A 108,449-nucleotide genomic window follows, 5' to 3' on the forward strand; every position below is an offset into this window, starting at 1 on the left:
CACTTGAACTCAAGAATTTGAGACCTGCCTGGGAAACAAGGTGAAACCTCATCTCTACTAAAAATACAAAAAAATTAGCCGGGCGTGGTGGTGCGTGCCTGTAGTCTCAGCTACTCAGAAGGCTGAGGGGGAAGGATCACTTGAGTTTGAGCGGCGGAGGTTGCAGTGAGTCCAGATTGTGCCACTGTACTCCAGCCTAGGCGACAGAGTGAGACACTGTCACAAAATGAAACAAAACAAAAAAACCCTTCACAGCAACATCTATGTTACAGGAAAGGGGGTCTAGATCCAGACTCCAAGAGAAGGTTTTTGGATCTCATGCAAGAAATTCAGGGCGAGTCCATAGAGTAAAGTGAAAGCAAGTTATTAGGAAAGAAAAGGAATAAAGAATTGGCTGGGCGCAGTGGCTCACACCTGTAATCCCAGCACTTTGAGAGGCCAAGGTGGGCAGATCACCTGAGGTCGGGAGTTTGAGACCAGCCTGACCAACATGCAGAAACCTCGTCTCTACTAAAAATACAAAATTAGCTGGGCGTGGTGGCACATTCCTGTAATCCCAGCTACTCCGGAGGCTGAGGCAGGAGAACCGCTTGAAACCGGGAGGCGGAGGTCGCCGTAAGCCGAGATCGCGCCGTTGCACTCCAGCCTGGGCAACAAGAGCAAAACCGGCTCATAATCAATCAATACAAAGAATGGCTACTCCATAGACAGAGCAGCCCCAACAGCTGCTGGTTGCCCATTTTTATGGTTATTTCTTGATATGCTAAACAAGGGGTGGATGATTCATGCCTCCCCTTTCTAGACCATATTTGGTAACTTCCTGATATTGCCATGGCATTTGTAAACCATCACGGTGCAGTGAGGACGACCAGAGGTCACTCTCTTGGCCATCTTGATTTTGATGGGTTTGGGCTGGCTTCTTTACTGCAACCCGTTTTATCAGCAAGGTCTTTATGACTTGTATTTTGTGCCAACCTCCTGTCTCATCCTGTGACTTAGAATGCCTTAACCATCTGGGAATGCAGCCCAGTAGGTCTCAGCCTCATTTTACCCAGCTCCTATTCAAGATGGAGTTGCTCTGGTTCACGTGCCTCTGACATCTAGACTGATGTCTGCCCGAACAACTGAGTCCCACAGCCTGGCCAAGTTGACACATGAAATTAGCCATCACAACATCCAAGAAGAAAATAACCTTCAAGTTAGAAAAAAGACTCTCCCGCCTGGGTATCCTAACACATCAGAGAAACTGGAGTACAGAAGCGCAGGAGTCCCTATGGTGGATCCCAGGGCTCCCTCCTAACCCTCCCCACACACATGCTCTAAGATGGAATAGGGAGAAAAATGGAAGGGCAGAGCAAGCGCACCCCCGCCCATGCCCACGCCACAATCCTGGCCAATGCTGCGGGAGGGTTTACTCGGGAGTTATAAACAGGACTGGACTTCTCTTTCTTTACTTCTTTTCTTTTTTCTTTTTTTTCATTTCCCATTAACTTTCCATAATTAATAGTCCAGTCCAAGCCCAGGGGCAGGGGCTCACGCCTGTAATCCCAGCACTTTGGAAGGCCAAGGAAGGTGGATCACTTGAGCTCTGGAGTTTGAGTCCGTCCTGGGCAACATGGGGAGACCCCATCCCTAAAAAAAAAAAGTACAAAAAATTAGCCTGGTGTGGTGGTGTGCCCCTGTAGTACCAGCTACTTGGGAGGCTGAGGTGGGAGGATCACTTGAGTCTGGGATGTCGAGGCTGCAGTAAGCCATGATTGTGCCACTGCACTCCAGGCTGGGCAATAGAGTGAGACCCTGTCTCAAAAAAAAAAAAAAAAAAAGTAAATAAAAGAAAAGAGGTTTTTTGGCTCACAGTTCTGCAGGTTGTACAAGAAGCATGGCACCAGTCTCTGCTCAGCTTCTAGTGAGGGCCTGAGGCTACTTCTACTCAGGGGGGAAGGTGAAGGGGAGCCAGCATGCGCAGAGACTGCCTGGCAAAAGAGAAAGCAAGAAAGAGCGGCGGGGAGGCACCCAGGCTGTTTTCTGCAGCCAGCTCTAACGGCGAGAACTCACTCACCCACCCTCATCCAGGGTGTTAATCTAGTCAAGAGGGATCTGGAAAACTAAATAAATAAAAGAAAAAAAAAATAAACGAAAAAAAGAGGAATTTGCTCCCAAGACCCAAACACCTCCCATTAGACCCCACCTCCAACTGGGGATCAAATTTCAACATGAGTTTGTGCGGGGACAAACTACAGCATCATAAAAAAAGGCCCGGCACGGTGGCTTATGCCTGTAATCCCAGCACTTTGGGAGGCTGAGGCGGGTGGATCACCTGACCCTAGCAGTTGGAGACCACCAGGCTGACCAACACAAATACAAAATTTAGCCAGGTGTGGTGGCGTGAGACTGTAATCCCAGCACTTTGGGAGGCTGAGGCGGGTGGATCACCTGACCCTAGCAGTTGGAGACCACCAGGCTGACCAACACAAATACAAAATTTAGCCAGGTGTGGTGGCGTGAGCCTGTAATCCCAGCTACTTGGGAGGCTGAGGGAGAATCCTTTGAACCCAGGAGGTGGAGGTTGCGGTGAGCCGAGATGGCACCACTGTGCTCCAGCCTGGGCAACAGAGTGAGACTCCATCTCAAAACAAACAAAAAAGTGTGTGATTAAAAAGTAGAAAAATATTATTTTTATTCCTATCTCTAATTGGAAATGAACTTTTTTTTTTTTTTTTTTGAGATGGAATCTCTCCCTGCCACCCAGGCTGGAGTGCAGTGGGCGAGATCTGGGCTCACTGCAACCTCCGCCTCCCGAGTTCAAGATATTCTCTGCCTCAGCCTCCTAAGTAGCTGGAATGATTACAGGAGTTTGTTACCACACCTGGCTAATTTATTAATTTTTGTTTTGTTTTGTTTTTGAAATGGAGTCTTACTCTGTCGCCCAGGCTGGAGTGCAGTGGAATAATCTTGGCTCACTGCAACCTCCTCCTCCTGGGTTCAAGCAATTCCCTGCCTCAGTCTCCCAAGTAGCTGGGATTACAGGCGTCCGCCATCACGCCCGGCTAATTTTTGTATTTTTAGTAGAGATGGGGTTTCACCATCTTGGCCAGGCTGGTCTCGAACTCCTGACCTCGTGATCCACCCGCCTCGGCCTCCCGAAGTGCTGGGATTACAGGCGTGAGCCATCGTGCCCGGCCTGGAAATGAACTTATTTTCTCAGATATCAAGCTTAGGGAAATACGTCTTTTGAAGAATCTTTACAGAAATTCATGATGGTAGTTGGGTCTTTCATGTTACACCAGACTTTTAATGCTGCGAACTTGTGACTAGGAAAGATAACTCTACGTGATGCTGTGTATCTCAGCTGGCTCTGAAAGCCTCTTTTGCATAAATTTCTACAACATGCAGAGTTCAAAGGAAAGTAGTATAGAATGTTACAAAGCTACATTCCCGGAAAAGGAATTAGAATTTATATCCAACATTTATTAGCCAATTGTTCATTTCCTTGGGGCTATAAAACTTAAAAGGGAAGAATGGCCAAGTGACATTTTTAAAGAGGAAATTGGGATGGTAATGAGGACATTTAAAATCGCTCACTCTGTCCTTATTTCAACCAGTGTCTCAATTGAGATTTATTGAATACTTACTGTAAAAAGCACAAAATGAAAGCTTCTCTGAAGGAAAAAGGAAGGTGAACTCAACAAGGCTTAGATCTGCTGCCAGGAATTTATTCCAAACATAGTACTGTATAAAATAGCCTGCCGTTTGAGTTTACCACTGTATCTCTGGCACCTATAACTAGCCTGATTTAGGTACTAAAAAAATATTTATTTGGCTGGGCCCCAATGGCTCACAAGTGTAATCCCAGCACTTTGGGATACCGAGGCGGACAGATCACTTGAGGTCAGGAGTTCAGCACCAGCCTGACCAACATGGTGAAACCCTGTCTCTACTAAAAATACAAAAATTAGCCGGGCATGGTGGTGCATGCCTGTAATCCCAGCTACTCAGGAAGCTGAGGCAGGAGAATCACTTAAACTACCAGGAGGCGGAGGTTGCAGTGAGCTGAGATTGCACCATTGCATTCCAGCCTAGGCAACAAAAGCAAAACTCCATCTCAAAAAAAAAAAAAATTATTTAATGAGAACATAGGCCAGGCATGGTGGCTCACACCTGTAATCCCAGCATTTTCGAAAGCCGAGGCAGGCGGATTACCTGAGGTCAGGAGTTCAAGACCAGCCTGGCCAACATGGTGAAACTCCGTCTCTACTAAAAATACAAAAATTAGCTGGGCATGGTGGCACACGCCTGTAATCCCAGCTACTCGAGAGGCTGAGGCAGGAGAATTGCTTGAACCCAGGAGATGGAGGTTGCAGTGAGCTGAGATCGTGCCACTGCACTCCCGCCTTGCTGATAGAGCAAGACCCTATCTCAAAAAAAAAAAAAAAAAAAAAAAAAAGAGAACATAAATAAATACATCCATGCCAAATGTGTTGCCCATTTTATAAAGAAGGTGTGCTTGGCCTGTCATGGTGGCTCACACCTGCAATCTCAGCAGTTTGGGAGGCCAAGGTGGGAGGATCTCTTGAGGTCAGGAGTTTGAGACCAGCCTGAGCAATATAGTGAGAACTTGGCTCTACAAAAAAAAATTTTTTTTATTTTTTAATATATGGTTTATTTATTTATTTGAGACAGAGTTTCGCTCTGTTGCCCGGGCTGGAGTGCAGCAGCGCGATCTCAGCTCACCACAACCTCTGCCTCCTGGGTTCAAGTGATTCTCCTGCCTCAGCCTCCCAAGTAGCTGGGCTTACAGGCATGTGCCACCACGCCCAGCTAATTTTGTATTTTTAGTAGAGACGAGGTTTCTCCATGTTGGTCAGGCTGGTCTCAAACTCCTGACCTCAGGTAATCTGTCTGCCTCAGCCTCCCAAAGTGCTGGGATTACAGGTGTGAGCCACCGCGCCCGGCCAATATATTCTACTATTTTCAAGACAGGGTCTTGCTCTGTCTCCCAGGCTGGAGTGCTGTGGCAAAATCACCAATCACTGCAGCCTCCACTTCCCCAGCTCAAGCAACTCTCCCACCTCAGCCTCCTGAGTAGTTGGTACTACAAGTACACACCACCATGCCTGGCTACGTTTTGTACTTTTTGTAGTGATGGGGTCTTCTTGTGTTGCCCAAACTGGTCTTGAACTCCTAGGCTCATGTAATCCTTCTGCGTTGTACTCTCAAAGTGCTGGAATTACAGGCACCAGTCACCACACCCTGCTATGATTTTTTTTTTTTTTTTTTTTTTTAATTAGCAGAAGGTGGTGGCACAAGCCTGTAGTCCCAGCTACTTGGGAGGCTGAGGTGGGAGTATTGCTTGAGCCCAGGAGGTTGATGCTGCAATGAGCTGAGATCATGCCACTGCACTCTAGCCTGGGCAACAGAGCAAGACCTTGCCTCAAGAAAAAAAAAGAGATGTGCTTGATCTAACCTGTTGTGTTGCCTCTGTTCCTAACTTGAAGGCCAAAAAGCTACCCTTTCCTTTTCCAGTATTGAGTACCTGCTGTGTTCAAGCTACTGTGTTAGGTGCAGGGATACAACAGTCAACAAGGAAACATGACAAACCAATCTTTTTACTGACTTGCTCTTAGAGGGGTAAGAAGGTAACTCTGGGGAAACAGGATAAATGCCAGGATAAAGAAGGTAGGATGCCAAGATAGTGAACATTAGGGTCATCACAAGGGAACCCTGACTTATTTGGGTTAACATTGAAGGCTGCTAGCCTCTTCTAGAGCCAGTTGGGAGGAGGAGTCTAGTTATGGCTGGATGCTGCAGACTTGGGATGATGGCCATATGGGAAGGGCTCTAACTCCCTCTGCCTGTGATGTGGAGGTGAGAGTGGATGCAGTCAGCCTGGACCATGAGGTGACACACAGAACAGAAGTCTGTGCTTGGGCCGGGCACGGTGGCTCAGGCCTATAATCCCAACACTTTGGGAGGCCGAGGTGGGCAGATCACCTGAGGTCAGGAGTTTGAGACCAGCCTGGGCAACATGGTGAGACTCTTGCTATTCTTTTTTTTTTTTTTTTTTGAGATGGAGTTTCCCTCTTGTTGCCCAGGCTGGAGTACAGTGGCACTATCTCAGCTCACTGCAACCTCCGCCTCCTGGGTTCAAGCGATTGTCCTGCCTCAGCCTTCCAAGTAGCTGGGATTACAGGCGCCTGTATTTTTAGTACAGATGACCTCAGGTGATCCACCCACCTCAGCCTCCCAAAGTGCTGGGATTACAAGCATGAGCCACCGCGCCCAGCCTCTGTATTCTTTAAAATAAATAAATAAAATTTTAAAAAAGAAGAAGAAGGAAGAAGGAAGGAGAAGGAGAAGAAGAAGGAGGAGGTCGGTGCCCAGATATGAAAGAAGAAGAAAAGGAGCCAGGACTGTCATGACTGTCAAGCTGTCATACCACGCTGGACTCTGTTTCCACATTCATTTAACATGAGAAATTCAGTTTCTGTCTTGTTAAGCCACAGTTGTCACTTCTCTGTTATGAGTAGTCAAAAATTTCCCTAAGGGATGCCAGCACCTAACTCAAGGGAAGTTAGAGAAGACTTGGCAAAGGACTTCACATCAAAGGTGAGACCTTGGCAGACAAATCAAAGAGGCGGAGAAAAGTGTACAGGTTAGAGGGACCAGTGTGAGCACAGGAGGCCTGGGGATGGAAAGTGTGCAAGGTCTGGAATTCACTGCAGCTGCTCCCTGCAGTGCCGTTGGCTGGGGGAATCAGGCAGCGTGGGAGGAGGAAGATGATGCTGAGTGATGAAGCCAGGAAGGACAGCAGGGACTGAATCAGAAAGAAGACCATGTATGCCGGGCACGGTGGCTCACACCTCTAATCCCAGCACTTTGGGAGGCCAAGGCAGGTGAATCACTTGAAGTCAGGAGTTTGAGACCAGCCTGGCCAACATGGTGAAACCCCATCTCTATTAAAAATACAAAAATTAGCCGGGCATGGTGGTGCGCACCTGTAATCTCAGCTACTTGGGAGATTGAGGCAGGATAATTGCTTGAACCTGGAAGGCAGAGGTTGCAGTGAGCTGAGATTGCGCCACCACTATACTCCAGCTGGGCAATAGAGCCAGACTCCATCATGAAAAAAAAAAAAAATCAGAAGAAGAGGGGACCCAATGATAAACATCCAAATCATGCAAAGTCAATTAGTGAATATCACAGACTATACTTAAGCTGCCAGTCCAATCAGGAAAGCAAGATGTAGAAGTTAGATCAGGGAGCAGCCATAACCCTATAAAGAGTTGTAAGAAGGACAGAAGGTCAAGAGGAGGCAAAGCAAAAAACGAGCAAAGCCAGAGGGTGAGAGGAACACAATTCATGGAGATCTTGCTCCGTTTTGAAAGAAATATTTGAGCTTCGGATTCCTACATTAATTTTCAAACTAGAGTTGATTTAAACTTTGATCGACAATGTCTATTTGGGGGATATAAAACTAGCTTTTGTGACCTATTTTTGTTTTGTTTGTTTGTTTGAGACACAGTCTTACTCTATTACCCAGGCTGGAATGCAGTCGCGTGATCTTGGCTCACTGCAACCTCCACCTCCCAAGTTCAAGCGATTCTTCTGCCTCAGCCTCCCAAGTAGCTGGGATTATAGGCGTCTGCCACCAGGCCCAGCTAATTTTTTGTTTGTTTGTTTGTTTTTTGAGAGGGAGTCTTGCTCTGTCGCCAGGCTGGAGTGCAATAACGAGATCTCAGCTCACTGCAATCTTTGCCTCCCAGTTTCAAGCGATTCCCCTGCCTCAGCCTCCTGAGTAGCCACCTTGCCTGGCCCAATTTCTGTATTTTTTTTTTTAGTAGAGACAGCGTTTCAGCTGGGTGCGGTGGCTCACTCCTGTAATCCCAGCATTTTGGGAGGCTAAGGTGTGCAGATCACAAGGTCAGGAATTCCAGACTAGCCTGGCCAACGTGGTGAAATCCCACCTCTACTAAAAAAATACAAAAATTAGTTGGGCATGGTGGCATGCATCTGTAATCCCAGCTACTCCGGAGGCTGAGGCAGGAGAATCTTTTGAACCTAGGAGGCAGAAGTTGCAGTGAGCTCAGATCACGCCACTGTACTCCAGCCTGGGTGACAAAGCAAGACTCTGTCTCAAAAAAAAAAAAAAAAAAAAAAGTAGAGACACGGTTTCGCCATGTTGGCCAAGCTAGCCTCGAACTCCTGACCTCAAGTGATCTGCCCACCTCGGTCTCCCAAAGTGCCAGGATTACAGGTGTGAGCCACCATGCCCAGCCAACAATCTGTTTTATCCAGTGTTATGTTTGCACAGTATTGGGAAACAGTATTATCTCAAGCTTGAAAGATTTAACATGGTCATGAAATTTCAGGCCAGAGAGAGCTTGGAGCCAACTAGAACTAGTGTCTTCATTTTACACTTGAGAAATTGAGGCAAGAGAGGTGAAGCAACTTGCCCACAGGTACACAGGTAACTAGTGGCAGAGCTACAGCGTTACATAGTATTACCTTCTAAAGCCAGTAAGGAAGACGGCCTTTGGAGGGGAGGACCAGCTCTCTATCAGTGCCAAGTCCATAGGCAACTATTGGAAGTGTGAGAAGAATGATCCCGAGGTGTTGCAGGTTGTGGCATGAAAAGGGAGTTGGGCAATCATGTGGAGCTTGGACACCTCAGGAAGTCAGGACATGGTTGGTGACTGTATCCCATCACCGTTACTTAGCTTTATGGTTTTCTGAAAGCAGGTTGCTGCCTGCTGGGATCACCTTGACAACCAAGAGCTTCCCTTGCAGGTGAAACTTGCCTAAGTACTTGGTAAGGTCTGCAGGGAAATTGAGGGCTCCAGGAAGGTGGTAAGGTGCGAGAACACCTTCACTGCCTCTCCTCCCTCTCCCCTTTTGTTTTGAGACAGAGTCTCGCTCTGTCACCCAAGCTGGAGTGGCAGTGTGATCTCGGCTCACTGCAACCTCCACCTCCCAGGTTCAAGCGATTCTCCTGCCTCAGCCTCCCAAGTAGCTGGGATTACAGGCACCCGCCACCATGCCTGGCTAGTTTCTTTCTTTCTTTTTTTGAGACGGAGTTTCACTCTTGTTGCCCAGGCTGGAGTGCAATGGCACAATCTTGGCTCACTGCAACCTCTGCCTCCCAGGTTCAAGTGATTCTCCTGCCTCAGCCTCCTGAGTACCTGGGATTACAGGCATGCACCACCACACCCAGCTAATTTGTATTTTTTAGTAGAGACAGGGTTTCTCCATGTTGGTCAGGCTGGTTTCAAACCCCTGACCTCAGGTGATCCACCCACCTCAGCCTCCCAAAGTGCTGGGATTACAGGCGTGAGCCACCAGGCCTGGACTAATTTTTTTTGGTATAGACGGGGTTTCTCCATGTTGGCCAGGCTGGTTTCAAACTCCTGACTCAAGTGATCTGCCTGCCTCGGCCTCCCAAAATGATAGGATTACAGGCGTGAGCCACCACACCCTGCTCTCTCCTCTCTCTCTGGGACTAAATCATCCATGAGTATTGTTGTTTGTGTGTGGTGGTGTTGTTGTTATTGTCTAAGGGAGGTTTTCTGTCTGTTTTTTGAATGGGTTCATTTAAATAACAATAAGAAACAAAGAATGCATTTAAATTTTGTTTCCTTCTTGAAATGTGGGATTAGTTTAAGGATATACCGGGAGAAATATTCACAAGGGTATTTTAATCTAGTCAGTCATTTTAGATTACAAGCAATCCCTCCTTACTTGTGCCAAGTCCCTTGCTACACAGAGGATTTAACACATTCCTGGGATGTGCTTGAAACAAGGCTGAGGGCACTTTGTTTACGGAAATGTTTGGCAGCCTTTCCTGTTTTCCCCATGGGGAAATGTTTGCACTTTTAAAAATGAACTTGGCTGGGAGAGGATCACTTGAGCCCAGCAGTTTGAGGTTACAGTGAGCTGTGATTGCACCCTGCATTTTAGCCTAGGTGACAGAGAGAGAGCTTGTCTTAATTTTAAAACAAAAAAAAATTTTTTTAACAAAGGGCTCAGTGGCTCACACTTGTAATCCCAGCACTTTGGGATGCTGAGGTTGGAGGATTGCTTGAGCTCAGGAGTTCAAGACCAGCCTGGGCAACATAGTGAAAACCGTCTTAACAAAAAATACAAAAATTAGTCTGGCTTGGTGGCCCCCCGTATGGCCCCAGCTACTTAAGAGGCTGAGGTGGGGGGAACACTTGAGTCCAAGAGGTTGAGGGTGCAGTGAGCCAAGATCACAGCACTGTACTCCAGACCCAGTCTCAAAAACAAAAAAGGAACTGGAACTATGTTAACATCCAGAGGTCCTTACTGATACAAATAAAGGATTGAATAAAAACTAAATAAATGCGGGTGAAGAGACAAATCCCCCATGAAGAAAAATTTCAAATAATTAATGTAGATACTTTGTCCTCAAGGAGGGGAAGCACAACTCCTCACTCCTTAGGTGTGGGCTCCCCAAAGTCACTTCCTTCTAAGAGCACTGTATATAGTAAGGGAGGATCAAAAGAGCATCTTTACAGTGGGGAAACCTGCTTGCCTTCAAAAACAGGTGAGGGCAGGGCACGGTGGTATAATCCCAGCACTTTGGGAGGCTGATATGGGTGGATCACTTGAGGCCAAGGGTTCAAGACCGGCCAGGCCAACATGGCAAAACCCTGTCTTTACTAAAAAAAAATACAAAAATTAGCTGGGCATGGTGGCACAAGCCTGTAATCCCAGTTACTTGGGAAGCTGAGGCAGGAGAATCGCTTGAACCTGGGAGCCGGAGGTTGCAGGGAGCCAAGATCACATCACTATACTCCTGCCTGGGCGACAGAGTGAGACTCCATCTCAAAAATAAATAAATAAATAAATAATACAAATACCAAAAAAATTAACCAGGCATGGCCAGGCGCAGTGACTCACACCTGTAATCCCAGCACTTTGGGAGGCCAAGGCGGGCGGATCATGAGGTCAGGAAATTGAGACCATCCTGGCTAACACGGTGAAACCCCATCTCTACTAAAAAAATACCAAAAAAAAAAAAAAATTAGCCGGGCATTGTGGCGGGCGCCTGTAGTCCCAGCTACTCAGGAGGCTGAGGCAGAAGAATGGCGTGAACCCGGGAGGCGGATCTTGCAGTGAGCCGAGATCGCGCCACTGCACTCCAGCCTGGGCGACAGAGCGAGACTCCGTCTCAAAAAAAAAAAAAAAATTAACCAGGCGTGATGGCATGCACCTGTGATCCCAACTACTCCAGAGGCTGAGGCAGGAGAATCACCTGAACCTGGGAGGCGGAGGTTGCAGTGAGCCAAGATCATGCCACTACACTCCAGCCTGGGCAACAGAGTGAGACTCCATCTCAAAAACAACAACAACAAACCCAGAATGTAGCCACCAAATATTGTCCTGTCTTTCCCTCAATTCCCTCCTCTGACTGGCTGGCATTTCCAATGATTGTCTGACATTTACATGTTGATATAACAAATTGTGATTACAGGCATGGTGGCACGTGCCTGTAATCCCAGCTACTCGGGAGCCTGAGGCAGAAGAATCGCTTGAATCTGGGAGATGGAGGTTGCAGTGAGCCCGGATTGAGTCACTGAACTCCAGCCTGGGCGACAGAGCAAGACTCCATCTCAAAAAAAAAAAAGACTATGAACCAAAAATGGCAAAATCTTAGGATGTGATGAAATCTGAGTAATGGAAAAAAAAATTGTTAATTATATTATTCTCAACATTTTTCAGAGGCACCACAGAGAGGCAGCCAGATTATTTGGTGAACTTGATTAGTAACGCAATCCACCACACAGTCTTCAGGAACATTACTTCTGCTGAATTTGAACTTTCATCTCTCAGCTGACAACCATTCTCATATCAACCATCTTACCTGCTGATACTGCCAATTTCAGCAGCATTGCCCTCTTAAGGACTATTTGTACAAGGCTTTAAATATTTCATTGCATTTTAGCCCTTATTAATTTATAACCATGGATGGAAAATGGAAAATTAAAGTGCTGATATGAGTCATAGTCATAAGAAACATAGGTCTCATAGGCCGGGCGCAGTGGCTCACGACTGTAATCCCAGCACTTTGGGAGGCCAAGGCGGGTGGATACCTGAGGTCAGGAGTTTGAGACCAGCCTGGCCAACATGGTGAAACCCCATCTCTACTAAAAATACAAAAATTAGCCAAGCGTGGTGATGCACGTCTGTAATCCCAGCTGCTCAGTAGGCTGAGGAGGGAGAATCGGTTGAACCCATGAGGCGGAGGTTGCAGTGAGTCGAGATCGCGCCACTGCACTCCAGCCTGCGCGATACAGCGAGACCCCGTCTCAAAAACAAAAAAAAAACAAAAAAAAAAACATAGGTCTCATAAACTTAAAACACATAAGACGATTCCTTGGACATGCCAGAGGCTGTATCTGTCTCAATCAGAGTTTCCCCAGGCAGTCTAAGCTAATGGACTCTGCTCAGTTGTGAAGGAAGCAAATTAAGAAACTTGTCTTAAAAAAAAAAAAAAAAGGTAAAAAAAAGGCCGGGCGCAGTGGCTCACACCTGTAATCCCAGCACTTTGGGCGGCTGAGGCGGGTGGATCACCTGAAGTCAGGAGTTCGAGACCAGCCTGGCCAACACGGTGAAACCCCGCCTCTACTTAAAATACAAAAATTAGCCGGGCGTTGTGGTATGCACCTGTAATCCTAGTTACTCGGGAGGCTGAGGCAGGAGAATCACTTGAACCCGGGAGGCAGAGGTTGCAGTGAGCTGAGGTGGTACCATTGCACTCCAGCCTGGGGGATAAGAGTGAGACTTCATCTTTAAAAAAATAAAAGAAAGAAAGAAAGAAACTTGTAGTAGCCACGGTGAGTGCCTGTTGTTCCAGCTATTCAGGAGCCTGAGGCAGGAGGAACACTTGAGCCCAGGAGGTGGAGGCTGCAGTGAGCTGTGATCCCACCACTGCATTCCAGCCTGGGCAACAGAATAAGATCCCGTGTCAAAAAACAAAAACAAAAACACCAGACCGGGCATAGTGGCTCACGCCTGTAATCCCCAAACTTTGGGAGGCCGAGGCAGGCAGATCATCTGAGGTCGGGAGTTCAAGACCAGCCTCACCAACATGGAGAAACCACGTTGAAACTACAAAATTAGCCGGGCATAGTGGCACATGCCTGTAATCTCAGCCACTTGGGAGGCTGACGCAGCAGAATCACTTGAACCTAGGAGGTGGAGGTTGCGGTGAGCTGAGATTGAGCCATTGCACTCCAGCCCGGGTAACAAGAGCGGAACTCCATCTCAAAAAAAAAAAGAAAGAAACTTGTAGTACCCAAGGTGCGTGCCTGTTGTTCCAGCTATTCAGGAGCCTGAGGCAGGAAGATCACTTGAGCACAGGAGGTGAAGGCTGCAGTGAGCTGTGATCACACCGCTGCATTCCAGCTTGGGCAACAGAATAAGATCCTGTGTCAAAACAAAACAAACAAAAAAAACAGGTCAGGAGCAGTGGCTCACGCCTGTAATCCCAGGACTTCGGGAGGCCGAGGCCACCAGATCACCTGAGGTCAGGAGTTCAAGAGCAGCCTGGCCAACATGGTGAAACCCCATCTCTACTAAAAATACAAAAATTAGCCAGGCGTGGTGGCACGCGCCAGTAGTCCCAGCTACTCCTGGAGGCTGAGGCAGGAGAATTGCTTGAACCTGGGAGATGGAGGTTGCAGTGAGCCAAGATCGTGCTACTGCACTCCAGCTTGGGCAACAGAGCGAGACTCCATCTCAAAAAAAAAAAAAAAAAAAATTCGGATGTAATTAGAAAGATTTTTAAACTCTCTGGGAACAGAAACTCTACGGTGTCAACTTGTGGACATTCTGGTTTCATATTTATTTCCAGGAACACATTATGTAGAAGCTACCCATATTTGGTTGACTTTTTGTTTTTTTTTAAGACAGGGTCAGGGCTGGAGTGCAGTGGTGCATTTGTGGCTCACTGCAGCCTTGACCTCCTGGGCTCAAGCAATTCTCTTGCCTCAGCCTCTTGAGTAGCTGGGCCTACAGGTGTGTGACACTATATTGGCTAATTTTTTTTTTTAATTTATATTTTCTTGTAGAAATGGGGGTCTTACTATATTGCCCAGGCAGGTCTTGAACTCCTGAGCTTAAGCAATCTGCCTGCCTGGGCCTCCTAAAGAGCTGGGATTACAGGATCGAGCCACCGCGCAGGCTGGGGGTATTGTTTTCTGAGCTGCAACACAGGCTTTAACACCCACAATGAACACAAGTGTGCTGTTGTCTTCCATCTTCTTGGCTGACTAAGGGGGCCCGCAGAACATGCTGATGGTGCAGTGGTCAAGCTCTGCCGAGGAGACTTGGGCTGCCTCAGGAGCTGCAGGGTCTTGGGCTGCTAGAAGCTGGGTGGCTTGAGGATCTTCTTTTTCCCTGTGGCTGTGGATGCCTTTCAGCACTGCCATCTTCGCCTTCAAAGCCTTTGCCTTAACCTGGGCTTTGGGAGGAGCAGGACCTTCCTTCTCCACCTTTGACACAATCTTCAGAAAAGCCTGAAGAGGCTTCCGTTGGTGAGACAGGACACAGTGATGCTGGGCTGGGTGAAAGGCAGAACTCTGTTACTTACTTCTCCAAAGGAGAGAAGGCTGCCACACAGGACCACACAGGAGCTGCACCAGGAAGACTAACAGCAAGCTGGAAGTGTCTGAGGTGGCTTCTGTAATGCAAAGGAGGTTTTAGGGCTTCCTGGAGTTTGGGTATTTTGATAATTCTGTGACCAAACAAGAAAGGGCCATTCCTGAGCAAAAAGTACCTGGGGGCTCTGGCCCTGAATCTGTGCATATTGTAAGCCAGGGGTGTTACCGCCTGATAAGGGAAATAGTTGGGGTGAGGCCTTAGCAAACTGCCTGTGATGGGAATTAAGAATTTTTAGCCATGGCTTCAAAACTCGGTCAAGATGACACCTGATTGCATTCCAAATCTTAAACATTGATAAACTATATTGATGCCATAATGTGATACCCTACCTCGTTTTAACCTGATTGACTCTCTCTTAGCTGAGAGAGCTGGACAGACTCCATTTTGGTTTCTTTGCTTGCAGTCCCTTGTCCCCCTCCCTTAAGGACATAACTGGTGCAAGCTGACTCCAAGCACATCGAAGAATGCGCTTACTGGTAAGATACTGAGGCAAGCTGTACCAGCAGCTCCTGGGAACGTGCTCTGTTGATGGCACCCAAAGCCCCTGCGTTTATCACTTTGTGATAATTTAAGCCCCCACACCTGGGACTGTTTATTTTCCTGTAACTGTTTCTGTAACCATATATCTTTTAACTTTTTGCCTGTTCTGCTTCTGTAAAAAAATTGCTTCAGCTAATCAGACCAAAGCATAAGAAGAAATGTAGCCCCTTCTTCGGGGCCGAGAGAATTTCAAGCTCTAGCCGTCTCTCAGTCGCCGGCAATAAAGGATTCCTGAATTAGTCTCAGAGTGTGGCGTTCTCTCTATAACTCGCTCGGTTACAACAATAATATCACCATTAATCAGAATACTGTTTTTTGTTTGTTTGTTTTTACTGTTAGCTGCACAGATCTACCACTAATGACTGCATCTGCCCATCTTTGTCTCTCTTATTGTCAGAGGCGTTGGAACCACAGTGACTCCATCTTGAATAGGGGCTAGGTAAAATGAGGCTGGGACCTACTGGGCTGCATTCCCTGGAGGCTAGGCATTCTGAGTCACTGGATGAGATAGGAGGTCAGGACAAGGTGCAGGTCATAAAGACCTTGCTAATAAAATAGTTTGCAGTAAAGAAGGCAGCCAAATCCCATCAAAACCAAGATGGCGACAAAAGTGACCTCTGGTCGTCCTCACTGCTTCTCATACGCTAATCATAATATGTTAACATGCTAAAAGACACTCCCACCAGCACCATGACAGTTTCCAAAGCCATGGCAATGTCAGGAAGTTACCGTATATGGTCTAAAATGGGGGGCAGGAACCTTCGGTTCCAGGAATTGTCCACCCCTTTCCTGGAAAACTCATGAATAATCCACCCCTTGTTTAGCATATAATCAAGAAATAACTATAAGTATCCTTAGTGGAGCAGTCATGCCACCACTCTGTCCACAGAGTAGCCATTCTTTATTCCTTTATTTTCTTCCTTTTTTTGTGGGGGGGTGGGGAAACAGAGTCTCTCATCCATCTCGGTTCAGTGCAACCTCTGCCTCCTGCGTTCAAGCAATTCTTCTGCCTCAGCCTCCTGAGTAGCTGGAATTACAGGCACACGCCACCACACCCGGCTATTTTTTTTGTAGAGACTGGGTTTCACCATGTTAGCCAGACTGTTCTCCAACTCCTGGCCTCAAATGATCCGCCCGCTTTGGCCTCCCAAAGTGCTGGGATTACAGGCATGAGCCACGGTGCCTGGCCCTCTTTTACTTTCTTAATAAACTCTCTTTCACTTTACTTTATGGACTTGCCTTGAATTCTTTCTTGTGTGAGATCCAAAAACCCTCTCTTGGGTTCTGGATTGGGACCCCTTTCTGGGAACATTGTTATTTTGAGTTTCTTGGAGGCAGGGATTGTGTCTTAACGTACTCTGTCTCACAACCCCAGTCCAGAACCTGGCCAAACCCCAAAAGTGCTTTAATAAATATGTGATTAATTACATGGATCTCTGAGAGCGTATCAATCATAATTCTCGACTTCCTCCTTGGCTGCAATTCAAGAGCAGAGCCAGCTCCACATTCTGACCTTCACAGCCTGACCCTGGACAAGAGCCAGATTCTTTAACGAATCATCTGGCATACTACTTATTTTCCTCCTCTCACTCCTATGAAACTCACAATTATGGCCTCCGGGAAGCAGTTCCTTGTGTTCTGACAAAAATGAGAGAGCTCACAAAATTTTCTCTTGTTTACCAACCAGCCTGGGCAACATGGTGAAACCCTGTCTCTATCAAAAAACTCACAAAAATTTGCCAGGCGTGGTGGCACGTGTTTGTAGTCCCAGATACTCTGGAGGCTGAGGTGAGAGAATTACTTGAGCCCAGTAGGCAGAGGTTGTAGTGGGCTGTGATTGCACCACTGTACTCCAGCCTGGGCAACAGAGCCAGACCATGTCTCAAATACATATATATATATATTCTGTTTAGTTTTAATTTTAAGTTTTAACAGAGATATGAAGCCTATCTCCAGGGCCAGCTTCATGGGCAGTGTGACCTGAGCAGTGGGACCTGGGCAAAGTGACCTAGACATGTGACTTGAGCAGTGTGATCTGGGCAGTGTGACCTGGGCAGTGGGACCTGAGCAGTGTGATCTGGGCAGTGTGACCTGGGCAGTGGGACCTGAGCACTGGGACCCGGATAATCTGAATGTGTGACCTGAGCAGTGTGATCTGAGTGGTGTGAGCTGGGCAATGTGACCTGGGCAGTGGGAACTGAGCAGTGGGACCTGGGTAATCTGGATGTGTGACCTGAGCAGTGTGATCTGGGTGGTGTGAACTGGGCAATGTGACCTAGGCAGAGTGACTTGAGCAGTGGGACCTGGGCACTGTGACCTGGGTAATCTGGATGTGTGACCAGAGCAGTGGAACCTGAGCAGTGGGACCTGGACAGTAGAACTTGCTAGAGACTTGTACTTAGAAGGACTGCATGCTTCATTTAATGTCCTACTGTTGCCATCTTGAAATTCTTAATACTTTTTCAAAAATAGGCCTCAAAATTTCCTTTTGCACTGGATCCCACAAATTATGTGGCCAATCCTGCCTATCTCTTTGGTACGTACCTTAAGCCTCCTGTGACATGAATTTATCAACAAGTCATGTGGGTTTTAGTTATGAAACCTCCAGTAGTTCTGTAGCTCCCCACTTTCCTCAGGAAATATACTCCAAACAGGGCTGGGTGCAGTAGCTCACGCCTGTAATCCCAGGACTTTGGGAGGCCAAGGCAGGCAAATCACAAGGTCAGGAGTTCGAGATCAGCCTGACCAACATGGTGAAACCCCATCTCTACTAAAAATACAAAAATTAGCTGGGTGTGGTGGCACATGCCTGTAATCCCAGCTACTCAGGAGGCTGAGGCAGAGAATTGCTTGAACCCAGGAGGTGGAGGTTGCAGTGAGCCGAGATCACGCCACTGCACTCCAGCCTGGGCAGCACAGCGAGACTCCGTCTCAAAAAAAAAAAAAAAGAAAAGAAGAAAATAAAAGCCTTTTACCTTCTGTTACCTACCCCCCCACACACTGACACCCCTTACCTCACCTCTCTCAGCTCTGTCCCTTTTTCTTTCCAATGTGAACCCTCAGTTACTGTGCTCCTTGCTGTTTGTAACCTTGCAGGCCTGCCAGCTGCCCATCCCATGTGCGTCCTGTTTCCATCCTGCCCTGGGTAGTCCTCTGCTTCTCTTTACCTGGCCAATTCCATCTTATTCTGTAAGTGCGAACTTAGATGTCACCACCTCTGGGAGGCCCCCTCTGATCTACCCCAAACTAAAATAGTGCAGTGGCTCACTCCTACAATCCCAGCACTTTGGGAGGCCGAGGTGAACAGATTGCCTGAACCCAAGAGTTCAGGACAAGCCTAGGCAACATGGCGAAACGCTGGCTCTACAGAAAATACCAAAATTAGTGGGGCATGGTGGCGCACGCCTGTTATCTCAGCTACTCAGGAGGCTGAGGTGGGAGAATCGCTTGAACCTGGGAGGCAAAGGTTGCAGTGAGCCGAGATTGCACCACTGCACTCCAGCCTGGGTGACAGAGTGAGACTCTGTCTCAAACAAACAAACAAACAAACAAACCACACATTCAACAGCACCATGTGCATAAGTACATGAATTTCTTTTCTAACACATCTAGGTTTTCCTTTGCAGGAAAACTACCTACATGTAGCTCTGAATTTCTCAGCCATTAGAGGGGTCCTGAGGTCTCTCTTGAGATAGACCCTCGCCCAGGTTATGGAGGTAGTTCAAATGAAACCTTCCCACCCCCAAAGGACCTTCTGGTCCAATCCAATTCCTGAAGCATGTCTCTTCCTTCACCTTTTGTGGTCTATTCACCCTTCACAAGACCCAACTAACTAAAATGCGAACTCCCCACAATTGTAATTAATCTCCTCCTGCTTTCCTAGCATTTTTTTGTTTTGTTTTGTTTTGTTTTTTTAACTTTTTAATTTTTTTAGATGGAATTTCGCTCTTGTTGCCTACCCTGGAGTGCAATGGTGCGATCTCAGCTCACCGCAACCACCGCCTCCCCGGTTCAAGTGATTCTCCTGCCTCAGCTTCCTGAGTAGCTGGGATTACAGGCATGCGCCACCACGTGCAGCTAATTTTGTATTTTTAGTAGAGACAGGGTTTCTCTATGTTGGTCAGGCTAGTCTCAAACTCCCAACCTCAGGTGATCCCCCTGCCCCGGCCTTCCAAAGTGCTGGGATTACAGGTGTGAGCCACCTCACCCAGCCTTTATTTTTTATTTTTAATGATATACGGCATACATGCTGACTTATATCACAGTGACTTGTGCCATTAGGCTAGATGGTCCACTTTTTTTTTTTTGAGATGGTTTCACTCTGTCATCCAGGCTGGAGTACAGTGGCATGATCACAGCTCACTGTAACCTTGACCTCTTGGGCTCAAGTGATCCTCCTGCCTTAGCCTCTTGAGTAGATGGGACCACAGGCATGCGCCAGCATGCCTGGCTAATTTTTAAATTTTTTGTACAGACAGGGTTTGCTTTGTTGCCCAGGCTGGTGTTGAACTCCTGGGCTCAAGCAATCTTCTCATCTTGGCCCCTGAAAGTGCTGGGATTGTAGTTCTGAGCCACTGGGTCCAGCCTCAGTGGTCTGCTTTGAGAGCAGGAACAAAACGTTACTAATCTTTCCGGACTTTATGTCTTTATGTTTTATCCATAGTAGGCACTCAAATTAATATTGGGTAATTTGAATTTCTAACAGAGAGACTGAAATGCAGTTGGCCATAGAGAAGTAGAGATTTGAAAAAGAAAGAGGGGCTTTATCTAGTGGAAAGAAAAAACGTTCCCCAGCCAGGCACGGTGGCTCATGCCTGTAATCCCAGCACTTTGGGAGGTCAAGGCAGGTGGATCACCTGAAATCAGGGGTTCAAGACCAACCTGGGCAACATGGTGAAACCCCGTCTCTACTAAAAATATAAAAATTAGCCAGGTGTGGTGGCAGGCACCTGTAATCTCAGCTACTGGGGAGGCTGAGGCATGAGAATCACTTGAACCCAGGAGGCAGAGGCTGCAGTGAGCCAAGATCACACCATTGCACTCCAGCCTGGGCAACAGAGTGAGACTCAGTCTCAAAAAAAAAAAAAAAGAAAAGAAAAGAAAAGAAAAAGAAAAAATGTTCCCCAACAAATAACTGGGAAATAGCTGAACTCAGAAAAAGGTTAAGGAGAGAGAAAAATTACAGTATAAGAAGAAGATGAGGGAGGCTGGGCATGGTGACTTCAGGCACTTTGGGAGGCTGAGGTGGGAGGATCACTTGAGGCCAGGAGTTCAAGACCAGCCTCGCCAACAGAGCAAAACCCCGTCTCTATTTTTTTTTTTTTTTTTCTGAAACAGAGTCCCGCTCTATTGCCCAGGCTGGAGTGCAGTGGCACGATCTCAGCTCACTGCAACCTCCATCTCCTAGGTTCCAGCAATTCTCCTGCCTCAGTCTCCCAAGTAGCTGGGATTACAGGCATGCACTACTATGCCTGGCTAATTTTTTTGTATTTTTAGTAGAGACGGGTGTCTCCATGTTGGTCAGGCTGGTCTCAAACTCCCCACCTCAGGTGATCTGCCTGCCTCAGCCTCCCAAAGTGCTGGGATTACAGGCGTGAGCCACTGTGCCTGGCCCCGTCTCTATTAAAAATACAAAAAATTAGCTGGGCGTGGTGGCACACACTTGTAATCCCTGCTACTTGGGGGGCTGAGGCAGGAAAATTGCTTGAACCCAGGAGATGGAGGTTGCAGTGAGCCGAGATCGCGCCACTGCATTCCAGCCTGGGAGACACAGGGAGACCCTGTCTCAAAGAAAAAAAAAAAGACGAGCCTGGGTGACAAAGAGGCTGCAAGTCCTAAAGTCCTAAAAGTGAGAAGTGTTTAAAATCTGGTAAGGAAGGCACCAGTGAAGAATGAGGGAGGAGGTGCAAGTGAACTGTAAGAAACCTGACCAAGGTTATGAGGGCTGTCATCCTTAGTTCTGGCAGAAAAGGAGCAGTGTGGTGCCAGGCAGAGCGGCTCATGTCTATAATCCTAAGACTTTGGGAAGCTGAGGCAGGAGGATCGGATCACTTGAGAGCAGGAGCTTGAGAGCAGCCTAGGCAACATAGTGAGACCCTGTCTCTTAAAACAAACAGGCTGGGCATGGTGGCTCACACTTGTGATCCCAGCACTTTGGGAGGCCAAGGCGGGCAGATGATGAGGTCAAGATATCGAGACCATCCTGGCCAACATGGTAAAACCCTGTCTCTACTAAAAATACAAAAATTAGCTGGGTGTGGTGGCGTGCACCTGTAATCCCAGCCACTCGGGAGGCTGAGGCAGAATCATTGAACCCGGGAGGAATCACTTGAACCTGGGAGACGGAGGTTGCAATGAGCAGAGATTGCTCGCCACTGCACTCCAGCCTGGCAACAGAGCAAGACTCCTTCTCAAAACAAACAAGCAAGCAAACAAACAAACAAACAGAAAACAAGGTGACTTTTCTTTTTTTTTTTGAGATGGAGTTTCACTCTTGTTGCCCAGGCTGGAGTGCAATGGCTCGATCTCGGCTCATTGCAACCTCTGCCTCCCGGGTTCAAGCGATTTTCCTGCCTCAGCCTCCCAAGTAGCTGGGATTACAGGTATGTGCCACCATGCCCAGCTAATTTTTTGTATTTTTTTTTAGTAGATATGGAGTTTCTCCATGTTGGTAATGCTGGTCTCTAACTCCAGACCTCAGGTGATCCGCCTGCCTTGGCCTCCCAAAGTGTTGGGATTATAGGCGTGAGCCACTGTGCCTGGCCTAAAACCAGGTTTTTTTTTTTTTTTTTTTGAGAGAGTCTCACTCTGTCACCTGTAGCTGGGACTACAGGCACACGCTGCCATGCCCAGCTATTTTTTTTTGTATTTTTGGTAGAGACGGGGTTTCACCATGTTGGCCAGGATGGTCTTGATCTCCTAACCTCATGATTGCCCACCTCTGCCTCCCAAAGTGCTGGGATTACAGGTGTGAGCCACCGCACCTGGCCAACCAGATGACTTTTCTAAGTAACTCTACTACTGCAATCAGTATGCCAGTTAAATATGTGGTTGTTTGAAAATAATACTGCTCCCCGCCCCCCCAAAAAAATGAAAAGAATAACCCAGCTGTGACTAAGTTCCTTGGGAAGCCTCTGTGTAACCGCCCAAGGGGTTCACCTTGCCCGCTGCCTAGTCAGAGCTGATTTATCAAGACACGGGAATTGCAATAAAAAATAATTCATGCAGAGCTGGTTGTGCGGGAGGCCGGTGGAAGGTCAGGGTTTGTTTTTGTTTGTTTGTTTTTGTTTTTAGGCAGAGTCCCGCTCTGTTCCCCAGGATGGAGTGCAGTGGTGGGATCTCGGCTCACTGCAACCTTCGCTTCCCAGGTTCAAGCTATTCTCATGGCTCAGCCTCCCTATTCTCATGTCTAAGCCTCCCAATCAGCCAGGATTACAGGCGCCTGTCACAACGCCAGGCTAATTTTTGTATTTTTAGTAGAGACAGGGTTTTGCCATGCTGGTTAGGTTGGTCTCAAACTTCTGACCTTGGGTGATCCACCCGCCTCAACCTCCCAAAATGCTGGGATTACAGGCGTGAGCCATCGTGCCCGGCCTTGATCAGGGTTTTAAAGAATAATTTGGTGGGTAGGGAGGGGGGGCCAGTGAATCAGGAGTGCTGATTGGCTGGCTCGGGAATGAAATCAGAAGGAGTGGAAGATGTTCTCTTATGCTGAGTCAGTTCCTGGGTGGGGGGCACAGAACTGGTTGGCAGGTCCAGGTGGGGCCATCCAGTTGTTAGAAATGCAAAAACCTGAAAAGACATCTCAAAAGACAGATCTTAGGTTCTCAACACTGATGTTACCTTTAAGAATAATTGTGATTTCTCTGCATTTCTTCACTGGCCATCAGAGAAATGCAAATCAAAACCACAATGAGATACCATCTCACACCAGTTAGAATGGTGATCATTAAAAAGTCAGGAAACAATAGGTGCTGGAGAGGATGTGGAGAAATAGGAACACTTTTACACTGTTGGTGGGACTGTAAACTAGTTCAACCATTGTGGAAGTCAGTGTGGCGATTCCTCAGGGATCTAGAACTAGAAATACCATTTGAACCAGCCATCCCATTACTGGGTATATACCCAAAGGACTATAAATCATGCTGCTATAAAGACACATGCACACGTATGTTTATTGTGGCACTATTCACGATAGCAAAGACTTGGAACCAACCCAAATGTCCAACAATGATAGACTGGATTAAGAAAATGTGGCACATATACACCATGGAATACTATGCAGCCATAAAAAATGATGAGTTCATGTCCTTTGTAGGGACATGGATGAAATTGGAAATCATCCTCAGTAAACTATCACAAGGACAAAAAACCAAACACTGCATGTTCTCACTCATAGGTGGGAATTGAACAATAAGAACACATGGACACAGGAAGGGGAACATCACACTCTGGGGACTGTTGCGGGGTGGGGGGAGGGGGGAGGGATAGCATTAGGAGATATACCTAATGCTAAATGATGAGTTAATGGGTGCAGTACACCAGCATGGCACATGTATACATATGTAACTAACCGGCACATTGTGCACATGTACCCTAAAACTTAAAGTATAATTAAAAAAAAAATTACAAAAAAAAAAAAAGAATAATTGTGGAAGTTGCAAATCTTACAACCTCTGGGATAACGGCTGGTAATATTTAGAATTCCAGCCCCTCTCATTCTAACTTGGTGGCTGGTGGCCTTTTATTCATTTCACAAGGACAGTTTAGCTTTGAGGAGGGGCTATTATTTAAATTATAAACTAAATTCCTTCCTAAGGCTAGTTGGGGCTATGCCCAGTAATGGACAAGGAGAGTTCAGAGATTAGAGGCAAGATAGACTTAGTTAGATCTGATGTCTTTCACTTGTCATAATTTCCTTAGTCATAACTTTGCAAAGGCAGTTTCATTTGTTCTTCTGAAGCCAATTCCCATACTCTCTTGCACCCAAACAAATACAACTCCAAAGACATTGACACTAAGCTTTATTTAATAACCTTTAACTGCAATGGCATTTTTCTCTCTCCTTTTTTTTTTTGTTATCCAGTTAGGTTCCCTCTATTCTTTATTTTCTTATCTAGAGAAATTTGGCAACTGTCTGTAAGTTCAGATCTTGAACAGTAAGATTTCTAAAATATAAAATTCCCTTGAATCAATGATTGATTTGCCTAATGAATATGAAATTCTGGTGGGGAGGGAAAAAGGAAAGGTAACTGTGGGAGCTTGCTGGGAGTTTAATTGTTGAAAAAGTCTCATTCAAGATACCATTTCCTATTCTGATCACATGTCTCTATTCTTTCTCAGAGCACAAATGCTTGTCCTATATTAAAAGTGGCTGTGGGGCAGGCACAGTGGCACACACTTGTAATACCAGCACTTTGGGAGGCCAAGGCAGGCAGATCACCCGAGGTCAGGGGTTTGAGATCAGCCTGGCCAACATGGTGAAATCCCATCTCTACTAAAAATACAAAAAATTAGTTGGGCGTGCTGATGGGCACCTGTAATCCCAGCTACTTGGGAGGCTGAGGCAGGAGAATCGCTTGAACCCGGGAGGCGGAGGTTGCAGTGAGCCGAGAAGGCGCCACTGCACTCCAGCCCAGTGACAGTGCGAGACACCGTCTCAAAAAAAATGGCTGATTGTCTGAAGGTAGTGAGTTATCTCAATTGATTGTTCATGGTCAGTTACAGATGGAACTCCTTGTTCTACTCTTTTCCCTGTTGTCACTACTGCACTTGACTAGTATATACATATATATTTTTAAAAAGTGTCTGTGGGCATAATTAAATTTTAAATGGAAGATCCCACAGAGAAAATGATCTCTAATGTGAAAGGAACCAGAATTTTTGTTGTTGTTCTTCATTATTCAACTTGAAGAAACCAGAATTTTGTAGTGAAAACACAAAACAAGGCTGGGCAAGGTGGTTCATGCCTGTAATCCCAGCACTTTGGGAGGCTAAGGCCGGCGAATCACCTGAGGTCAGGAGTTTGAGACCAGCCTGACCAACATGGAGAAACCCCATCTCTACTAAAAATACAAAGTTAGCCGGGCGTGGTGGCGCATGCCTGTAATCCCAGCTACTCAGGAGGCTGAGTCAGGAGAATTGCTTGAACCTGGGAGGCGGAGGTCGTGGTGAGCCCAGATCGCGCCATTGCACTGCAGCCTGGGCAACAAGACCGAAATTCCATCAAAAAAAAAAAAAAAAAGAAAGAAAGAAAGAAAACACAAAACAAAAACGGAGCTTTTTGTTTGGTTTTCTGATTAACTCCCCAAATAATGTTACTTATCATTTCTAATTAAGGGCCTACACTTGACATGGTAGGGATGGCTCTTGGTTCCAGGATAAAGCTACATAGTAAGAAAGTTGCAGCTTTAAAGACTCGTAAAACTAATGAGTTCTGTAATCGAATAGTTTTAACAGTATCTTTCTTCCTATTTAGCCTCATCTTACGAAATTTAGATCGAATCAATTTTTTTTTTTTACTCCATGTCTGAAATAAAACTTTCATCCGTGCTAATAATCTAACCTATCTCAGATTCTTGGCTTTGACAGTAGTCCGTAGGCTAACCGCAGACAACGGTGCTTCTAGACAAAACACGAATTGGTAGGAAATAAACTCCTCCAAAGCATAGAACTATCTTTCACTATCTCTAACACTGTGTTGTGTCTTGCAGAGGCCTTGTGTAACTGGTTGGATGACTGTTTCTCTTGTTTGTTTTGAGAAGTGTCTCACTGCCGTCGCCCAGGCTGGAGTGTAGTGGCACAATCACGGATCACTGCAGCCTTGAACTCCCCGGCTCAGGTGATTCTCCCGCTGCAGCCCCTGGAGTAGCTGGGACCACAGGCACGTGCCACCAAGCCCGGCTAATTTTGTCTTGTTTTTGTTTTTTGAGACGGAGTTTCGCTCTTGTTGCCCTGGCTGGAGTGCAATGGCGCGATCTAGGCTCACCGCAACCTCTGCCTCCCAGGTTCAAGCGATTCTTCTGCCTCAGCCTTCCCAGTAGCTGGAATTACAGGCATGCACCACCACGCCCAGTTAATTTTATTTGTATTTTTAGTAGAGATGGGGTTTCTCCATGTTGGTCAGGCTGGTCTCAAACTCCTGACCTCAGGTGATCCCCCCCGCCTTGGCCTCCCAAAGTGCTGGTGTTACTGGTGGGTCTTTGTTCTTAGAGCTCCCAAGATGGTGGTGGGCCACTCCCAAGATGGTGGTGGGCCACTCCCAAGATGGTGGTGGGCCACTCCCAAGATGGTGGCGGGCCACTCCCAAGATGGTGGCGGCTGCTCCCAGGATGGCAGCAAGCCTTTTGTTCTCTGACCCGGGGTTCTTGGCCTCACGGATTTCAAGGAATGGGACCTTGGGCCATGCAGTGAGTGTTATAGCTCTTTTAGAAGTCGTGGGTCACGGAAGAGAACCGTGGAACCCAGCGACTAGTGTTCAGCTCGATTAGGACCAACCCGGGCACTTAGCCGCACAGGAACAATGGCGAGCCTCTAGCCCAAACAGGAGCGGCAATGGGCACCTCGCTGGATCAGAAACGCAGGGGACACCCTGCCGGATCCAGAGGGGTGGAAGTCAACGGCGGGTCTGCAACAGCGGCGAACAGCAGTGGTGGACGGTGAGCGAAAGCTCAGCTCCAGGTGGAAGAGTGTGCAGCTGCAAGATTTAATAGAGTGAAAACAGCTCCCATACAGTGGGCGAGGACCCAAAGGGGGTTGCCCACTCCCGGCTGGAATGCCTGGGGTTTATATCCCAATCATTGTCCCTCCCCCTGTGCTCTCAGATGATAGATGATTTGACTATTTCTTTACCTCTTGCTTTTAGCTTAATTGGTGTTTTAGTGAGCCCTTTTTACTACCTGATTGGTCAGGTGTGAGCTGAGTTACAAGCCCCATGTTTAAGGGTGGGGGCGGTCCCCTTCCCCAGGTAGGTTTAGGAATTCTTAGTCGCCCCAGGAAATCCGCTACTCTTGTCTCTCACTGGGATTACAGGCGTGAGCCACCGCGCCCAGCCAATTTTGGTATTTTTTGTAGAGCCAGGGTTTCGCCATGTTGCCCAGGCTGGGACTGAATCTTTAGAGCTGCACTCATGATTAAAAATGCTGTGCCAGGCGTTGTGGCTCACGCCTGTAATCCCAGCACTTTGGGAGGCTGACGCGGGCGGATCACGAGGTCAGAAGATCGAGACCATCCTGGCTAACACGGTGAAACCCCGTCTCTACTAAAAATACAACAAATTAGCTAGGCGTGGTGGCGGGCGCCTGTAGTCCCAGCTACTAGGGAGGCTGAGGCAGGAGAATGGCGTGAACCCGGGAGGTGGAGCTTGTAGTGAGCCGAGATCGCACCACTGCAATCCAGCCTGGGTGACAGAGCAAGACTCTGTCTCAAAAAAAAAAAAAAAAAAAAAGCTACCGGAAGCACAGCGAGGATGTCCTTGACACACATCCTATTTTCTGGGAAAAGATTACTACCACAGTAATTGAGCTGTGAAGCGGAGACAAATTGCTCTCGGTGGTGGTTCAAAGTACTGCAATTGACTGGAATAGCACCGCGCAGTTTTCCTTCCTCTCGAGCAAGATAAGAGTGATAGGAGCTGTATCGATTACCTGCAAGATAGAAGTAGAAGCGGGCCGGGTGCGGTGGCTCACGCCTGTAATCACAGCACTTTGGGAGGCTGAGGCGGGTGGATCATTCGACGTCAGGAGTTCCAGACCAGCCTGACCAACATGGTGAAACCCCGTCTCTACTAAAAATACAAAAAATTAGCCGGGTGTGGTGGCAGGCGCCTGTAATCCCAGCTACTCGGGAGGTTGGGCAGGATAATCGCTTGAACCCGGGAGGCGGAGGTTGCAGTGAGCCGGAATCGCGCCATTGCACTCCAGCCTGGGCGACAAGAGCGAGACTCTGTCTCAAAAAAAAAAAAAAGCAGTAGAAGGGAAGAAAATCGCAAGGAACTAGACTAAAAGAATCTCGACCCTTGAATGGAGTTACACGAACGGCCAGATGAAAGAAGGAAGGCCCGGACCTCCACTCAGGGCCGACTAGGGGACCGGCGGAGGATGCACGCTGATGGATTTACTCACCCGGGGCTCGGAGCTCCAGCAGCTGGCTGAGCCCGCGATGACGTCACGGACTCGGGTCACATGGCCGAGTCCGCCCCGCCCCCGCCCCGCCCCCTCCCCGTCCCCGCCGCTGCAGCCGTCGCCTTCGGAGCGAAGGGTACCGACCCGGCAGAAGCTCGGAGCTCTCGGGGTATCGAGGAGGCAGGCCCGCGGGCGCACGGGCGAGCGGGCCGGGAGCCGGAGCGGCGGAGGAGCCGGCAGCAGCGGCGCGGCGGGCTCCAGGCGAGGCGGTCGAAGCTCCTGAAAACTTGCGCGCGCGCTCGCGCCACTGCGCCCGGAGCGATGAAGATGGTCGCGCCCTGGACGCGGTTCTACTCCAACAGCTGCTGCTTGTGCTGCCATGTCCGCACCGGCACCATTCTGCTCGGCGTCTGGTATCTGGTGAGCGCGGCGCGCCCGGCCCGGGACCCCGCGTTGCTTCCGCGCCCCTAGCTGGGCTTCTGGCCCGGCCTCGCGGTGGGGTGAGGCGTGCGCTCATCCGCCTAAAGTTGTATTATTAGAAACTTAATTCTCCGGGTGCCGCGTCCGCACTTCCCCCGGCTGGGCCAGCGCCGACGGGGGGAGGCCAGGAGTTTGGGGCGATGGGGGAGGCCAGGGGCGCGGGCCGGAGGGCCGCACTCGACCCTTGGCGCCCAGGTGGTGTGGGTCGCGGATCTCCAGCCTCCGCGCAGCCCCGCAGCCTCGTGTAGGGCGCACCGGGGCAGACAAACTGAGCTTATCTGCCGAGCACGTGTTTCCTTTCTTCTTAAAGCCCGTGGGCTTTGTGTTTCGACGGCTGCGGACGGAGCGGTCGCGGAGGTGACGGCGCATATTTTGCAGCTCTGTGGTCAGGGTTGCGGATTTGTGAATGCTCGTTCTCCCTAGCCGCGTCTCCGCTAGGGTGGCCTGCGCTTTCACGCCGTCGCACGTTCGGATCCCGAGTTGAAGTGGTTGGGAGTTATTGGCATCCTCTTGTGAGTGGGTCCCCCCCCCCCACCCATGTTTTAAAGCCCTTACTCCAGGAAGGGATGTGAGTGTGATTTACTGCGTTTCCATCTGCCCGGGGAAGCCATTTTCCACCCACATTTTTCCTGCCCGTGGACAGTTGGTCTTCGGACCTTTTCTTGACAGACTCAGCGGGCAAATCTGGCATTTTTTTTCCTGGTTGGAACTTTTGAAGTCTTTTTTTGTATGAGGAGCAGTGATTTTCAGAGCTAGTGAGGAAACCTGATGGAGTCTTGCCCGCACCTGCCCTGCGTTGGTTGGTGGCACCCCTAGACTGCACCAGCACTGAGTCGGATTCCGCTGCATTTTGGCTTTTGTGACATCATGATGGAGAGTTAGACCAGAGTTGCTTTGCAGTGAATACCACTGCATCGCGAGAAAATGCCCTGAAAATGGTAGACAAATAGCATATGTAACTTTTTTCAGTGAGGTGTTTTTTTTTTTTTTTTTTTTTTGAGACAGAGTCTCACTCTGTGGCCCGGGCTGGAGTGCAATGGCATGATCTCTGCTCACTGCAGCCTTCGCCTCCCAGGTTCAAGCGATTCTCCTTCCTCAGCTTCCCGAGTAGCTGGGATTGCAGGCGCCCGCCACTACGCCCAGCTAATTTTTTGTATTTTTAGTAGAGACAGGGTTTCACCATGTTGGCCAGGCTGGTCTCGAACTCCTGACCTCGTGATTCGCCCGCCTTGGCCTCCCAAAGTGCTGAGATTACAGGCGTGAGTGAGCCACCGCGCCTGGCCGAGAAAAATTCTTATCTCTTTAATGAGTTGGGGTGTGTGTGTGTGTGGTTTATTGGGCCCATTTTGGGGTAGAATATGGACTTTTTGTCTAACTGTGAACCCCTTCCTTGTACCATTTTAAGCAAAACATTTCACCCCAGGCATATGGTATTCACTGTGCTATTTATAGTTTCAAGTTTCCTTTAGTCAGTGCCTATCATGGCCACACAATATAAATTTTTGGCTTGAAAATATTTCAAACAGATATTTAGCGTGTGTGGGTTCTTACTGTGCAGTGTAAATACAGATGGAACATCAGCATATTAGCTAAACTTCGACTTTGGTAAAAGCCAAGAAATTCTTTACTGAAATTGAAAATTATAGCAAAAGGATAGTAGGTGGCTCAAAATAGTTGGTGCTTTTATTGATGATCAAGACAGCCTGCCTTCCTTGAAAATTTCAAGTGTCTGCCTTCCTTGAAAATGTTCAAATCTGCCGACTTGCAAGTACATCAGAGAACGTAATTTGTAAAATCTAGGGCATTGCATTAGGCAAATGTACTACGTGATCCACAGGAAAGATAAATCCTACTTGAGCCCTGTTGTTGGCTGTAATCCAACCAGACAGTGTAGGTGTGATAAAAGGAGAGTACTCAGCATGCTTTGTCTACTGTTTGAGCACGCTCTCTGTGGAAAGTAGTTATTGGTGTGTTTGTCTTAGCGTTTGGAAATAAATGGCCTTTTGAAAGGTAATTAGAAAGCTTTCTAGCAGATGTGAATAAAAATGTTGCTTTAGGTAAACCCTATTTCTGGGAAACTTGGCTTAAGTACTGGTAATCTTTATAAATAGTCTTTTGCATTTCACAAGGCAATGTAAGCCTTCTTCTTTTCTTTTCTTTTCTTTTTTTTTTAAAGTAGTGAGTTTCACTCAGAGCTTTGAATATAATTTTGTGATACCCTACCTTGTTTTAACCTGAATTGACTCTCCCTTAGGTAAGAGCCAGACAAGACTCCATCTTGGCTCCTTCGCTTGCAGCCCCTTACCCACCCTCTTCCTCAAGGACTTAACTTGTGCAAGCTGACTCCCAGCACATCCAAGAATGCAATTAACTGATAAGATACTGTGGCAAGCTATATCCGCAGTTCCCAGGAATTCGCCCGGTTAATAGTACCCAGAGCCCCCGCGTTTGTGTCCGGTTGCTAACACCCAAAGCCCCGCGTCTATCACCTTGTGATAGATTTAAAGCCCCTGCACCTGGAACTGTTTACTTTCCTGTAACCATTTGTCCTTTTAACTTTTTGCCTACTTTGTTTTAACTAGACTCTCCCCCTCCCCTTTCTAAACAAAAGTATAAAAGAAAATCTAGCCCCTTCTTCAGGGCCAAGAGAATTTTGAGCACTAGCCGTCTCTGGGTCGCCGGCTAATAAAGGACTCCTGAATTCGTCTCAGAGTGTGGTTTCTCTATAAGTTGCTCGGTTACAACAATTTGGTTGTCCAAAACTTTGATTTTCTTGAACTTTTTTTAAAAGAGTTTGTGTGGCTAGGGAGCAGGACCACTGTAAAACGAGGCACCTTCCCTGGTTTGTCCTAACCCTTTCTCTCAGCCAGCCATCTGGATGGAATGGAGTCAATTATCAGAAAGTGGAGAGTTAAAAATTAGCCAGGTGTGGTGGCTCACACCTGTAGTCCCAGCTTGAGTCCCAGGAGTTCGAAGCTGCAGTGAGCTGTGATTGCACCCCTACACTCCAGCCTGGGCAACCAGAGTGAGCACTGTCTCTTAACAGAGGCCAAGTGCGGTGGCTCACGCTTGTAATCCCAGCATTTTGGGAGGCTGAGGCGGGCAGATCATCGGAGGTCAGGAGTTCGAGACCTGCCTGACCAACCATGGCCAGTGTGGTAAAACCCCATCTCTACTAAAAGTACAAATTAGACAGGTGCGGTGGTGTAGTGTAGGCCTATAATCCCAGCTACTTGGGAGACTGAGGCAGGAGAAGTACTTGAACCTGGGAGGCATAGGTTGCAGTGAGCCAAGATTGTGCCACTGCACTCTAGCCTGGGTGACAGTGAGACTCTGTCTCAAAAAAAGAAAAAAAAAGAGAAAGAGGCCTGGTGCAGAGGCTCACGCCTGTAAGCACTTTGGGCGGCAGGTAGGCGGATCACTTGAGGTCAGGAGTTCTAGACCAGCCTGGGCAACATGGCAAGATCCCGTCTCTAATAAAAATACAAAAATTATTCGGTCGTGGTGGCATGCGCCTGTAATCCCAGCTACTCAGGAGGCTGAGGCATGAGAATTGCTTGAACTCTGGAGGTGGAAAGTCCAGCCTGGGTGACAGCAAGACTCTTATCTAAAAAAAAAAAAAAAAGTTGGGTGTGGGTGGCTCACGCCTATAATCCCAGCACTTTGGGAGGCCGAGGTGAGTGGATCTTGAGGTCAAGAGTTCAAAACCAGTCTGGCCAAGGTGGTGAAACCTCATCTCTACTAAAACTACAAAATTAGTCGGGCGCGGTGGCAGGCACCTGTAATCTCAGCTGCTGGGGAGGCAGAGGCAGGAGAATCCCTTGAACCCAGGTGGCAGAGGTTGCCGTGAGCCGAGATCACGCCACTGCACTCCAGCTTGGGCAACAGAGTGAGACTCTGTCTCAAAAAAAAAAAAAAAGAAAAGTAAAATAAAGAATAATAATAATAAAGCGGAGAGTTTTCAGACAAGGCAGATATTTAAATAAGAGTCCAGGCCGGGTGCGGTGGCTCGTACCTGTAATCCCAGCACTTTCGGAGACTGAGGCGGGTGGATCACCTGAGGTCAGGAGTTTTGAGACCAGCCTGGCTAACATGATGAAACCCCGTTTCTATTAAAAATATAAAAAATTAGTGGGGCTTGGTGGCGCGCACCTGTAACCCCAGCTACTTGGGAAGCTGAGAGAAGAATCATTTGAACCCAGGAGGCGGAGGTTGCAGTGAGCTGAGATCGTGCCATTGCACTCCAGCTTGGGCAACAAAAGCGAAACTCTGTCTCAAAATAAATAAATAAATAAAACAAAATGTAAGAGTCCACAATAAGGGCTCATTTAAGTAATTTCCTGTTTTGCAAGATAGGTAAAGTGGATCTTTTTTATATGTTTTCTTATTGTTGATTCCTACCAATACCGTTTACTAAGGCTCCAAGTGTCATGTACTTTACTAGATACTTTGCATAAGGTTAATTTTTACATATTCCTGGTGAGGTAGATTTTCTTATTCCCATTTTACAGATGAGAAAACTGAGGCTTAGAGAACTTTGGTGATTTACTTGAGAGCTTAAAATCCCATGGTTGGTTTATGATCTGAGTGATGTTTTAATCTGTTCTGTTTCCACTGTTTTACTTTTAAAAGTTGTGCGTGTGTTTTGGTTTTGTCTTGGAATAATAAAAGTTTTCCTTCAGTCCTGAAATAAAGTATATTGACTTCAGGTATTTATTATTATTATTACTATTTTTAAAATTCTGGGCCAAGCTAACTTTGGGAGACTTCAGGTATTTATTCTAGAGATCATTTTTTGTTTGTCTCTTTTTTTTTCTTTTATTGAGTTGTGATTTATGTACTACAATTTTTTTCTTTGAGACCGAGTCTCGCTCTGATGCCCAGGCTGGAGTGCAGTGGTGTGATCTCGGCTCACCACAACCTCCGCCTCCTGGGTTCAAGCGATTCTCCTGCCTCAGCCTCCTGAGTAGCTGGGATTACAGGTGAGCGCCGGGCTAATTTTTGTATTTTTAGTAGAAATGGGGTTTCCCCATGTTGTTCAGGCTGGTCTTGAACTCCTGACCTTGTGATCCATCCGCCTTGGTCTCCCAAAGTGCTGAGATTACAGGCGTGAGCCACTGCGCCCGGCCTTTTTTTTTTTTTTTTTTTTTTTTTGAGGAGTTTTGCTCTTATTGTCAGGCCGAAGTGCCGTGGTGCAATCTCAGCTCACTGCAACCTCCGCCTCCTGGGTTCAAGTGATTCCTGCCTCAGCCTCCCAAGTAGCTGGTATTAAAGGCACCCACCACTGCGCTTGGCTAATTTTTGTTTTCCTAGTAGAGACAGGGTTTCATTATGTTGGCCAGGCTGGTCTTGAACTCCTGACCTCAGGTGATCCGCCCGCCTCGGCCTCCCACAGTGCTGGGATTACAGGTGTGAGCCACCGTGCCTGGCAGAATTCACAGTTAAATGTAGTTTATTGAGTTGACAAATGCCTCTGTAATGTAACCCACATTCCTTGAGAACATTTCCAAACTTCCAGCAAGTTCCCTTGTGCTGTTTCCCAGTTAATCCCTGCCATATTCCCAATCACTGTAGGTAAGTTTTGCTTATTCATGTAAAATGGAATTATGCTGTGTGTACCCTTCTGTATCTAGCTTCTTTCACTTAGCATAACTTCTTTTAGATTCATTCATGTTCTTGGAGTGTTGCTTTTTATAGCTGAGTATTGTTTTTATTGTATTAATATACCACAATTTGTTTATCCATTTGCCGGATATTGGACATTTGGGTTATTTCCAATTTGGGGCTATTATAAATAAAGCTGCGCTGAACATTCTTGCACAAGACTTTGGGGACTTTTTTTTTTTTTTTGAGACAGAGTTTTGCTCTTGTTGCCCAGGCTGGAGTGCAATGGTACGATCTCGGCTCACCGCAACATCCGACTCCCAGGTTCAAGCAATTCTCCTGCCTCAGCCTCCCTAGTAGCTGGGATTACAGGCATGCGCCACCACACCTGTTTAATTTTGTATTTTTAGTAGATAACAGGATTTCTCCATGTTGGTCAGGCTGGTCTCGAACTCCCGACCTCTGGTGATCTGCTCCCCTCAGCCTCCCAAAGTGCTGGGATTACAGGCCTGAGCCACCATGCCCAGCTTTTTTTTTTTTTTTTTTTTTGTGAGAAGGTCTCACTCTATTGCCCAGGCTGGAGTGGCTCAATGCAGCCTTGTCTTCCCTGGCTCAAGCAGCCTTGCCATTTCAGCCTCCCAAGTAGCTGGGACTACAGGCTCACACCACCACTCCACACCACTCCAGGCTTTTTTTTTTTTGAGACAGAGCCTCACTCTGTTGTCCAGGCTGGAGTGCAGTGGCGCAGTCTCAGCTCACTGCAACGTCTGCCTCCCGGGTTCAAGCGATTCTGCTGCCTCAGTCTCCTGAGTAGCTGGGACTACACGCGTGCGCCACCATCCCTGGCTAATTTTTTATTTTTGGTAGAGACGGGGTTTCACCATGTTGGTCAGGCTTGTCTCGAACTCCTGACCTCCTGATCCACCTGCTTCGGCCTCCCAAAGTGCTGGGATTACGGGTGTGAGCCACCGTCCCCAGCCTTTTTTTTTTCTGAGACGGAGTCTCGCTCTTGTTGCCCAGGCTGGAGTGCAGGGGCGCAGTCTCGGCTCACTGCAGCCTCCGCCTCCTGGGTTCAAGTGATTCTCCTGCTTCAGCCTCCAGAGTAGCTGGGATTGCAGGCATGCACCACCATACCTGGCTAATTTTGTATTTTTATTTATTTATTTATTTATTTATTTATTTATTTATTTATTTATTTATTTTTTAGTAGAGACGGGGTTTCTCCATGTTAGTCAAGCTGGTCTCAAACTCCCGACCTCAGGTGATCCGCTCGCCTTGGCCTCCCAAAGTGTTGGGATTACAAGTGTGAGCCACCGCGCCCGGACCTTTTTTTTTTTTTTAAGTATCCTTGTTCAGTTATTTTTTAGGAACTTAGACACAGCAAATACATACCAAATGCCTCTGTGCCAGACACTGTTCACAGGGTAGTTAGCCATATATCAGATTATAAAGGATGAAAGAGGTCAGAGTATCTGCTTCATTGGCTTTATGACCTGGTCTTTCTTTTTAATTTTCTTTCTTTCTTTTTCTTTTGTTTTTTAATTATACTTTAAGTTCTGGGATACAAGTGCAGACCTGGTCTTTCAAAGAATCCACTTGTTCACATAGAAACTCACAGTTTCCTTGTTTACTCAAGTAAAGGAAACCAGAATATCTCACCCAAAATATACCTCTTTGGTATATTTCAAGATAGTGTTAGAGAAACTGCAAACAAGAATAGCTCTGAAAAGCTGCTGTTTGTGGAGATTTGCATCTTTAGGGAAAATCTGCATTAGTGAAATAAACAGCCAGGCTTTCTCTGAGCACACCTCCCCACCCCATCCCCCATGTTCAGACCTTGGAAAGATTAACCGAGAGATTGAGAGTCTGACACCTTTGAAGGTCTAATAGAGAAGTTTACCACATACCACAGGCTACCAAGTATCTTTTATCAAGCCTTCTACCTGTGGGGTCTCATTTGCATAACAAGACCACCTTCCCTAGCCAGGCCTTTCCGTCCCTCCCTCCCATAACCTGTTTTGCCGTGATCTAAACCCCTATTCTTTCTGTAACTTCAGAATGGCATTAAAACTTAAACCATCTGGCCCTTCCTTTGAGTTTTCTTATTTCTGTGACTCCCATGTATGCGTGTGCACGTAATACATTTGTATGCCTTTTCTTGCTGTTGATCTATTATCAGTTTGTTTATTAGGCTCAAATGATCAAACCTTCAGAAGTTGTAGAAGGGGGAGAATTTTCTTCACCCCTTCACAAGCCTGATAGATTTTCTTTGTATTCTGAGAAGTTCAACAACTATTGATTTGTCTGAGTACAGGATAGTAAGACCAACATCCTGTATTTGTAGAGTGATTGATAGCTTTCAGTGGGCATTCACATTTGTTCTTATTTAGACCTCAAAGCAACCCTGGGTCACGCATGATAGGTGGTGATATGTTCTTTTAAGATTAATAGCTTCTTTCCAACTGTCAGATTCTGTGACTTGGCCCGTAATTCCAGGATAGAATAACGGACTGATTTGTGGCAATTGTGTCATCTTTACTGCCTGGTGTTTTCCCCACTATGTTAGATTGTAAAAGACTAAATAGTAGGCTAAAGAGTTTGGATTTTATTCTGTAGGCAGTGGGGAACCATTGAAGAATTATGAACAGGAGCGATATGATGAAAGCAGTTTTTTTTGGTGGTTTTTTTTTTGTTTTTTTGTTTTTTTTTGAGACGGAGTCTCGCTCTGTCACCCAGGCTGGAGTGCAGTGGCGGGATCTCCGCTCACTGCAAGCTCTGCCTCCCGGGTTCAAGCCATTCTCCTGCCTCAGCCTCCCGAGTAGCTGGGACTACAGGCACCCACTCCCACACCCAGCTGATTTTTTTATTTTTAGTAGAGATGGGGTTTCAACGTGGTAGCCAGGATGATCTCGATCTCCTGACCTCGTGATCTGCCCACCTCAGCCTCCCAAAGTGTTGGGATTACAGGCATGAGCCACCACGCCTGGCCAATGAAAGCAGTTTTTAAGTTAGATTAAAATGGCAGGCTGTTTCAGATGGCTGGAAAACCAGGCAGTATGTTATATATAGCTCTCTAGATACAAACTATAGCGGGTATCAGCTCTTAGTGGTATGAATAAGATGGATAGGAATTTTTACCAGTTAGTGAGTGATACAAGTCTCTCTTGCTACCTGGGTTTTCTCCATCTGATTTAAGGAATTGAATAGATTTAGATAGGGAAGGACATTGGATTTTTAAAGTACAGGTTTCCCCTCATCTAATAAAGGATCAAGGGCAGTTCTATAGAACATTGGTTAGTGGAGATTTCAGTGGTATTCAATATCTTTTTAAGCTTTTATCACACTTTTTTTTTTTTTTTTTGAGACAGTTTCATTCTGTCACCCATGATGGAGTGCAGTGGCGCCATCTCGGTTCCCTGCAACCTCCACCTCCTGGGTTCAAGCCCTTCTCTTGCCTCAGCCTCCCGAGTACATGGGATTACAGGCGCAGGCCACCACGCCTGGCTTAATTTAGTAGAGATGGGGTTTCACCATGTTGACCAGGCTGGTCTAGAACTCTTGACCTCGGGTGATCCGCCTGCCTCCCAAAGTGCTGGGATTGCAGGCCTGAGCCTCTTATCACACTTTTATGGTAAATGTTCATTAGAATGTTTTACAGACAAGGTGGCCAATAAATAAAGATTGCTATCAAAACTGTTTATTAATACCAGTCACTCTCGGATTCACTTTAAATATATTTAATGTCGACCTAAAAGGAAGAAGCTGAGGCAAAATTAATGTAAGTAGAGAGTTTATTTGGGCCAGGCTTGAGGATTGCAACCCCAGAATATAGACTGACGTTGCCCTGACTATACACACAGATTAGCAGCAGTTATAAGTGCATTTTTAAAGACTGAAAGGGGGAACAGGGAGTGTACTGATACAAAGTTGTTTGTCAGGAATTGTCCTTGATTTACAGAAACAACATTGGTTCGTGATTGGCTATCCATTGTTGAGCTATGCATTATTAGGTTAATGTGCAGCTGCTTGTGGCAATAGCAATCAGTTTCAACAGTTGAAGACATAGCTCAAAAGGGAGGGGGAGTAGAAAGTGATTGCTGTATCGTTTTAATGTCTCTCTGGGCCTGATAATAAAGACTTGCATTCCTCAGAAGTTCGTTTCTCAGTAACTTAGCATAAAGTATTAAGTTAACATGAGTTTTGTCGTACAATGTGTATTATGTTTGAATGAATATTTGTTTTGTCAATTTAACTTTGAATCTTGGCCCTGAAGGAAGAGGCCACAGTTGTCCCATTCTGCCCCACCACCTTTTGGGCTGATTTGTCATTGGTCAAAGGAATGCTAGTGGAAATAATGTGTGAGCCCTAGCAACTCTCCTTTTCCTCCTCCCAGTTCTTGAGACTCTTAGTAGAGCTTTTGGAGACTGAATGAGAGTTGTTGAGTTATTGGTTAACTCATTGTGCTTGACGGAAAGTAAAAAGCAAACAAAGACCACACTTCAGTTGCTCCTAACGTTTTAAGAGTTTAGAGTTGCCTCTTTGCAGTTGCAGCTTCCAAGGGAAATTGTTTCTCAGGAAAATATGTGGGAGGTTAAAAAAAAAATGCTTGAGGAAATGTAATTTCAAATTATTAGTAAACATAACATTGAACTTAAAAAAAAAAAACAAGGCCGGGTGTGGTGGCTCACGCCTGTAATCCCAGCACTTTGGGAGGCCGAGGCAGGCAAATCATGAGGGTTCCGAGTTCGAGACCAGCCTGACCAACATAGTGAAACTCCATCTCTACTAAAAATACAAAAAAATAGGCATGGTGGCACGTGCCTGTAGTCCCAGCTACTCCAGAGGCTGAGGCAGGAGAATCACGTGAACCTGGGAGGCGGAGGTTGTGGTGAGCTGAGATCGTGCCGCTACACTCCAGCCTGGGCAACAGGGAGAGACTCCCGTCTCAAAAAAAAAAAACAAAAAAAACCATTAACCTTGAGCTACTAAAATTACACAGCCAGTTGGTTCCATGGTGCAGAGATGGTGAAGTAGTAACCCTTAGCATATAGTAGGTACTTAGATTTGTGTTGACTAACAGTAGTGGGCCTGGGGGTTGCAAAACTGAAGGTGAGCCAGTTATGCTATAGATAAAGTTGCTATAACAAAGAAACGCAAAACTGCAGGAAGGGAGAAGTTTATTTCTTTCCTGTTAACAGTTCAGGGAGTGTTGGCCAACATTGTTCCTTGAGGCCATCCAGAGACCCAGGCTGGGGGGTGGGGGTGTAGCTCCACCATCCCAAATATTGTGCATGGATTCCTTCTCTGGGTTCTAAGGAGGCTGCCTCCTTTATGTTTGTCTTCATGGTGGAGACATTACCAGCACCATGTTTGTGTCCTGGCCTGCTGTAAGGGAGAAAGGGGTATCTGGAGGACAAGCAGCTTTATTTTTTTAAGGATGTGAAATGGAAAATGCACACATCACTTTCACTTACATCCCAGTAACCAAAAACAAGACATGTGACTTAGCTGTGAGGGAGGCTAGGAGATGTTTCTTTCTTTTTTTTTTTTTTTGAGACCGAGTCTGGCTCTGTTGCCCAGGCTGGAGTGCAGTGGTGCAATCTCGGCTCACTGCAAACTCCGCCTCCTGGGTTCACGCCATTCTCCTGCCTCAGCCTCCCGAGTAGCTGGGACTACAGGTACCCGCCACCAGGCCCAGCTAATTTTTGTATTTTTAGTAGAGACGGGGTTTCACCATGTTAGCCAGGATGGTCTCGATCTCCTGACCTCATGATCCATCCGCCTCGGCCTCCCAAAGTGCTGGGATTACAGGCATGAACCATTGTGCTTGGCCTATTTCTTTTAATTTATTTTTTTAGACAGAGTCTCACTTTGTCGCCCAGGCTGGAGAGCGCACTGGCATGATCTCGGCTCACTGCAACCTCTTCCTCCCAGGTTCAAGTGATTCTCCTGCGCCAGCCTCCCAAGTAGCTGAGATTATAGGCACCTGCCAACATGCCCAGCTAATTTTTGTATTTCTTTTTTAAAATAAAAGGTCTCATATATTTATGACTGAACCCAGCCAACCAACATATTCATAATGATTCAGAGAGAAAAAATATATTCCCAATAAAACGTCCAACTGTCCAGATGGTGGCGCCATTTTCACCTTGCTGTGGGAAGATGGTCATGACCTTGACACAGTGTAAATATGTGTCATCTTGTGTGCAATTCCTTATAGATCCAGCTAGCTTCTTCTCCAGTGTCTCCTTTTGGAGTTGTACCTGATTTTATTACCAGTTGTTAATCTGAATCCACTGGGGAATGGGACATTTTTGCTTTTGTTTCTTGGCCAGGAAACAATCCTGAAAGTCTTGTGAGAAGACATGGCAAGAAGCGGAGTCAGGCACACACCACGATGGTGGAGAAAGGAAGAGAGAACTAATTTTCTATTTTTAGTAGAGATGAGGTTTCACTATGTTGACCAGGCTGGTCTCCAATTCCTGACCTCAAGTGATCACCTGCCTTGGCCTCCCAGAAGTGCTGAGGTTAACAGGCATGAGCCACCACGCCTGGTCAAAAATGAATATTTTAACACCCAAAGTACACAGCCCATCATTTTCTTTTGCACCTCAGATCTGCTGTCTAGGATCATTAGTCCTTTGTATGAAATATATATTCTAAAATTTCCTTTGTTAAGGGTCTGTTGGCTGCAACTTCTGACAGCCATTTTTTTTTTTTTTTTTTTTTGAGATGAAGTCTAGCTCTGTTGCCCAGGTTGGAGTGCAGTGGCTCAAGCTTGGCTCACTGCAACCTCCACCTCCCGGGTTCAAGCGAATCTTCTGCCTCAGCCTCCTGAGTAGCTGAGACTACGGGTGTCTGTCACCACGTCCGGCTAATTTTTTGTATTTTTAGTACAGACGGGGTTTCACCATGTTGACCAGGTTGGTCTCGAACTCCTGACCTCGTGATCCGCCCGCCTCAGCCTCCCAAAGTGCTGGGATTACAGGCGTGAGCTACAGCGCCCGGCCCTGACAGCCATTTTTTTGGAAAATATCTTCATTTGGTGCTCACTCTTTATTTATTTATTTGTTTATTTATTTATTTATTTTGAGACGGAGTTTTGCTCTTGTTGCCCAGGCTGGAGTGCAGTGGTGTGATCTCGACTTACTGCAACCTCCGCCTCCCAGGTTCAAGCGATTGTCCTGCCTCAGCCTCCCAAGTAGCTGGGATTACAGGCAAGTGCCACCACACCCGTCTAATTTTTTGTATTTTTAGTAGAGATGGGGTTTCACCATGTTGGCCAGGCTGGTCTTGAATCCCTACCTTAGGTGATCCGCCCACCTTGGCCTCCCAAAGTGCTGGGATTACAAGTGTGAGCCGCCACGCCTGGCCTGTTTTTTTGAGGTAGAGTCTCTCTTGCCCAGGCTGGAGCGCAGTGGTGTGACCATGGCTCACTGCAGCCTTGACATCCTAGGCTCAAATGATCCTCCCTCCTCAGCCTCTGAAGTAGGTGGAACCTGACATACCCTACCATACCTGGCTAATTTTTTTTTTTTGAGAGACGGATATTTGGTCTTATTGTCCAGGCTGGAGTGCAATGGTGTGATCTCGGCTTATTGCAACCCCTGCCTCCCGGGTTCAAGCAATTCTTCTGCCTCAGCCTCCCAAGTAGCTGGGATTACAGGCATGCACCATCACACCTGGCTAATTTTTTTTGTATTTTTAGTAGAGATGGGATTTCTCCATGTTGGTCAGGCTGGTCTCAAACTCCTGACCTCAGGTGATCTGCCTGCCTTGGCCTCCCAAAGTGCTGGGATTACAGGCGTGAGCCACCTTGCCCGGCCCTCTTTCCACCTTTTTGTACCCATTAACCTTCTGCCTCGTCACTCCCCACTACCCTTCCCAGCCTCTGGTAACCATCCTTCTACTCTAGCTCCATGAGTTCAATGGTTTCAAGTTTTAGCTCCCACAAATATGTGAAAACATGCAAAGTTTGGTTTCCTGTGCCTGGCTTATTTCACTTTACATAATGACCTCCAGTTCCATCCATGTTGTTGCAAATGACAAGATCTCATTATGGCTGAATAGTACTCCATTCTGTGTATGTACCACATTTTCTTTATCCATTCACCTGTTGACAGACATTTAGGTTGCTTACAAATCTTGGCTATTGTGAATAGTGCTGCAATAAAATGGGAGTGCAGCTATTTTTTTTTGATAAGCTTATTTCCTTTCTTTTGAGTATATACCTAGGTGTGGGATTGCTGCATTGTATGATAGCTCTATTTTTAGTTTTTTGAGGAACCTCCAAACTGTTCTCCATAGTGGTTGTATAATTTTTTTTTTTTTTTTTTTTAGACCGAGTCTCACTCTGTCGCCAGGCTGGAGTACAGTGGCGTGATCCTGGCTCACTGCAACCTCCACCTCCTGGGTTCAAGCGATTCTCCTGCCTCAGCTTCCTGAGTAGCTGGGACTACAGGCACATACCACCACGCCTGGCTAATTTTTGTATTTTTAGTAGAGATGGAGTTTCACTATGTTGGCCAGGCTGGTCTCGAACTCCCGACCTTGTGATCTGCCCGCCTCACTCTACTAAAGTGCTGGGATCCAGGCATGAGCCACCGTGCCTGGCCTTAATTTTTGTATTTTTAGTGGAAATGGGGTTTCACCACGTTGGCCAGGGTAGTCTCAAACTCCTGATCTCAAGTTATCTGCCCGCCTCAGCTTCTCAAAGTGTTGGACTATGGGCGTGAGCCACTGCGCCCAGCTGGTTTTGTGTTTTGAGACAAAGTCTGGCTCTGTTGCCCAGGCTGGAGTGCAGTGGCACAGTCTTGGCTCACCGCAACTTCCGCCTCCTGGGTTCAAGCAGTTCTCGTGTCTCAACTTCCCAAGTAGCTGGGATTACAGGTGTGTGCCACGGAGCCCGTCCTAGCTTTTTGTTTTTTTGAGACAGGGGTCTCACTTTATTTCCCAGGTTGGAGTGCAGTGGTGCAATCACGCCTCATTGCAACCTCGGACCTTTCAGCTCAAGTAGTTTTCCCACCTCAGCCTCCCAAGTAGCTGGGACCACAGGCACACACCACACCCAGCTATTTTTACAAATTACTGTTTGTAGAAACAGGGTCTTGCTTGTTTGCCCAGTCTGGTCTCGAGCTTCTGGGTTCAAGCGAGCCACTTGCCTCGGCCTCCCAAAGTGCTGGGATTACAGGCATGAGCCACCATGCCTGGTTGATACTTTTTTGTGCACAGAGTTTAGGCCTCCATTGTCCATCCTGAACTAGGCTCTGGGCTGGGCCTCTCTCTTCATATTCAAATATTTAAAATGTTCTTTAAGACATGAAAGGGAGCACAGTCATTTTCTGCCTCCACACCCTGTCCCTCCATGTCTCCCAGTAGGTCTTTGCCTCTTCTGGGGGCCATCCTTTGCCTTCTGTCCATTGTCCAGACATCCTTCTTGTTAATTAGGTGCACCCTGTGTTCTTTGAGTACATAATGGTGTCTTAGCCTGAGAATGAACACCAGAACCGACTGAAGTTCACTCAGAGAAATCGGGATTGCTTCTGCTGGTGTGGCAAATCGTTTTGCACGCTAGCCCCTTGTCAGATTGGGAGTGCTGTCTGGAGCACTCCCTTGAAAGGAATTTTGAGCTTGCTGCCAGGGATTGGTTTAGCAGAGTTGGCCAGGGCCTGTGAATGGGGTGTGGTGGCTTCTTGGGAGGAACCTGGGTTAGTGGTAAGAGCGTATATGGCATTTGTAATCAAAGCACCAACAATTGAATGTCAGTTGAAAACTTTATGCAACTGTATTTTATGAACATGGTATGTGCATATTTCCCTGAAGTCTGAGTCCTCATCTGTAGAATGGTGTAGTAATGATCAGACTTGATAGGGAGGCAGCACTGTTTTTATAATATAAAATGGTGCATATGGGGATGGTGGTTTCTTAGTTTAGTTCATCACCTATGAGGAAGACGTCCTGAAAGGATGGTACTGTTGACTAAACTGGTGAATCAGAAAGACCTGGTTGAATTTGGGGGGAAAAACTTCCATAATATATTAAAAAATTATATCTGTTGAAATGAGGCTCTAATAAAAGATACAACATCCATTTTACTCCTTAAACTTTTTCCCTCAGAGTCTATAACCAAAGAGACCATCCTTTGACTTAGAAGTTCAGCAACTTACAACATGGCCGCCATTACAATCCAACTCCAAGGATTGCCAAGAGTGGCTCATTTTCCTGCTTGTGTGCCTTAGAGTTTTTCTTAACAGTTGGTTCTTTTTTATTTTTATTTTTTTGATACAAGATCACAGTTTGTCACCCAGGCTGGAGTGCAGTGGCACCATCTCCACTCACTACATCCTTGACCTCCTGGGCTCCAGGTCCCTGCCACCCCAGCTCCCCAAGCAGCTGGGACTACAGGTGCGAGCCACCACGACCAGCTAATTATTTGTATTTTTTGTAGATATGGGTTTCACCATGTTGTTCAGGCTGGTCTCAAACTCCTGAGCTCAAATGATCCACCTCCCTTGGCCTCCCAAAGTGCTGGGATTACAGGTGTGAGCCGCCGTGCCTAGCCTAACAGTCAATTTTTTTTTTTTTTTTTTTTTTTTTCCTTTTTTGAGACTAAGTCTCACTCTGTAGCACAGGCTGCATTGCAGTGGCACGATCTCGGCTCACTGCAACCTCTGCCTCCCAGGTCCAAGTGATTCTTCTGTCTCAGCCTCCCAAGTAGCTGGGATTACAGGCTCCTGGCACCACACGTGGCTGTTTTGTATTTTTAGTAGAGACAGGATTTCACCATGTTGGCCAGGCTGGTTTCGAACTCCTGACCTCAAGTGATCTGCCCTCCTCAGCCTTCCAAAGTGCTGGGATTACAGGCGTGAGCCATTGCGCCCAGCATAACAGTCAATTATTCACTTAATCTGATACCCTAAAATTGTTTGTGCTATAATTTTTCTCTCTCAGGATGTTTAGGTCTGTTACTTTCTTGTGTTACTAGTGTCACCTCAGAAATCATACAAAGGATACGACAGATTTGAAAATAATAACTAGAAACTCTAGAATGAAAAAAAAATACTGTTGTTGATAAGGTAACAGAATTTGTGTTCACTCTGAATAGAACATCCAATTTATTATTTTCCCCACTAGATAATAGGCTGCCTTGAGGGCTTTGCCATAATATATATGTGATGCTTAGCATTGTGCCTGGCATATATTTGTGGCATAATAGATTAATTTTTGAATAACTGAATGAATGAGTTAATGAATGTTATAGCGTTTATTCTACATTTTACTTGGCTGTTGATGTATGTTTCTTCCACTGGACTAATGTTGGGCACAGGGACCATGTCTTTTTTTTAAACAATTTTTCTGTTCAGAAAAAAAAAGGTTTAGCTCGCCCCCAGCACTCATTTAATTTTGTATAAACACCCTATGAGGCTGAAGCAAATCTGAGTGATTTTCATTGTAAAACAAAATAAAAATTGTTCTTGGAATTATTTCTAAACAGAATATCAGTATTGTCTATTTCAGAAAAATCGGATTGTTCAAATGAATCTTCGGCCAACAGCTGTTCAAGAGTGATGTCAACATCATCCATAGGAATGCTGTTTTGTAGGATTTGACACTTCAGCGATAGAGAATTAGTATATTTTGTACATGGAAATACCACCATTAAAACTGAATGCTGTAAACAGAATGTCTATCGTTTCCCAAATTGATATACTAGAGGAATGTGAAAATAATAATAAAAGCAAGATTTTTGTGGCAAACTTATCTCAGGATAAACGCTGCAGCTGCTAGGGCTGCTGGCAAGTATTCTTGGGACTAATGGGACAAGGGTTTAGAGTTGGGGTTCTTGCTCTGTCGCCCAGGCTGGGGAGCAGTGGCACCATCATAGCTCACTGCAGCCTTGAACTCATGGGCTCAAGCATTAACTCTCACCCCAGCCTCCCAAGTAGCTAGGACTGCAAGCATACACCACCAAACCCAGCTAATTGTTTTTTTTTGTTTTTTTGGACAGAATCTTGCTCTGTTGTCCAGGCTGGAGTGCAATGGTGCAGTCTCGCCTCACTGCAGCCTCTGCCTTCTAGGTTCAAACAGTTTTCCTGCTTCAGCCTCCCAAGTAGCTGGGATTACCAGCGCCTGCCATCATGCCTGGCTAATTTTTGTATTTTTAGTAGAGATGAGGTTTCACCATGTTAGCCAGGCTGATCTTGAACTCCTGAGCTCAGGTGAACCGCCCACCTTGGCCTCCCAAAGTGGTGGGATTACAGGTGTGAGCCACTGCACCCAGCCCAAACCTAGCTAATTTAAAATTTTTTAATAAATATAAAAATTAGCTCATCTTGAACTTTTGGCCTCTAGCAGTCCTCCCACTTCAGCCTCCGAAAGTGCTGGGATTGCAAGCGTGAACCACCATGACCAGCTTGGGACCATGTCTTAATCATTTTTGTACAACCCAGTTTCAATCAGAATGTTGGGCACATAGTAGGTGAACTAATTTAGTGAATTTCTTAGGCAAATAGGATTTTACAATAAATCTAATTTCCTCCCAGAATATATTTACCATATTTATTTGAATTGAAATAACAAGCATGGGAAGAAGTTTATTTTAATATCAGAACAGGACCATAGTGAGAGTCTGATTGAAACTTCCCTTTGATTTGCCCATTGAAATTGAGTCCAAATGAGAGGCATACCTGCCATTAATAGCTTTTATTTTATTTTAATTTTATTTATTTATTTTGAGATGGAGTCTCGCTCTGTCACCCACGCTGGAGTGCAATGGCGTGATCTTGGCTCACTGCAACCTCCACCTCCCATGTTCAAGTGATTCTCCTGCCTCAGCCTCCTGAGTAGCTGGGATTACAGGCACCCGCCACCATGCCCGGCTAATTTTTGTATTTTTAAGAGACAAGGTTTGACCATGTTGTCCAGGTTGGTCTCAAACTCCTGACCTCAGGTGATCCACCTGCCTCAGCCTCCCAAAGTGCTGGGATTACAGGCGTGAGCCGCCATGCCCATCCCCATTAATAACTTTTAGAAAAAATTTCCAAATACTGGAATATAGAAATTAGCCAAGTATCAGAAAACAGCAAATCAGATTATAATGTTTATTTATTATTATTTTTTGAGACAGAATCTCACTTTGTCACTCAGAGTACAGTGTGGTAGCATGATCATAGCTCACTGGAGCCGCAACCTCTTGAGCTTAGGCAATCTACCTGCGTCAGCCTCCAGAGTAGCTGGGACCACAGGTGCCTACCACCACACCTGGCTAATTATTATTATTATTTGTCTCATTATGTTGCCCAGGCTAGTCTTGAACTCCTGGGCTCAGTGGATCCTTACTCTTCAGCCTGTCAAAAATTGCTGGGATTACAGGAGTAAGCCCCCCACACCTGGCCTATTTTTTAAATTGTGAATCATTTTTACTGATTATTGTACGTTTACATAAAAGGACGTAAAATATAAACAGCTAAGCTATCACTAAGCAAAGACCCCTGTATCTTATCACTCAAGACTGTGCTATTAATGGTTTGCCGTAGAGTTTATATATCTTTGACTTTTAAGAAAGTTTAACACTGGCTGGGCGTGGTGGCTCACACCTGTAATCCCAGCATCTTGGGGGGCTGAGGTGGGTGGATTGCGTGAGGTCAGGAGTTTGAGACCAGCCTGGCCAACATGGTGAAACCCTGTCTCTACTAAAAATAGAAAAATTAGCTGAGTGTGGTGGCACTTGCCTGTAGTCCCAGCTACTCTGGAGGCTGAGGTGGGAGAATTGCTTGAACCCCAGAGGCCAAGATTGCCCCACTGCACTCCAGCCTCGGCGACAGAGTGAGACCCTGTCTTTAAAAAAAAAAAAAAAAAAAGATCTAATACTAATTGGTACTTTTGATCTCTTCCTAGACAATGCAAGGACCTTAGCTTAGTTCATTTCCAATCACACCTCCTCTTGATTATTTGCTGTTTTCCCCACTCACCTTTGTTGCCCAGGCTGGAGTGCAGAGGTGCAGTCTTAGCTTACCGCAGCCTCAACCTCCTGGGCTCAAGCCATCCTCTTGCCTTGGCCCCCCAGTAGCTGGGACTACAGGCATGCACCACCCTATCCGCTTAGTTTTTGTGTGTTTTGGTAGAGATGGGGATTCACCGTGTTGGCCAGGCTGGTCTCCGATTCCTGACCTCAAGTGATCTACCTGCCTCGAGCTCCCAAAGTGCTGGGATTACAAGCACCAGCCAGTTATTTCTTGATTATATGCTAAACAATGAGTGGATTATTCATGAGTCTAATTTTTATGGAGATGGAGTCTTACTATGTTGTCCAGGCTGATCTCCTGGACTCAAGCAGTCATCCTGCCTGGGCTTCCTTAAGTGTTGGGATTACAGGTATGAGCCACTGTGCTTGTCCGGATCCTTGAATTAATATTATTTCACTCTGATGTTTCTCCCTTGTTATATCTATTTCCAGGTTTGACTTGAATGCCTGGACAGATTTGTTTATTATTGATCATTGTCTTGCAATTAGTTGTTATTTTATGCTTACATTATGCTTACATTAGACAATTTGGGGGAAAAAAGGAGTGTGATAATTAAAGATATAAGTTACTGGCAAATCTAGGACCTAGTTTATAATCATTGTATGTTGTAGTGCTTTTTACCTATGATTTATACATGTGAGCACATTACAGATAGAAATGTCCGGGCACGTCCGGGCGCAGTGACTCATTCCTGTAATCCCAGCACTTTGGGAGGCTGTGGTGGGCAGATCACCTGAGGTCAGGAGTTCGAGACCAGTCTGGCCAACATGGTAAAACCCCTTCTCTACTAAAAATACAAAAATTAGCTGGATGTGGTAGCCGGCACTTGTAATCCCAGCTACTCGGGAGGCTGAGGCAGGAGATTCGCTTGAACCCAGGAGGCAGAGGTTGCAGTGAGCTGAGATTGTGCCATTGCACTCCAGCTTGCGTGACAGAGTGAGACTCTATCTCAATAAATAAATAAATCTCAATAAATAAATAAATAAAATAAAATAAAGAAATGGCCGGGTACAATGGCTCATGCTTGTGATCCCAGCACTTTGGGAGGCTTCTGTGGGAGCATCGCTTAAACCCAGGAGTTTGAGACCAGGTCGAGTAATATAGTGAGATCCTGTCTCAAATAAAAAACTAGATATTAATAATAAAATTGGAATTACAACTTTTTTTTTTTTTTAGATGAAGTTTTGTTCTTATTGCGCAGGCTGGAGTGCAACGGTGCGACCTCGGCTCACTGAAACCTCTGCTTCCCAGGTTGAAGCGATTCTCCTGCCTCAGCCTTCCGAGTAGCTGGGATTACAGGCATGCGCCACCAAGCACGGCTAATTTTCTATTTTAGTAGAGACGAGGTTTCTCCATGTTGGTTAGCCTGGTCTCGAACTCCCGACCTCAGGTGCTCCGCCTGCCTCGTCCTCCCAAAGTGCTGGGATTACAGGAGTGAGCCACCGCGCCCGGCTGGAATTACAACTTTTTAATACTGTGCTTTTCATTTAGTGTGATTCTGTGAACATTTTCTTGTCATTAACATTTTAAAAAATAAGATTTTAATGCTTGTATAGGATTCTGTTACTTGGCTTTAATATTCAGTCATTCTACTTTTGTTTCAAGTTTTCACTATTATACATAAGTCTGCAGTGATCATTTTTGGATACAACCTGTGTAAATTTCTGATCGTTGTTTAATTACTGTATCAGTGGGTTTGAATGTTCATAAGGATTTTTTTTTATTGAGGCTTTTAAAAAGGAGAGCTGACAATTACATTTTCAGTTGTTTAGATTCAAGCTGCAAGTCTCTTATTTGGGATCTGATAGATGACTTATGGGTGAAAAGCACTTTGAATTCCTGGAACATATTCAGGGGCCTAACACCACTTTAGAAATTGGACAGAAGTTGGATTTATTTACATGTGGAAGTAATCATTGTTAAGAACAAGGAAAAATATGTGACATCACAGGATCAGTTTGTAAATAGAACAGGAACAGTTTGCTCATGACATAAAAAAACAGACAATGAAAGCCCAAATATAAGTGAGCATTAACTGAATTAGAGCATAAGTGTGTCCCCTCTTTTGCATTTAGATCAACTGTGGGCATTATGTATTCTGCTCCTGGCAAGCCTGAGCGTCGTCTTGGTTCTCATTTGTGGTGTTTTATTCTTGGTTAGAATGGATGATTGAGTGATTGCCATTTTCGCTCTTTCAGGAAGTTCTTACCCAGTGTTGTTGGGGCTTTGACTCATGTTTGACCTTTTCTATCTGTCTGGGTTTAGTAACTACCATGGCTAATCCTACCCCCAACCCCTTTGCACAGACATAGGTCCTCATGGCTCCCCATTTTCTATTCACATCATTCATGGTGTGCCAGATTCCCATCCAACAATTGAGGTTTTATATAATAATAATAATACAGTAGATACGTGGTGGTTCACAAACCTTCTTATATTAGGAAAATTCCACACTGATTAAAAGCCACAGTGGTGAGTCATTTGTGATGTGTAATGAGCTTACCTGTCATATCTTTGTTTTATCTGTGTCCCCTCTATCTGGACAGCCTCGTGAAGAACCAGGGCACCTGGACAGGGACTTGGTCCCCCGAGAGAAAGAACACAGGGCTAGAGGTAGAGTGGGTGATAATAGTTACTACAGCATTTATGACACTGGCAGGTTTAGGACCCAGGACCCACTCTGGAGTAAGAAGGACACACTGAGCCAGCAGCCAGGACTCTGTTGTCAGATACCATGTGATGTGTTACAGAGATGGAGCAGGAGAGGGCAGAAAGGCATGTAAGTATCTGACAGCATCAGGCTGTCAGAACTCCAGTAGCAAACAGAAAAACAGGGCACACATGAATACCACAGGGCAAGTACAAAGAGGAGGGTTAGAGGCCAGATGGATAAGCTAAAAATAGGATTATCTGGACATCCTGCAGTACTTTCAGCACAGTGTATCTAAAATCGACGTCGTCATAGTCCTTCCATTGACCTTTTCCATTTCTGATAATGACAAGATACATCCTGTCACCAGGCTTGAAGTCTTAGGTCTTCTTTGCTTCTTTTTCCGTGTTCTTTGCTTATAGTCAGTTACTGTATCTCTAGTAATTCTGCCTCCATGTGGAAAGGTCTTGGGATTCCAACCTTGGCTCTCCCACACATAGGCCCTAAGATAAAGTCACTAAACCTCACCACCTAACATGGAAGAAGACCATCTCACAGGGTTGTCATGAGAATTGGAGATGAAATGCCCTATTACTTCTTAGCCAGACTATTGTAGGTGTTTCCAGGGTCAAAGGACAAAAATTACAACAATTTAGTTTAAAGATCTTAATTGGCTTTCTAGAATTGGGCAACACTTCATCTCATAAAATAGAGTATCCTGTGAGCTAAGCAGAGGAGCTTGGCTTTTTAGAGAGAAATGGGCTGAAGAAACCAGAAACAAAGAACTAAAAGCAGATGAGTCGTTTCAAAGGGACTTTTCTTGTAAGGCAGGGGCAGGAGGACAGAACAATACAAAAATAACATGGTTAGCATCAGGTGACTTCAGGTTATCTGAACCTGAGCACGGTGACTGCATTTTGGTTTGTAGTCTAGTATGTTGAGGCCCTATTGTGCAGGAGCTCAATCTGCAACAATGGCCGCCTATAATTTTTATTTGACACCAGATTGGATTCCTGCCTCTAATTTAGCCTTCCCACTTCTGCCAGTTTGTTCTTTCTAACAACATAGCTCTGATCATGTCATATCCTTCCTCAAAACCTTTATGGCATTTTCATTAACTATTAGAATTCCTATCCTAGTTTCGAGGCCTCTTCACCACCTGGCCCCATCCTACATTTTTGGTTCTATCCTCTAACATTTCCTTTTATACCCCCTGACCCTGGCGTTCCAGCCACATTGAACTTGCTGTCTTGAGGAGATGTCCTTGTCTCAGTGGCATTGCTCATACTTGGAATTGTTCTTTTCCACACCTCTCAGGCTCCAGATCTTCATCTTTTGAGTTCCTGTTCAAATGCTCCCATCTCTGTTGCAGGTCCCTGCAACCCCTGACTGTAACTCTCCTTAACTTCCATGATTCTTTCTCTGAACTCTTGTCACATTCATTGCTTTATGCTTTTTGTTTTTTGGGTACATGATGTATTTAACTTCATGTTCTGAGTCCTGGGGAGTTCTTCCTAAGCACTTAGCAAATATGTGTTGTAGGCAATTAGTAGCTATATATGATCAGTAGACTCCACGGGGGAATAATAAGCGGATTAAGAGTTGACAGGTCCCTAGGGACCGAGAGTGCAGGAAAGCACAGGCCTAAAGCAGGTGCCTTAACACTAGCTTTAGAAGATCTAGAAAACTAGTAACCAAGAGCTTTTAACATGGTTCTTGTTAAGGTGTGAAGAGGTAAGATAACTAATTTGAGTGGCTATTGTATGCCAGTCACCGGTCTAGGTATTTTATGTATATTCACTCATTTGAACTCTGGCCAGATGACATTCTTCCTTTCTGTAATATTACCCCTTGACCTCTATTTTTTTTTTTTGGAGGTGGGGTTTTCGCTCTTGTTGCCCAGGCTAGAGTGCAATGACGCAATCTCGGCTCACCGTAACCTCCGCCTCCCAAGTTCAAGCGATTCTCCTGCCTCAGCTTCCGGAGTAGCTGGGATTACAGGCATGCACCACCATGCCCAGCTAATTTTGTATTTTTAGTGGAGACGGGGTTTCGTCATGTTGGTCAGGCTCATCTTAAACTCCTGACTTCTGGTGATCTGCCCACCTTGGCCTCCCAAAGTGCTAGGATTACAGGCATGAGCCACTGTGCCCAGCCCCGTTGACTTCTTGTTACACTTAGAATAAAATACAAAGTCAGGTGGTGGCTCGCACATTTAATCCCAGGACTTCGGGAGGCCGGGGCAGGAGGATCACTTGAGCCTGAGAGTTCAAGACCAGTCTGGGCAACATAGTGATACACCCCATCTCTAATTAAAAAAAACAAAACAAAACTCCATAAGTAGCCCTACAGGACCCCAGACTCACACTGTACGACTTCCTCACCTTTCCATCTTCTCTGACCAGCTCCTTACCTCTGCTCCCTCCTCTAAAGTTTTTTGCCCATGAATCCCAAATTTATGTTTTTTCATTTCAGCTTTAAAACCCTACCCTATTATGATAACAATAATGGAGTACATTGCCCTTGTGTGGTTCTTCATACTTTTTTTTTTTTTTTTTTTTGAGATGGAGTTTCGCTCTTGTTGCCCAGGCTGGAGTGCAATGGTGCCATCTCAGCTCACTGCCATCTCCGCCCCCCGCCGAGTTCAAGCGATTCTCCTGCCTTGGCCTCCGGAGCAGCTGGGATTACAGGCACACGCTAACATGTCCAGCTAATTTTTCTATTTTTAGCAGAGATGGGGTTTCACCACGTTGGCCAAACTGGTCTCAAACTCCTGACCTCAGGTGATCCATCTGCCTCAGCCTCCTAAAGTGCTAGGATTACAGGCCACCATGCCCAGCTCTTCATAATTTTTCAAAGCACATTCCTCTTATTTCGTTTGATCTTATTTCAGTTCACAATTTTCCACATATCTTTTCTCAAAAATAAGAGTATAGAAGAGTTGGGTGCAGTGGCTCACACCTGTAACCCCAGCACTTTGGGAGTCTGAGGCAGGCGGATCACTTGAGACCAGCCTGGCCAATATGGTGAAACGCTGTCTCTAATAAAAATACAAAAAATTAGCCAGGTATGGTGGTAGGTGTCTGTAATCGCAGCTACAGGCTCCTACTGAGGCGGGAGAATCACTTGAACCTGGGTGGTGGAGGTTGCGGTGAGCCAAGCTTGCGCCACTGCACTCCAGCCTGGGCGACAGTGCGAGACTCCGTCTCAAAAAAAAAAAAGTATAGAGGGATTGAAATGCCAAGAAAACTTGACAGTTTATCAAATAACATCTTTGCCATACATCTTAATGCCAGTTGTGGGACTGGCCTGTGGCTCCTTTAAGCCTTGGAGTTGTAACAGAAAGTTTTCTTCAGATGGTTTTGTTAATCACACTGTTTAAAATGTGCTATGAAATTTCTTGGATCTTTGGAGAGAAACAAGATACTGTTATAATAATTACTGTGGAGATGTTACTGGAAAGGGGATTCAGACCCCAAGAGAGGGTTCTTGGACCTCGTGCAAGAAATAATTCAGATTGAGTCCATAGAGTAAAGTGAATGTAAGTTTATTAAGTAAAGAAACAAAAGAATGGTTACTCCATAGGCAGAGCAGTAGCTTGGACTGCTCGACTGATAATACTATAATTATTTATTCATTATATGCTAAACAAGGGGTGGATTATTCATGAGTTTTCCAGGAAAGGGGTGGGCAATTCCCGGAAATGAGAGTTCCTCCCCTTTTCAGGCCATATAGGGTAACTACCTGGCGTTGCCATGGCATTTGTAAATTGTCATGGCGCTGGTGGGAGTGTCTTTTAGCATGCATGCTAATGTATTATAACTAGTGCATAATGAGAAGTGAGGACAGCCAGAGCTCACTTTTGTCACCATCTTGGTTTTGATGGGTTTTGGCCGGTTTCTTTACCATCACCTGTTTTATCGGCATGGTCTTTGTGACCTGTACCTTGCGCCGACCTCCTATCTCATCCTGTGACTTAGAAGGCCTAACCTCCTGGAAGTGCAGCCCAGTGGGTCTTAGCCACATTTTTCCAAGCCCCTGTTCATAATGGAGTCGCTTTGGTTCAGATGCCTTTGACGGAGAAGGTAACTTTTCACTATATATTCTTTGTACAGTTTAGGTGTTTGGTTAAACACATGCTTGTAGTATCTGTTTAAATTAGTTATATGTATATGTATACTCTAGGAAGTGGCTCTTCTCATTATTACAATTTTTTTCAAAAAGCAATCAGCTTTTATTTGACAATTTGGAAAATACAGGAAGAAAAAAAGTTATTCCGGCCAGGCGCGGTGCCTCACGCCTATAATCCTAGCATTTTGGGAGGCCGAGGCGGGTGGATCACGAGGTCAGGAGTTCAAGACCAGCCTGACCAAGACGGTGAAACCCCATCTCTACTAAAAATACAAAAATTAGCCGGGTGTGGTGGCAGGCACCTGTAATCCCAGCTACTCGAGAGGCTGAGGCAGGAGAATCGCTTGAACCTGGCAGGTGGAGGTTGTAGTGAGCCGAGATCGTGCCACTACACTCCAGCCTGGGTGACAGAGTGAGACTCCGTCTCAAAAAAAAAGAAAAAAAAAGAAGTTACTTCGAATCCTACAATAATCCTGAAATAACCAATTGGGATTGTCATTTAAAAATGAACTTTTTTTTTCTTCCCCTGAGACAGGGTCTCACTCTTTCACCCAGGCTGGAGGGCAGTGGCACGATCTCAGTTCACTGGAACCTCTGCCTCCCTGGTTGAAGTGATTCTCCTGCCTCAGCCTCCTGAATAGCTGGGATTACAGGCATCCACCACCACGCCGCAACTAATTTGCATTTTAAGAAATAGGGTTTCACCATGTTGGCCAGGCTGGTCTCGAACTCCTAATCTCAAGTAATCCACCCACCTTGGCTTCCCAAAGTGGTGGGATTACAGGTGTGAGCCACCGTGCCGGGCCAAAAATAAACTCTTGAATGGATGTTCTGTAAAACATTTACACTTCCTTTAAACAGGTATTTCCAAGTATGTGGATTTTTGTTTATTTGGTTTTGAGGGAAGGTCTTACTATGTTGCTCAGGTTGGAGTGCAGTGGCGCATCAGCTCACTGTAGCCTCAAACTCCTGGGCTCAGGCGATCCTCCCATCTCAGCCTCCTGAGTAGCTGGGACTATAGGCGTGCACCACTGTGCCTGGCTCATTTTCTTGTTTGTTGAGATGGGGTCTCACTGTGTTGCCCAGGCTTGTCTTGAACTCCTGGGCTCAACTGATCTTCCCACCTCAGCCTCCCAAAGTGCTGGGATTACAGAATGAGCCACTGTGTTCAACCCAAATATGATTTTTGTGGTAGGATATGCCATTAGTTAGTGTTGTTAGTAAGAGGCTTTTCTCTGTGTATCTTCACTCCATTTGAGAAGAGTGAAACATAGAACTGTGCCATAAGTTTCTGAACTTAGAATAGTAAAGAAGTAACAAGCCAGTCTTGGCCTGGCCCAATGATGTGCACCTGTAGGCCCAGCTACTTGGAAGGCAGAGGTGGGAGGATTGCTTGAGCCCAGGAGTTTGAGGCCAGCCTGGGCAATATAGACACCTTGTCTCTCAGCAGACAACAACCCAGTCTTAGCTGGTGCCTCACTTAAACTCTGCAATCCTTGCTACCCCAGCCCCATCAAAGTTAACATGTGTGTGTATTGTCCAGCAGTGACAGGAAGAATAAAGGAAATAGAAATGAAGAGGTAGAATGATCAGGATTTTGCAGTTGGTTGAGTGTGCAGGATAAAGATGGTAAACTCAGATGATCAAGTTTCATATATGGACAGGAGACTTGTAGAGGTTAGGTTTTGGAACCTAAATTCCTGGATTCAAATCCCATCTCTACAGCTTGGTAGTTGTTTGTTCCTGGGCAGTGTTTTTTAACCTCTGAGCCTCAGTTTGCTATGTATAACATGGGAATAATTTAGTACCCACTTCGTTAGGTTATTGCAGGGCTTAAGAGAGATTCCACATAAAGCACTTAGCATAGTGCCTGAATGTTTTTCATCAATTATTAATAGCGAGGCCATTTTTTAAGTTAGAGAACAAATAAGGAGGGCAGAAGTGGGAGATGTTAAAGAAGGTGATTTTCATTTAGAGGAGCTGAGTTTAAAGTAGCCAAGGGCAGTACTCAGAAGACAGGACTACTGGCCTGGCCTGGCCTGGCCTGGCCTGGAAAGGGTTATTGCAGAAGGATGATCCTGGATCCACTATGTAGCTTTGCATTCATTCTCTGAAACTGCTTCCTAGATGGCTTCAAAGCTCTCAAAGCTCCACTAGTTTGAACCTGTAAAATGTTTGATTAACTGAGACAACTTGGGTTGCTTACCTTTAGCTCTAGAGTGTAGCTGACTCACTGGAAAGTTTTTGTGCTTTTTCAACCACTGGCGCCAGGGCTGATGCCTGTGTTTGTGTGTGTTGTTCACTGCTCTATGGTGCCTGGGCCAGGGGGAATGAGGTAAAATCCTGCTGTTGTCTTCACTCCAAGCCTTGTGCACTTGGCTGCAACTGAATGGGCTGGCAGCATTTCTGCCTTGGGAATGTTTATCTGCTCCCTCGATGGGTGGGGCTTAGTGTTGAGAGTCAAGCCACTGAAGAAGTTGCCTGTGGCCAGCCTGACTCCATGTGGTCAGTGTAATTTTCTATTATAAGGATTGTATCCTGGGGTTACTTAAATTCTTTTTTTGTTTTTTTTTTTTTCTTGTTGCAGATCATCAATGCTGTGGTACTGTTGATTTTATTGAGTGCCCTGGCTGATCCAGATCAGTATCACTTTTCAAGTTCTGAACTGGGAGGTGACTTTGAGTTCATGGATGATGCCAGTAAGTAGTAGATATTTGGGTATTTTCAAGGGCAGGGAATCTGACTGCCAGCACTTCCTATTAAATTACAAATATAGACTTGTGAGTTCATTTGAGCTGATATATAACTTGTCATTGCAAATCAACGAATATTTGTGTGCGTCTAACATTCTGTCTTCTAGGTGCAAGAGTCTAAATAAGATCTATTTTCATCTTATGTTAACTTACCCATTTAAAAAATGATTGCATTATCATAGACTTTCTACCCTGGGCCTTTTGGCCTTTTTTGAGAGGAAGAGGTATAAATGCCAGGAAGGAAGGTGAAAAGGCTTGTGCTTATCTCCTTGTGTCTTCTATTATGTTTCAGTATTTATTTTTATTCTAGGAGTGATCCTTTTCCATTCTAGAAGTGATGTTGCAGATTATTTGGGGGAATTTAGGGCCTTTTCCCAGTGAATGGAAATATGTACAGGGATGTGGATGTGGGGTAAGCAGGGAGGAAGCTAGGCTCCCAGCTTGAAGATCACTGCAGCCTCATCATTTTATAATCATTATGCCGAGTCCATGCCAAAGGAGAGGAGTAGTGCTGTGCATAATCTCCAGCAGAAGATAGTACAGATTTATTTCTCATTGGCTTCGGAGAACTTCAAGTGAGTTTTTCTTAAGAAGTGTTGGAGCAAAGTAAGAGGGGAGAGAGTGGCTCAACATGCAGTTTTAGAGATTGGAAGCATTCGAAAGATATGGTGAGGGCTCTTTGTTTCTCCAAGTAAGGAAAAGCTGTTCAGTGGTTTTAACTAAATGCATGAACTGATATATGCATTTAAGATCCCTTTTGCTGCTGAGTAGGGTACTGGGTGTGTGAGCACAGAGCCTGGGAGAGTGGTATTGGGGATACCACCTAGGCTGCACTGGGGATAGAGAACAGGGAAGGATTTGGCAACTTGCTGTTTTGGGCAGCGAAGGAGACGGAGGAATCAAAGATGACTTCTGCTTTCCAGTTTTAGGAGATGACCTGCATCTTAACTGAGCTGAGAAAGTCTGGAGTCAGGAGGTGGGAACAGACCTGGGGGAGAAAAATAGACTTTAATTTCGGTAACTAGCTGAGCACAGTTGTTTGGAATTGATATGGTTTGGCTGTGTCCCCACCCAAATCTCGAATTGTATCTCCCAGAATTCCCCTGTATTGTGGGAGGGACCCAGGGGGAGGTAATTGAATTGTGGGAGCTGCTCTTTCCCTTGCTATTCTTGTGATAGTGAGTAAGTCTCATGAGATTGAGGCCGAGGCTGGCAGATCAGCTGAGGCCAGGAGTTCGAGACCAGCCTGGCCAAGGTGACAATACCTCATCTCTACTAAAAATAGAAAAATTAGCCCAGTGTGGTGGTGGGTGCCTGTAATCCCAGCTACTTGGGAGGCTGAGGCAGGAGAATTGCTTGAACCCCAGGCAGCGGAGGTTGCAGTGAGCCGAGATCGCGCCAGTGCACTTCAGCCTGGGCAACAGGTCACTTTTGCTTTTTCTTCATTCTCTCTTGTCACCGCCATGTAAGAAGTCCCTTTCACCCTTTGCCATGATTCTGAGGCCTCCCCAGCCATGTGGAACTGTAAGTCCAGTTAAACCTCTTTTTCTTCCCAGTCTCGGGTATGTCTTTATCAGCAGCATGAAAGCAGACTAATACAGGAGTGTAGGCTCCGAAGCCAGAAGAGGTCAGTTTGAGTTCTGACACTGCCGTGTGTTGAAGATGCTAAACTTGAGCTAGTGACTTATCATTGTGTGCCTCAATTTCCCCCTCTGCAAGATAGGAGTGACTTTACAACCACATGATTTAAATGATAGAAAGTAATTACAGACTGGCCACGGTGGCTCACACCTGTAATCCCAGCATTTTGGGAGCCTGGGAGGGTGGTGGGGATCACTTGAAATCAGGAGTTCAAGACCAGCCTGGCCAACGTGGCAAAACACCATCTCTACTAAAATCTACTTGCCTCAGAGTTGTTGTGAGGATTAAATGAGTTAGTGCGTAAAACATGCTTAGAATGGGGCCTGGCCCATAGGAAGTGCTCAGTACCTTTTGCTGTTTCAGCTACTATTATCTAGATTGTTATGGCTGGAACATGTGAACCATCTTAAAGTGGAGAGGTTACAAAGGTCAGGCATGGGAGTCTGTAGCCCAGAGGAAATATTTGGACTGAGATTATAGATTTGAGGATATCAGCCCAAAAACTGAATTTCTGTTAGGGAAAGAGTAAAAAGAAAAGGCAACGGGGCCCAGAACTGAGCCCTGAAGGAGCTCCAACTGTAAGAGGCCAGGAGGAAGAATGAGAGAGTAACTAACTGGTAGTGAAGTAAACAGAGAACCAAGAGATGCTTTCTAGCCATCATCTTCCACCACTGTTGTTTCATAACATGGATTAAGAAGTTGGGGCATTAAAGTTACTGCAGAGATAACTAAAAAAAAAAAGGAAAAGTTGGCATTATATTATCCTGGGATTTGAGATCCTGATTAGCTGGGATTATAGGCATGTGCCATCACATGGCTAATTTTTGTGTTTTTTGTAGAGATGGGGTTTCGCCGTGTTGCGTAGGCTGGTCTGGAACTCTTGAGCTCAAGTGTTCCACCTACCTTGGCCTCCCAAAGTGCTGGGATTATAGGCATGAGCCGTCACAACTGGCCAATTTTCATAATTTTCAAGCACAATTTGAAGTAATTAATTATTCAGGCTGGGCTCAGTGGCTCATGCCTGTAATTCCAGCACTTTGGGAGGCCAAGGCAGGCAGATCACCTGAGGTCAGGAGTTGCGAGACCAGCCTGTCCAACATGGCAAAACCCCATCTCTACTAAAAACACAAAAATTAGCTGGGCATGATAGACACCTGGTAATCCCAGCTACTCAAGAGGCTGAGGCAGGAGAATTGCTTGAACCTGGGAGGGGGGAGTTTGCAGTGAGCCGAGATCGCGCCATTGCACTCTAGCCTGGATGACAGAGTGAGACTACATTTCAAAAATAAAATAAAATAAAATAAATAATCCATCTCAAGGATTACTAATCCTGTCCACACATGAGTTAAATATGGAAAGCTGTGTCCAATAACCTTTGGCCTATGAGCTTATTTATTAAAGGAGACCAAAACACATGTAAAAGAAGTTTAAAAAAACAGATTCAGGTGAATATCCACTTTTCTGTACCTTTGTAACCACGTGATTTAAATGATGGAAAGTAATTACAGACTGGGTGCGGTGGCTCACACCTGTAATCCCAGCACTTTGGGAGGCTGGGGGTGGTGGTGGGTGGATCACTTGAGACCAGGAGTTCAAGACCAGCCAGTTCAAGAACATGGCAAAACCCTGTCTCTACTAAAAATACAAAAAAAGTAGCCAGGTGTGGTGGCGTGTGTCTGTGGTCCCAGCTACTTGGGAGGCTGAGGCAGGAGAATCGCTTTAACCCGGGAGGCAGAGGCTGCAGTGAGCCGAGATCATGCCACTACACTCCAGCCTGGGCGACAGAGCAAGACTGCATCTCAGAAAGAAAAAAAAAAAAAAGAAAGTAATTACAAACTATTCATTCAGTCCTTTCAAATATATAAAATAGGAGAGAAACCACAAAGGCACTGGAATTAACATCCAGGACATTATAAAACAATTACTATTTTAAAGTCTTAAGTACCAGCAAGCCTTTCAGGGTAGCTAAATTAAGCCTATCATGTCAGATAGTTATTACCCAGCTTAATCTCTGGTAATTAGAATAAGGCATGCAGTGTTGCTACCAGATCCAGATAGAACCATAGCATTATCATTTACAACTTCTTTTCCTAACCTCAATTGCCTTAGAAAAGGAATCCCGCTACTGGAATTGTGTAGCTTTAATCTGAGGGGAAAGAAAGCAGAGTGACATGAATTTAACATTAATTAAATATTTTTTCTGGAAGAATTCATATGAGTATAATGGGGTTATTCAGAATAGACAGAGTAAGAAATGTTAGACCAGGTGCGGTAGCTCACATATGTAATCCCAGCACTTTGGGAGGCCAAAGTGGGTGGATTGCTTGAGCTCAGGAGTTCGAGATCAGCCTGGGCAACACAGCAAAACCGTGTGTCAACTAAAAATATAAAAATTAGTCGGGTGTGATGGTGCGTACCTGTAATCCCAGCTACTTGGAAGGCTGAGGTGGGAGGATCACTTGAGCCTGGGTGGCAGAGGTTGCAGTGAGCCAAGATTGTGTCACTGCACTCCAGCCTGGGTGACAGAGCCAGACCCTGTCTCAAATTAAAAAATTACGAAAATTAATATAGCAATTTTATCTTGATATCTTTTTACATTGGTGACAGCTATCTGAAGATTTCATCCAGCCAGACAGAGCAGAACTCTTTCTCACTTTTGCAGTTGATCCTTTCCATGATCTGGTAGAAGAAAGCTAAATTCCTATTTATATTGAAATGAGGCATATAGGAGAATCTATTGGAATAAAGAAAGAAAATATAAGAAAATGAGTTTAAAAATTTATTTTTGAGGCTGGGTCCCACTCTGTCACCAGGCTGGAGTGCAGTGTCGCACACAATCTGGGCTTACTGCAATCCCTACCTCTTGGGCTCAAGCGATTCTCCCACCTTAGCCTCCCAAGTAGCTGTAACTAGAGGCATGAGCCACCATGCCTGGCTAATTTTTTGTAGAGATGGGGTTTTGTCATGTTGCCCAGGCTGGTCTCAAACTCCTGAGCTCAAGCAATTCGTCATTCTCGACGTCCCAAAGTGCTAGGATTACAGGCATGAGCCACCTTACCCGCCCTCAATTTTTTCAGTGTTATAAAAATTGACTATACTGGGAAAGAATGTGGAACTGGCATAGATTGGAGGAGACACAATTAAATGCACTGTGGGATCCTGGATTAGATTCTGGAAAAGAAAAAGGACATTGAAGGGGGGAACAGGTAAAATTCAAATTAGTTGTACAGTTTAATTAACAGTGTTGTACCAATGTTAATTTCCTGGTTTTGGTAGTTATGCTACAGCTAGGTAAATTGTTAATAGGGGAAGCAGGGTGAAGGGTATACGTGAATTCTGCTGTGTTTGTAACTTTCCTATATGTCTAAAATGACATCAGAATAAAAAGTTAAAGCACAGGTAGTTCAGTCCACTGACTTAGAAGCTCAAAGAGTAATGTTTGAAAAGCATGTATGTGTGGCATATTGTGTTACACACTCATATCCCTGAGTAGAAGTAGACTTCATGGAATTTTATTTGTGAAATTTTGTTTGGCAAAGAATTATAACATCAAGTGCCTGTACTATGCATAATATGAAACAGGGGTTCATCCATATTTCTAATTAATTTTGTGGTAGATTTGTCTTTCTGGTCAAACTTACTTTCTTCACTGGGCAGACAAATTTAGCCTGAAGAAAGAAATGGCCAGATAAGTTGTCAAGAAATGATGGCTACTTATATATACAGTCACCTGATTTAGGCTAAAGACACCACTACATTTATTGGAGAAAGGATGGTCTTTTCAATAAATGGTTCTGGGTGAAATTGATAAGAGAAAGACAGACACCTCACTAAAGAAGATATCCATAAGAGAATATTCTCCACATTGCAAGTTATAGGGAATTGTAAATTACAGCTACAGTAGTAAATTACCGTGCCCCTTCAAAATGACCAACATTAACGCAGTTAACAATACCACCTATTGGTATTGATGCCAAACAGCTGGAACTCTCAAATCACGGCTGGGAATGTAAATCACGCCAACCACTTTGGAAAACTAAAGCTAAATATACATCTACCCTATGGCCCTGCATTCCACTCCTTGATATACGTACACTCCAGGAGTGAAGGCTACACAACTCAGTCCTAGATATATACCCTAGGGAAACAGGTGCTTCATAAATCTGTCGTCAGCCATGTATAAAAATGGTCACAGTAGCTTTATTTATGATAGCCAAAAGTTGGAAACAATCCAGATTTCCAATGGCAGAATGGGCAAAAATGAAGCAATCAGAGATGAAATGATATAAGCAAAATGGGTGATGAGAATTAACTGTACTGTGTGTATGCTTATATATGTATGTGCATGTTTTGAAGTTTTGATAATGAAAACTGAGAAATAGGAAACAGCAACAAAAAAGAATGATGAACCTGAGGAGGCCTGCCTTTCCTGATGGCTCTCAGCATCACAAACTAAGGCTCATCTCGCTCTGGCATTTGGAAAGGGCCCTTGGCTGCCTACCTGCCCTCTTCACATACCCCAGACTAACTTGGCAGTCTGCACAGCTTGCCGGCTTGTGCATAAAGATCCTGACAGCCTTGAGGAAATAGAACTACAGCAGCAGGGGAAGCTGAGCCAGGGGAACCATCCTGGCCCTTTATTTTCTTTACTTTTGTATTTTATTTTTTGAGACAGGGTCTTGCTCTGTCGCCCAGGCTGGAGTACAGTGGCACAATCTCGGCTCACTGCAACCTCTGCCTCATGGGCTCAAGCAGTTCTCCCACCTCAGTCTCCTGAGTAGCTGGGACCATAGGTGCGTACCACCATGCCTGGCTAATTTTTGTATTTTTAGTAGAGACGGGGTTTTGCCATGTTGCCCAAGTTGGTCTTGAACTCCTGGGCTCAAGCGATCCATCCACCTTGGCCTCCAAAAGTCCTGGGATTGCAGGAGTGAGCCACCGCGCCCAGCCTGGCTCTTTATTTTCATCAATCTGCCCTCCCATCCTTTCAAAAAAAGTAGCATACTCTACATCTTGACTTTTTTTTAAAGGATAAGTAAATTAATTATTTGGATTTTTTTTTTTTTTTTTTTTGAGTCGGAGTCTTACTCTGTCACCCAGGCTGGAGTACAGTGCTGCTATCTTGGCTCACTGCAACCTCCACCTCCCAGGTTCAAGTGATTCTCCTGCCTTGGCCTCCCGAGTAGCTGGGATTACAGGCATGCACCACCTTTTGTGTTTTTAGTAGAGACAGGGTTTCACCATGTTGGACAGTCTGTTCTTGAACTCCTGACCTCAAGTGATCCACCTGCGTCGGCCTCCCAGAGTGCTGGGATTACAGGCATGAACGACTGCGCCCGTCCTAAATGTTTATTTTCAAGGAGACTTTTTGCAAAAGTACGCCTTTGTATGTATGAGAAGACCACTAGAGTTGGTGAAGTCACTTGGATCATCTAGGCTAGCCATTTTACTATTCTTCTCTAGAATTGAAGAATGGATGGAAAGCCATGGTTATTGGAGTTGGGAATGAGTCACCTAGATTTAACCTCTGTGAGGAGCAGTGACATTTGGACTAGGACTACCACCAACCCAAGACAACCTCAGAGTGGGAGGCACCCTCACTCTACTTCCCTCCTTGTGATCTCATTCCCTCACCAGAGGGCGGAGGGCAAAAGAGCTGTATGTTGATAGCACAAACAAATCACTGCCTGTGGCAGAGAACAGGGCGTTGAAGAATGGATTTGGAACAGCACCAGAAGCCAGCTGGTAGAGCCACTCCACTACTTACCTTGATGTTCCACCTAACCAAACTGTGTACATTTCCCTACTTTGCCTACAAGAATACTATAAAAAGCTCTGCTAATGTCTTACTGAAATCTTAGGATCTTATATTAGTCAGGGTTCCCTAGAGGGACAGAACTAATGGGATATATTTAAGGAAGTTTATTAAGGAGGATTGACTTATATGACCACAAGGTAAAGTACCATGATAGGCCATCTGCAAGTTGAGGAGCAAGGAAGCCAGTGATGGATCAGTCCAAGTCCCAAAACCTCAAAAGTAGGGAAGCTGACAGTGCAGCCTTCAGTTTGTGGCCAAAGGCCGGAGAGCCCCTGGAAAACCACTGGTGTAAGTCCAGGAGTCCAAAAGCGGAAGAATCTGGTGTCTGATGTTCGAGGGCAAGAAGCATCCAGCACGGGAGAAAGATGGAAGCTGGAAGACTCAGCAAGTCTACTCTTCATCTTCTCCTACCTGCTTTATTCTAGCCAGGCTGGCAGCTGGTTAGATGGTACCCATACAGATTGAGGGTGGGTCTTCGTCTCCCAGTCCACTGACTGAAATGTTAATCTCCTTTGGCAACGCCCTCACAGGCACACCCAGGAACAATACTTTGCATCCTTCAGTCCAGTCAAGTTGACACTCCAGATGCATTAAGCCTACAGAATCCCCTGGGTCTGTTGAGGTCCTGTTTGCCACTGGCTAAGAAGGAGTTAGATCAGCTCTGGTGTCCAGTATTCCTCCTTTCATGCTCTTAACGTGCTCACCGGCTGCTTGTCCAATGCATTTTATTGTTGTTGTTTACATTTTAATGTTTTTGAAATCAGGATGTGATTTGCAATTTAGTAGAGATTTAGTATGCAGATTATGTTTTCCCCTCTAGATCTCTGTCGAAAAAATGCAAAGCTTTTAGAGAAATTGCATGTACAATGAAAACCAATATTATTTTTCTCATTGACAATAATTTGTTCTGCCAGATCTAGGAAAAGCAGTTTTAAAAAACCAATAGTTTGGGGTTCATTTTTATAAAATTATTTCTTATTAAATATTGAGTAGGTATAAAAGAATATTTATAAAATATTTATTACCTGTAGCAAATAATGGTGCTACAAGCAGTTGTGTACCTGCCAAGTTGGTTTAAGATATTTTTGTCCGGGTGCGGTGACTTATGCCTGTAATCCCATAGTGACAATGCCCAGGCAATTGAAGCTGCAATGAGCCATGATCACACCACTGCAACTCCAGATTGGGAGACCAAACAAGACCCTTTATTTACCAGAGATTGACTAAAGGAAAAAAGAAGTTGAAGGCCGGACATGGTGGCTCACGTCTGTAATCCCAGAACTTTGGGAGGCCGAGGCTGGCAGATCATTTGAAGTCAGGAGTTCGAGACCAGCCTGGCCAACATGGTGAAACCCCCGTCTCTACTAAAAATATAGAAATTGGCATGGTGGAGCACACCTGTAGTCTCAGGTACTTAGGGGGTGAGGTGGGAGACTTGCTTGAGCCTGGGAGACTTGCTTGAGCCTGGGAGACTTGCTTGAGCCTGGGAGACTTGCTTGAGCCTGGGATGTGGAATTTGCATTGAGCCAATGTTGTCCCACTGCATTCCAGCCTGGGCGACAGAGTGAGACTCTGTCTCAAAAAAATAAAAAGAAAAAAGAAAAAAATAAATAAAATAGAATGAACCAGATGATATGGCTGTCTTAGAGCAAGCAAGAGAGTGGGACAAGGTGAGGCGAGATTAGAGAGGTAGACTGCTCTGGAATAAAGAGGAACATCGTGGCCTTGATAAGAAATGAAGGTTTTATTTTTATTTATTTATTTTTTTGAGATGAAGTCTCGCTCTATCGCCCAGACCGGAGTGCAGTGGCGCGATCTTGGCTCACTGCAAGCTCTGTCTCCCAGGTTCATGCCATTCTTCTGCCTCAGCCTCCCAAGTAGCTGGGTCAGCAGGTGCCCACCACCACGCCCGGCTAATTTTTTGTGTTTTTAGTACACATGGGGTTTCACCATGTTAGCCAGGATGGTCTCAATCTCCTGACCTCGTGATCCGCCCTCCTCGGCCTCCCAAAGTGTTGGGATTACAGGCGTGAGCCACCGCACCTGGCCGGAGTTTTTATTTTAAATAAGATCGGAAGCTGTGAAGACTTTCATTAGAGCTTTAAGGCACACATGAGTTTATAAAATAGAAGTTAGACACCTATATGTCTATAAAGTAATACCTAATTCATTATTTATATAATCCAGTGGGCCAGAAGAACAAACATTAAAAAAATCTGTAAACCAATATCCCTTTTTCTATTTTGAAATAATCTCTTAGTATAAAGTTTTTACTAACTTTATACTAGTTTATTTACAAAATGCCTTTGAGAAGAGACTGAAAGTATTCAGTGGATCCACTACTGATTGTCTTTTTTAAAAAAAATTCTTTTTAATCTTTCGGCAGACATGTGCATTGCCATTGCGATTTCTCTTCTCATGATCCTGATATGTGCTATGGCTACTTACGGAGCGTACAAGGTAAGCAGCTTGCAGTAAGATGCTGGCCTTTTCCTTGGTCTCTTACATGTGTAATCTGTGCTGCTGTCTATAGTGAGAAGTGACTTTCCAGTTTTCTGTTAAGAGTCTCTGTTTAAATCTCTCGTTTGTATTATGTGGTACTAGGAAAACCAATATTATACTGGAAATTTTTTTTTTTTTTTGGGAAGACGGGGTCTCACTCTGTCACACAGGCTGGAGTAGAGTGGTGTGATCTTAGCTCACTGCAATCTCTGCCTCCCAAGTTCAAGTGATTCTCCCACCTCAGCCTCCAGAGTAGCTGGGACTACAGGTGTGTGCCACCACACCTTGCTGATTTTTGTATTTTTTAGTAGAGACGTGATTTCACCATGTTGGGCAGGCTAGTCTCGAACTCCTGACCTTAAGTGATCCACCCACCTCATCCTCCTAAAATGCTGGGATTACAGGTGTGAGACACCACACACAGCCAGTCCTGGAAATGTTCACTGAAGCTTATTTGTTGACTGCTTATATTTGGCATACTGGTTTCCACCATGACCTGGGTTAATGAATTCCAATTTTTCCATTTCCTTTCAGATTAATAAAATACTTCTTTGAATTTAACAAAATATTGTTTTATAATATTGAACACATTAACTTTCTATTTTCTGTTCTGTTTAGCAACGCGCAGCCTGGATCATCCCATTCTTCTGTTACCAGATCTTTGACTTTGCCCTGAACATGTTGGTTGCAATCACTGTGCTTATTTATCCAAACTCCATTCAGGAATACATACGGCAACTGGTACGTGGACCTCTTACTGCTCCTTTTCATTAATTCTTTTCATTAGGGAAGCTGGTTAAGTAAGGGATGTGTAGAGATACACAGACATTAATTTCAGGATTTTTAGCTTGCAGCTGAGTTACTGATAGGAAATTTCTTTCTTTTTTTTTTTTTTTTGAGGTGGAGTCTTGCTCTCGTCACCCAGGCTGGAGTGCAGTGATGCGATCTCGGCTCACTGCAACCTCTGCCTCCAGGGTCTCAGCCTCCCAGCTAGCTGGGATTATAGGCATGTACCAACATACCTGGCTAATTTTGTATTTTTAGTAGAGATGGGGTTTCACCGTGTTGGTCAGGCTGGTCTCGAACTCCTGACCTCAGGTGATCCACCCATCTTGGCCTCCCAAAGTGCTGGGATTATGGGTGTGAGCCACTGTGCCTGGCCTGATAAGAAAGTTTTGAGGGCCGGGGTTATGATTGGTGGCAGTGATGGTGGTGGTTGATGTGCCTACCTAAATTATAGTCCAGTTACTAATAGTCTTATTTGGTAAAATGTAGTTTTCTCAGTTATCAACAAAGGATAGCTTTTTTGCCTTTGCTAGTGTGTTGAAAGTGGGACTCTGCTCAAAAACAAACAAAATAATTAGCTGGGAGAGGTGGCACACGCCTGTGACCCTAGCTACTCGGGAGGCTGAGGCAGGAGAATTGCTTGAACCTGGGAGGTGGAGGCTGCAGTGAGCCGAGATCACGCCACTGCACTCCAGCCTGGGCAATAGAGTGAGGTCTCATCTAAAAAAAAAGAAAAATCGAAAGAAAGTGGAAAGAAAGTGGAACACTGCTGTATACTAGCTCCCAAATTTGTTTGACCATAGAATCCCTTTCTCAAGCATCATTTTGGGACTAGTTTATGGTTAAATGTCCTTTGTGACCATATGAGTGAATATTGGTGGCAGGGTATTAAGAAGCTTATAATGGCTATGAGGTTGGAATAACTTTATTTTTGGGACAGGGTCTCTGTCACCCAGGCTGGAGTGCAGTGGTATGATTATGGCTTGCTGCAGCATTGACCTCCCAGGCTCCCGTGATCCTCCCATCTCAACCTCTTGAGTAGCTGGCACTACAGGCATGCACCACCATGCCCACCTAATTTTTCTTTTTGTATCTTATGTAGAGATGGGGTTTCACCATGTTGCCCAGGCTTGTCTCAAACTCCTAGACTCAAGTGATCCTCCAGCCTTGGCCTCCCAAAGTGCTGGCATTATAGATGTGACTCACTGTACCAGGCCAACTTTACTTTTTTTTTTTTTTTTTTTTGAGACAGAGTATCACTCTATCACCTAGGCTGGAGTGCAGTGTTGTGATCTCGGCTCACTGCAACCTCCGCCTCCCTGGGTTCAAGCCATTCTCCTGCCTCAGTCTCCCAAGTAGCTGGGATTACAGGCACCCGCTACCAAGCCTGGCTAATTTTTTGTATTTTTAGTAGAGATGGGGTTTCACCATCTTTTCCAGGCTGGTCTCAAACATTTAGTAGCCTCAGGGGATCCACCCTCATCGGCCTCCCAGAGTGCTAGGAATACAGGCGCCCACTACCATGCCTGGCTAATTTTTGTATTTTTTTTTAGTAGAGGTGGGGTTTTGCCATGTTGACCAGGCTGGTCTCGAACTCCTGACCTCAGGTGATCCGCCCACCTTGGCCTCCCAAAGTGCTGAGATTACAGGCGTGAGCCACCATGCCCAGCCTGCAACCTCAATCTTCTGGGCTCAAGTGATCCTCCCACCTTAGCCTCCCAAGTAGTTTGGACTACAGACATGCACCACCATGCCCGGCTAAATTTGTATTTTTAGTAGAGATGGGGTTTGACTATGTTGTCCAGGCTGGTCTCAAACACCTGCACTCAAGCAATCTGCCTGCCTCAGCCTCCCAAAGTGCTGAAATTACAGGCATGAGCCACTGTGCTTGGCCAAGTTATTTTATTAATAAAAGAGTAAAGTTGCATGATCTGATCACAAAGAATGATGATTTTATTTCTTAGATATTTTGTCCCAAGTGAAAGGAGACTGAAAACCATTAGGTGGTGTTCACCCTGGTGAGCAGGAGCCAAGCCCATGAGTCATGGGCCTTCTCCATGTTCTTCCTCAACATTGGAAACAACTTTGTTTTGGAATATTGCTCGTGAGGAATCCAAACACATAGTGTTGAATAGTGAAGAAGAGTTAAAAGATGAGATAGCACAGTAGGCTGCCTTCCCATTCACTTGCCTAGGCCAGTGATGTAGGCGTTGATCAATGCTGTGTGAGTGTTTTGTGGGGAAAGTCCGGCAACTCCCTCTAACCATAGTAGCAGACTTTGATCCTCCTGAAAAGGTTCCCTTTGACCTGGTTGTTAAGCATTGTGGATGGTAGTGCTTGATTATTTTCCCCCACCCTGGAAGTACTTGCTAGTATAAGAGAATATGCTGTCTTGGGAGAAGTACCATCAACAAAAATGCTCTTTGCAAAGAAGACCTCATTTTAGTAGGTTTCTGTCCCTTGCCCTGCATACACCCTTTAGAATGGTTCAGAACTTTTGAGACATGGTGTGGCTCTGTCGCCCGGGTGGCTGGAGTGCAGTGGCATGATCTCGCTCACTGCAACCTCCACCACCAGGGCTCAAGTGATTTGCTCACCCCAGCCTCCCAAGTAGCTGAGCTGGGCAACAGAGAGAAACTCCGTCGCAAAAAAAAAAAAGGAATGATTCAGAACTTGCAGAGAATACAAATTTCAGAGATCCCTGGATATACAAAATGTCCCTGGATACATATCACTGACTTCTTTTATATGGTAAGAGGGCAGAGTCAGGCTAGAAATTTTGTATTGGTTCTAAATAATAGCTGTCTGCTTTAATCAGTTGCTTTCTGATAAGCATGTCTGAATTGGTGCCCAAGGAATACTGTCTGGAATGATTAATGAGATTTGCTAATGAGGCCCTTTTCTTTTGCAGCCTCCTAATTTTCCCTACAGAGATGATGTCATGTCAGTGAATCCTACCTGTTTGGTCCTTATTATTCTTCTGTTTATTAGCATTATCTTGACTTTTAAGGTAAGCATGAAGATTTTACTTATAGTCTAAAAATATTAAGTGTATTCCTGAATGCTAAATAAGTAAACAAACTTTGGTCAGTTTATTGTCTTTCTTTGGACATCCAAATTGCTTTTTGATTTCCTAAGATTACAATTCTTTATGCTGTCTATATTAGAGGTAAACACTAATCAAAATTCCACAGTTTGATCAAGGAGTCCAAAATATATTTGGACAGAGATAAGTTAACATAATGTTATACATTACATAGTATATAATATTGCAACGTCTGTTACAAGGTCTGTGTAATGGATATTCTTTTGTAATTTTTTGCTAAAAGTGTAATATTTTCTGAATATTGTTCTATCTCAATCCATTATATGAATATCATTATTTAATAAATTACTTGTTGAGCATTGAGACATTTTTTACTTTTTCACTTAATAGGGCTGCAGTGAATATATTTAAGTACATCCTTATATTTATGCATTTATCTCAAGATAAATTTCCTTTTTTTTTTTTTTTTTTTTTTTGAGATGGAGTCTCACTGTGTCGCCCAGGTTGGAGTGCAGTGGCGCAACCTCGGCTTACTGCAAGCTTTGCCTCCCGACTTCACGCCATTCTCTTGCTTCAGCCTCCCCAGTAGGTGGGACCACAGACGCCCGCCACCATGCCCAGCAAATTTTTTTGTATTTTTAGTAGAGATGGGGTTTCACTGTGTTAGCCAGGATGGTCTCGATCTCCTGACCTCATGATCCGCCCACCTCGGCCTCCCAAAGCTGGGATTACAGGCATGAGCCACTGCGCCCGGCTTCAAGATAAATTTCTTAAAATCAGGGTGTTCATGGTTGGAAAGCCTTTGATAGGTTGTCAAATTGATGCCCCCCAAAGTTAAATGACTTCTCCTTCCTGCAGCAGTGCCTCACCCTTATCAATCAATTACTGCAAATTCTTTTTCATCTTGGTCAATCTGTTTATAAAACCATCATTGCAACTTGTGCTTATGAGCTACTAATGGGTAGAAAACTCTCATGGCTCTTTATGCTTTCAACTTTTTTCTTTTCTTCTTTTTCTTTTTCTTTTTTTTTTTTTTTTTTTTTTTTTGAGGTAGGGTCTCTCCCTGTAGTCTAGGCTGCCTCCTGCCTTGGTTTCCCAAAGTTTTGGGATTACAGGTGTGAGCCACTGCACCCAGCATACTTTGAATTTTTGAATCTCAATGCCTTTCATTGTCTTAATTTTGGCATAAAATTACGTCATTCTTCAAAAATCATGCCTCAGTAAACTTGGGAAAGCTGCATTGAGGCAGAAAATTCATATAGGTACTGTGATGAAAAGGAGTAGAAAGAAAGTGGTTCATTGGAAACCAGTTGGCCAGGTGAAATGGCTCACACCTGTGATCCCAACACTTTGGGAGGCTGAAGTGAGAAGACTGTTTGAGCTGGGAGTGTGAGGCTGTAGTGTGCTATGATAGCAGCACTGTACTTCAGCCTGGGTGACAGAGTGAGACCCCATCTTGTTGTTGTTGTTGAGACAGAGTCTCACTCTGTCACCCAGGCTGGAGTGCAGAGGTGCGATCTCGGCTCACTGCAACCTCTGCCTCCTAGGTTCAAGCAATTCTCCTGCCTCAGTCTCACGAGTAGCTGGGACTACAGGCGCCTGCTACCACACCCAGCTAATTTTTGTATTTTAGTAGAGACGGGTTTCACCATGTTGGCCATGCTGGTGTCAAACTCCTGACCTCAGGTGATTTGCCTGCCTCGGCCTCCCAAAGTGCTGGGATTACAGGCATAAGTCACCACACCTGGCTGGGGACACCGTCTCTTAAAAAATAAATAAGGCTGGGTGTGGTGGCTCATGCCTGTAATCCCAGCACTTTGGGAGGCCAAGACGGGTGGATCACGAGATCAGGAGATCGAGACCATCCTGGCTAACATGGTGAAACCCTGTCTCTACTAAAAATACAAAAAATTAGTTGGGCATGGTGGCAGGCGCCTGTAGTCCCAGCTACTTGGGAGGCTGAGGCAGGAGAATGGCATAAACCCAGGAGGCAGAGCTTGCAGTGAGATGAGATCGAGCTACTGCACTCCAGCCTGGGCGACTCCATCTCAAAAAAAAATAGTGAAATGTTGGGGTGATCAGACCCAACACCAGGTCGTAGGGGTTGTGAAGTCCAGCGGAGTCAGAGGAATGAGACAAGACAAGAGTACATAGAGTGGGTCCAGGGGTCCAGTGCCAGTTTGGAGGCTGCGAAGGCCCTGAGCTCTGGGAGTCCACACTATTTATTGGTAATCAAACAAAGAAGCAGGTAGTGAGGACGTGTGGATGTGGGGGTGGACAGGTGAGGACGTGAGGACAGAAAGGTAGTGGTGCATCAAGCGTAGCCGTGACGGTTTTGCATATGCTCTGCTACTTGAGATAAGGGAGAACAGGTTCTTCTAATTCGAGATACAATCAATTTGTGATCTTGGGAGAGCAAGGAGCAAGGGACCAGCGAGTCTGGATATATTCCACAGGCTACAAGGGGTTTTATGCTCTGGGCTTAGATTGTAGTGCGGCAGGGCAGCCTTCCACCCTTTGGCACAGAGCTTGGTGTTCCATAGGCCACAAGGGGTTATAGACCCTGGACCCAGGACATGTTCCAAGACACTTTTACCTTATGTCAGAAGCCCTGCCTCAGCTCTTCTGCCAACATAAATAAAAAAATAAAAATAAAAATAAATAAATAAATAATGAAAGAAAATGAATTGAGTCTAAATTTCCATCATAAAACACCATGATTTCAGGTGTCATTCAGCAGTTAAGGATGGGAGTGAATTTTACACACGGATGTTGGGCCTTACTGCCTTGCAGCTCCAGCTCCTCCGCTCCAGTTTCTTGGCTGGTATTTGGCCCCACATGTTGTCCTCTGACCTCCAAGCCTGTGAGGCTAGGGCTGCCTACCATCCAGGCTGCAGGCAGGGCTGGCAGTGCCCCCTGGTGAAAGGCCACAGACTCACATCTCACTCATTGTAGTTCGTCTTTGAAGGGTAGACTCCCCTTTTCACTTCTGCTTGTTTTTGGTCAGTCTCCCATGACTTAAAATTTGTGTGTGTGAGTAATTTTTCTAGATTTTATAAATCTTACCTGCAGGAAGGTTAGTCTGACCAAGCTAACTCTGCCATTACCAGAAACTCAAAGCTAGGACCTCACAATTATCTTTAAAAAGACTTTTAAAATCTTTTAAACATTTTCACTTGTACTTATTTGAAATGCCCACATCACATTTTGAGTCAGAGGACCTAGGGTTAGCTTCTGTCAGTATGACTTCTATTTTATTTATTTATTTATTTATTTAGGCACAACCATGTTCATCATTACTAGTCATATGGTCTAAATTAGCAAAACCATAGCAGAATAAAATATACTACTCATTGATGTATTTATACAGACATTAAAAGATATTTTTGAATGCACTTAATTTTTAAAAAAAATTTTGTGGGTACATACCAAGTGTATATATTTATGGGGTATATGAGATATTTTGATACAGTGCAGAATAATCACATCATGGAAAATCGGGTGTCCATCCCCTTAAGCATTTAGTCATACTCTTTTAGTTATTTTTTTTTTTTTATTTTTTTTTTGAGACAAGAGTGTCACTCTATCACCTAGGCTGGAGTGCAGTGGTGTGATCCCGGCTCACTGCAACCTCCGCTTCCTGGGTTCAAGCAATTGTCCTGTCTCAGCCTCCCGAGTAGTTGGGACTACAGGCGCCTGCCACCACGCCCGACTAGTTTTTTGTATTTTTACTAGAGACAGGGTTTCATCGTGTTAGCCAGGGTGGTCTCTATCTCCTGACTTTGTGATCCGCCCACCTCGGCCTCCCAAAGTACTGGGATTACAGGCGTGAGCCACCATGCCCGGCCCACTAAATAGTTCTAATTCAATATTGCAGAAGTGTGAAATAAGAAATAAGGTCAGTGAAAGAAGTACCTGGGCTTTTCAAGACAGCAGGTCGAGGTTTTTCCCCTTTTGGAGTGTGTAGTAGGTGAATGCATGTGGCCTTGCAAAGGCCCTTGAGAATGCCTATTCTGGGCATTCCATACGAATACAATCATCATACAATATTTTGTTTTGTTTTGTTTTTGTTGTTGTTGTTTTTTTGAGATGGAGTCTCACTCTGTCACCCAGGCTGGAGTGCAGTGGCGCAATCTTGGCTCACTGCAACCTCCACCTCCCAGGTTCACTTGATTCTCCTGCCTCAGCCTCCCACATAGCTGGGATTACAGGCATGCATCGCAATGCCCGGCTAATTTTTGTATTTTTAGTGGAGACGGGGTTTCACTGTGTTGGCCAGGCTGGTCTCAAACTCTTGGGTTCAAGTGATCCATCCACCTCGGCCTCCCAAAGTGCTGGGATTACAGGTGTGAGCCATCGTGCCCAGTCCCATTATTATTATTATTATTTATTTAGTTTTTTTTTTTTTTGGAGATGGAGTCTCGCTCTGTCACCCAGGGTGGAATGCAGTGGCACGATCTTGGCTCACTGCAACTGCCATCTCCCGGGTTCAAGCAATTCTCCCGCCTCAGCCTCCTGAGTAGCTGGGACTACAGGCGCACGCTGCCACACCCAGCTAATGTTTTTGTATTTTAGTAGAGATGGAGTTTCACTGTGTTGCCCAGGCTGTTCTCTAAACTCCTGAACTCAGGTAATCCACCAGCCTCGGCCTCCCAAAGTGTTAGAATTACAGACGTGAGCCACCTTGCCTGGCCCCGCCCCATTATTTTTATTGTTGTTAATACCACATTGTATGGATGGTGCCACATTTTGTCTATCCATTCATCAGTTGAGGGACATTTGGGTTGCTTCTACTTTTTGGCTATTATGAATAATGCTGCTGTGAACATTCAAGTTTTTGTGTGGATGTATATTTTCATTTTATTCGGTATATATTATATATATACTATATGTAGAATACCTAGGAGTGGAATTGCTGGGTCCTGTTGTAACTCTGTTTAACCTTTCGAACTGCCGGACTTTTCCAGAGTGGCTGCAACCATTTTACATTCTCATAAGCAACGTATTTCCTGGATTTTAGCAATCTAGTTTCTCTATGTGTTTAAACTTCTTTTAATCAAAGAATTTTAATGTTAAGGGATTTTGAAATCCTTTAGTTCTAATCCAATTACACATGATGGAATGAAAGTACAGAGTTCATAGCTTAAACATCTCCCGTGAACTCATGTTTCATTTCTAAGCAGTATTTATGTTGGACATTAATTTTAAGTATCGTCGTCGGATATTTCGTTAATAAAGGGGAAATGTTTTAGTGAATTTTATTGACTGTGAGATAAATTTATATGCTATGAAATTTTTAAAAAAATCGACTTGTGTAATAAAATCACAGATAATCATATAGAAGAAAAATTTCCAAAGAAGCAGTTAAACTGTGGCAATAAATGAGTTAATACATTCGATTGTTCTGTGAATTCAGGAGCGATAAATGTTAATTGTGTGCTTGTTCTTTCCAGACACTTATTCTTAGAAATTTCTCATTCAACTCTCATCCCTCCCCTCTCCCACCTTCCCCCAGTACCACCCCCATACCCCCATTGGTGTAATAGAATACGGCTCCAGTAGCACATTGTGCCAAGAAGTTACTATACCCAACATTTGTACTTTCAGGGACTTTTGGTTTAGTAGAGCTGTTATAATATGTGCATTTATTGCTTATGTCAATAAAAGTTTTATAATATGGCTTTATCTGTGTGGTATTCTAAATTACCTGCAGTTTGAAAATTAAAAATCTGATAATCACTCCTCATTTTCAGGGTTACTTGATTAGCTGTGTTTGGAACTGCTACCGATACATCAATGGTAGGAACTCCTCTGATGTCCTGGTTTATGTTACCAGCAATGACACTACGGTAGGTATGATGTCACTTATGGCAGAGATCTCGCCCACACCTTTACTGTATGCTGATCTTTAAATGTTTCTAGTGTTTGCTACATTTTTATTGTTACTGAAACATACTCATGAGCTGCTTAGTTATCAAAAGATTCATCTTAGTTATCAAAATACTCATTTAACTATGAAGTTAAATGTATTTTGTTTTTCTTACAGGATATTAAAATGTAGATGGCTCAACTCTGGTTTATTTTAAAATGTATTACAGATAGATAATATATGTACCTTACTGTAATTATTTATCTTAAACCTGCATTGTTAAACCATGGTGTATAATTCTAGATATCGCTTCTGCATTGTATGACATTATATTAACTCACTTTATATGTGAAGTTAAACCAAGATGCGATGTTTACAGGTAGGTAAAAAAGAACTGCAAAGTTACTATGTCTTTGTAATTTATCTTATGTATGTATTCTTAGTAAAATAATTTAGATGATCTCTGTTCTGCTACTAGTTGCTCATACTTTAAAATTGCAAACCTGTCATAAAAGATTTTTGAAAACATGTCTTCACTGGAAGAGTCCATGAAAACATATACACTTTATGTAAATTATCTTGAAATTTCCTGGCTCATGGTAAGATGAAGGTATAAGTCCTCATGGTGTCTCCGTCGTCACTGCCTGATGTAATGCACAGTACCAGGAAGTGCTCCATGCATGGTTAGTGAAAACGATGGGGATGGATGACATGTAACTGTGTGGCATGGGACAGGATGGGTGGGTCAAAACGGATAGGATTGGACTGGACGGGTGAAAGGAACACATAAATGGTAGGAGGTCAAATTTATACTAGAGTAGAGTTTTGTGTTTTTGGTTTTTTAGTTTGCTTGTTTTTTTCTGGTGACTTGCTCACTCTGACCTTACCGAAATAATCCAGCCTGTTCCTTACTTTACTTTCTTGTGTATAAAATGAGACTAAAACAGTTACAGACTTTGTATTAAATACATGGGTGTAGGCTACTGTATTACTGAGAACTCTGTGTGATAGCTAAAGCATGTTATACACTGACAGTTTTCCTAAATGCTCACCACACATTTCTTGAGTTCAATCAAATATGCATGAGCAGTGGTTTAATAGACAGCCGTGACCAGATGCACAAAACCTGGCATACCCAGGTGCTGAGGAGGCTCGTTTTGGGAGTCTGCAGAATTCTGTGTATTGATTACAGTAATCACGTGTTCTGCTCAACCCCTTTAAAATATCACTCCTGGGTCTGTAACTCTCTTTGAAAGAAATATCTATTCAAAATTTTTGTGATTTTGATAAAATTACTGGCTTAAGAATTTTTTTCCTTTTCTCTGAGTTGTTGGGTATTTTTTCATTTGTTTTACCCATTAACTTTTTTTGTTTATTTGTTTTTTGAGTTCGCCCAGGCTGGAATGAAGTGGTGTGATCTCGTCTCACTGCAGCCTCCACCCCCTGGGTTCAAGTGATTCTCCTGCCTCAGCCTGCCGAGTAGCTGGGATTATAGGTGCCCACCACCACGCCCGGCTAATTTTTGTATTTTCAGTAGAGATAGGGTGTTGCCATGTTGGCCAGATTGGTCTCGAACTCCTGACTTCAGGTGATCCACCTGCCTTGGCCTCCCAAAGTGCCAGGATTACAGATGTGAGCCACTGTGCCCGGCGTGTTTTACCCATTAACTTTTGCAGAAGGCAAGTTGTTGTTTAGCCATCTATAAATTTTTTCTTTTTCTTAAAACAAATAAAAAGTCCATAATTAGTGTTCTACTGAACTAACGAAAAATGTAAGCAAGGTTTGAGATTTTTAAGTTTGAAGAACCAATAAAGTTGTTACACAAGATACATCAGAACCTCTTTGTAAATTTCATGGCACATAGGGCTTATAAAGCCACCATCTTTTTAGAAGTATGTCAGAGCAGAGAATAATACCCATATTGCATGTGCTTGTTTTGATATGGTGGTGTTATGAAAGAGGAGGCGATACATAGGTTTTCATCCACAGTTCCTGGCTCTTAACTCTTCATAGCCATTGTTAGTCTTTGGTTATTACCCTAGGTGTGTCAGGTCTTAGGGAATCTCTGACTTACTCCTGCACTAAGGCAGGATTCTAATCTTCCCCCTTCCTTTCTAACTGTGGGTCTTAAGACCTTCCCTAAAGAGGGTCCAGCCTCGTACCCTGAGGGAAGGCATGCTGACTGTCCTTAGGAATGCTGAAGCTTCCTTAGGGATAGCTGAACTCCTGGAGGTTCCTTGAGGGTGGTACACCCAGGAAGGGCTTGGAAGCTCCATGTTCCTTCCCCCATATCTATGAATCTCTTCATCTGTATGCCTTGTATCCTTATAATAAGCCAGTAAACCTCAGTAAGTGTTTCTGAGTCCAAAATGTTATGGGAACCTCAACTTGAAGGCTGGTTGGTCAGAAGCTCCTGAGGCCCAGACTTGCAGAGTGTTGGAGTGGGGAGGGGTCACTTTTGGGGATTGAGCCCTTAACCTGTGGGATCTGACACTGTTTCCAGGTAGATAGTATTATGTGCGCATCTAAGCGAAGAGACAACCTGAAAAGGCTAAGTGTGAGCAACAAGGCTGTTTATTCACTCAGGTGCGAGCGGGCTGAGTCCGAAAAAGAGAGTCAGCGAAGGGTGGTGGGATTGGAGCTAGTTTTATAGGTTAGGGGTAAGCAGTGGAAAGTTACAGTTAGGGGCCGTTTATTGCGGGCAGGGGAAGGGGTCACAGGCGGGAAGGGTCACAGGGCACAATGTCACAAGGTTGATCGATCAGTTAGGGTAGAGTCTGTTACAATGGTAGAATGTTGCAAGGTTGGCTAATAAGCTAAGACGGCAGCTAACTGTTTTTCTTCTTTTGTGGTTTTCCTGTTGTCCTAGACTTTCTGGCTCCAGGAGGCCTTCTGGATGTATACGTGTGGGTCACAGAGGTTACAATGGCTTGACCATGGTGCAGCTTTCTCAGAAGACCTCACATTCCTGTCTTTTTATATTAATAATGGAAAAACAAAAATGAGAAAGAGTAGTGAAGTATGGCGAAAATTTATGGCGTAAATTTTGGGGGTGGTATGGAGGGATGATGGGAGATTTTTCTCAGGGCTGCTTCAAGCGGGATTAGGGGTGGCGTGGGTACGTAAAGTGAGAGAGAAAGGTTAAACTGAAGGGAGACCCTGGGGCAGGGGGTGACATTGACGAATTGTTAAAAGGAGCATATGTCGAATTTAGTGATTAGTAATAGCTTGGATGCTGTTTTGTATGAACCGAGAGATAGCCCGAAAAGACAAGGTCCGAATAAGAGAAGGAGAAGGATGAGTGCTAAAGGGCCTGTTAGTGGGAGGAGCCATGAAGCTAAGCTAGAGAATGGCCAAGTAGGTCCAGTATAACTATCTGCCTGATTAGTGAGTTTTTGAGCTCTGTCTTTAAGTTTTTTGATATTGTCGTATACAAAGCCTGATTGATTTACGTAAAAGCAGCATTCTTCATTTAAGAATAGGCAGAGTCCTCCTTTTTCAGCAGTAAGCAGATTGAGGCCTCGGCGATTTTGGAGGACAACTGCGGCTAAGGAATCGACTTGGGATTGGAGGACAGAAAGTGAGTTATATCAGTAAGGCTAGCGGAGAAGTCATTGGAGAGACTGCGAAATGTGGTGATAGAAGTTGCAAGGCCTGCTACTCCTGTTCCGATTGCAGCAGTGGAAACTCCTAATCCTATAAGCAAGGGAATTCATCGAATGACTCTTTTTTGTCTTGTTGGAGTTACAAGGGGAATGGGGAGTTGCTCGCTTCCATTTGCAAACTGGGTTTTGGGAGTAAGGAAGATTTAAAGTGCAGGTGCCTGTCTGGTTAGCAGGGAGGCACATGTAGGTGGAAGAGCTGCAGAGGAAAAAGAGTCCTTGAGGCAGGCAGAACTGGAAATGCAGAGTAAAAAGGTAAGAGTGTGTTCTGGAAGTGGGGTCCTGCACCCAGACCCCTAGGGATCCAGCAAGGGTAGCAGCGTTAGAGGTTGTAGCGGGGTTTGGTAGGGGAGCTGCATGGAGGGAGAGGTTCTATTTTCATGGTGTATAAGAAAGCGCTTGGTATCTACAAGTAGCCATTCACTGTTATTTATAAAACTAGGTGTAAGCAGGCAAGAAGAAGGACTTGCAGGGGAAGCTGTTGAACGGGGGAGGGTAGCCAAGGATGGAGCAAGTGAGCGGTAAGCGTCTTTCTAGACAAAAGTTGCTACCAATGTTTTAAAGACTGTTAGTGATGAGAGTGGGACTGGAATGCTCCAATTTGCTGGTTGATGTGAGTGTTGGGGCTTTGGAGGTGAAGAGTAAAGGAACATAAGGAAGACGGGAGGTTACCTAAGGGAATTCCAGTAGGTAATTGTTGGGAGATGCATAAGGGAGCAGCAATGGGGATAGTTGTCTGTGTAGCGAGGTGTCCAAGAACAGGGGGTGTGGAATTGATGTAGGGAGATAGACCTCGTAGGTAGGTAGGGAGAAGAGCAGCAGCCTGTTAGTATGAGATATTGGGGGAGTTTTTGCTGAATTTTTCTTTTCTTTCTTCTTTTTTTTTTTGAGACAGAGTCTTGCTCTGTAGCCCAAGCTGGAATGCAGTGGCACGACCTCGCTCACTGCTGCCTCTGCCTCCCAGGTCCTGGTTCAAGCAGTTCTCCTGCCTCAGCCTCCTGAGTAGCTGGGATTATAGGCACGCACCACCATGCCCAGCTAATTTTTGTATTTTTGGTAGAGATGGGGTTTCACCATGTTGGCCAGGCTGGTCTTGAACTCCTGACCTCGTGATCCACCTGCCTCGGCCTCCTAATGTGCTGGGATTACAGGCACGAGCCACCGCGCCCAGCCCCTGCTGAATTTTCCAGAAAGTGAAGAAGATGTTCGGGAGGGTAAAGGTGTGGGGGTCACTGAAAGAGGTTTGGAGGTGTAAGGAGATGGGGGAGGTTGCCTAGTCAGCTAGTAGGGCAGGGACAGCTGTGTAGTAGGAGGAAGAGAGGGAAATGCATAGCCAACAATTTTTTGCTAAGAAAGGATTAGAGACGGTGAGGAGAGAGTGGGTGGGTGAGGTTGATGGTATGTTGGAGATAATTAGGGAGGGGTAGAGGGTAGCAGGAGAACGGGAGCGAGACCCAAAGTGAGTAGAAAAGAACTTCATCGAGGTGGAAGAATTGGAGAGTGCCTTGCCACACAAGGTCACCTATCCACTCTAGGAGAGAGTTAAGGGTGGCACCTTGAGGATGAGACCAGGAGATGTCAGTTACAATGGTCCAGAGGAAAAGCGTGAGCCGGCAATGAAGACAAAAGCAGGGCATTTAGAAGTAGGCGAGAATGGTGATTAGGGACCTAGGTAGACATTAAATAGTGGGGTGACTATGTAAAGTCCTATTGTAAATGAAAGATACAAAGGGCTATTGTTCTTTTTCAGGAATGCGAGTAAGTTTAAGAGAAGTGGGGGAGAGTACTTGAGACTTCCAGAAGGAGGTAGAGGAGTTAGGCTGGTGGTCAGATGGGCACAGTTTTATCCTGGAGCAATGAACCCAGTGGGGAAGGTTCTGTAGACGGACCGTGGTTGGAGTGCTGTAAACGACCTGGTAGGGTCCTGTCCACCGAGGTTGTAGAGTTTGAGGGGTTAGTTCTTAACAAGAACTGACCGTCGGGCTAGGATGTCTTTATATGGCTGGGTATCTGGAGTGGGTAAAAGGAAATTGGCAGCTCAGCGGATTTCATGTCTAGCTTGTTGAAGGACTGGAAGATAGTTACCAAGAGGGCTGGTGTCTGGAATGAGGTTGGGCCCATGTAAAAATGTGCGGCCATATAGGAGATCAAAGGGGCTATACCCTGTGGGTTCTTGAGGGGTGGCTCGAATTCGGAGGAGAGCAAAGGGTAGAAGAATTGTCCAGTCTTTTTTGAGTTGGAGGGTAAGTTTGGTAAGATGTGTTTTTAAAAGACTGTTGGCCTTTTCTACTTTTCCTGAGGATTGAGGATGATAAGGGTCATGGAGATTCCATTGAATACTGAGGGCTTGGGAAACTGCTTGGGTGATCTGACTAATGAAGGCTGGACTGTTACCAGATTGTACGGAGGTAGGAAGACCAAATTGAGGAATTATGTCAGTTAGGCAAGAAATGACTGCAGTGGCTTTTTCTGTCCCTGTAGGAAAGGCTTCAACCCATCTGGTAAAGGTATCAACCCAGACTAGGAGGGTTTGAATTTGCAGACTCGGAACATAGGTGTGAAATCTATTTGCCAATCTTGTGTGGGGGTAAATCCTTGGGCTTGGTGTGTGGGAAAGGGAGGGGGTTTTAGGAAGCCTTGGGGAGTAGTAGAGTGGCAGATAGAACAGTGAGATGTGCTTGTTTTGAGAATGTATTTCCATAATGGGAAAGAAATGAGGGGTTCTAAAAGACAGGTGAGAGGTTTGTATCCTACATGGAAGTGGTCATGAAAGGAAGAAAGGATAGAGTGGGCTTGTGAGGCAGGGAGAAGGAATTTTCCATGGTCTAAGAACCACTTGCCTTGAGTTGGAAAGGACTGGTAGAACAGGTTTTCAGAAGAAGAATAGGTGGGAGTGATAGATGAGAAAGACAAGTATTGGCTGTCTGGAGTGGAGACTGGAACGTGTGCAGGCGCTGAGGCTGCCTCTTTTGCTGTTTTGTCGGCGCAGACGTTTCCTTGGGCAATGGGGTCAGATGTTTTTTGGTGCCCTTTGCAGTGGATTACTCTGGCTTTGGCTGTAAGGAGGGCAGTTTTAAGGAGAGCCTTTGTTAGACCCAGCTGGTGCCTGCTGCTTGTTGGTGGGAGAAACCCCCACGCCTTTGGTCACAGGAGCCTTCTGCTTTGATTGTTGTGGTATGAGAGCAGAGGAAAAACACAGCTTGAGAGCTTTCCCCAAAACAAATATACTTTTAGTTGTTTTCTTCCAGTAGAAATTTTATAGAAATTAGGGTGCTTAGAGAATTTAAGAACCATGAGTAAGTCCCCCAAATGCATCCTACTAGCTTTTTGGAGAAAACTTCTATTTTTCCCCTTTGAAAGACACAAAGGTATGGAATAACAGGTTTGTTTATTTAGGCTTAGTTATAAAATTGATCAAAATAGCTACACTTTTCAACTGCATGTTCCCACCTCTTCTAACGGTGTGCCTCTTTTCTTCAGAAGGGCTACCAGGTGGGCAGTAGTTTGTGGTAGCTACATTTGGGGGCCATGGTCGAATGCCAGCTGCGTTTGTTTCCTGGTGTGTTGACATACATGCCGGGAAATTGCTTGGTAGTGGTTGGTCATTCTCTGTCATTTTGTAACAACTTGCCATTTTTAAGATGAGGAAACTGAGGTACTGATAATGTTACTATTTTCCCACAGTTCCCAATGAGCCATTTTTTAAAATTTTCTTCTGAAAGAATTATATTCCTGGAAAAGGTAGATTTATCTTTTCTCTTAACATAGTTGTATTGATATAATCCACTCCAAAATATCAGGGTAGACCACCAGTTGAAGTCTCAGCTTTCTGACAATATTTTTTATTTATTTATTTTTATTTTATTTTATTTTATTTTATTTTTATTTTATTTTATTTTTTTGAGACAGAGTCTTGCTCTGTCATCAAGGCTGGAGTGCACTGGCACGATCTCGGCTCACTGCAACCTCTGCCTCCCAGGTTCAAGCGATTCTCCTGCCGCAGCCTTCTGAGTAGCTGGGATTACAGGTGCGCACCGCCACGCCTGGCTGATTTTTTGTTTTTAGTAGCGAAGGGGTTTCACCATGTTGGCCAGGCTGGTCTCGAACTCCTGACCTCAAGTGATCCACCCACCTCTGCCTCCCAAAGTGCTGGGATTACAGGTGTGAGCCACCGCTCCTGACCTTCTCTGACAATATTTTGTTAAAAGATATTTACAAAAACAAAATGGGGCCAGGCACAGTGGCTCACACCTGTAATCCCAGCACTTTGGGAGGCCGAGGTGGGTGGATCACTTGAGGTCAGGAGTTTGAGACCAGCCTGGCCAACATGGTGAAAACCCGTTACTCCTAAAAATAGAAAAGTTAGCCGGGCATGGTGGCACATGCCTGTAATCCCAGCTACTTGGGAGGCTGGGGCAGGAGAATCGCTTGAACCTGGGAGGTTCGCTTGAACCTGGGAGGCGGAGGTTGCAGTGAGCTGAGATTGCGCCATTGCATTCCAGCCCAGGAAATAGCAGCGAAACTCCATCTCAATCAATTAATCACTCAATAACAAAATGGTATTGTTATTTTTTAATTATTATTTTTTAAAGAGTTATTATTTTACCTAAAATAATAAGTTTCTAATCCCATAAAATATCTAGTAAGTGCTCAGGTTTCCAGTTGTGTCATAAAGGGATAATTTTCTAGCACTTTATTTGAAACAGAATATATGGGTCAATATGTAGTTTGTCTTTATAATTTTTTGTTGAAGAAATTAGGTTGTCCCACAGTCTAGATGATTCTGATTGCATGCTTCTCATGTAGTCTTCTGCATTACCAGCGAATTATTTGGATCTAGAGGCTTTTTGTGTTCAGATTTGCCTGTTTGTTTTGCAAGACTACTTCATAGGTGACAATTTTTTCTTCCATTAGGAAGCAGATAATGTCTGGTTAACCATCTTTTTGGAAGTCAAGAACCATTGATACTTAATACCTAGATTTATTGATTATTAGGGTTGCAATATGATCTATAATTCCTATTTCATTTATTAGTTAGAATATTTGTATAAAGAGAAGCTTTCCCTCATGTACTATTTGGCTACCCATTGTATTTGTGACATGGATAAATATACGTGGTTTTGTTCTCTTTGTCAGTTTTCAAAATAATGAACTCATTCCTCATTCTCTAGTGGTGACCAGTAAGGTTGTTTTAAAGTAATAAATGAACCGATGAAAACTCGCAGTGGCTCACGCCTGTAATTCTAGTGCTTTGGGAGGATCACTGGAGGCCAGGAGTTTGAGACCAGTCTGGTCAACATAGTGAGACCCCTGTCTCTACAGAAAAGAAAAAAAAAAAAATCCAGGTGGCATGTGCCTGTAGTTCTAGCTACTTGGGAGGCTGAGGTGGGAGGATTGCTTGAGCCTGGGACTTAGCTGGAAGCTGCAGTGAGCTGTGATCGTGCCACTGCACTCCAGCCTAGGTGACACAGCAAGACTCTTTAAAAAATAAAAAAGGGAGTGCTATTAATGTTGAAAAGTACAACCATTTTGATAAAGTTTATAAGTACGCCTAAATAAAATTTGTTACTCCGTACCTGTTTTCAGTCTTTCAAAGAGGAAAAATAAACTTTCTCTGAACAGCTGATATATTATAGTTAATATAATTAATGCTCAAGTTGTGCTATCTTTGGCCACTTGGAGTCTCTTCAAGTTGGTTTCTGAGTCTTTTGACATGTCCCTGGTTGTGTGTGTGTATGTGTGTATGTGTGTGTGTTTGAAGAGACAGGGTCTCACTCTTTTACCCTGGCTGGAGTGCAGTGGTGTGATCATGCACCTGGGCCTCAAACTTAAGCAATCCTCCTGCCTCAGCCTCCTGAGTAGGTGGGACTACAGGTGTGAGCCACTGAGACCACCCTAGTAGTCTTTGATTGCTTTCTTATTGTCTGGTATGACAAGATGCTCTAGGCTCATCTTGTACATTTCTTGCCCCAAATGTGGAATGAGCCATTTCTCCAGGCAGCCCTGCCTATGTTTTGTAGGAAATGACATCTGGAGACCATAATCTGGATTTCTGGGGTTAGAGGACAGGCTTTTTGTTTTGGTTTCGGCTTTTTAAAGCAGGGCTCTGCATGTTTAAAGATTGTTTAGAACTAAAGGAGTTAATGTTACCATTATCAATTAAGAAAACCAAAGTTACTGAAGCCTCCCTCTGAGACTCTAATGGGGATTGGAATGATCTAGATCTGTCATTTTCCCTGGTCTCCATAGCTGTGTTAAGAACTTCACCATGTGTAATAATGTATGTTTCTCTTTTGTTCACATCTTTGTTAGGAATCCACATTTACATAATAACATGTCATGTCTTGCTTTCACTTACTTCCAGATACTAGGCCAGATAGCTTTTCTCCCAGGCTGAATAGTTTCAGGTTGACCTCTGTGGAAAGATACTGGGGGCTCTTGCTGGTAGAAAATAAATGTGGTTTTTCCTCCTCTTCTCTGAAACAGTATACATATTATTATCCAGATGTGCTCTTTCCCAAAATTCTTCTCAGAGGGAGGATAGAGAAGAGTTACTAGATATTGGAGATCATTCCCTGGGTTAATCTCTCCTCCAGTTTCCCAGCTAAACCAAACCACATACTTTGAAAGGAATGCCTAACGCAGAAGGTCACAAACTCTGTTTATAATGCTTTAGAGTCATCCCACCCCCAGCACCCTTAGGCCATTGAAATAAGTAACATAACTGTTGATTTTATTGAGTAGTCATGTCCAAATGACTTAATATAGTGGTCATTGGGGCAGTATCTAACAAGTGCTGGCACATTTTCCTTGAAAATTTAAAATATAACAAGGTGCGCTTTTTTGAGTCTGCAGCTCCCTTGGGCGGGCCTGCTGGTGGTGCCTTGGAGCCCCCTTTCTTTTAGGGCAGTGTTATGAAAATCACATGGTGGGTGTATATTGTGTAATACCACACTCTCCACTGCTGCCAAAATTTGGTCATAAGAGGAAAAGATTTAAATACAAATCCTGTAGATCAGGAGTCCCCAAGCCCCAGGCTGCACAGCAGGAGGTGAGCAGCGGGCAAGCAAGCATTACAACCTGAGCACCACTTACAAGATTAGCAACAGCATTACATTTTCATAGGAGCACAGACCCTATTGTGAACTGCACATGCAACGGATCTAGGCTGCATGCTCCTTTTGAGAATCTAATGCTTGATCTGGGATGGAAGAGTTTCATCCCGAAACCATCATCACACACCCCCCTCACCCCCCCATCAACCCCTTAGCAAAGTTGTCTTCCATGAAACCAGGGACTGCCGATGTAGATTATGGTAATAGGTTTCTTTCACATTAAGCTTTATTCAAGTTAAGTTTTGTTTTGTTTTGTTTTGTTTTTTGAGTCTCGCTCTGTCAGGCTGGAATACATAGGAGTGATACATCAGCTCACTGCAACCTCCACCCCCTGGGTTCAAGGGATTCTCCTCCCTCAGCCTCCTGAGTAGCTGGGACTACAGGCACATGCCACCATGCCTGGCTAATTTTTGTATTTTCAGTAGAGACAGGGTTTCACCATATTGATCAGGCTGGTCTCGAACTCCTGACCTCAGGTGATCCACCCGCCTTGGCCTCCCAAAGTGCTGGGATTACAGGCGCGAGCTACTGTGCCTGGCCATAAATTAAGGTTTTAAAAAGTATTTCTTAAACCTATGTGACCTTGTTTACTAATACTAATAAAGGCCCGGATGGTGATAAGAGCCAGTATTATGTTAAATCTAAATGTAGGGAACCTGATTCCTCTGGAGTTGTGGCACTCAAAAAGCAGTGAGGTTGATATTTAGCCAAAATGGTATGTAAGAATTCTGATTGCAGATAAAAGAATCATAGTCTTGGCTAATGTAGGAAAATTCCTATTTAGGGAAAAACAGGAAAATTTTTAACTCCATAGTATTTATTATGCCATGTCATATTGTAGGCTCTTATCCAGATTAACATTATATGCAAACTTATTGTTTTAACTTCAAAAAGTATTTTGCTATGTGGGGGCCTTCTTTTGCATCTAACTGCTTGAAAAACGCAATTGAAGAAAGGTGAGTGTGGCTTCTTTGGTTTCAGAAAATAAGTATAAAGAGAAAAATATATATATATATATATACACATATAAGGTGAGTGATGACTGGGGCAGAGGCCAGATTATCTTCTCAGTGTCCTTTTCTCAATAAATTCTCTTTGAGGCACCTGAGATTAATTAAGGCTGACCTTGGGTTGTCAGAAAGCCACAAAACAGGTATTGCCTGACTAAGGGGGAATGGGAGTGGAGTCAGATTTAGTAGTGGTTGCAATGACTTTCAAAAATTGTGCATGAAAAATTTGATGTTTTTCCTCCTGCCACTTTTTTTTTTTTTTTTTTTTTGGAGACAGAGTCTCTGTCGCCCAGGCTGTGGAGTGCGTGGGTGTGATCTTGGCTCACTGCAGCCTCTGCTTCCCAGGTTCACGTTATTCTCCTGTCTCAGCCTCCTGAGTAGCTGGGACTACAGGCACATGCCACTATGCCTGGCTAATTTTTGTATGTTTATTAGAGACAGGGTTTCACCACGTTGGCCAGGCTGGTCTGAAACTCCTGACCTCAGGTGATCCACCTGCCTCGGCCAGCCGAAGTGCTCCTGCCACTTTTAAAAGCAGGTTATTACTTCCGAGTATAGTTTGGATATGGTTAGAAACAAGTTCTTGACTGCATAATAAGTTCTGTTTTTTTTTTTCCCTTCATAAAAGTCATAATTAACTTTCCAAAATGGTTTGAAGAAGGCTTTGCCTAAGCGTAGTTACTAGGTTGGCTATTAATTTAGCATCCTTTTCAGTCCTGTACGCACCAAATTCAGGTACATTAAAAGCAGCTCACAACGAAACAGTTTTTACCACTGTCATCTGCGTAAATGAACCAGAGGGCCCAGGGGACGGTGAGGGTAGAAGGGGAGAGAAAGAAGATTCTTCAGGAATTGGACTGGAAGAGTTTGAAACTCTAGCCTGTCATTATTGGCTTTCAAGCTTCTTGCCTACTAAGTTTAGAAGAGAGATCTTATTACTAATATCTCAATTTTAGGTATCACTTTTCCCTTATAATTTAGTAATTTATATAATCTCTCCAAGCATTTTCTTTTCTTTTGATTTTAAAAGCCCAAAACAAAAGTGACAGGTTGATATGGAATAGATTTGGTAAAATTGCCAATAAGCTGAGAGAGCACTAAGAGACTGTTTCCAGAAGCAGGGTTAGAGGCAGTGAAGGTCTGGCCCAGGGCAGGAGTGCCGGGAGTGAGGCAGGCAGATGGGAGAGCTGTCAGAGGTAGTTAATAGTAGATCATTGAGGGAACTGGAATGACAGGAGCTCTCTTGTGTGTGACTGTCACTTAACATATACAATCACGCACTTGCAGGGTAGGGTAACACCTTGAACGTCATCTGGCCCAGCCATCTTTTGATGCCCTCATTTCCTCAACAGTGTGCCCACCAGTTCCATCCAGTGAGGGTTGAGTGACTGCATTGATGCTGTACTCCTCTCTGCATCTCTTAGACCTCCCTACTCTTGTGTTTGTATCATAGGTTTCTCCGCAGACATGTGGCAGTTGCCGCCCATCAGGCCTTGTGCCGAGTGCTTTACATAGATTAACTCAATCACACAAGAGTCCTTCACGTACTAGGTCCTATTAATTCCTGTGTTGCAAAAGAGGAAACTGAGGCACCAAGAGGGTAACTTCCCGAGATCACCCTGCTAGTCGAGTGGCAGGAGGGGGACTACAACCTGATCAGCCTGGCTGCAGGCTGTTCTGACCCACTCACCTCCTCCTAACTGTTGTCCAGTTGGGACTGCAGCTGGGGCCAAGTGTTGTCACCGCCGTGTCTGGCTGTATTGCCCAGGATGAGGAGTGAAACATGTGGACACTTTTTCATTCAGACAGTTCTTCTCGAGTACAGTCAGAAACTTTAAAAGCAGTGGGATTTTCTGGTTTGTTGTTCGTTGGCTAGTTTTTACCTTTTCACACAGTGGAAGGGAGGGGTGGGTAACTCAGAAAAGGGGTGGAAGAAAAAGAAAGGTTAAAAGTAAATTTTGCATACCAGGGCAGCTGCTTATCTATATAGTTGTGCTACACAGTCCTGCTTCCCATACCCCAGTCCCTGCATTCTCCCAATGTTGTCATATGCGCATACAGCTTCAGATAGACTTACCTGTTGGTTCCAATATCAAAGCATCGTGGGTGAGATTGGACTACATGCTCCTGAGATTTTTCTCCCAAAACCTTTTCCTTGGCTGTAATTCTGAGGTTCAGGCTGACAGTATGTGACTGTTAACTCGGCTCCTATTTCTTTCCTTCTGCATAATATTCTTCCAACAATTTTTTTTGTTTTGTTTTGTTTTTGGTGAGATGGAGTTTTACTCTTGTTGCCCAGGCTGGAGTGCAATGGCGCGATCTCGGCTCACTGCATCCTCCACCTCCCAGTTCAAGCGATTCTCCTGCCTCAGCCTCCTGAGTAGCTGGGATTACAGGCATGTGTTACCATACCTGGCTAATTTTGTATTTTTAGTAGAGACGGGGTTTCACCATGTTGCCCAGGCTGATCTCGAACTCCTGACCTCAGGTGATCCGCCTGCCTCGGCCTCCCAAAGTGCTGGGATTACAGGCGTGAACCACTGCGCCCGGCCACCAACAATAAAATTTTAAATGTCCTGGTCTGCTGGAAATTATCTCCGAGCCATATAACTTTCCAGTTGTTTCATCCCAGAGCAACATTCAAGAAGACTACACGAGCACTTGTAAACGTTAGGAGGCTTTGCATCTGGGGGATCTCAGAGTGTGTTTGAGAGAACATCTAGAGCAGTCAGATCAACACATGGATGTTTGAAACCTAAAGTTCTTAAAGCTCCAAACAAACCTAGTTTTCGTTGTGAACCATTTTACTATAAAACACACACACAACTTATTTAATAACGTGCCTCAGAGTCCATATTGATTTTACTCTAGGGACAAATAAGGCAAGGAATTTTATATTTTTACATTTTAGGAAAGGCTTCTGGGAATGTATTTCCCTTTCCATTATTGCAAGGGAGGTGGCAGGGAAGGATGAGGAGTAGGGGAGGCAGGTGAAATGGGAGTCTGAGATCCAAGGTCATGAGCAGTCCCTGCATCCCTCCTTTTCCAGCCCACGTTCTGTGGCAGCAGCTGGGCATGGTGGGATTGGATCCCCCTGGAACGGTTGTTGTCGTGAAGGAGATGTGTACAGTAGGTGGCGTAGCACATTCAGGCTTCAGGAACATGCAGAGGCAGCTGCTGAGATGCCTTTGATAGGATTACCGAGGTGATAGCACACTGCTTATTTCATTTCCTCAATATTTAAATATCCAGTATTTACTTAACTATTATACTTCAGTGTGTAGAACCATTTTAACTTTCAGTTTGGGCCACTGTATTGGTATTTTATAATTTTTGGACCCAACTGAAAATATTTGCGGTGTGAATTCTGTATTTTGAGTACAATCTGTATCAAATAATTCAGATAGCTCCTTTGCTGAGAATTAAGGATAATAATGGCTCCCTCCTATTATGAAGTGAAGAAAACAGTAGTTTTGCAGTAAATTGAGGATAAAAATCTACCTCTATCTTGTTTGCCTGTGGAAACAATTCCTTGCTCTAGGTGAGAGGAGAGTTTCTCATTAGAACTCCCAAAAATGTGTTTATATTCTCATCTCCCGATGTCTTAGGTTCACTGAAGACAAGATGTTATCACTTGTCAATAGCACTATTATTTTAGGTACCTCTTACTGTGAGGTACTGTCAGTTACAAGGCACAGCCAAAGTTATTATTATTTTTTAAAATTAAAAAGTAAACTTTAATGTTGAAAATGCAAACTTGGGGAAGACAGAAAAGATCACACACAAGGCTGTCACTTCACACTTAGAAGGTTGCACAGTGGCCGGGCAGAGGTGCTCCTCACTTCCCAGATGGTGGGGCGGCCGGGCAGAGGCGCTCCTCACTTCCCAGACGGTGGGTAGCTGGGCAGAGGCGCTCCTCACATCCCAGATGGGGTGGCAGCCGGGCGGAGGCCCTCATCACTTCCAGACAGTTGGTGGCCAGGCAGAGGTGCTCCTCACTTCCCAGACGGTGGGGAGCTGGGTAGAGGCGCTCCTTACATCCCAGATGGGGCGGCGGCTGGGCAGAGGCGCTCCTCACTTCCCAGACAGTGGGGAGCTGGGTAGAGGTGCTCCTCACATCCCAGATGGGGCAGCAGCCGGGCAGAGGGGCTCCTCACTTCCCAGTCAGGGTGGCTGGGCAGAGGCGCTCCTCACTTCCCAGACAGTTGGGCGGCCGGGCAGAGGCGCTCCTCACTTCCCAGACGGGGCGGCACAGCCAAAATTCTGAGATGTTAAGATGTACGAAAATGTATACTTTAGAATAAAAGGTACAGAGTTGTGTGTCTGTGTTTACTTATAGTATATATCATAGGTGGGGCATTTAAAAAGTTTGGAAAAATTATTCTAGATATCTTTCTCTTTTTTTTGAGATGGAGTTTCACTCTTGTCACCCAGGCTGGAGTGCAATGGCACGATCTTGGCTTACTGCAACCTCCACCTCCTGGGTTCAAGTGATTCTCCTGCCTCAGCCTCCAGAGTAGCTGGGATTACAGGCGCCTGCCATCACGCCCAGCTAATTTTTGTAGTTTTAGTAGAGGTGGGGTTTCACCATGTTGGTTAGGCTGGTCTTGAACTTCTGACCTCGGGTGATCCACCTGCCTCGGCCTCCCAAAGTGCTGGGATTACAGGCGTGAGCCACTGCGACCAGATATCTTAAAGATAAGCCCAGACTTTGTATTTCTGATTATTCGATCCCAAATGCCCAAATGGTTATTCCAGTTACTCACAGAGGTTCATAATTCACTTATCTCCCCTTCCCTGTTTGGCTTAAGTAAAGGAATCTCACATCAAAACAGGCAAATATGGTGTGACCAATTTAAGATAAATATTTGATGTAAACACTGCACATTTTAAACAAGATGCATTATAGGTGATTGGGGGTTTTACATGGTGGAAAAGAAAACATATTTTGGCTACTTGGGATTAATTGGAATGGACATTTGGAAGACTTAAGTGCCCTTAAATAATGAGACTGCTTGGAGACTGTACTTTCTCATCTGACATCACATCTTCCAAGGTTACAATTAAGGGCAGTGCTTTTCCTTAGTGCAGGCAAAGGCAAACTTATATTTCAGGTTTTGGGGGCCATATAGTCTCTATCACAAGTATTTGACTTTCTGATGAAGCTGGAAAGCAGCTGTAGACAGTATATGCGAATGAATGTGGCTACGTCCCAATAAAGCTTTACTTACAGACACTGAATTTTGAATTTCATATGATTTTCACATGTCGCAAAACATTTTTCTTTTGAATTTTTTTTTCCTTCAACCATGAAATGACATTTAAAAACTTCTTAGCTCCCAGGCCATACAATAAAATGGTGACAGGCCCTATTTGGCCCACATAGTTTACCAACCCCAGCCTTACTAGAAATTTAGGCTGAGTTTTCTAGGCAACTGTAGGACAGCTATCGGAAACATTCCAGATTGTTCAGTAGCCCCTGCTTTTGGCTTGGATAGATCTGAATTGAACTATTCCCTCCTGCAAGAGGGCCGGCAAACAGGAGTACCTAATCTTTGTTTTTTTGTTGTTGTTTTTGTTTTTGTTTTTGAGACAGAGTCTTGCTCTGTTGCCCAGGCTGGAGTGCACTGGCGCGATCTCAGCTCACTACAAGCTCCGCCTCTTGGGTTCAAGCGTTTCTCCTGCCTCAGCCTCCAGAGTAGTTGGGACTACAGGCGCCCGCCACCACGCCTAGCTAATTTTTGTATTTTTAGTAGAGACGGAGTTTCACCATATTGGCCAGGCTGGTTTCTAACTCCTGACCTTGTGATCTGCCCGCCTCAGCCTCCCAAAGTGCTGGGATTACAGGCGTGAGCCACCGCGCCCGGCCTAATCTTTGGGGTTTTTGTAAGGATATCTTTTTCCTGCAGAAGTTTTAGTGCTCCCTTATATAATATCTTTTTTTTTTTTTAAAGACAGAGTCTCACGCTCTCACCCAGGCTGGAGTGTGGTGGTGCAAACTTGGCTTACTGCAACCTCCACCTCCTGGGTTCAAGCAATTCCCATGCCTCAGCCTCCTCAGTAGCTGGGACTACAGGCATATGCCATCACACTTGGCTAAATTTTATATTTCGTATTTAGAGACAAGGTTTCACTATCTTGGCCAGGCTGGTCTCTACCTTTTGACCTCAAGCAATTCTCCCAGCTCTGCCTCCCAAAGTGTTAGGATTATAGGCGTGAGCCACCGCGCCCGCCCTTACGTAATATCTGAATTAAAATTTACATTTGGCCGGGCCATCCGAGACCATCCTGGCCAACATGGTGAAACCCCGTCTCTACTAAAATACAAAAAATTAGCTGGCTATGGTGGTGTGTGCCTGTAGTCCCAGCTACTCAGGAGGCTGAGGCAGGGGAATCACTTGATCCTGGGGGGCAGAGATTGCAGTGAGCCAAGATTGCGCCACTGGACTGAGACTCCGTCTCAAACCCACAAAAAACAAAACAACACAACAACAAAAACCCAAAACTTATATTTAACAAACTATAGTGGAAAATAAATAAATCATTTGCTGGCCAGGCACAGTGACTCACACCTGTAATCCCAGCGTTTGGGGAGGCTGAAGCGAGCAGGTCACCTGAGGTCAGGAGTTTGAGAGACCAGCCTGGCCAACATGGTGAAACTCTGTCTCTACTAGAAATACAAAAATTAGCCAGGTGTGATGGCAGGTGCATGTAATCCCAGCTACTTGGGAGGCCGAGGCAGGAGAATGCCTTGAACCCAGGAGACAGAGGTTGCATGAGCCAAGATTGCAGCATTGCACTCCAGCCTGGGGCAACAAGAGCGAAACTCCATCTCAAATAAATAAATAAATAAATCATTTGCTTACAAAACAGTTGCTAAAGTCTTGAAGAATAGTAGCTGAAGCTGTTATTTATATAGAGTGTTACCTGCTGTCATTTATACAAAGATCCATTCTATAAATTCCTATTTTAGTTTACTACCAGAAAAGAAACTGACATCTTCTCTTTCCCTTTTTGTCTATCTGTGTATATGTAGAAATAAAAACCTTATAACCCAATAAATTTCCATTTTGCCTTATTTCTGGGTGATTTTAACACTCAGTTGTCTTATTTTGCGTGATGATTTTTGGGGGTGGGGGGAGCAGGATGGGGAGAGGGGGGTCTCTGTCATACTGGCTGGAGTGCAGTGGCATGATCATGGCTCATTGCAGCCTCAACCCTCCAGGGCTCAAGTGATCCTCCTACCCCAGTCTCCCAAGTAGCTGGGATTACATGCACGTACCACCACACCCAGCTAATTTTTCTTTTTTGTTGTTGTTGAGATGGGGTCTTGCTATGTTGCCTAGGCTGGTCCTGAACTCCTGGGCTTAAATGATTTGCCTGCCTTGGCCTCCCAAAGTGCTGGGATTACAAATGTGAGCTTCTGCATCCCGCCAATGCTGTTCTAATGCTAGAACTCATTTCACAAGCAAAGAAGTTCAGCAGTGAGCTCATGCTTGTGGAATTCATCGGTATTAACATGTTCCCCCCATCCTGAAACAGCTTGCATCCTAGTTCTGTAGTTTCCATTGGGGTTTTGGGTACTTCTAGATTATGTCTCATTGTGGAGGTGGGGTTTCACAAGACTGGAAGACTTCTGTATGAAAACATGTCAGCTCCAAGGCAATGACTTCAAACAGCATGGTACTCCTCCTTGCTTTACTTAGTGTCTATACTGCACGTGTTCAGGCCCTACTTCCTTGTGTTGAAAGTCGCCTCTGACAAGTTGGGTTGTTTCCCAGGCCCTTGCAGAAGCTCATAGGTAAAAGCTTGCAACTCACCTGCCAGCTGGGAAGGCCGAAGGAATGGGTAGTCTTTGCCTGCCCACATCCTCAGGCTGAAAGCTTCCCCATGATGACTGACTTCCTCTTTCCATTTTGACTGCCATGATTATCTTTTTATTTTTAAAATGTTGCTTTTAACACCATATTGCACACACATCCCTAAAAATCATAGAATCAAAGGTTTTTTCATCGTCCCGTCACTCCCTCCCCCATCCTCCACTTTTTCACCCCAGCAGAAAGCACCCTCAACTCTTTCACTCATTTCTTCTGTACTTACCTTCATATTTAAAAGTGATAGTCTGCTTTGCTAGTTGCTGATGATCAATGTGAGATGCCTTTTGAATAGGATGTAACTCTCACTCTCCCATTTTCTCCGCTGCTTTATCCTCCTCGTGTAGTTTCATCACGTTTTGCCTGCATCATCAGCTAGTGTTTACTTTGCCTTTGCGAATATATGATATTGTTCAGTGCAGAGTTCTGTAGTGTACATTCCCTTTCTCATACAACTCTTGATTTTCCCAGACTAACACTTGCTTTGTTTTTTTTGATCCTAAGATTTTTTTTTTTTTTTTTTTTTTTTTTACCTTTTACCTAGTCCCAGGCTTTTCTAAGTGGCTATCAAACCTGTCAGTTTATTAATATTAACTATTAATAATGCTATTTTCCAAAGGTTTGATTCTATAAGACACTTCGTCAGTTCTCTTTCCTGAGACTTCTCCTCACCCCGTTCCAGGCCAGACAAGGGGCCACACAGTTGTCATCTGGGCATTGATTTCCTTAGCTTTACCTCACCCTTCTTAGGACCATGAACAGACTTATGGTGCAATTACCTTGTGCTTTATACTGCCCCCACACCCAGTGTTAGACCTCAAAATCTCCAAGGATGGTTCTTTGAGGGTCTCATGGAAGCTCTAGACACCCTCCCCAGGAAAATAAACACATAGATGGAAAATTTGGCCTGCAATTTCAGGGGACTGGTAGATCCTTGCAGTCCATTTGTGGATCCCCAAGAACCCATGATCACAATCAGCATATCTTTTTTTTTCTTTCTTTTCTCTTTAACTTCCTTTTCCTTTTCCCCCTCCCTTCCACTCCCCTCCCCTCCCCTCCACTCCCCTCCCCTCCCCTCCCCTCCCCTCCCCTCCCCTCCCCTCCCCTTCCCTTCGACAGGGTCTTGCTCTGTCACCCAGGTTGGAGTGCAGTGGTACGATCGTGTTTCACTGCAGCCTCAACTCCTTGGGCTCAGTCTTCCCACCTTAGCCTCCTAAGGCTAATTTTTGTATTTTTTGTAGAGACAGGGTCTTGCTATGTTGTCCACACTGTTCTGGAACTCCTGAGGTCAAGCAATCCTCCTGCTTTGGCTTCCAAAAGTGTTGGAGTTATAGGTGTGAGCCACCGCACCAACACAATCATATCTTTTAACGTTTTGTGATGTATTTTTATGAATGTCTGAAGACCCTTGTGTAATTTATACTTCATATTTTGGGAAATGTAATGCTAGCAACAGTAGAATTCTAAATAAGCCTATAGTGACTTAACTAATATTACAGTAAAAGTTCAGTTCTAACCAGAGTATCCAATTTTTTTTTTTTTTTTTTTTCTTTTTGAGACGGAGTTTCGCTCTTGTTGCCCAGGCTGGAGTGCAATGGCGCGATCTCAGCTCACCACAGCCACCGCCTCCCGGGTTCAAGCAATCCTACTGTGTCAGCCTCCCGAGTAGCTGGGATTACAGGCATGCGCCACCACGCCCAGCTAACTTTGTATTTTTAGTAGAAACGGGGTTTCTCCATGTTAGTCAGGCTGGTCTTGAACTCTCGACCTCAGGTGATCCACCCACCTCAGTCTCCCAGAGTACTGGAATTACAGGCGTGAGCCACCGTGTCAGGCCTAAATATTTTCTATTTTTACCAATAAATAGTTCTTCCCTCCTGAGCATTTTGTTATTTATTATTATTTGATGGAGTGCATTCGTTTTTCCCAAAAATATTTTAAAATTTAAATAGAGATGGAGTCTTGCTATTTTGCCCAGGGTAGTCTGGAACTCATGGGTTCAAACATAGACCCACCTCACTCAACTTCCCAGACTGTTGGGATTATAGGCATGAGCTACTGTACCCAGCCAGTTTCCCCAAATTATTAATGTCTTGTGGATTTTTGCCTAGTTGGAATCACTTTTATTCTAGGATGTCAGATTTTGCAACCTTTGATTTATTTCTCCCCCCAACTGTTCTATATGTTGATGTAGCTGAGAAGAATGAAGTTACCTCTGGTAACACTCTGAATCTTTGTTAAGTTGACTTGAAATGAATGATGAGTTTCTTTCCCACATGTTATGTAGGCTGTCACCTAGCATGACAACTTCAATAGAAGAGACATTATATATAGATAGAGAGCAGTCTTCCTAATGAACTTCTGAGGTCATTAGCAAGAGGGATTTTTCCTTTTGTGTGGAAGAGAGTTCCACTGTCATCCAGCCATTCCGTAGCTGAAGTCATGTTAAAACCAACTGCAAGAAACTTAGATTAGAATTTGGTTGTATTAAGCATTGCTTGACCTAAAGCAGTCTGTGGTTGCGGTTTTAAACTCTTGAGTATGTTTATCTAGGTGCTCCTTGAGTAGCTGCTGCTTGTCAGGAAGTGACTTCAGAAATAGGACATGACCTATATTCTTAGTTCTCAGAGATTATTTTTGGTCATTCATTGTGAATGGTTAAGTTTTTAAAACAAAAAGAGTGGTTTTAACTAACACCAGCTTCCACAAATGTCAAAATAATAGAGTTGTCACCAGTTTTGTTCTATGGCATCTTAATGGGCACATCCCATGTTCATTGATCTCCTATAGTTATTTTCTCAGATTTTAGTATACTTGACTGATCTTTGTAGAAAAGAAAAATAGCAAGTGTTTGTAGTGAATATACTGCAGTAGAAACTGTGGCAATGCTTCCTTCACCAACCCTTCCAATAATATCAGCATCACTTAGATACAAAGATGATGCTGCCCCTACAAGGATTTAAAACTAGTCCCATGTGGAGAACCTTTGAAAGTAGTCCAAAGGCGTCATCTGGAGAATATTTTGCAATCAGTATTTAGTATGTGTTGAAGGAAAAGTGAAAACAAGGGAGGGTGTCAGAAACTTTAATGAAAGGAGAAATTCTTCTCCAGGCATCTTAAGCTTTGGATTAAGGGTCCAAGGCAATAGAATATTTGAAAGAAAAGACTATCAAGATATTAAAGTACTGGCTGGGCATGGTGGCTCACGCCTATAATCCCTGTACTTTGGGAGGCTGAGGCAGTCGGATCACCTGAGGGCAGAAGTTCTGGACCAGCCTGGCCAACGTGGCAAAACCCCATCACTACTAAAACTAAAAATTAGCCTGGTGTAGTGGTGCATGTCTGTAATCCCAGCTACTTGGGAGGCTGAGGCAGGAGAATCGCTTGAACCCAGGAGGTGGAGGTTGCACTCAGCTGAGATCGCGCCACTGCACTCCAGCCTGGGTGACAGAGCAAGACTCTCTCAAAACAAAACAAAACCAAAGATTTAAAATGTTGATTTAAAATGAAACTTTAAAACGAGTTTGAAGATGAATAACAAGAAATAGTGACAGACCGCCAAATGTAATGTGAAAGTTTTATTTTGACAAAAGGCAGATTTGCAGCACCATTTTTTTTTCCAAGAATATCTTATGTTAATCTTCTGTGAACATTTTGGAGATTTTGATTTGAATATTGTGTTTTGCTCAGAAAAAAAATGGTGGGTGTGATAGCTGATTTTTACCTTTTAAGTAGCTCTACAGGTCGGGCACAGTGGCTCATGCCTGTAATCCCAACACTTTGGGAGGCTGAAGTGGGAGGATCACTTGAGGCCAAGAGTTCTACACCAGCCTGGGCAACGTGGCAAGACCCCATCTCTATGTTTTAAACATTTAAGTAACTCTACTGTGTTTTAGGATAATTTATCTAAAGATAAGTATATGAATCAGTTAATTGTTTAATGCAGTGGTGGGGCATTGTGTTGAAGCTCAGTCTTGCTAAAATTAATATGTCTGGTGCTGGTCACAGCTGTTTCCACTTGTTATAAGTTGCTGTATCTAATGCACACACACGTATGTGCGCTGGGGGCTCAGTCCTAAAGTCAAATATGCACACGCAGAGAAGACAGCTGTTGCTTTGTTTTAGAGAATACTTTTTTCTTCCCGCAGCTCAAGCTGACACTTTTGGAATTGCTAGTGGAGATGCTGTTGTTAGATACTGGCTAGAACTTGTCAAGGTCGACCATGAGGCTCTCTTCATGTGCTGACCTGTGCCTATCTTTCCAACTTCATCTCTGCAACATTCTCCCTTCAGTGTTCACTGTAGCAAACACCTTGCAGTTCCCAGAAAGTGCCCTGTGGCCTGCTTCCCTCTTAACTCCCTACTGGAATGTCATCCTCTTTACTGCACACCTGGTCATCCTACTGAGAGGCCTTCCTTGACTCCCCAGAATAAATTGGTTGTCCTTGTCTGTTCTTTCCTAACTTGTCTGCAACCACACATTGCTCATGTTGAGTTTCACCTGTGTCTGCCTTCTGCTAGATTGCAGGCCCCTGAACAGACAGTGACATGTTTTCAGGTTCAAGTCGCTGTGACTGAGTTCCCTGGACACCTAGGTGCTCAGTGGGTGCTGGTTTGTTGGACTTAGTTTCCTGCTGTGCTTCCTTGCCTCAGGCATGTGTTCTGTACTGAGTGTATCTTGCCTACTCCATTCCTTTTCCACGTGGGCAACGCTGAACATTTGCCCCAGACTCTATCTTGGTTAATACCTGACATATAAAGTATTTAGCACATAGGCAAAGATCACTACCTCTTTCAGGAACAAAGGCCGGGGAGCTGGCGGGCGCGACTCTGGCGCATTGCCTTTGCCTATGTGTTGCTGGCCAGTTATCGGCTTCTTGCATCACAGCTCCAGAGTCCCATTTAGCTTGACATGGGCTGGGCCTTGCAGATACTCCTCCTTCACCTCCTGACCCTGTTCAGCCAGGCCAGTAGGGCGCACTGGAGGAGGAAAGCCGCCACCCCTGTCTCCTCCACCCCCCTGCCCGCCTGCCCGCCCCCGGTTCCTGTGTGTTTCTGCAGTGTTCAGATCTTGCTGGCAGTGCTCCCCAGGGCCCAGTGCGAGCGGAGACAGCGGTGGCAGCGCTTCTCAGGCGGTTTCCAGAGCGGGCCGTGGCTCCCAGGAACGGCTTCCCGCAGGTGATTCTGTGCACACTGGCCTCTACCTGGTTCAGCCGGAAGCTTCTCCACTGTCCAATGGGCTTCAGCCACACCCTCCCTAGCCGTGTCTCAGCCCAGCCTTGGAGACCTCTGTTCTAGCTTGTTCCGTCCCTGAGTGCCGTACTTCAATCTTCTTATCCATTAGTGCTCTTTCCCCCCCATTAGTCAGTTCCCGGTTCCTCAGTCTCCTGTTAATAATTCTTCATGAAACTGTATTCACATCACTGTGTGGCTTCTGTGTTCTGATTGGACCCTAGCCAGTACAGGTGCCCTCTGCCTAGGTGGCTGAAGGAACCATACAGGCTTTTCGGGGGCCGGCCTAAATGGCACCTCCGTCACTCCGCAAACATCTGAGTTCCTGCTGTCGGATAGGCACTGGCCCACCCTCGAGGAAGTGAGACCTGGCTTCAGCCCCACAGGAGCTCCAAGACTGGGAGGAGAGAAGTAATGAAGTGTGTAGAGCTGGAGAGGAGGGGTGTGTGTGTGTGTGTGTGTGTGTTTGGGAGAGTGCAATGTGACAAAAACTTAACAAAATTTTAGTGTTGTTCTAGTAGGAGCTAAAGGGACAGATAAATGAAAATTAACAAAATTGATGAATACCACTTTAAGCATAAGTGATATCCCTGATAGAAAATCTAACCAAGTGTGGTTTTGTTTGTGAATAGTCTTTCCCTTTCCACAAATCACTTGAGGTGGGTGAGGTTTTATTTTGTCTTCTCATCTCTGAACTCCTAAAGGGCAGGGACTGTCTTTTGTCTCAATTATCTTATACTCACAATGACTATTACATACTAGATGCATAATAAATGTTAGTTTACTGAATGAAGGGTGATATAACTATTCTGTATTCCATTTTCTACTCCAAGAAAGCCGAAATCAGCCAGTGTATAGACTGCCAACTCTGAGGTATCCTTATTTCATAGACATGGAAACTGATGTTAAGTAACTTACCCAAGGCTACGCTGATAAAATGTGACTGACCCAGGCTTTGAATCCAGGCTGATACCAAAAGCTTGGCGTTTTCACTGCACTTTGCAGTTCTCACCATGAGTGGTTACTGTAGTCAATCAAGTGCCTACCCTATTTGTGTGTGCACATGGACACACTCACCTAGGGGTCTTTTTTCCTCTTCAGAGCCATCACCATTTCTTCTAGAGTCACCGACCTCTGGCCATCCAGCTACACATGGACAGGGTTAGAAAAACTCAGGGCTTGAGAGTCGCTCTCCATTTGCTCCTTTAAGGATTCAAAAAGTCTTTTAATGAAGTGTATCCACTTGCTAGAAAATTGAACTTGGTACAAGTTGTGGAACATGTTTAGTTGCATAAAAGTTCAGTAAAAGCTAAACCTCGGGGAACGTATGTGCTCTTCAAACATTAACTCTTGCCGTCCCTCTTTCTTCTCAGGTGCTGCTACCCCCGTATGATGATGCCACTGTGAATGGTGCTGCCAAGGAGCCACCGCCACCTTACGTGTCTGCCTAAGCCTTCAAGTGGGCGGAGCTGAGGGCAGCAGCTTGACTTTGCAGACATCTGAGCAATAGTTCTGTTATTTCACTTTTGCCATGAGCCTCTCTGAGCTTGTTTGTTGCTGAAATGCTACTTTTTAAAATTTAGATGTTAGATTGAAAACTGTGGTTTTCAACATATGCTTTGCTAGAACACTGTGATAGATTAACTGTAGAATTCTTCCTGTACGATTGGGGATATAACGGGCTTCACTAATCTTCCCTAGGCATTGAAACTTCCCCCAAATCTGATGGACCTAGAAGTCTGCTTTTGTACCTGCTGGGCCCCAAAGTTGGGCATTTTTCTCTCTGTTCCCTCTCTTTTGAAAATGTAAAATAAAACGAAAAATAGACAACTTTTTCTTCAGCCATTCCAGCATAGAGAACAAAACCTTATGGAAACAGGAATGTCAATTGTGTAATCATTGTTCTAATTAGGTAAATAGAAGTCCTTATATATGTGTTACAAGAATTTCCCCCACAACATCCTTTATGACTGAAGTTCAATGACAGTTTGTGTTTGGTGGTAAAGGATTTTCTCCATGGCCTGAATTAAGACCATTAGAAAGCACCAGGCCGTGGGAGCAGTGACCATCTGCTGACTGTTCTTGTGGATCTTGTGTCCAGGGACATGGGGTGACGTGCCTCGTATGTGTTAGAGGGTGGAACAGATGTGTTTGGCGCTGCATGGGATCTGGTGCCCCTCTTCTCCTGGATTCACATCCCCACCCAGGGCCCGCTTTTACTAAGTGTTCTGCCCTAGATTGGTTCAAGGAGGTCATCCAACTGACTTTATCAAGTGGAATTGGGATATATTTGATATACTTTTGCCTAACAACATGGAAAAGGGTTTTCCTTTCCCTGCAAGCTACATCCTACTGCTTTGAACTTCCAAGTATGTCTAGTCACCTTTTAAAATGTAAACATTTTCAGAAAAATGAGGATTGCCTTCCTTGTATGCGCTTTTTACCTTGACTACCTGAATTGCAAGGGATTTTTATATATTCATATGTTACAAAGTCAGCAACTCTCCTGTTGGTTCATTATTGAATGTGCTGTAAATTAAGTCGTTTGTGATTAAAATGAGGTTTGCCCACATCCAAGATGACCTTGTGACTTTGTGCTGACTGTGTCTGAGGACCTTTCCCTCCACATATGGCCAGGCAGATGCACCCAGTTCAGCCTAAGGAGTAGGCTTTTTTTTGGGGGGGGGGGGGGAGGAGTCGGGTGGGGGGGGATTTTTAATGTTTTAATTTTCAAGACGGTTAAAATACTGAAATGTTTAAGTGGATAACTATATTATTCATAAAATGACTGAGTGAAAACTAATACACTATGAGATGAAAAGTACTTGTCAGGGATTTTCAAGCTTTTGCTCAAGTAATTACTATGAAATAACAATTTCTAGAAATGAAGAACAATCTGTGGAGAATAAATTACCATTGGTGTGGGGGAAAAAAGCCAAACAGAAGTAGAAAAAGGTGTAGCCGGCATACAAATGTTATCTACAGTGTATTTTTAGATTTTTTATACTTGACCAGGTCTCTTATGTCCTTTTTCTGGAAAACTATTTTTAACTACTAAAGTGATTATAAATGAAAAAGTGGCCAGTAAAGTGACTACTATCTTCAGGGCTTTAAACCAGTTGGGATAATGTGGTAAGAGAAAAAGTTGAAGGTGTAATGCTACCCGCATACCCATTATTACCGTGACTATGGCTTCACTAAGTCTTTCAGAAATAAGAAGGCAAACCATGAAAAGAAAAGAGGAGCTGTACTGCTAGCTAAATTAAGGTAGTCTGGTTTGGCTGGACTACCTTCTGGTAGAGCAAAACCCCATCTGATCCCACCCAAGAAAGATGGAAACTGGCTCCATAAGCCATCTGAGTAAAAGCTAATAATGGGAATATTAAGTTTTTGTCATCAGCATGACCAGTGGTGGAGCAACGAAGGGGATTAGTCCTGCCAGAGTTACATATAATGCTGGCTTTGGGCTGTCAGTTAGGTAAGTGATGGTGCTTGGTGGCCTGGCTGGAAGTGCTTGCTTCTGCTTCTTTTTAAAGCTGCAGGGGGATGTATGATAGCACTGTGTCTTGCTCATATGCACTGGAAATGATGAGGAAAGCCAAGGCCTTGGAAATGGGGAAAAGTTCTGGAGAGACATCTTGAGAGAAAGTATATCTGTTCTGCTGGTTCTTAGTCCCACTGGGAAAGAGTACTTCAGCATCTTTGAAGATGCTTGAGAAAACTTCTGGATGAAGCAAAGCATACTGGCCCCTATTGAAAGTCTTGTTCAGGAAGATGCCAGGCAGTTCTGATTAACGTGTTGTTACAGCTAAGCGGAGGCACTGAATCAGGGGCATGTTTCCTTGGTGCCTCCCATCCCAACCTGCACCTGTGGCTACTTTGAGACTTGCCAGCATTGCACGGAGAGCAGGAGTAGGCTTTATGGCTTGTTTTACACACAGTGTTTTTAATATCTCAGTCCTGATAAAATCAGCGTCTTAGGCCAAGAGGAATGGGGGACAAACAGACTCGAGCTTCCAATATTCCTAACCATGCATTCAGTTGTTTTGCATATGGTTGCTTTATGTCCATCGTGTACTTTTAATAAGCAGTTAAGATTTTTGCTACATTCCAAGGGTGATTAAGAGAGGAAGGAAGGGGGATTTTTTTTTTTTTTTTTTTTTTTTTTTTGAGACGGAGTCTCGCTGTGTCTCCCAGGTTGGAGTGCAGTGGCGCGATCTCGGCTCACTGCAAGCTCCGCCTCCTGAGTTCACGCCATTCTCCTGCCTCAGCCTCCCAAGTAGCTGGGACTACAGGCGCACGCCAACACGCCCGGCTAATTTTTTGTATTTTTAGTAGAAACGGGGTTTCACTGTGTTAGCCAAGATGGTCTCGATCTCCTGACCTCGTGATCCGCCCGTCTCGGCCTCCCAAAGTGCTAGGATTACAGGCGTGAGCCACCGCGCCCGGCCGGAAGGGGGATTTTTATCCCAAAGAATCAGTTATTTCTTTTGGTGTATCTCATTGTCATTCTTTATAAACTCTACCTAAGTAATTCTGTTTCTTGAAGCTTTATGTCTAGAAGACTGACACAAAGTTAAACACATGGGTTACTAGAAATGGAGAGGGCACCAGGGGCAGTGGCTCATGCCTATAATCCCAGCATCTTGGAAGAAGGAGACAGGAGGATCGCTTGAGCTCAGAAGTTAGAGACCAGCCTGGGCAACATAGTGAGACTTCATCTCTGTGCAAAATTTAAAAATTAGCTGGGCATGATGGCATGTGCCTGTAGTCCCAGCTACTCAGGAGGCTGAGATGGGAAGATAACTTGAGCCCAGGAGGTTGAGGCTGCAGTGAACTGTGGCCGTGATTATGCTACTTGCACTTCAGCCTGAAGGACAGACTGAGACACTGTCTTGAAACAAAAAGAATGGAAAAGCCCTGTCAGTTTCATGATCCCTGGGGAAGGGACATAGGAAATCACAGTTAATTGCATGTTGTTCCCCATGATTTTATAGCTCTTTGCCTAATCATTTTTGCAGTATGAAAAATGATACATGGTCAGGCCAGGCACAGTAGCTCATGCCTATAATCCCAACACTTTGGGAGGCCAAAGTGGGTGGATCATCTGAGGTCAGGCGTTCGAGACCAGCCCAGCTGGCCAGCATGGGAAAAGCCCATTTCTACTAAAGACACAAAAATTATCTGGGCATGGTGGTGCACACCTGTAATCTCAGCTACTTGGGAGGCTGAGGCAGGAGAATAATTTGAGCCCAGGAGGTAGAGGTTGCAGTGAGCTGAGATTGCACCACTGCACTCCAGCTTGGGCAACAGAGCCAGACTCCATCTCAGGAAAAAAAAAAAAAAAAAGATGCATGGTCAAATGGAAGGAAGTGCTGATTTTGAGAGTCATAGGGTTCTTGGAGAGAAAACAAGACTGCTGATCTCGTTCATGCAGCACTCAAATAGCATCACAGACTCTTGAGATATCCCTTCGTTCTCAGAGATCCCATATAGTGCTGGTGATGCTGGCTTTTCCTGACTTGTTGCATAACCCAGGCTAAGGTCAAGAGCTGCCTCCATATTTACTTCTGCAAAGTAAGAAATTGTTCCCTTCTTGTCTCCACTATGGGAAGGTTGTGATGTTGGATTAAAATGACCTAGCAGAGCACATTATGTGCCTTAGCAGTTCACTGTATCTTTTTGTCTCATTGCTAATCCAGATAAATGCCTCACTTTTCAATGTATTTCAAATCCATTTTGATATTTAGCCGCTTTCTCCTATTTTGTTGTCCACAGAGAAACAAGCAGTTATTCCTGCAGTTTTTCAAGTCTGTTTGCTGGGGTAGAAGGAAGAGGAAAACATACACACCCTTTGACTTAAATTGTGGTCTGTCCACCCTAGAAACAGCTTCCGTTGAACAAGCTAG

The 108,449-nt window shown here is 44.9% G+C and overlaps 1 protein-coding gene, 1 long non-coding RNA gene and 1 pseudogene across 2 annotated transcripts; 1 reads left to right on the top strand and 2 right to left on the bottom strand.

The window, feature by feature from the left end:
* Positions 1–627: 627 nt before the first annotated feature.
* Positions 628–14,907, bottom strand: LOC129135746 (uncharacterized). The gene is made up of 3 exons (XR_008536793.2): positions 14,612–14,907; positions 13,316–13,446; positions 628–1,632 (listed from the first exon to the last, which is right to left on the bottom strand). It is a non-coding gene; the product is annotated as an uncharacterized LOC129135746 (long non-coding RNA).
* Positions 14,908–28,314: 13,407 nt separating this feature from the next.
* Positions 28,315–105,117, top strand: LAPTM4B (lysosomal protein transmembrane 4 beta). The gene is given in 8 exon segments (XM_003951305.3): positions 28,315–28,413; positions 28,416–28,763; positions 57,820–57,931; positions 67,831–67,904; positions 68,565–68,687; positions 71,644–71,742; positions 77,532–77,627; positions 103,914–105,117. Coding segments are annotated over 8 exon segments (1,014 nt in total). The 5' UTR covers positions 28,315–28,329; the 3' UTR covers positions 103,992–105,117.
* Positions 105,118–105,541: 424 nt separating this feature from the next.
* Positions 105,542–106,335, bottom strand: LOC129135747 (transmembrane protein 69-like; annotated as a pseudogene).
* Positions 106,336–108,449: the final 2,114 nt, after the last annotated feature.

The sequence above is a fragment of the Pan troglodytes genome, chromosome 7, assembly GCF_028858775.2.
Source record: "Pan troglodytes isolate AG18354 chromosome 7, NHGRI_mPanTro3-v2.0_pri, whole genome shotgun sequence".
Taxonomy (NCBI): Eukaryota; Metazoa; Chordata; class Mammalia; order Primates; family Hominidae; genus Pan; species Pan troglodytes.